Source organism: Motacilla alba, chromosome Z, assembly GCF_015832195.1.
Source record: "Motacilla alba alba isolate MOTALB_02 chromosome Z, Motacilla_alba_V1.0_pri, whole genome shotgun sequence".
NCBI lineage: Eukaryota > Metazoa > Chordata > Aves > Passeriformes > Motacillidae > Motacilla > Motacilla alba.
Window position 1 is genome coordinate 43,297,749 of NC_052046.1, and position 118,775 is coordinate 43,416,523.

Sequence of the window (118,775 nt, forward strand, 5' to 3'; positions counted from 1 at the left end):
CAAATTTAGCCACAGTATATAAAAATATCTCAGTGTGAAATGAGATAGAATATACGCTGGGTTCAACAGCCTTAATTCAATCTATTGAAAAAACATGTAGGAGTCCAGTTCTTGTGGTTCATACATCCCTAGAACAGAACGTGGCACCTTATTTGCCTCTACAGTGAGGCCCTCCTAGGATGTGGACGGAGCAGTTGTGCAGCATGAAAGGAAGAGCTAAGAGCCATCACAGTAGCTAACTACTGTAGATCTGGTTTCTAGTTCTGGAACAGTTTCTGGCTCTGCTTTGCTGGCGGTCAGTTTCCACATGAAGTCTAGTGAATCCTTTGCTTTAGAAACTCCAGAAGACCAAAGAAAGATGAAATCTTGGAGCTGTTGACAAGAGGGAAGACTTCTTTCTCTAACAGCTTCTAGGAATGCTGTCAGCAGCATTTTTGAACTTCATAATGAGACTGACAGTACTAGGCTAGCAGGGATCAGGAGAGAGGCAGACTCAGCAGGACCACCAAACTCAACCATTATGGAATACTCAGTGCTTCACAGCACACACAGCAACATCCCTGCAATGCCAAACCAAGGCTTTTACTTTAAATCAGCTTTCTGAGCAAGCTGGATGAGCTTTCTTCACGTTCCTTCTGGCTCATTAGAAGCATGCTGGACACATTGCCTGTGGTCAGGGCTGCAGCACACTGACGATCCCATCTCCTGCAGAGTAGTTGTGCTGTCCTGATGCGGTGGTTTTCAGGGCAGTTAGGACTTGGTGAAGGAGAGATCTTAACTCCATTTCAGAAGGCTGGTTTATTATATTATGATATATATTACATTAAAAAAGACCACACTATAACTATACTACAAAGAACATAGAGAAAGATTCATCAGAAGGGGAGACAGGAATAGAAAGGAATGAATAACAAAGTTCTGTGACTCCTAGAGAGTCCGAGAGCTGCTGCCTCCTCGATTGGCCACCAAGTAGAAACATCCCACATCGACCAATCGAGAAAGCACCAGCTGCATTCCACAGCAGCAGATAACAAATTGTTTAAACTTGAAGCTGAGGCCCTTCAGCTTCTCAGGAGAAGAAAATCCTAACAAAGGGATTTTCATAAAATATCATAACTACACTGTCCTGCTCCTCACCAGAGCCATGCACAAAGAAACAAGCATTGGAGTTCACCAAATGGCTGGGTCTGACAGCACCATTATACACCAGAAAACTTCCCAGCCATTATTTTGTGTGTGTCCACAGCTTTGACTAGGAGCTCAAGCCACTTCAGGTGAACAGCCAGCAGCTTTACATATTAAAGGAGATGAGGAGTTCTTTGTCAGTTTGTACTAGATGGGATCCTTCTAGATCAAGTCTTCACCTATCTATGTGCTTAATTTTCCCTTTTTCAGTGTTTTTTGCCCAAAAATCTACCAGAAGTCCTTCTCTTACCTCATAAGACAGGCAGTGCTGAGGCAGAGCAAATCATATCCTCTGCAACATTACAGTAACCAGGTCAGGTGTCTACAATCGCAGACTTGGAAGGCTTTGATTGCTACAGGCTGCTCTGTACACTACAGTACACAGAGTGTTTCTGCGCCTTCTTTCAATCACCATTCACTCTGTTTTGTGTGCTTGGCTTGACATTGAATTTATGGCCATGCTATCTCTTTGCAATGCATTCTGCTTACCTGGTGTAATTACTGATGCTTGGTAGGTTGACTCTGTGGGTTTTTTTTTCTGTGTTCTCCCAGCTCAAGTCTTTCTAAACTCACATGAGAGTAGCCAGAAGCCTTGCATATGGCAAAGAAAGATGCACTTGACTAACATTATCCTCTTTTGCTGCAGAGATGAAGGACCAGAACTGATCAGCAGCAAAAGTGGTAGCATGTTTTGTACGTGATACAAAGAGAAAGGTCTTTTAGAATCCTGGTATTGAGTAATCTATCTATGTAAACCCATAGATTATTCAAAGTAGTAAGCAGAATATGAAAAACATTATCCAATAGCAATGGCTTCTGCCTAAGAGGCTATTGCTACTGGATAATTTGGTCATGCCTCTCCATTCTCTTATTTCCTCCCAGTTTTTACCCTTCTCCTTTGGGAGCCCCAATGGTAATCCTATACTTTTGTGCTTTTAACTTTTAAAGAAACTTTCTCAATGTCATGGAGTGACTTGTTCCCACCTATGAAAGATCCTGCTTGCCCATTCTTTTTGCAGAATATGGAGTTAAGACACTTCTGGGCACCTCAGTACACTCCCAGCAGAAGCTCACCCTTTGCCAGGGCACATTCCCTCAGATTCTTGCCATCTGCCGTTCTTCATTGCTAGATGTGTCCCCTCGCCAACCATACAGGCTGCTCATATTCCTCTCTCCTGCCTCAGTCATCTCCATGTGCTCCTTCCTTTTGATCACTGCCACAGACTTAAGCCAGAGCTTCCCTTGGGCAATGGAAAGGCACTGCAGCAGATCCTGTGCAAGAATTCCCTCAAAGAACCCCCTCAACCCAACAGGGGCACTTAGAAAATGCAGCTGCCAAACCCCAGGACACAATGCAGTGACCCTCTGTAAGACTCTGCCCAAGATTGCTTTCTCATCTGCCTCACGATTGTCGTGAAAAAAGACTGAGACCACCAAAAGAAAAAGGATCCTACATCCTGGTTTGGTGGGGGTTCGCCAAGTTCCCGGGACTGGAACTTGAGTTATTGTACCTCACGCTACACTGCTCCCAGTGAAAAGGATGAGGAGCATCTTGACCTTCCTTCACCTGCCTTGCTCTGTAACAATGGCCTGGAGTTTTCCACCCCCAAGCCTGGCTGGACTCTCTTCTGGAATTACCCTTTGGTGGTCTTCACAGAAGACAACCACCGTGGCAGATGGACTGAGATGGGAGAAACCACTCCCTCTAAGACTGAGACATGAAATCCCTATGTGGACAAGACTCTTTTTCTCCTCAAGGACTGAAACCTGTAATCTGGGGGGAGGAGGGCAGTGTGTGTGGGGAGAACAGCTAACTGAACTGATCATGGTTGCCTGCAGGCAGTGAACCAGGAAAATAATAGCTCTCCCCACTGTTGAGATCACAAGACTATTGTATTCTTTCCCCCCTCCTTCCCAACTTTCAATATAAAAGGCCCCTCAAGTCAGCTAGCCTTTTGAAGATCTTCCCCAACGTAAAGGCGACTCCTCGACTGGACATCGACTGGACCTCGAAGAATTGCATCGCCTCTATGTTGGTAGATATACCTACTCTGTCTTTCCTTCCTTTCCTATAGGGTTCTTCTTTCTCTCTCTCTCTCTCTCTCTCTATCTCTCCCCAATTCCCTCCAATGCATTTTGCTGTGATTGTTCAATAAAGTACATTGATTTTGTTGCTGCAAACCCCCTTGCCGTGTTGGTGTTTTGTACCCTGAGATCAGATAACGAACCATCACAATCTCGTCCGTGAGGGCGGATCGTGACACCCTCTCTAACAGAAGAGACACTTCTCAAGAGCCACTTAGCTCCTAACAGGTTCAGTCAACATGAAGATGATGAGAACCACTTCTCTAACACTTGCAGACTGTTCTAGAAGACACAGTGGAAATGCTTCAGGTGATCAGGCCATTTGTCTCTTGGTAAAGAAGGAAACAGACAAAGTTATTTTGTTTGTTTTAATTGATCACTGGTTAAATTGTAATACATTTCAAAGCAAAATATTCTGTTCAAGGACATTGTACCAAACATTAAATCTACTTTTAAACAAGGCTTAATTTGACTATTTTACCTTATATACATATAGGTATAAGTTTCATTTCACTAGTAGCAAAATTACACAGTACATTGCATTTCCTGAAAGATGGCAAAACCAGGAATTGGGTGTCTGTTCTATCCTTCCACACACTCCAAATCAGAAAAAAACACAGGTATTGAAAGTACAATCACAACTACAGGTAAATACAATAAGGACCTCAGAGCAAGCCAAGACCTTATGAGAGATGACAATCACTTCTAGAAATCTACATTGCAAATATACAGTACATTCGACTAGAGTTTTGGGACTTCCCACAATGCCTCTTAATCCCCTTTTGGTAATAAAAGCTTCTATGACAACACGTATCCTTCATAAAAAGTACTGAATTTGTATTTTTGGAGCATATGTTGGAAGCTTAATGCAGTCTAAGCTGCAGTCCACAACAAGCTTACCCAAAAAGACAGTAAGCAAGCATTGCAAGATTCATCAGGTTCAGAACCAGAGCTCAGCTCCTCGTCATTGAGCGCGAGAGCTGCTCTGCACCAGGGACAGGCTCAAAGGTTGGGAAATGATACATTCCTTTTACAGCTTTCGCAGGTCAATCACCTGCAAGTTCTTGACACAAAATGTCAACTGAGTCACACAATTTTAATTTGAATTTATTTACAAAGCAGCTGTTACATTGCAATTGTTCGACAATTATGGACACAGCTAAGGAGCAACAAGCTTTCCACATTTATGCTACTCCTGAAAACACTTCTGTGAGCAGCAGTGAATGCAGTGGCCAGCAAGTATGCAAACACACTGCCACTGCTGGGAAAACTGCAGTCTGGCCTCGGGAAGTGGAATGGTGCACAGAACCCAGCAGCCCCAAAGGCCTGATGAGATTTCTGTTATGCTCAAACTCCGCTTTGGTTTGTGCAAAAAATTGACCTTGTGCATGTGCTGCTTTCACAAACTAACTGTTGCTCTGTGCTTGGCAAGACAAAATGGGAGGAACTGTCCAGAATTACCAAGAACATGGAGGTAAACAAGGCATTTTTCATGAGCACTAGTTGCCCTCACAAGTACAACACCACTGGAGGACTCCACCACTGTTCCAAGGAAATATACTTCATCAGCACTTTTGGACATTTTCTGTTCTGTACTTGCTGAAGAAGCTACTACTGATTAGCAAAATAGCTGAACTTGACCCAACTAACAATGCTGAGGACCTTTTCTTTCCAGGCTTTATGTCTAACTAACCACAAACACACTTTGCTGCTCCTAAGGAACTCTGACAGCACTAAGAAACCCCAAAAAGGCATGCCTGAGGTTGAAGACACCAACTGATTTCCTCTGGTTAAAATACATCACTTGTTTCTATTACGCAGACTCTAGCCACACACACTCTTTAACACCAATTCTTCTTCACAGATCTCTGCTTTAAAAGTTATTTTGCTGGACTCTCCAGATCTAACAGCAATGTAATACAAGTAATTTGTAATTAAAAAACAACTACTGGAAACCTGCTCAAATATTTTTTAAACCTGCTTTATATAAACTTTGGGGGGGGGGGGGGGGGGGGGGGAAAGCTAAGGACTTGGTACTCCAGCTTGTTACAGTCAGTCAGCAGTGTTCTAAAAGGGATGGAAAGCAGGCTGCAAACCAGGTTCTCTCTATCAGTCTACACCTGTTTTTAGCAGAGGTAGATAGCAATAGGTCAGTGGAGAGAGAATTAGAAAACAGTATTTCAGGTGTCTTTTAGAGCCCTTTTGTTTTTCTCTACTCTTCCTTTAATCTATCTTGTGCTGTTTTCCTTTTTTCTTGCACTAACCATCTCAGCCTACTTACTTTTGTAAAGTGAGCCCTTTGTAGGCTGCAAACAATATATGACATTAGTCAGGTGTTGTTACCAGACAGAGGAACAACCAACACGGGCAGCAGGCATCATGACTTGCTGCAAGAGTCAAGGAGGTGCTTCATAAGAGAACCTCAAGTGCCTCATGCAAATCCTTGGAGCGCATACATGCATGCAGAATATCAACCTGCAGGCAACACTGGGTGACCTCACCTTCAAGCAGCCATACTTCACAGCCAGCAGAAGCAGATATAAAGTTCAGCTTTCACACTGTGGCTTCAACACTTCAAAACTTAACTGTGTAATGAACAACTAATATGAATGGAAAATAAATATTTTAAAGAGAGAATCCAGCCAAGTCTCTGATTAATATTTTTTTTCTGAAGCCTGCTCTAAAAGCTTTTCAGTTTGTGGACACTAAGAGTACAACTACAGTGAAATATACATGTCATCATCTGAGTCCACTCCTAGTTCATACAGCCGACAATTAACGACCAAGTACCAATCAAAAGGTTGAAAAGCCCTCATTCCCAGATTGTCTACCATTTTTTATTACTGTTTTAAGATGAATTCATAAAACTGCTCGCTTTTTTTTCTTCCAAATTACCATCTCCTATAAACGCAACATTAAGACTCAATACACATTTAAATGAAATATACTTTAACTTCCCTCCTCCCAGGTTCTTGTACTCTATATATAAGCCTTAAACTAAGAAACACCTTTAGTGGTCCCTGCTGCTTTGTGTTGCACAGGAAACAAAACTTCCATTTATTATGTTCATATTCACCACTTGAACTTCTTTTAATTTCCAAATTACAGTTTGCTTACAGAATCTTAATGAAATCCCCATTGTTTGCCCATTCTTGTATGTAACAGAGAAATGGCACAATTACCAAAAATAAAACCAAAATCGAAACACCCTACCCAAAACAGTTTCATTGTCAAGATCTATCAGTTTACCAAACCAAGCTTCTCCCAGATTCTTAGCAGCAAAATTCAATTATGTAGAAAGGAGAAGGACAGAGAAATCAGCCAGTTCCCCCACAGAACTAGAGCTCACCAAGCCATAAAATAAGCTGAGTGGCTCTGTCAACCCGACTGAAGTTTCAGTAATTATGTAATGGCTCTTGGAAGAATTCATGGCCAAACTTCATGAATTTCCATAATTTTTAAAAGAGAGTGCTAATTTCAAGAGATCTTCAGTTCCAGGTAAAATACTTGCACTTATATTTTCCCTGCTAACTTAAAATCACATCTAAGGTTCTTCTCTGCTGTTCCAAGAAAATTTTGCAAGCAAGAGTAGAGAAATTTAAAAAAGCTTAATATAGACATCATCCAGAAAACGCTACCAAATATACAAAGCAGAGGAAGATATGTTCCTCCTAACTTTCATGTTTTAATTTTTTAAACACATATTTCAACAAAAGAGCAATTAAAATTTTATGCCTTAAAATTAATTGCCTATACGTGCTGAATGAACATGGGTTTTTAAAGCAGTCCCCTTAGAAAAGCTTTCTCTCTCAATTGTATATAGTACTACAGTCAAAGTCATTATATATCTGTGTTTGTCTATTCCTAGATAGCATTTGCCCTAGAACTGTAAAAAGGTCTCCCACAAACCTATCCTACCAGCACAAGCCTTTAATTTCCATGGTTGCAGAACAGATACACAAAGAACTAATGAAATATCCAAAGGAAAAAAGATTAATTCTTACTTTCAATCAGACAGCAAGTTATATACATTTATAAAGAAATCTACTGAGATTTAAGACTGCTTCAAAGCAGTAACTGAAATACAACAGCAGCTATGAATAATATATAACCTTCCTGATTCATCACTGATCCTAGCTTCACCTTAAAAAAAAATAAAATCACAGCAGCTAAATATATATGCAAATATACAAAAATGAAACCTTTGATAAGAGGTTAATAAGTAATTGTGTTATATCAGAGCTAGAGACTAGACATTGTAAGTGTTCAGCAGTCTCTAACCCACCAGCTCTCAGGCTGGTGCAGCAGTGGAAAATCTCATCCAACGCACCTTTCAGGTGGCATTAGAATCTCATGTTTCCTGTTCAGATGTTGCTCAGCTGAACAGTTACCTCTGCTAATAATACAGCTTCCCTCTCAGTTAAGCATGCAAAATGTATAAAAAGGCAAGTGATCAAAATATCCCCTTGAATGCCCAACTGTCCGGTTTCAGGAGACTGCTGCTGAAGATTTAATAGCTCAGCACTAATTTTCAACATTTTCAAACTTGATATGAAAATTGCATTTTGTTATTACACAGAGTATAACAGTCATTGGTTGTTTGCATCATCCACCCTAGCACTAGTGAAAAAGTGCCTTCTGAACAGGGATGAGAAAACATGGCAAGTTTTGTTACCAAACTGTGTCTCTACTCATCTTGCACTAAGCAGTGCATGGAAATAGGTGAGCAGAAATGCAACAGTACACCAAGACACACCATGTTTTCACATGCACTGATGCTATGCATATCTCAAAAATACACAAGTTCAAACATGCAGCAAAATGTTTGTTAAAGCACTTTCAATGCTCACCAGATGATAATGAGTGATTTAATACTCAGATAAATCAAAGCACAGTAAATGGTTTGTGCTTACACTTCAAGTTTCAGAGTAAAATTGTTTCTATCAGAGTATTTGAAGTGCAATGAAAGGAACGTTTCACTGAATTCAGAAGCAAAAGACACCATGTAAAGAACTAGGAAAATAAGCACAGATCAGATTACTGCAATAAATAAACAAAACAGCAGGAACGTGCAGACCTCAGAGTCAAAATTTCTTTTTAGATTCATGATATGTAAAAAAAAAAAAAAAAAAAAAAAAAATCAAGAACAACCCTGTCTGGCTTTCCCACATGTGCTGTCTTTTTGGCTAAACAACTGTTACTCTATTGTAAGCAACACAGATATTACCAGAAAACATTATTTACAGAATGATTATCTGATTGATTATATAAAATACAGATGAAAATATACACCCTTAGGTTTGAGATAAGCCAAGCAAATTCACTGCTGCCAACTAAAGCACTTTGAAGAAGGCGACAGGCACCAAATATCAAAATTGAATCACAAAACTACTCAAAGTAACAGACAAATTTGGGACGGTAGAGGTACAGCAAAGATCAATTAAATTGGAATGATTTTAACTAATACTAGCCTATCACTTATTACTTAGCTTCATTCAAATTCTATTTTTCTTATACAAAACTGAAGAGAAACCTTTACTTCCAGACTGTGATTTCTTCAGCAGCTTTTTTCTTAATACACCTATGTAATGCTTTTTACTCTACATCTTACAAAATACATCCCCACATTTAAGTGCATAACTAGAAACTGTGCTGAAATCGTGGAAAAGCGCTTCAGACATCTCAGGCGCAATAAAGTCATAACAATGATCAGCTCCAGTTTCTGGAAGCAGTTCTGTGAAAGGTGAAGCTTCAGAAAAGGGACTTTGATCCCTGGTTTTCAAACTCTGACCAGGCATCATTCAATTCCATGAAGATCATTTTGGCATATTGCTCGTAGGGTTGTCCTGTGGCCTGGAAACAAAGAGAATGCACCATAAGCATAAAAACATTAGAGATTAGGTCTTTAGAAAAGATCCCATCCCTTTTACATTTGCTGTCTTATTCAACAGCTATAGACTGATCTGTGAATATAATTTTACAGACAGAGAACTCTCTCCAACCTTATCCAAAGCTTGCCATGAGTATTTTTTAAACAAATCTAAATCCTTGGTTTCCTTATGATACTTTCAGTACAATTCATAAGTAATTGAAATTTAGCTAAAAAATTTTTTTCAAAGCTGATCTTTTCATAAATAGTTTCAGTTACTATTACTTACTAGTCAAATTAAGTCATTTTTGGAACTGCTTCCTGAAAGACCTTGCAGTGGTCTACAAGGATTAAATCTGAATCCTCTTTAAGACAACTTGTTTTGAATGAAATTCCCTAAAGAAAAATATGTTGCTGGTTATGAATGACGCTAAGACTCAACATGACTGGCATAGCACTTCCTGTGTGTTTGCTTCCATACTCAAAGATAGTACTCCTGATTCCCTGCTTGTTTCACAGCTGCCCTGACTCTGGGCCAACACAATCCAACCCTTGTGGGTTAATAAACATCCAGTCCCAAAAGCCAGTTCTCTCCAATAAAAAAGGGAAGCCCCAGAGCCCCCCCAGCATCCTTCCCCTTCTCCTGCTGCTTAGCTTTTGCCACCTGCAGTACTTTATTGACGCGTAACAGGTAAGTGGCAGAATACAAGAACAAATAGACAAATATGCCTTAAACAGAGCTGTGCTCTGACATTAATGCATTAAGGGCCTTACAGAAAACACCTGAAAACCACCACAAAGGTGGAAGAAGTCACATACCCAAGAACTCTGAAGGAGAGGGGAAACTAAAAAACCAAAAAATGTCATGTTTGTTATGGACAGAAGACAACACAGTATTTAGACTACTGCTCATTAAACCACCAGTGAATGCAAACCTGAAAATTCAAACCAGATATATCCAATGCTTCTCTTTCTATCTAATGCAAGAGCTCAGAACAAGAAGCTATCTTAATACATTGTGATGCATTAAGTATTTTTTAAAAGACAGCTGCAATGTAACATTCATTATGTATTTTTCATCTGATAACTTGTTTATTCTAGTAAGTTTACATTTTTTAGTAAAAATGGTTTAGTAAATGAGGTTGAGCAGGTTTTACCTACCAGTTTTGCTGCAGTGTCCTCTGAGTTGCCATACTAGTTTTAAAATACTTTAAGTACCAGCTCACAGAAATGAAACACATTCCACCAATCAGCACTAATTCTGACATCTGACATCTGTCAGTCAGAACCCAGCATGACTGACTTTGGTGCTCAGTACAGACTGACTTTGGTGCTCAGTACAACCTTCATGTTGTAGATCTTTCATTTGTTAACCTTTCTCTGTTGAATTCTGTGCTGTGTCAGGACAACAAGAATAATCCTGTACTACCTGAATGCAGTAGGACACCACATTCAGAAGACAATGGAAGCACAGTGAAGAACATCTAGGGTGCTGACTGAGCAGCAAGGCATTTTACCATTTTACCATACCAGTGTGGTATGGTAAAAGCAGTTTGTATTCCTCCCATAATAAAGAAGACCAGAGGAAAACACTCACCTTATCAGGATGAACCACAAGCACTGCTTTCCTGTAGTACTTCTTTACTTGTTCAGGAGTTACTAAATCTGCCATGCTGACTGGTTTCCATTTATTCTCCCCTTCCCAAAGCACTGTATGTAGAGTGGATATTAATGCTCTGATATTTCTCTCCTTTCCTTCAATCCATTCAAGAATCTGGGGAAATCAGAATATAGAACTGAATGCAGCACTGTAAGCATTCTCAGGCTCTAGAGACATAATCTTCACTCTCTGCAAGACTATATGATGACGACTCAAGTGCAGTTGTCCTACTGCACTCATTCCCAAATGCAATTGCCTTAGCCACTCAAAAGTGATACTTTGCATCTACTACTACAGAACAGCTCATTGTTACTAGTTTATTGCAGAAATTCAGTCATTGCAAGAGAAATTACTGGAGTAATTAAAAACTTCTGTTACAATTAGATATTACCTTAATCTTGTCTCTGTCAGGGCACACATAAAAATTATTACTTGATTTGTACAAAAGTGTAAATATATTTCAAAACTTCTATTGTACAAGCTTTGTACAAAAGATAATGTCTAGTAATAATTCATGTTTACTTAAGCAATCTGCAGAGGTGCACAGACTAAAGTGCTCCTTGAGATATCCCCAAAGTCAATTAGAGTAACATTGCTCAGACTTCAAGAGCAATATTCAAGCCATAACATAGGGATACAGTGTTTTCATTACTATCACCAGTGAGGATGGTAACTAAATATCTGTACTTATTTCCATATGTGGTGATTTCTGTTAAAAGGTACCCATGCACTCTCTCTTTAGGAAGGACACTTTGTGAAAACAAATTTCAGCACTCCTTTAAAGTTCATTTACAAATTTTTCTGAAGCACCATAAAGACAAAAAACTGGAAGTGTATTAATACGTGAAGTTATCAGTGACTAACTGGTCAAAAAAATCTGAACAACAAGGAACAAACACATCCCAAACTAGTTATACATCCTGTCTCCAAAATTACACCCTCTCAGTGCAATTAGTAACTTCTTAGGACAGCAGCAGCACTTGTTAAGCAGAAAATGAAAGTATATGATCACCCTGAAGACAGCTATTCATTTCTAAAGAGCATTTTTGTATTATCAGCTAAATCCATCTTTTCTAAACCATGAGCCTTTATTTCTCTGTTGGTCATTGTATCCTTCTGCTCTGTTATCAGCAGTTCTAAACATAAGATCAGATTTTCACTTGAATCAAAATCACTGTTAAACAAACCTTGAGTTTCAAGGGGTCCATATCTTTGGACATCTCTTGTTTTCTCATCTCAGCAATTGTCTTTGGTCCCTTTTTATCAGATTTCGCTGAAAATCCTTGATTAGATAAGAGATCCTCAAAGTCATTTTCTGAAACTTTTGGCTTTTGACCTATGAAAAGAGAAAAAACATTAAATGGAAAGTTTCACTGGAGAATACATTAACAGGGGAAATACACTGCCCTTAAATACACCTGGATGGCATTCATCACTGCTATGACAAAAATCCTTCAGTAACGCCAAAAGCCACAAAACTAAGAAGGACAAAAATAAAAGGGATCTTTAACAAACTTTCAGTCTAGCAGAGCAGACAACGTAACATGCTAACCTCTGACTCAATACTTGCATGTCCTCCTTTTTTAAAAAATGGAGTAGATTTGAGGGAGCACGCATCCATCCACAACTTTGGAAATGGCTCCATTTTTCCACTGTAAGTTAGTTTCAAATACTATGCAGCAGTTTTTCAAGTAATCATATACTCAACAGTATCATTGAAAGCATGTAGTCAACACCTAAGTATATTGAAACTATCCAGAATAATGACCAGATAAAATACCAACATGAATATTCATTACATAACGAACAAATTTCAGAGTACTGTAGAATAACTGAACTCTGAAGAGGCCTCTGGATGTTGTCTAGTCCAATCCCCACCTAAAGCAGGGACAACCAGGTACATTTGTTAGGCCCTTGTCCAGCTGAGGTCCATCTGTTTTTAAGGGAGAGGAATTACAACAACCTGTTTCAGCATTTCATCATGCCAATTGATTTTTTTGTTCTACAGACTTTCCTGTGCTGCAACCTATACTCCCTGCTTCTGCATCATGACAGCTTTTTCCAGATATGGACCAACAGAATAATTCCAACTTAAAGAAGCACCTGCTGTTCACTTATATGTCAGCTTAAGGCAAGCATAATCCTAATACCAACACACCAGAAAATAAAATTTTCCAAGAAAGTTCATACAGAAGAGGCCAAGCCTAACCCAGGTTTGCCTACTCAGTTGGAACATGTTAAAGGACTGTATGATTCCACCTGGTCCTGTCCTCATGTCTCTTTCAAACCCAAGAATTTTCAGTAATTTTAACCTCAGTTTTTCTCAAGACAAGCTACTCTTCTTCAGCTAGGAAAAACAGTATATCCCTTTATATTTGTATCACAAACAGACTAACATGAAGCAACATTACCAGCCATCTCTCCCCAGATGGATCAAATTTACCTTTCTAAACTCACTGATACAAAACCAGTTCCAATGTGGGTGAGTAATTATAGCCTTGAGACTTTGTGTCCAAACTTGCATATACCTGTGCTATCATAAGCTTGTCTGTTAAGTACTGGGATAGCTTTGGAAAGGCAGGATACCAAGTGTTTTTCTGTTTTCTGCTGGACACAGCTTAAATCTAAATAAAAATATGAAGGTAGAAGAGCTTCAGGAGGCAACAGCACATCCAACTAACTTCACATGGGACATTGTAAGTAATACACATTCAAAAAACTTACCGAAGCTTGGGGCTCTGACTCCTCTTTCTTCTCGTCCCCCAATAACACTGAAGTTTACTGTGTAGTTTGGCTTAGCTGCTGTGCTGGACTTAGTCTGGGACTGCCATGAAGTACTTTGTGGTTTGGAGGATTTCTGCCACTGATTTCCTAGCTTCTGAGATGGAGCAGTCTTCTGACTAAATCCACTACCCAAGAGTCCACCAGTGGATGAACCTAACAAAAAAATACTAACTTAGTTGTTCAGTTCAGTGCCTGTCACCATTTAATACAAGTAAGACAGTTTCGTCTTGACATTTAACCACATAGCTCACAGTGTAAAAGGAAAGCATGGGTAAAATGAAGTTAAGAGTCTCATTAAGAAGTAACTTGGATAGCAGGAGCTGGAGGCTTTACTGAAGTCTTCTCTTACAACTCAAGGTTTCAAATGTCAGTTTTAGCAAAAACATGCACCCTTATCTGAAGGGTCAGGCATACGTCAGGCTGGGAGATAATATGGCTGTGACAGTAGTTCTGCCTCCCAATTCTGCTAATATGCAGTGCATAATAAATAACTAATTACAAAAAATGGTAACAGACTGAGAAGATTTTCAAATGAATGCTTTCAAAGTCTCTTGTGGTTCCTTGCACTACTGTTTAAGGAAGATAAGAACATTATTCCACAGCAGCATTCACAGGGAATATACTGCACATAAGTAAGAAAAGCACTGCAGCCTGCAGGAGATACTGTAATCACCCTCCTGTGGCATAGGCCAAGCCTCTCTGGGTATACACAGCAATGCAAATTTTATTCGCTCTTTCAAAAATGGCTCCTCACACCAGCTCTCCTGATGCCTCTCTTTTGAATTGGCAGCTCATACCTCTAACTTGCCCAAGAGGATGTCTCTCCAGGGCCATGTACAAGATACCATACTGTATCTTGAAATATCACAGCTGATAAAACCCAGTAATGCAATACAATGCCCAGTAAAATCTAGCAATGGACGGCTTTTTCATGAAATCACTAAACTGCAGTCAACTCAGTTTTCAGTCATTGATAACTTGTGAAATTTACCAAAAAAAAAATGTTACTAGTCAGAGCAAATAACCCTGCATATTGAAAAATTATCTCTTTCACCTATTCTTTCAAAGCATTCTACGTTCATTATTGCAGTTTTCAAGGCCAACAAATTCTTCCTGTAGGACAAGTTAATGCCTCACTGTTCAGAAAAACTTTTCAACATCACACTCCTACTTTCTGATAGACCATTCCTAAAGAAGAGTGTGATAACACCTACCAGCACAGAACACTATTGGTATCCTACCAGTAGGCTAATACACCAGTATTCACTACTTTTAGCTGCTATTTCTTTTGGGTTTATATAGCATTCATATTTAAGCAGCTTGCTCTCTCAATTTTTTTTCCAGACCAGCATCTTGTACGTGGAAGCCAAAAAACTCCTATGAAAAATACAACAGAGTGTGATATTCCAGCTGTATTCCAAAACTGAATTCCAGAGCTCTTGTGATGCTTTGCAAATTCATTTCAGGCCTGGGAACGTTAACTAGGACAGTGAGATCTGGCTACTTCTTAATGCAGTCATTTTTCCTATTGAAAGCTAAATGAAAGAGTAATGAATTGACCCAAGTCCTGCTAAAATTAGTTTGATTTCTTTCATCTGATTCAGTGTGGGCTATACCTACATCTTCAAGTCAAGAATAACCTGACTTTTTTTACTGTCACACTATCTGTGCATTTAACAACCTGTGTTAACCTGAATTATTAAACTAGAAAATTTTTCACATTTTTTACTACAAAGCAGCCTCATTGGTACTGCTTCAACACCAGAATTTTGTAGTGCTTATGCCCAAGCAACATCAAGAAGTCAAACACTGCATGCTACCTAGTGTTTCTACAAGAATTCCACTCAATTCAGTACACAGTGCTAACTGCCAAGGCAACAGGGTAAAACCTCCATCAGCTCCAAGCTAAGGGAAAAGCAGTTTTGCTCAATTCAGTGACATTATGCTGTTCTGAATCGTTCCGTATACTCTGGGCAGCTGGTCACATTTATTATGGCAGTGTGAGTTCTGAAATGTGAGGACTTCAGCTCTTTTGTGAGTGCTACAGGACTAACTAAATTCCTGAGTTTCAGGCCAATAAAACACCTGGGAACAACAGTTACTCTGCAATGCGACTTATCTTCCAGAACTCCTTGTGCCCTTCACTGCAAACTGACAGATATTCATAATGCTTTTGGCACGGGTGTGCAATGTATGGCCCTCGATTTTTGCTTATCTTACAAACATGGTAGATATGAGTAGCAGAGCTATGAAAGTCTACTGAATTCAAAGGAAAGTACTGAAATAACTGTTACTTTGGAACTTAAAAAAATTAACTAATTCAATCCTGCTTTCATTTTAAATCCTTCAAGAACAGTATTAATCAATGCTAGGCAAGAAACCTCATGCTCAGTTACTGAATCAGCGACTCCAGGTTTCTCTTACCATCTCAACTCAATTCTCAAGCATTAATTATTTTTACTGTTCTTATATCACAACTGTAGTTATCTTTTGAAATATTATTCTGGACGTTTAAAAAATATCTAGAAGATTCAATCTTTTCTTGTTACTCACCAGCTCTCAGCAAATACCTCAAGCTAGATGTTGACAATTAAAAGGAAACACTTACCTTTATAGGCTGTCAGTAACATTTATTGGTACAAGAAGCAAATCAAACAGTAGAGGCACTAAATACAGTCTATCAAAAATTAAGATCTTACCCGGAAGACCAGATCCCAGATTGGCAAGATCAGCAAAAGGATCAAAGTTCTGAGCTTTCTGGCTAAAAGACAAACCTGAAGACACACTGGACTGGCTTCCAGTGGTAAAAGCTTGGCCTGTATAATAAGAAGACACATCACTTACCTAGTCTGTTTGGAAACTGAGAGAATGAATAAAAGTAGTATCTACAGAACACCTCATGCAAACCTCCCCAACATTCTACTTCACAACATCTTTTCCCAATACAAGAATCACCATTACTATAGAGAATTGAAACAATTTAATTCCTGTGTCTTGAACTTTAATCTGAAAAACTACTCAAGTGCCTTACTAAAGGAGCATTTAAGCAGCAAAAATGCATGAAGACATGTTTAGCAGTTTCAGGTGATTAAACTGACCCAGTCTGGAGTATTCCTCTAATGGAAAAATTTAATTTCATAATACCTTCACAAACAGGCTTCAGCTGTGGTGATGCTACATTGCTGGTTGTTGAGGAATCTGCCCAAGAATCCCACCCACTTAAGAGATCTGGGTGGCTTGTAGATGATGATATTTTAGGTGGCTCTGGTGTCAAATTGCCTACAGGAGAAAAAAAGAAATGTTTTCATGTTTAAGAAAACCATAATAATAGTATATATATTTGCCAATACCAACAGAACGTGTATCACATTGTCAGCTATACAGCTTGGTTAAATCTCTTGGTAACAGTCTTAAACAGGACTCAGAAGGGTTGTACCATTGGAATTCCTCCATTTCTATTTTAAAACATCCCACGCACTTCACAGATAAGGTATTTTCATGCACAGGCAATGCTACAAATTTAACAGCTTAGGTCTCCTGACCAAAAGGACTAGCTCAGGTACAGATCTAGGGCATGCTGCTGTTCCTGACAACACAGCTGGTAAGTGGAAAGCAGCAGTGCTCCATGAATGGTGCTCTTTATCACTCAGCAGTCTGGGTGTTACACAGGTGAAGCCAGGTCACTTCAAAATGCAGGTTTGCCTAACGCAGACTGCTTGTGACAAAGGGGCCTCTTGGCCAACTAATACACTCTTTGAGGTGTAACACACAAATGAATGCATACAATTGAAGAGCAGGATACAGGAAGAGTGATATTTTCTGGGAAAAAGTTAAGAATGTCTAGCTGCATGGATAAAAACTACTTTTCTACACACCATGACATCTAAATGAAATTGTCATATTTAAATGCATGCAAGGGTGCTGCCACTAACTCCCAGAAAATGTCATATACCATCTAAAGGTATTGTAACTCCCTTACACTTCCAAATGATTCCCCACTTACGCACTCACTATGAGGTGAGCCTCCCTCAGAATGAGATATGCTATGTACGGAACAGTCAAAACTGCATGCCAGCTTGAAGCATTCTCGTTGAGCAGAGCTTGTGGAGACTCACAGTGAAGCAGGACAGCTTTTGAATGTAACCCCTGCTTTAATGCTATAACTACTGTCAGTGCTACAGGGAGAGGGGATATTTCAGTAAAGCACATTTAGTGGTGGTCTAAGACATTTCATAGACATGGAGTTAACCCAGCCATCCTTAAAAAAAGCAGTAACATTCTGAGGCTTTGAAAGTCTCAACTACTACATCACAGCCTTTCACTTGTCTCAGCATCTCAGCTTTACATTCTAAATATTAATATCAAATCCTCTTAATTAAGGAAATAATTAGAAGCAAATTAAATACCCCTATAGTACCTCAATCTACTAATACCATTTATAATTAGATCTTATAGCTGCAAAGTTAGCACATCAAATACTGTGCAACAAATATCTGCCAAAAGCCTGTATTTCAGCAGTATTCTCTGCTGCATATGAGGGAAAACATTAGAATAAAATGCAAGAAGTACCCACCATTTCCAGCCCTTTCTCCAGACCCAAGCTTCATCTCCCTGCCTCTGAAACCACGGGAGAAACAATACATATTGGTCTCAATACTCAGGACCCCAGCTTCCTGCTAAACCGCAGTGTCGCTGGCTATGAATCAGCACCTATTCATCAGCTTAGAACTTTGTTGTATCATATTCCACTCCCAAAAGTTAAGCGGGCCTTGAATTACTACTAATATTGATTTTTAGGGTAGAAATTATTTTGTTCTACAATCTCTGTTTTTAAAGGTCTTTTTACAGGAGCATAAGAAAATTAACACCATCATATGAAATTGACTACTATGAAAACAAATTGAGAGAAACAAGAACAAATTAAATTACAGATGAATGCATTTGAAGGATTGAGAACATACTATGGGAATGAGCTTTTTACAACAGTTGACTTAAGAGAAGTCAAGTTCATTGCCTCCTCCACCCAGAACTAAGCAGGAAGTAGCCTATTGCTACTTACAACAGTAAATTCACTACTAATAGTAAAAAGCTCATATACAACCACTACACTTATAAAAAAATCTGAAACAACGCAAGGTACAATATACTGAACAGATAACCCATTCCTCCTGAAACTGTTTGTTTTTATGCTATCTTCTTTTTAATTCTACAATGTGGGAATGATGTCAGATTTTAACATCAAGAAAAAGTGTTATCAACTTTTTGACTTTGATACTTTGACTTGTACATATTCTGAAGCGGTATGAGGAGACCATACTGAATCCCTGTTTTTGTAGCTGACACACTGCAGTTCATACAGACACATTAAGATAAAGGAGCAGAATTCCTAAAGAAATGGTAAAACATGAACTATAGCTCAACATTCTAAAAATGGAAGCAGTTAAGATCATGAACATGCAGATCCAAACCTGGTTGTCTCAAGTTTTTTAAATTGCACATTGATAATCCTGAGCCATACAGCAATGAACCATTGGAGGTCACAGCAAAGAACACTGTTCTTTACCAGAACTGCTCAAACCAAGCTAAGATGCAAGAATAAGTTGGTGGTAATCAGATCACACTTTCCAGCTTCCCAAAATAAGAGACCTGCATTTTACTACACACAACTTCACATAAGGTTTTCTTTATTTAACTTGTCATGTCTACAGGAAATCCTTTAATCACAGACAACAGGATTTTCTGTGAACCAAGAGGCTGGTTTAGTATGATGCAAGGCTTTTTTAACCTTATCTAAAGCCAGTCTGAGAACTCAAGTTCACAGAAACTAACTTCTCCCCAGGAGAAAACTACACTGATCACTCAGGTTTCTTCTGATCACCTTCCAAATCTCTTGCTGTCTTTGAGGGAAGTATATCTTGACTCAACCTACATTAAAGATTATCTGCTTCTTAAAAAATACAGAAGAAAATTATGTTACCTTGTTAATACACAGCTGTTTAGCAGCAAAGCACAACATTTTCCTATTACTGGACAGAATGCCTTAAAAGACCAGATATTGTGTAAGAACTATCTTTCATTCTAAAATTCCTATGATTTTAAATTTTAAGCCAACATCTGAGAAGCTTTAACAAGGTTAAAGCTCTATGTCTTGAAGTTGCGTCCACTGAAATATCTTTTCTCCTGGTATCTACAGCAGTTTATTTTTTTTAATTTACTGACAAAGCTTATCCATCACTAAAATTTGATTCTAGACACTTAAAACTGCTCCAACAGTAGAGTCATCAAATCTCATTACTGCAGCTTATTTTGAATGGTCACTGCCATTACTACTAATTTATTTTTAGTTTAAAATTTTTTCTCCCTTTAATGATCTTATGTTTGCACTGTCTTCTGCTCACTTAACACAGTTCTTCTAAATACATCATTTGAGAACATGTTCTTATTTTTCCTATCTTCTCCAGTTACTAGCAATCCTGTTAAATAATCATTAATATGCCTTACTTACTTGATAAAATTGATACCTGTAACTGGATAGAATGATAAAGGCTCAAATACATACATCATTTCAGCTAAACACACATATGAGCTCTCATTTGAAAGATAAATGTAAAGGAGTACAAAATGTTACCCCAGTTCCTCCACTTCCATACAGTTTTTAAAGATTGCATTGCAATAGAGGAATACAGGGAAATGTAAAACAGTAAATGTAAAACCATAGGCTGAAGAGAAAATGGGTACATTTTAAGTATCTTTTCCTATGTTGACAGAAAGCTCCAGAAGTTACATTAAAATAGCAGGTATCCTAATAAACTTACCAGGGTCCAAGCTATCAAATAAAATCAGAAGTAAGCACAAAACAATAAGCATTGAAGTTAGGTGTAAAAATATTCCTTTTTTTTCCTCTACTTGCTCAAATGTTATTAACAGCTGACTATTGATGGTGATCTCCTTAAGGCTGCAAATAAAAATTTGGTGAACAGAAATCCAAATTTTATTTTTCCCCACTTTAATTTATTTAATACATTAAAGGTTTTTCTGTGTCCTCTCTGATAATAGAGTTCTGGTACTATTAAACTTGGAAAAAAGAACTGGGAACAATTTTATAAATGTGTAAAAATATTTAATGTGAAGAAACAAAAAAAGACTGAGACAGACTCTTCGTGTTGCCCGCTGGAAGGACAAGAGGCAATAGGGCACAAACTTAAACACAGGGAACTCCATTAAAAACCACTTTCTTTCCTCTAAATTCACCCCAAACCCAGCATAGATTGCCCAGCTGTAGAGTCTATAACACTGGAAATGCAAAAAACCAGAAAGGACATGACACGGTCCTGAACAGCCCATGCTACATGACCCTGCTTTGAGCACATCAGCTAGATCATCTCCTCTTGAGAGGTCCTGTCTCTCCAGTAAGTTAGATTTTGGCTGAGATCATAAAATATGCTGAGCTACAAGGGAACCACAAGAATCACAAAGTCTAGCTTTTGGCTTTGCACAGGACAGCCCTAAGAATCACATCATGTGCCTGAGAGTGTTTTCCAAACACTTTTGGAACTCTTGTCAGGCTGGTCTGTGAACACTTCCCACTGTTCCAGTGCTCAACCAGTCTCTGGAAGAAAAACCTTTTCCTGATATCCAACCTAAACGTCCCCTAACACAACTACAGGCCATTCCTTTGGGCCCTGTCACTGGTCACCACAGAGATCAGATCAATGCAGACCCCTCCTCTTCCCCTCAGAAGGAAGCTGATGACTGCAATGAGGTCTCCCCTCAGTTTCCTCTTCTCCAGGAGGAATAGAACAAGTGACCTCAGCTGCTCCTCATATGGCTTCCCCTTAAGGCTCTTCACCATACTCATGGCCCTTCTTTGGACAGTCTCTAATGGCTTAATGTCTACTTTTATATTGTGGCACCCAAAACCGCCCCCAGCACTCGAAGTGAGGCAGCCCCAGCACAGAGAAGAGTGAGACAATCCCCTCTCTAGTCTGGCTGGTGATCCTGTGCCTGATGCACTTAAGGACATGCTCAGCCCTCCTGGCTGCCAGAGCTCTGCTGACTCATTCAGGCTGCCATCAACCAGAACCCCCAAGTCCCTTTCCATGGTGCTCCTCCCCAGCATCTCATTCCCCAGTCTGTCTGCATCCAGCTTTCCCCATCACAGGTGCAGAACCTGGTGGAAATAACGTTCCACAGATCAGTATTGATCAAATCTTCTATTGAGCAAAATATTTATGTTTGGTAACCTCACACAGGGACAGCAATAGTGGCATAAAGCTGGCAACTACACAAGTACACAACTGAAACATATGGCTCTTACTATCTACAGGAAAGAACAAAAACATTGCAAAGGAGGCAGCAAATAGAATCTTCTCAGCAGAATCAAACACAGCTGGAATATAATGATTAATAACATGATAGAGAGGGCAATCAGCTGAGTAGCCTTTTATTTCAAAGAGGAAGCCCTTCTCTCAGTCAGACAAATAATGCCTTTTTTTTCTGTCCAGCTAATCTGTACCTAACACTCAGACTGCATCACTCAGATGCAGGGTCAACTAGAGCAACAGCCAAACAAAGAGGGGCAAGTCAAAGCTGCATGTAATAAGCCCTGGGAAGAAATCACTGGATTGAGGAAAAGGTGTGTGATACCACCATTCCTAGCTACCTGCACATTTTAAGTAGGTGTCTGCCTGAGAAGAGACCTGGGCTTCTCTGCTGGACACAGCCAGCTCCAATAGACTCACCACAAGCCACAGTTGAGCTTCCCAAACTAGATGTCTTTGGGAAAACATGTTTTCCCAAAAAATACTGCACAGCAGCTATAAGAGAAGGGACAGATATGACAGAAACAGCTCTGCAGACATTAGGATTGGTGGAGAAGGAAGTGGAGGAGGTGATCCAGATGCCAGAGCAGAGATTGTCCCGCAACACATGTGAAAAACCACAGTGGAACAAATATCCACACTGCAGCCTGTGGAGGACGCTACACAGGTGGCTATGTCCTCAATGAAGCCACAGCCCAGGGAGAGCAGCCCACCCCTGGCAGGACCTGCAGTGCCTGGGAGAACCACCTCCCTATAGCAATCGCCTCCTAAAGGACTGCACCCAACACAGACCTGTGTTCTGAGAAGATTGTATCCTGTGGGAAGCACCTATAGAGAACGAGGGGACTGAGAGAGCGGCACAGAAGAGCCCTCACAGACTGATCACAACCCATATCTCTATGGAGAGAACTCACACTTTTCTTTGAAAGTCCAATTTTAAAAAGCTTAAACGCTAGTAGCTCTACTACTCCACCATTTTTGCAAATATCTGTTTCCCCTTAAAGAATGATGGGAAGACCAAATATATCACAAAGATTTTTGTTTAAAGATCACCAGATTTTAAAATAAATGCAAGAGGAAAAGGCTTCGCCAAGAATATATCAGAGAAATGAAACAAATAAGATTAGAGTATTACATAATGTACTTTGTAAGTATATTAGCAGAATACATTCAGGTCAGGAAGGTGCAAGCTAGCCTCAGCCTGCACTTTAAGAACTGGCTATGTTATAACTTGACTTGCTCATCTGTCTTCCAAGGTTTCCAGAAAATCTTTAAAACCTGAATACAGTCAACATAGCATACTATTATCTATAAAATAAGTTTCCAGATGTTTGGGTACCCTCAGTTATTAGACCATTGAGAGGAAACTGCAACTCCTAACATAGAGTTAGCAAAACTAGAAAACCTGTCACATCATAAATAATAGCATGACATTATACAGGAAACACTTGCTTCTTGGTGCATTTGCATCTGTACTTCCAGAGTACAAAGCTAATTAAAACAGCAACCACAACAAGTGGATCTATAAAGACACTAATCCACTAAGCTGAAAGACAAATGTACAGAAGAGAAGAAACTGTTGAAAAACAGAACACCAGAAGCACACTTACCTAAATTCAAGAAATCTGAGCTGGAAGAAGGTGGAAGTGAACTTTGTGTGGAAGGAACTGTATTAGCTGTAGATGTTGAGGTTGGATTAAGGAAGTCCCCAAAGAGGTCTGGACCAGACAGAGCTTGATTCTCTGAGCTTGATGACATTGTGAATGGGTCAAATGGATCGGCTAAACAAGAAGCAGAAAGCAGAATTATCACATGACAAATTGTAGAATAAATGAAGTTGAAAAAGCCTTACTCCTCTGAGAGCACAGACAAGAAGCAAAGCTCATGCTAGTAACTGCAGCAGCCTTCTCTGAATTTTGTGAGGCAAAGAGTAACCACCTATTCCTTCCTCTACACAAATGAACTTTCACATGGTACAAAAAGGGTCTCACCCATACATCCTATGAACAGCTATGTCTTCTAACAAAAGCAGCAAGACTGCATACAATTCAACAACATTGTAATTTCACCCATTTAAGACACATCTTAAGTTTGTGTGACCATCTGGCAAACAGAAGAATTACATTTGTTAAATACTCTATAATGCCAAATCTACAAAAGATTTGAAGAAAATGGACTATTACACTATTAAAAAGAATATGAAGTAAAAGATTCATACTACCATTCAGGCTTGAAGGCATTGGCGATTCTGGGGCAGAAAACACGTCAACCCAAGAACGAAAACCAATAGAAGTAAGACTTCAGCAGGTCTCTAGTGATCCCAGTGAAGAAAAAACTAACTGGAGGAGTATTTATAGTCAGCATGGAGTAACATGTGACAGTCAGCTGGAATCAGGGCTTTAGATATTCCTGTTTCTGCTGCCCTCTAGGGTCAAAACCCCTGAAGAGCCCAGGGAGTCCTGCCAGATTCACTCAGAAGCTGAAGAGAAGGAATAATCCTGCTGTAATACCCCAGCACATCCTCAGGTAATGACCACACTGTACAGGACTCAACAACATTTCAAGCAAATTTACTATAGCATTACACATACAAAATCTCAAGTTTGATGTGCAAGTCAAAATACAACAGTGGCCAAATATTCTCACTTCTGGCAAGTATCTTTCTTAATATAATTCAATGAAATACACTGAATGAGAATGACACTACAAGAATATACGAAATATATACATGACTACTGATCAGATGTTTCATGCAACAGACATGGCTAAAGAAAGATAATGTAATGAAGGTTTCCTTTTATAAAATTCTATCTCTGTAAAAATGGTAAATTACAATTATTCTTCCCTGACCACAGTAACAAAGTTCAATAGTGAATTGCCTCAAAATAAGAAAACATCTTAAACTGTTTAAATGCTCTGTAAAAAATACTTCTAGTTGTCTATAGATGAAAGCTTTTAGTACCTATGAATTATCTTTGTGCAAACAAACAAAACCTTCTGATGGTTTCCCAGCTTATGTGAGCAGTATTCCCAGAAATCTTACCATTAACTTAAGGCAGGGAATTGTTATTCCCAAAATGTGACAAAGAGATGAGTATCCACTGGTAAGAGGAACAGAATCTCTGAACTACAACACCTTGCTTAAATACCAAATAGACAGCACTACGTAGAATTCTCTTAAAGGATACTGACTTGCCAACAACATCAGTAAAACCAGCAAGAAAACATCTTTTAGCAGTATAATTATCCTACTAGTTTGAACAATGATCTACAGGATTTCCAGTTGCTCAGCAGTCTTATGTGATTAACACTTAAAAATCCCACGCAGACATTTGACCTAAGCAGCACAGCTCTGTACATCTAATGCCATTGCTTTACGTAAAGTTCAAGTTATGACAAGTCTATGCGTTAACAAGGAAAGTTATGGATTTAGAAAAGGATCTAGCATGCAACATTCATATGTCTTTCATGGGAAAGCTAAGAATTCCTTAAGATACTGAGTTCCCTTGAAATGCAAAATTTGATACTTTTCTATTTACAAGGCTTTAAAGATAACAGGATACTGGCAACATAACAGAATACCTGGGTAATGTACAGGAAATTCTCTCCTTCATGCACAAGTAACACCTGTTCTATTCATAGTCTTGCTACAAACTGGCATGTCTTCACCATTCACCATCTTGAAACACAGTACTTATTTTCTACACACAATGCAAGCAGCAGTTTTCATGTGTTGCCCAGGTGTACTGATATTAAACTCACGTACCTGAAGACACAGCTGCTGCTGAAGATGAACCCTGAGTAGCAGCTGGATGTTGACTGCTGAAAAAGAAATCTGTTCCTTGTCCAAGAAGATCTCCAGTGGGCTCATTTGAAACCTGTGACACACTGCTCACAAACAGATTGTTCAACAAGTCAGCATTACTTGATGAAGAGTTTATTTCTGAGATAGGTTGTTTCTGTTCTGCTGAAATATCGGCATCTAGTCCCAGCAAGTCTACATTCTCTTCATGGAGAGATTTTTGTAACGATGCAGATGGAGCTTCAAAACTGGCTTCAAAAAGCAACTCTCCTTCTGGAGTAGAGTCTTTGTCATCAACAATTACTGCACTTCCTTCATCTGGAAATGTTGAGAACTCCTCATCTGAAGGATCACTCTCTTCTCTGTCATCAGACAGCTGAACACAATCATTTTTAGATGAACTGTCTTCTATTCCACTTTCTGGAGTTTTTCCTTCTTGAATAGAAAAAAAAAAAAAGAATAACATCTTTAAATAACCAGTATTATTCTTCTGACTAGGGTAAGAGAAACTTTCATGGTGACATCATAAAAACTTAATTCCTAACTAACCAAAACTCATATAAGAATTGATGAAAAAGAAACTACATGCTGCCTGCCACCTCTTTGTAGAGGGCAGAAAAAGCAGGAGCTGACTACCATATTTGCCACTCCAAAAAGGTAGGCATTATGAATTTCTTCAAAATGAGACTGACTTGGACGTTCACCTCAGTACACTATGTCTCTTAGAGCTTACAAGATTTCTCAGTAACTGCTGCACTCAATAAAAGCATAAGCAGCTGCTGACATTTTTAACAACAAAGCAGCAACCAGAAAAGGGAGTTACACATGTGCTATAAAATTACACTTTCTTAGTCCTACTTACTGATCTGGACCCCACTGGCTAGTCTACTTTGTTTCCTCTGTTCCTCAGCCAAAGTGGGGCTATGAGAGTGAAAAGCTTCCTTGCAGACCTTTAAGGTTAAGATTTTTACAGAAAAAGAAAAATTTAGCTCAGCATTTAAGTTATACTCAACACCAAACCCCCTTACTTGGTGTTTATCCAAATGAAGTAGAATAACTGCTTGTTATTCTGCAGAGCTCACTCTTTAAATAGCTTTTCCTCATGGTTAGTGAATTAGAGACTTTTGCTGCCTAAGAAGGCTTAAGCATTCACTGGAAGGCATACAAGACAAACATAAACCACACAGTACTTCAGAGGAAAATCTGTACCTTTCCAGTCCAGAGAGTGAAAGAAGTTGTTTGCATCAGTACTACCGCTGTGTGGGGATTCTGTATCAGTAGGTGCACTTTCTGAAGACTGCTCCAACTGGGATACCTCTGCTTCATATTGTGCAGTTGAACCTGGCTGTCTAGGCAACTCTGGTTTCCCTATAAAACAGAATTTAGGCAGAGTCCTTAGAGAGAAACTTCTCAATCCTCCACATGGCAGCTGATATTGTCTTTCAAGCTGACTGCTGTAGGAAGACAATTATCTCCAATCTATTGCTCTGCAAATGCAAATTCCTGCCCCTACCATCTTTGAAATTAGCATTTTCTTTTCAACTACAAAAACTGGTAAAATCCAGTTTTGAACTAGGACATTAAATCAGAATCATAGCGTAAAACTCAAGCATTCTATTTACATTTGTAGGAAAATGTAATTAACACCTCACTTGTATCAATCATCCCCTAAAACACACAAGAGCTCTGAACAGTATCTGCAATAAGAGACAGAAAAATGCAAATGAAGCTGTAAAAAAACCCAGAATATGCAAAACCAGTGAACAACATGGAGTGGTTAAAAAAGGGGTGGTACACTGTATGATGCTATTAATTGCTTCTTGTATTTCTTATTTTACTGAAATCAGGTATTAAGTGATTCTTGTGTAAGATTCAGTTGCGCTGTTACCTAATGCTGTATCACCTCTCAAAACCCAAGTTTCCTCAAAACAAATGAAGAAGACTTCCTAAATTAGTAAGTATTTATCTACTGTTTGAAAATAATGGATGGATGGCTGGGAGAAACCTATTTATTTAAATCTAAATTTAAATACACAACTGGTAAACACTTTTTCACTCTCCTTCCACATTCTTAGTTGCTGCTTAGAGATGCTGAAAACATAGTCCATCTCAGAAAACACACATGAAAGATCATAACTAATGAAAGAGTAAATTCAATGTTAATGGCAAGCGGTTTTGTTAAATCAGTTCACAGCACTTACTTTTGTCTATTCCCTTCCCACCAATCTTAAGAAATACTTTCAGTGTAATTTGAAATCCTTACATTTCCTGTATCAATCAGAAAATGGAAGCAACTTAAGAAAGTAAGAGTAACTCTTACAGAGCCCCATCATCAATGATGATGTAAAGCTAAACACCTTAGCTTTAGAGAGCTGATATGTTCACAGAAGGATTAAGATAAGTTAAATAGAAAATGGCCTAAATCATAATACAAACAACACAAATCCTGCTTAAAAGAAAAAAAGGCCAGCAGCAACTATCTTGTATGTAAAGAAATGTACTTGAGATGTACCGTAATAACAGCACAGGCTAAGATCTCATGTATCACTAAAATCACCATAGTAATCCTTGTCATGCTTCTTTATCCTCGAAACAAAGAGAAGGCTTAAGAGCCTAAATGAAAATGTCAAAGCTAATCACAGATACCAGGAGAAGAAGAAAGATACTGAACATCATTGACTGCAACTAATGCAGGCATCTACAGATAAAGATAAATACAATAAAATAAAATAGTGTCTGCTGGAACATATTAGGAAAAGTGCAGAAAATTAATTACAACATTACACGGCTATGCATAAGAATGTTGATAAAAACATTCTTACCTAAAACAATTTGTGAGGAATGCTCACATAATTTTAAGTGAAATGATACTGGTGCCAGTTTAGCCAAATAAATTACATTCAAGACATTGTGCCTACAAATACTGACAGTTACTATTCCATTTGCAAAAAGTCCCTCCATTTGCAAAAAGTCCCTCCTTGCAAATTCATAGCTTTGTAAGCTACAAACCAAACACATGTAAGCACAGTAGAAGTAAGACAGGTATAATTATAACCCTCATTACTGAGGATAACTTAATCTCCTCCATACAATGCATATTTTTAACTGATATTTAAAAAAAAAAAAATCTTTCCAATTTCTTTCAATTAATGGAACATCAAAAATTAAACAAAAGCCTCAAACACTAAGTACATTGAAAACCTCACACACTCTAGTTTTTCAATGGATTCATTACCAAATTTTGATAAAATCTCTTGCTGTTCCTCTCGGGTAGAGAAGAGGATCTTGGGATTCAGTCCCTTTATATTCATGTTATCCCAAGGTGGCTGTTCACAGCTGGGCCTGTCTCTGGGCTCCACCTCTACTTCCAGATTGACTTGAAATAAATCAGGGTATTTCTCTTGTATGTCACAGGCATCCAGATCGTATCTGTAAAGACGCAGACAATAAGTTTTTTGACACTGATGGCTAACTGGATTAGATCTATTGCAGTCCGAAACAAAACTCCAAAGCAATTAGTATAAGGCATTAAAAATGATGTATTTATTCACTTTTGCAATTTTAAACAGGTGGTATTTTTGTACATTGTTTGTATCATGAACAAAAAATTTAGTTTCCTTAAGGTGAGTAAACAAAAGACTCTTATTGCAATCAAAGTCATCTACTTCCTGCACTGACTACATTTTCTCTCCCTGGTATATATTGATGTTTGGCAGGTTAAGCAGTTTCAAAGACAACTTCTTCCAGTCTCCTACAAAAAGGTGTCAACATACTTGGCAAATTTCACTGTAGTGGCATTTCGGGGCACAAAGCCTGTATGGAACTGAATCTGAAACATCTTCATTGAAGCCATCTGTTGAAAACAAGAAACTGTATAAATACACATGAATAGTATGTACAGTGTTCTGTCTTTAACATAATGCAAAGTATTATCAGTATTAAAATATTTTGAAGTATTTGCTTTATTACAAAAATTTCTATTTAATTACAAGCATATTTTATCTTAAAAGACTTAAATGCAGTTGAGACAGAACATAAATAGATCTATTACTAGCCCTAACAAACCAAAAGACCTTTAGTCAGGTATGTCTCAACACTAACCTCAAAACAGACTATCAAAGTTTAAAGTATTTCCAGATCCTGTTCTGGAGGCTAAAACTGTATGACCCTTGTTCCTTTTCTGAACAGCATATGCTCAGAAAAATACATTGTGCAATACACCAACCAAGAAATATATGTACGTCACATACAAAGGAATAGATTTAAAACAGTTTTGACACAGTACCACATTTAAAAGGACACTTCAGAAGGCATGCAAGGAGGGTTTTTTTTGTGCAACTTCAAGTCAGCCATTCATTCTAGACAGAATTGTAGGGCTTTCGTGAACTGACTCATTTTAATCACTCGACTGTTCACAGAAAAACTACTTTCCCATGCCTGATGGGAATATGAGTGTCCAGAAAATGCTACTATAGAATATTCAGGTAGCTCCTGATCTTGTACAAATCCAAATTACAGCTCACTGATCAATGTAGCCTCTATTTCTTTCCTAGCACTAGTCACAACACCTGTGATATAGCCTTGCCAGTCCTTACAAAGAAGTCATGCAGTAGTAGTCCAAAAAATATGGTATAATGAAACTGAATTATGAAAGCTTTCCTTGTAAATGAGTATGTACCAAACATCATAGCCAGAAACCAAATAATACAAAAAGCACTGGCACAGATTAAAGGGGGAAGGGGGGGGTTGATCCTTCCCCTCTATTCTGCATCAGTGAAGCCTCATCTGTAATTGCAATGCCCAGTGCTGGGCTCCTTAGTACAAGACAGACACGGACATACTGGAGGGAGCTCCTCTGATTCTTCCATCCCTACCATCACTTTCCTAGAAGATAGACTGAACTCTCTCTCTAATTAGCTGTGAGAAAGTAGAAGACATTCATAATGCCCAGCTCTAAACACAGTTGAAATCTTAAAATGTGGTGGTAATCTCTGTAAAAGATCTGCAGAGAACTTTAGGGGCAATTTACAACACATGAAACTAAGGACACGTTGAATATTGTTCCATCAAACCTCCAAACCCAGATCATCACACACACTGTTGATGCATCATATGTTTTAGCTGACAGCTGAGAAAATGCTAGTCTTTTCTATAGTGAATAAATGCCAGAGAAACCACATCAAAGAAACTCTATCATGAATAAAAGTGAGGTGGTACAAGGAGTATAACCTAATCTTGGCTAAATTTTGTCAGTTTTATGCCTTTCTTCTGATGATCTTGAACCATACAGAAGTTATTTTTGCGCATTAAGGAATCATTTCACTGAGTTTTTAGTTTTAAGGTATTCTGGAAGGTCTTGTTGAACATGACAAGATTTGATACCTTTCTACTCACAAAGCACAAAAAAAGGTGGAAAACAATTTCAGTAAACACCAACTATATATGAATACACATGTATGTCCCAGAGGTACCAAAACCAGCTGAAAAACTTCCTTATAAATTTCCACAAACCTCCAACCTCTAAACTTTGCATTATCTGTCCTTATCTTTTACATGGATTTCCAAGTTTAATTGGGTTACTTATCTGGAGAAAAAAGAACACGCCTCTCTTTAAAAAAATTTGAAAACAGGCTTCATTAACAAGTTTTTTTGTGATCTTGCAATACATTTGTATCCATAGTTGAATTAAGAAAGGAAATATGCATTCTCCCTAGTAGACAAAAACCAGTAAGAAAATTAGCTACAAAAACTGAACCTGATTTTAGAAATAGGCTTTAAAATCACATGGATTTTTCTAGCCTGTTTTGTACAGGCAACCTCTGGAATCCCACTTTTCTGCTGAGTGGTATGTTTCCTTTGTTTGCAGTTTGTGTGAACAGAATTAAAAAGTTCTGGCTTGTTGTGCAACTTAATAGATAATAATTGCTGTCTCAAAAAAAGAACAACTGGCTGGGGACTTTCCTTACAAATATAACAATTATCAGTACTGAAGTACTTTCCAGAAATGCTTACTAAAGCATCTACACTTGAGATATGTCCACTCTTAATGCTTTCAGGTACAGCATTAAGAGTGGACATACTGAGAAGGCTTGAAAAGGTTGAATTCACAAGTGAATGAACCTCAAACATTTCTCTGAACAAAGAATAGTAAATAAAGCAAAGTACTCAGCAGAAAACTAGTAGGTTACAAAACTGCAACCAAAAAAAAAAAAAGCAAATCTTCCATTCAGGCTCTTAAATTTATCATTACCTTGGCTTGCAGTCGTCCTCCTAGAGTTGACCTGGCATGATAAATCACAATGAGAACATCTCCTTGGACTGTTATACCCAGTGGGATTACTGCTTTCCCATCTTCAATTTTAAACTCCCTAAAGGGAAAAAAAAAAGAAAACCAACACAACCATAGTCAATTTAGTTTAAAAAGAGATTAAATAGTGTATTACTTTAGATTTAGCCTGCTTTCTCCAAGGCCTTCAGTAGCTGAAAAGTTACAAGGACTTCAGTACTCTCTCATTTTCCTTGTCTATGATTACCCACATCATCCAGCAGTGTTAGTACCATTTGCAATTGTGCAGACACCAGAGCTGTACAGGGGCTAAAAAGCAGTCACCTTGCAGCTGCCATGCCTGGGGGATCCTTACGGTTTCCATGACTGAGACACAATGTTATTCTCAGCACAAGTACATCAGAGATCAATGTTCCCAGTCGTACATCACATGGAGTGAGAAATGGGTCTTGCTCACTGCCTCGCAGGGGCCAGTGTGACACCTCATCATCACCCGCACTGTTCTGCAAGACCAGCTGCTGTAGCAATTACATTCACAACTCACCTTTTGAGACCAGCTAAAAGGGGACAGAGCAATCTAGAAACATGTAAATGCTGGAATCTAGAAAAACGTAACTTGCCGTTTCAGAGCAAGTCATAATCTGTACTTACTTCATTTTGTCATATTCCTGGGAGGTAGTGGTTACTCTCTCATCTCCCACATAAACCTCACAAAAAGGCCTGCAGCCATTACGCTGCTTACTGAAAAGCGGAACAGGAGTCATGACAATTGATCTGACCAGGATGGGCTTGCTGTGAGGAATAATGGGTTCTTCAGCCATCATGTCACACATGTACTCAATGTATCTGCCAAAACCAGACGGTATTCGTTTAGTCAGAGCACAAAATTCTAAGAAATGGGTGAACACATAAGCAAGTTACATCTTACCCAGTCACTAAGGATTGTTAAAAGTGAAACAGTGGGAACATTTACCACCACCTCCAGCAAACAGATTTTCAAATCTGAAAATGGGTCTGTAGCTTTAATAGATGCTCACATATAATGACTTGTAAAATAAACTAGTCACTATTTCAAAAGGTCTTAAAATGCTAATCTAGGAGAACTATTTATTTTGTACCTTATACATAATGGATCTTATACATAATGGATCACTCAAATCTTCCTAAAGGTTTTAAATTTGTCCTGATTATTATATATTATTTTGTGGAGAACCCCTTAAGTATACATGAAATAAATGTGTACAAAAACATAATCTGTAATTTATACTGAATTAATATTTTATTTCCCATCCCTCAAAATCTAATCCTTTTTTTTTAGGAAACACCCTTACTACCAGTGTCACTTGTTATTCATACTTTACAGTTATAAGATCTAGCAAATTGAGTCAAATAAACAGTTTAAAACATTTGTCAAAGTATATGCAAGTCACCTCTGCATGCACTCCAAAAAAAAAAAAAGCACACCAAGTGCTTTTACCCAATTGACAAAAATAATTTCTGGTATTCCCTCAGAGCTTGCAGTGCTCTGACATAATAAAACCTGATGTAATAAACCAGGGAACATGAAGTAAGTCCTACACATGTGGAAGAGGATTTTATAATTAAGAAAGCATTCAAAAGCTCTGCATACCCTTGTTTTCACTCCTAACACTTCTTCACCACAGGGTACACTTGACCCATTTCTGGTGGGTACTTCAGGCTCAGAAAATTCAGAACTACCTTTAATACATGATACAGGAAAGTACTTGGAAAAACAGATGTTTGAACACAGACATTATTGAAATAATTTATCTTTCTAAAGACATTCTATACCATGTTCAGAATTGAATAACTACTTGCTTCAAGAGTACCTTACAGTACCTTTTATGAGAAGGCCAAATGCCAGGCGGACAGCGTTTCATACTGAACATATAAACAGCAGCTTCAGCAGTAGTGAAGAGACGACAAAAACATAGAAAAGAACAGACTACAACAGCAGATGCTGCTCTTCCATCCTAGTAAAATAAAAAAAAAGTAGCTTTGTTAGTAAATCTAGTGGAAAAAGCATTATCCAAGTTGCTGAAGAACATCCCATTATGTATCCTATATCCTATCATTATTTAATGTCATGATGTCCAAAGTCTAGTGCCATTGATTTGAAGTTGTAGCTGAGTGTGAAAGGTTTTCATTTAACTTCCACAGCATAGAAAAGTTACTACATAATACTTTCTTGTTCAAATGTGAATAACTACTTTAGCTTAACACTATTTGAAATTTTCACTTCATATTCTTTACCTTACTGTCACTAATATCCATTTTTTAGGTTTGTTTCCTGGCTGCTGTCTGAAATCCCAGAACACTGCTATTTTTGACTGACAGCCATGGACTTATGATGTAAGAAAAGTACAAAGGCTCAGAACTAAATCCCACTGAACTCTATAGACTTCTATAGACTCTATAAAACTGTTAAGAGCTTGCCAAGAAACAAAGAGAAAGAGATTAAAACTGAGTGTCTTTCTGCAGGAATCCCCGCTACACACATATCCCAGATACATCCCTATATTCTAAAAGGCAGAAGATCTGAAAGAGATAATGGTTGACAGAACAGGCCTTCCTCAGGTTTGTTAGCTAGCATCATAGAACAGAATTTTGATCATTCATTTCTTAAAGTTCTGGCGTACATTTTACATTACATCTGGCACAAAGCCATGTATATACAAAAGTTTGCCTCACATGTGAGGAAAAGAAATGAGTTAAGTACCTTGAACAAAACACTTCAAGAGAAAGATGTTACAAAAACTGGTGCTAACTCATCACATCTGCTTCTTACCTACTTGACCAGCAATCATGTGACACCAAGGTAGTAGAAGTATTCCATTAATATAGAATTAGATGCCTCACCTCACAGCAGCACTGCAAATGATACTGGCTTTCAGGAACTGACATCAACTGGCTTTATACTTTCAAAACACTACATAACTCACAAATATGGTTTGTCAGATTAACAAATCCTAGTTTTGACTCTGATAGTGATTTTCCCTACTGATGGCTATACCGTATCACCAGACAGGTTTTGAATACTTTCCAGCAGCATTGCAAGTATTGTCACATAGCCACATTTTGTTTTTCACTCTGCAGCAAAATAAGAATGTCAAAATTTCACATGCAATTTTCTTAAACAAATGCAAGAGTGACTAAATTCTGAGCAAAGTACTCTTTAAATTCATTCCTCCCTCTACTATGTTTAACATGAGGTGGCTCTATAGACAGTTTTATTCCTTTTTTGGTTATATCAAAATCAATAATACTTTGGAGAACAGTGAAAGCTACAGAGCAATCTGCTGCCAGTAAAAGCATGTAAACCAGAAGTTTTACAGTCAGTTTCTGAAATTCTGTGGCTACAGATTACATTCTAAATGGACAGTAATGGGATATGCAGTGTAAACCCATCTACCACACAGAAAAGAAAAAATGGAGCAAATACTGAAAGAGTAGAGCAGATTTTTTTTTCTTCCAAAGGATACTTTCCCTTAATACTGCCTGTATACTCCCTTCCACTCTAAATGCAAGTAAGCAATGGCTACATTACCATACCAATTTCCCTAAGGAGAAAATTGAAGCAAGTAACTTCCCTACAAATACAGCAGGAAGGAGTTGACCCTGGGGCATCCAGTAACAGAAAGCCAGTAACAATCACAAACTGAATGGATACCAGCGCCTTTCTTCACAATTTAAAGCTCTATTGAATAAAGCACTTCAGACTTAAACCAATTTCTTACAAGGCAATGCACAATGCAAACATTTTTCTGGTCTTGTTTCAGCCATAAATGCATGTTCTTGCATATGCTATAGAGATTCTGAAGATTTGGTGCTCGTCTTGCTGGCCAGCCACATTCAGAAACCTGCAATGAGAGAGACAAGAGACGTGAGAAACAGTATAATATTGACACATATACACAACTTAGGTTATGCAAATGTCTACAAGGCAATTTTATACTTGAATGCCACCTTCATGTTGAAATTAAGAAAGACATTCAAGAAAAGCAGTGTTACACAGTGTAAACACCACTTTTTAGGATGAAGTGCAATAAAACTTCAGTTCTGTCTACTAATCTGCTGCACAAGAAGTACCAAGGACTCAGATTACTACCTGAAATATTCTTAGAGCAAGGAGTAAAATAAAACAGCTTTCAACTTAATTTGTGCACATATACTTAAGCAAAAAACCCCAAAACCAAAACAAACAAACAAAAAAAAATTAAAAAACCCACCACCAAAAAACCAAAAAAAACCCCCAACAACAGAAAGATTAGGCTTCTTTTAATATTTGTCCTTTGTTCAAAGAGCTTGAATGGTTCAGTAATATTCCATTTACAATTACTGCTTCAAAACACTAACAAAAAATCAGCTTCACTGCTAAGAATCTATATTCTTAAAATCAATTGCCCAGTAGGATATAAATCTTGATTCTTGGGGCACTTGAAACACCTAAAGAATAGATATATTAAGGATCAAGAAGCAAGCTACAAATGAAGCTTTTTGAATTTATTTTTAGTCTCAACTGCAATTGCCAGATATTGAAGACCAAGTTTTCCTATCAGCAACATGTCTTCCTATGTAGATAAAGAGTTCAAGGGTTACTCTGAGATAAATTACCAAAAACCTGTGTTTGTGCCAAGCACAGGAAAAAAGGCTGAAATAAACAGTCTAAGTCTCCTACAACTTTTCATTGTACTCAAAAAAAAAAGTACTGACTTTTTTCCTTTAATTTACCATTTACCATCCTTTAATTTACCATTCCACTCAAACACTAGGTTTCCTACAAGCAGTAATAAAAACAACATTACCTTCTGTTTCTCTAGCTGTGTTTTCAGCTCTAAGTGTCCTGACAATTAGCAGAATTATGGATAGTGCCCAAACTCTCAGAGCAACCTATTCCGAAAACGACTCAAAACTAGCAGAGAAGCTGGTTTCAAAACTACCATTAATTTTAACAAAGATTAAAGAAATTTGCAGAAGACCCATACAGAAAAAAAAACAGCAAGAAACCAATCATATGCAATACCTTCTAAGCAAAATGTCATAATTTAGAATTTTAGAAGCTGTTCTCCTCTAATCATGTTTAAAGGCTTGCCATAATCACCTTTTGCCAGCATTAAAGTAAACCTAAGCTTCTTCAGATTCCTACATGGCTGCTCTCATCCAGCACTGAACAATGAAATTGGTCACTATTGCTAAACATCTCAATTGCAATAGGCAGGTAAGAGTTCCAAATACAATTAGTTTGTTTCCAAGTAAAATAACTGCCTTCCTAAATACTCCTAGACAATTAAGTGGTCATGTACCTGTATATTTCAACTAATTATGACCTACTATGACTTCTGAACAAAACCAAGATCATATTACCATTCTTAGTACCAACACACCAGAAATACCAGGTGTATAGACACCTCAGACTTGCATAACTAAAAAAATCCATTGGTAAGCAAATTCCAGTCACAGACTTTATCATTCCATAAACAGAGACTGATCACTTCGCAGGATGTGGAATAAATCAGTTCACCACATCAGTCTCAGACTTTCCAGCAATCTAGTGCTAAAAAGAATTGCTGAACATTTTGCTGTGAGGTACCGGCTGCAAATAATCATGCAGTAGATTTCCTGTGTAATCAAGCTTTTTTGCCTTCCATCTTGAATAGCCTCTGCCTGAACTTCATCTTGAACCAGATACACATAAAGAAGCTGATTGCATTCATCCAAAGAGGCAGTAATGGTTTCTTTCAGGTGTGACAATACTTTATCTTGTTTACAAGGAAACAAAAGGAAGTAATAGCACTAGTAGAAAGAATACCTTAAATGTACCTCACCCCAACATTTTAAGTCAAATCTGGTAACTGAAATAATGCTAAGAATGGCTCTGTATAATAAGGTCCAAAAGGCTTTATTATTCTGTAACAAATAATGGTTTAGACTCTCTTCTTGGCAGACAGTATTGTGTGGAAGGGGCATGATCACTATAGATTGTTAAGGTGCTGGACAACTCACAACACAGTAACAGTCCCAACTCTTGAGCCAGGACAGTTGAGTTTTACTTAGGAGCAAACACTGAAGTCCAGTATCTTGCCACCTAACAAGATGTTCTCAATACCTTGTTGCTGAATTATGCAAATGCCTTCATATTAGTATCAGAGAAATTGCCAGGAAGGATAATAGAGGCTCAGGTAAGCTACAACAATACTGAAGATGGTGGGAGCAATCAGTTAGCTATGGCTGCGTCATATGGGAGTCAAATGGTATGTAGTGGGACAAGGAGAAACTCCAGTGAACAGGTAATGCAAATCAGTCACCATATCCCTGATACAGGAAAATGGTAGAATATAGGAGAGATTGACATTTTAGCACGACTTTCATTACTTTAAGTATCCTCCACTTAAATTTGAAACACAAAATGTCCATGAGCATGTTTTCAAAGATATTACTATCCTAGAAAAAACAAATTTTAGTCTGTTTAAGATTAGTAAGATTTTTTAAGATTAAAGATTAGTCTGCTACCAGTAAAGTTTGGTTTTAAAGCAAGGACAAGGAAAGTGTAAGTAAGTCTTTGACCTTGTGTTTATACTTACTCTTTTGTCATCTTTTTGATTAACCTACTTTAACCTATTTTACAATAAAAAGCTGAAGGTATAATGAAAACATTATCTTTTAAGGCCTTTTAGAGAAATACACAAAAAATATACAAACCCTGTTATGGAATCTTGAAGGCCTGTATGTTCTTGGAGAGAGATTGTACACAGCATAATGGCCAGGATGTTTAGAGTCCAGACACAACCGCACATCTTCTATGTTATTTTTGATGGCAGATTCTACACCTTCAGCTGGAAAGGACATCACTGAAGACAGAACAATCAGCAAGTGAATTTTTTCATGTATTAAGAGCAAGGAGAAATTATGTTTAACAAAGATATAGATACCATACCAGCAATTCTGGAAGTGATGTATGATATATCCAAGTCTCCTTTTGCATAACTGAAAGAGAACACATTGGTTTTAACACTGGGACGTAAAACCATTCAAGCCATAACTCTAAAAGTCAGATCTCTCAGGTGGCACCCACCACAAGGAATAAAGTTTCATTTCTTCCATCTGAGGCTTGTTACATTGACATTTCTAGAGTTTCAGAACAGAGCTTTCAGAACAGACACTGTGTTTATGCAGTTACTCATTTAAATTAGTTGCACCAAAACCATCTGTGGGATTTTGTACAGATACCTTTAATCTTTAACTCACTCCTCTAGCCCCTGCTCTTACTGATAAAAATGCACTGAAGGGTATCAGTTTGAAAGCCTAATGATGATACATTAATATCTTTAATGAAGAATATCTCAATGCTTAAAAGAAAGGCTACTAGTTGAACATCAAAGTTTACATAACTCTGGCATGTTACTATCTATCACAGATGGCCATGCTGCCCAATATCCAAATTCCATATGGATGTCTTAAGAACACTTCCCTGTCTAGCCATTCAGGAAGGACTCTGGCAGGCACAGTTGAACCACCACCAGACCTGTCACTGCCAGGACTGAAACCCCTTTGGAGCTGGAGAGCCAATGGGTGTGTCCCGCTTCACTCCCTACACACCCTGCACTCACACAGGCAGACCACGTTTCCTTACCAGTCGGACCCCAGGCTTCCCATATCAGAATCACAGATCTGTGGTTGCTTAAAGTAATTTAATCCTCCTGCAACAACAGAGTAACAGCTGGAGCTGCTGCCTCACAGGAGGGACTCCCAAGAAAGGAAACAGTGAGCTTTTATATGGTCATAGTTTATGGATGCCAAAGGCTGGGGTCTTCCTACTGAGTCCTCAGTTCCTGCAGTGCCTCGGTGTCCGGTCACCTGGCTGGGTCACAGGCCCCTGTGTCCTTTGCTGTGCCAGATGTTGGCAATTCCTGACCTCTTGCCTCAGGCTCCCAGCCAGAGCTCAACCTGCAGCTCCCACTGCAGCTGCACCCTGAGCTACCTGCACTCAACACAGAGAGTACCAGAATATCTTTCCTCGCTTAAATAATTCTTACAAAAAATCACTTCCAGAACTCCCATAAGTGAGCAATACATTAGTCATTACTCATCTCTCTCTCATACAACTGTGCACAGTTTAAAAGTGCAGCCTTTTCAAAAAATGTCCCAGTGATACTTAGGCCAATTCCCTGCACCTTTACCTAATCATCCACACCATGTCAACAATTAACTAATTTAAGACCACTATTACTTTTTTGTTTCTATGGTATCTGCTATGTAGGAGAATGAAAAAGCAAGAGAAAAAAACTGAAGAAAGCCAGTGCAGGCCAACAACCCCGAGTGTAATTACACAGGTCTGCACTGCTGGATTGGCAAAATAAGAACAAAACTCACCAACAGAATTTGATTTAGACTAATGAATGAATTTAATTTACACTACCTTAAATATCTCAGTAGCCTATTAACTCAAGAATATCAAAATGTCATTAAAACACTATGATGCCTATTCAATTAATTCAGAGGCACTAACAAAACTTCTGTGTCACAACAAAATTTCAAGACACTGCTTAGAAGAGCAGACCTAGGATACTACACTCAAATTTTTAAAGACCAAGAAAGAACACTAAGCTTTGATTCTTTACTGCTTCCTAGTAATGATGGAGGTTAGAGGGACTGATTAAAAATATACACTGTATATATAAATGTATATTTAATATTCAAGGATAGTGAGGAGGATTTTAGATTAAGGAAGAAAAATCTTTTGAATGCAATGCCATTTAACAGTATTTATGCAGAATGGCATAATCAGTGTTCTAGCAATGATAATGACTCATTGTCTCAAACAAAAACCACAAGGGAGTTTGAATCTCGCTAGACATAGCAATAAAAAAAAAAACAAAAAAACACCCAAAACACTCAGCCTTGAGAAACCTTGCATAAGGAGGTGGACAAACGGGCACAATTCCAAAATTTTTTTGTACCTTCGGAAGGACATACTTCATCATGTAAGCTCAGGTGGTAATCCTGCTGCAGCCAAACTAATTAAGGCAGAAATTTACATTCAGAGCTAATAACAATTGCTCACAAAAATTTGTGGTGGCTGTAGTCCTTTACAGTGATGAGAAGTGCCAAATGCTATTTGTTGATTACATCCAGCAGTTTCAAGCAAGAAAACATGTAATCATTCTAATATAAATTTTTTTGTGGTATCAAGGTAAAGGACCAACTAATACAACAGCTGTAGAAAACAGAACCATTACCCCTTCAACACTGTAACACCAAAATTAAGCAGCAACTTACAACATTGGCACAAAACTATTAAGAACAAAAAAACCCAACAGTACTCACACCCATTCCTTTGGGAAGACTTTCAGATACTGACTTCTTACTACCAACACCTCACAACTGAGCTTTGGTTTTTACATTTGTCTAAATTAAAAAGCAACATTAGGAGCATGGATCTCACCATAGACAGATGTAAGAGTGCAGTTTCATATGTCAACAACAGAGTACAGCATAACCAACTTAAGCTTTGTATTTAGCAGAACATTCCTAGTATGTGACTACTACACTGAAAAAGCTTCAGAATTTTTGCATAGTTTTAATAAAAATTAAGCTTCTTAACTGTAAAATCAACACAAGTCTCCAGAAAATCACCATATCCTTGAATTCATTGAACTTTATCCTGAAGATTTCACAGCTATTTCAGTAGTAAGACCTGAACACAAGGTATTCTGCTTTCAGTGGAGTGTTGTATGTCAGAATGGTAACTGAGATTTCTTTAAATGGCAAGAAGGTGAAAAAAACACGTATTCTTCACATTGTTTAAACATTCCTATGCATTTCAAGATAAAATCCTCTAACTAAAAATAACAAATAAGGTTTTTCCTTTCATATCCTTAACAGCAGAAATTTCATTTAGATAGCAGTTTTGCTGGCAGGTTATAACAGAAGAAAAGCATGCAAACACAGATATACATAGAGTGTTTTCAGCCTGTGGTCCAACATGGGAACCTCTGTGTGTTTTTAAGGGTCTGATTAAGCTCCAAAAAAAAAAGTATGATACAACACCAACATTTAGTCACTTATCTCATGATACAGACTTCTTCAAAACTGGGACTACTTCACTGTGGGACTGGACTACACTAGTCTAGTCTCTGTATGGAGGCAGGCAGTTATTTCCTTACAATATCTAATGGGTGTCTACAAGAAAGATGGAGAGGGACTTTTTGCAAGGGCATGTAATAACAGGATATGAAGGAATGGCATTAAACTGAAAGAGGATATTAGTCTAATGGATATTAGATTGGTCTAGTTGAAGGTGTGCCTGCCCATTGCTCAGGTGTTAGAATCAGATACTGCTTCTAATTAAAACTACTGTTTGATTCTATGAAATGAAGCAAGTAAGACATGAATTCTGATTTTGTGGAATAAATATCAAAGCAAAAATAACAAGTTCTAACCACATGTTAAAAACTTCTCACTGTGTAAATGGCTGGCATTATCATTCTTGCCAGAGACTAGATGCACCTTAAGACCGTAAGTAATATTAAACAAAAGACCATTCCAACAAATTAAAAACAATGGAACTAAAATTAGCAACTAAATTCACAAAATAAACTAGATAACATACAGAACAAAATTCTACAATAGTACCATGTTTACTAACAACTGAAGATGATAAAGAGCCAAGAATGAGAGACTAACCAGCACAGCTACAATGTGAGCATATAAACTACTAAATTAAATACTGCCCTAACACTAAGCAAATTTCCTCCAGACATCTCTACATTTACAGGATTAGAAAAAAATACCTATCCATCTTTTTTTTTCAGTTTCTTTTTTAAAATCCAGGAAGAAAACCAGCACTAAAATTCACATCAAACTATTCCCACTTGGTTTTGCTTCATGAAACTGAATTAATCATGCAACTACCTAGTGCAATGCAAAGATCGTGAAATAATATATTAAACAAGAACCAAAATTACCTTAAAAGCCAAGAAGGCAAGCATAAAAGGCAGCTAATTGTTTCTAGATTACTACATTATAATCTTTTCAGCAAGAGATTGTTCTGACAAAGCAAATGAAGACTGATCACAAGTTTTGCCTGCTGCTTTCAATACCAGTGAATATTTGATCCTTAAAACATTGAGCTATGTTTTTTGTAATCTGTATGGATGCAGGCCTCAATAAGCATAAAAACTGGTGCCCACAAATAGAGCACAGAAGCTCCACAAGCGAGAAAATAAAAAGTTCTCTGAGCTTAACAGAGAAATGCTGTGGCTGCACAGATGCAGGCTGAGCTTTCAGGCACATATGGGCACATCTGCTGGATTGAGACTCTTGTCTGCGCAGATGGTGCCACTTCACAAAGCAATGCATATCTTCTCCGTCTCCACCCTGGTACTTGCTTTTAAGGTGGTTTGTAACAAGAGGGCTGGACCTCTGCTGCTCTTTGTCCTCTCACACTATAAGCTGCTGCATCTGCCTGACCTGAACCTGCAACAGAGGTTATGACACTTGCAACTGAAGTGGTCTGGGGGACAATGAAGATAGTCCTCATTTACTCTCCTGTTCCGAGCAGCCTGTAATGTGTGTTACAGTTTTCAGATTTTATTATTTATTAGGACTAACAAGAGACCAAAATCAGAATCAAGCTAAAGACACCTACAGAAAATAAAAAATATAAGTTTTTTTATCATAACAACAAAATACTTAAATCTTACACTGTAGTTGGGATTCAGCAAGATAGAAGTCTACCTGCAGACAAAGGAAATAACCCTGTAATTCAAAAAAGCAATGATAAGTAGGAAGGAGAGAGCCTACCTAATTAAATTATAGAATGCAAAAGTGCTTAAGTGGGGCGAGGAAAATGCATGACAGAGAAGAGACATTTTAATTTTTCCAGAATGTCTGCTTCTTATATTGGTTGAAGAGTTTTGGAAAGGCAGTCAAAGATGCAACAGCAGAAGAGGTATTCTTACATCGTTGATTGTATCAGTTATATCAGCAACACAAGTTTGTGAAGGCAGAGAATGAATATGACAGAAACAGACATGCCCTATGCAAAGAAAGAATTAATGATTCAGCTTGATTAAAACACAGTTTAAAAATGCACAAGCCCAGTGGTGAAACTCTGAGCAGAACAGTGAATGTTAAATGCTAGCAATGTTAAAATACTAAAAGACCTAAGCCTATCTTAGGCCCTACAGAACAGTAAGTACTGGTCATGTTAATTCATGTTTTGCCATTTCACTGTTAAATATAGTAAGGATTCAAAATATAAGGCAATAAAAAGAAGGAAAACTACACAACTCAGAGCTGCAAAATAATATTGGTAAATTTGAAGTGGAGAGAGTTTGTCTTTCAGTCACTGGAAAAATAAGTATTAAAGTAACTGATTCTCACAAACAGAATCATATGCTTGAAGCATTTCCTCTTTTTTTCCCACTCCTCAGCCCAATGACTAAATCCACTCAGATAACACAAGAAAAGAAAAACTCAGAGAGACAGAGGGTGTTCCAGAAAACCCAGATTTGCTTATGATAGTGCAGAACTTTAAAAAATTTTGACAGTTTCACATATTGTGTCAAAGGTGATGGTCAAGAGTCACCTAAACAAAACCCTTATTCAACCAACTGAATCCAAAACATCTGAGAGGGACTGATCTCCTCATGATAAATCTTGGGACATAGCATACACTGTCTGACAGCCCTCTGTCAATCCATCATAGTCCATGCAAATGTGTATTCCTCAGTAGCTTGAAAAGGTCTCTGGCTAATTGATCTTATTTGGATATGACAACATACCCTCCCATTAAAAGCTACAAACTAGTATGAGGTCAAACAATTACAGTTTCAAGATACTCAGTTCTAGTAAACGTCCATATGTGACTTACTGTAATTCAAACAAATGAGGTCAAAGTAGTGAGTTTTCCTTTGACTAATATTTAGTAAGTTCCACAAGCCATGCACTAAGCTGTTGTGTTCAGCCACAGAACACTAACTAGAGCCTGAGAAGAGGCATACTAAGTCTCAACAATACAATAAATGCAAGACTTATTTTGGGCAGTCACCATAATCTAAACAACAGCTGTAGAGAAGAGCATGAGAACTGAACAGAACCTTTTCAGACAGCAAGTACTCACTGTCCAGTACTTCAGAAGTTGCTAGATGAGCTCTGCAGAAGTGGTTGGATGTACAGTTACTGTTTTATTCCTTGCCCACTACAATTACTATGGAAGCAAAGGAAATCACACAAAGCAAAAAGCTACATACATCTGTAAGGTAAGAGAAATAAAAATAAGGTGTAGACACAGCACAAGCCATTCCATATTAAAAAGACTATTTTAAACAGTCTTAACCTATTGCTAGAAAATGGAAAAACAGCACAAGATGAAATTGAAAAAAGTGATTAAACTTCCAATAGCCTTTAAGGAAGAAACCACTTGCAAGAGCAGGAAGAGAAAACTGCTTCAAACATAACTAAGTGATGAAGGTGCACCCAGAAAGTCATGTGGAGTCTAGAGAATAAGAAAGTGAAGTGTAGGAGTACTTCAGACGCATATAGTGTACAATAAAAACATAGTAAGATCTAACAGACAGCCACGGGAAAGTAGGGCTTGTAACTTTGTCAAAACTGCTTTTCATCATGCAATAGTTTGTTCCCCTTGTACACCTCCCTGCCCTGTGTCCATGTGGTTTTCCCAGGGAGAAAAGTTTAATGCCATTGTCCCAGTTACTTCTGTAGAATGCTTAAGGACAAACCAAAACAGTGCAGCTTTTGCAACTTGGCCTTTCTAAGCCATATTTAGAAGTCTTAACAGACAGTGTAAGAGCCAACAGCTAAAAACACACTTGAAGTGGATACAGAGGTGCAGTATCTACAAATCTAACTTACCTGATCATTATAAATACTTTAGAGCAGTACTATGCACAAGTTACACCCGAATTATGAAAAAACCTACATATGAAGAAATATGTTTCACAAGCTGTAACACAATATCCCAACTAAAGGAACACAAAGCCTTCACTGAGAAATAGAGTTCAGTATTCTTTTGGAGGCTCTATTTCAAAGTATTCAGTAGTGACTTACCTGCTCTTATTAGAACTAAGAAAACCCTTTAACACTGCATAGAATTTTATTATGTGCTAAAAATGTATAAATTGTACAGACTGATTAATATTCATCATAAGGAAGTATTAGAAATATTTGAAATGAGACTGACAACCTGATTAGAAAAAAAATAATCACACAATATGAATCTGAAAACATACACCTCTAAACATGAGAGTATTCATACATGCAATACAGGGCACAGGAGACAAGGAGTGCCTTTCACACTGTCTTGAAGGCACAGGATTCTATGCACCTGGCATATAGGCACCTGGACACTACACTGAAGAGCTTATTTCCCTGCAGGTATTTTCCCCTCCTGACATCTATATTCCTGATTTGTACATTTCACCACTCCACCTTTTTAATTCCTCTTTTATTCATTAAGGCCCTATCTAATAATTCAATTCTCCATGCTGCTTCAGCCCCCACCTGTTCATGTCTCAAAATTGTTCAGTATTTAAAGTACAGTAGGGCAAGTAGTACTTACAGACAGACTCTTACTGCAACATTCTCAATTCTAGTACATGACTGTTGAAGTTACTTTTGTATTAATATCATACATAAAATCTCAGGCGGTAGCTATCAGCTACTACAGCTCAAACTCAGACAAATATGCTGAATTTACCATTTCTGGAGTCAACTCCTGTGCCTTCATTTAGAACTCTTATCAGCACAATTTTTTATTTTTTGTTGTTTTTTTTTTTACTCACTTGGCCACAGACTGGATAACTTTAGAAGATGTATCCTTAATATTAGTGAAAAATCGCTCTGTTCCACCCCTCAGAATATCAAAGAACCCTCCATAAGTCTGGTCACATTCCGCAACGGTCAGGCCTAGAGCAGTTGAATAAAAATAATTGTACTTTATTATGGAGCCCATTCCAGGATATGACTTAAAGTATGTTGCTTATAACGCTGGAAGGAAGTGAATGCACATACAGGCTACACCTTGCTGTAAGGCTCACAGTTCCAAAGTTCTCCTTAACTATGACCTATGCAAAAAAATAGTTACTTCCGGCAGTCAGGAAGTACCAGTGATATACCTAACACATTGTTTAATTTGCTGTCTGTGTTTATGAGAAAACAAGGTAGAAGATTCTGGAAGTAAGGCATAAGTTTCATAGTGTCAATGCCTTCCTTTAGTACCAGTTTCTAAAGTGCAGCTTATCATAAGCAGATCTACTTAATCATCTCCAGTAGACACATTTTACTGCAGGCCTTCAGAAGCAGCTGGCATAGTTAATCTTATGTTTTAAGCACAACATCCCAGATAGCACAATATCACACCCCAATATTAATTCATATTAATGAATTGTGTACAACAAACAGTAGGCATTCTTGCACAAAACAGATGACCAGACAAACTTTTGATTATAATTGCATTAGGATGCTGGATTCTTCCACAGAAATTGATATACACATGTTATTAGTGCAATAAATGTTACCCAATTTTAACATTTCCCCTGGAAAATTAATATCCCTTGTCTCATTGACAGTTCATCGTAACTAATGTCAAGCAAGAAATATCAAGCTGCAAGGAAAACTGAATACAATATGAAATAGTCCCTTGATATCTTCTACACTAATTGAAGCACTCAATATTCAGATATAATAGTTAATATGGGTACAGAAAGAATATTAAAAATAGTAAAAAATAAAGCCTATTAAAAAACATCAAATAAGCCTATCAAGCTTATTTTCTTTACTACATTAAGCATTTTCAACTGAATGTACTCTGGATTATCTATTTCTACAGACTAAGTATGTCAGCTTTGAATTGTGTTATTTTGGAGACATGTTTTGGTTGATTCCATTTAGTTCTTCTAATCCAACAACTGTTTTTCTTAGATGGAACCCCAACTATTCCTCCTCACCACTGACGTCCTAAAGTGCAACTCTCTCCTGAAGTCCAGCCTGGACAATGCTCCCATAAGTAGCTGGATTCAAGGCAGTACCAGCTACAGCTGTTCCTGAAAGTGCTGACTAGACCGAATGCTGCATTTTCCCTTTGAGGCTGCCATACATGGATGTTTTGGAAGTGAAAAACTAAATTGCTTTAGACTACTATCACTGCCAGATGCACTTCAAAATATCATGGAGTGGTCCAAAGTCTTTTTGGGCAGGAGAGAAAACGAGAGAGAGGTGGACCCAGGTGCTTATGGAAGTATTTCTTCCTCATACAGGCTTTTTGCAGTCTGAAATAAACACATATGAGGTCAGCAACTTCCAAGTATTTCTGAACTACCATGGTCCATAGCCAGAATTCCTACAATTCCTTCTTCATTTCTTTATTAAGTTCTTTGTATTTAGCCAGACATGAAGTCAGTTTCAACACAAAGTGATAACAACACCCACAAATAGCTGCTATCTTTTTAGGTTGTAACACATCTGGTGTTAAATAGTTCCTCTTGAAAAGCAAAGGCAACTGTCACTTTTTTCACCTCAGAAATTCAGTGTAGAACACAAACTCAGGCTATGTCCTGATTCCAGCACCTTCTGCACAAGGTAACAATGTTTCAATTAAAATACAGAACCCGAGGATTTTTAACAGTTTCAATTCAAACTCCTATTAAATGCTGCTCTTCAGACAATGCACTTTCAAATATCATTGCCTCATTGAATCAAAAAATTTCAAGGCTTAAAATAAGCTATTTTCACCTGTTAGTCATAACCTGAAGACTCTTCCTCTACAGCTCTCATTCACTCGATTATTATTGCTTCTCATAACCATACTTTCATCAAGTTTTAGTTACTTATGTCAACACTCCTGCCTCTACTGGTCAATACTGCACTTTAAATTATTTTCCACAGGAAACTAATTTTTATCTTGCACACCAATGAACTTGAGAAATTCATACTTGCATATCAACATAAAATCAAACCTTGAAAAAAAAAATACAAGGCTGGAAGCAATGATATAAATACCAAATATCTAGTACTAGTGCAAAATATCTAAAATTCCCAAATGACTTTTTTTCCCCCATGGAAGATATGCAATTTTCTTTATACTAAAATGACATCTCTTTTTGAACATACCTGCATTGTACAAATTGTTGAGCTGCCCTGCAGGCTTGGAGCTCTGTGAAACAGACGTCACAGATGTCCGAGGCTGAGCATTGTTTCCATAGCCTCCATTTTGCTCCAGGAGCTGCGGAGAATAATACTCTAGATGAGAATTTTCTTGCTAATTTAGCCATCATGTTATGCTTGGCAAACTACAGCTCCTTGGTGAGAACAAGCAAACTAAACCTCAGGACAAAGCCAGAAAGTTAAGATACACTAATTGACTCACCTGCAGTATAGTGCAAATTAAGCACTGAACAGGAGATCCCTAAGTGGGTTTCAAGTTAGTGTAAGCAGAGCCTTCATATACAAAACTTTTCTGTGCAAGTTAATTATGATAGAACACAGCATGTCAAACAGAGTGCTAGCATACTAAAGAACAAACCAAGAGGATGAAAAGATTTTCAAAAAGCAGTAAGAAATACTGTATTTCTTTTAAGGTCTCTGTGCTTCAAAGGGCATATTTTCAAAGATCCTACAAGTGATACTGATCAATTCAACTGAACTTCAAAATAAATCAGTGCAAAATTTTCAAACTACAGGAACAGGGGACCTGCTCTGAAATCTTTTACTAAATGCACATACACTGCAGAGGACAGAAAGGAAGCGTAATCAATAATATTCCTTATGAGACATTTTTACCTCCGTGATAGGGGATTTAGGATTGACATTCCTAGCTGCTGCAATCTCCTGCAGTTGGTTCACAAGTTCAGTGATTGACAATCTCTCCTCTGGGTTCACTTTCAAAGTGGAGCCTAAAAAAGGAGATCCAGAAAATGTAAGAAACCCTTCAAAGCTTTTCTCCCAGCTGACAATAATTTCTTCAATACATTCCAGAGCAATAAGCAAACACCTGAACAGAGTGGAAAAACTACTAAATCAATATCCAAATATAATTCTCATAATAGTATCCATGAGAAAAAAAGCAATGCTACATAGAACCAGTAACATTTCAAAGAATACACCTTGGAATCAGTTAATAAAAAACATCAGAGGTAACTTTGTGTCTAATACTACTGCAGTCAGATACATTTCTGGAACAGTAATTAACATTTCCAGTAACCTATCTGAAACCTAAAGCAAACAATTTTTTAAGCAAGTTCAAAGAAACCAAATCAAAACACCAGTTGTTCCAATGAACTAATTCAGATATCACTTAAAAGAAACTAAAAAAACAACTTTCACATAAAGTTTCATCATTTTTCTATAGTGGATTAAGATTATTAATAAAATAAGAAGTTGCTGCAGTTTACCTCTTTTGCCTTCAAATGTCAATAACATTTAACTATCAGTAAAACAACTGTTAATAACAACATGTATCCACAAAGACACTGAATAAAATAACGCTGTAAACTTACGAATGAGATTGTGAAACACAGAGTAGCGTGTGTCATTTTGTGGGATGACATATTTCCCATTGACTATGCGAAGCTTAGCTCCATCTTCAAATGGGTGTTGCCTAAAGCACAGCAAGTACAGGATACAGCCCAGAGCCTACAGAGGTAAAGAGAAATACTGCATAGGATCATGGGGACCTTTAGGCTGGAGAAGACCTTTGTGATCCTCAAGTTCAAATGTTAACTCGACACTGCCAAATCCACCGCTAAACCATTTCCCTCAGTACTAAATCTACACATCTTTTAAATGCCTCCATGGATGGTAGCTCAACCACTGCCCTGTGCAGTCTCTTCAAGTGCCCAATAACCCTTACAGTGAAGAAATCTTTTCTAACATCCAACCTAAACATCCCCTTGTACAGCTTGAGGCAATTTCCTCTTGTGGTATCACTTGTCATTTGGGAAAACTATTCCTGTCTATTTTTAAAAAATCATTTAGAAGTCATTACAAGAAATCCATTTTATGAATAAGTAGTCTTGCCATACTGAGCATGTTCAAGAGCCGGATTATTCTTTCAAAAAATGTTCAGAAGTTTTATTACATACCTCCATCCTGTGCTGCAAAGAGATAAATTTTATTTGTCAAGACAGAATTTGGTCTAACTTAGATACATTGTTATGCAATACAAAAGATGCTGGATGATCATTTAAGTGTTAAGTAAATTGCTTAAATAACTCTAGGGAGAACACACAACACTCTTTGAAATGCATCTTCTGATTAATCTTCTGATAAAGGTTTGAGGAAAATAAGCCCAAAATGACGGTCCCTTTATTCCCTGCAGTCAGATGGCTATTCAACTCTTGGAACAAATAAAATTTAAGACCATTTCCAGACAAGTTCATTCAAGTCACAAAAAATCAGAAAACCCAGACTACTACATCCTGGGAACTTCCAATCTGAGATTTTTGTAACCCGAGAAAACAACAATTAATAAAGACAGAAGTCAGTTCTGAATTCTAATCTCTGAAAAATCCAGGTGTTAACGATTAGCTAGGATAACTGAATCTGTTACTGAAGTAAATGTAAATTGATACATATGTTTTCAAATAAATTAAGATATTAAATATCTTGGCAGAGTTATAATATCATAACAGAAACATGCTCCATTTCACCTATAAAAGTTTAATAATAAAGTACCCAATGCCTCCACATAACTGTTGGCACAATGAGTTAGAAAATTCCTCCTCTAAGTTTCTTCTGAGCCCCAGTATGTATAGTTACTTAAGCATTTGGGCTTTTATAGCCCTCACAAATGCAGCAATCCATTGAAGACTTTACCTAAGAAAACTGCCCACTACCTCCAGCCCTCTGTGTGCACCATCTCCAACTGCCCTTGACTGCCAACTTATCCCAAAAACCACTTCTGAGGTCTGAAAGTTATTGAAGTCTCTGAGGTATAGGGATTTAGTTACTCCAAAATACTTTGAGAGTCTCTCAGTCCAGGATCAGAAATAAAGTACATATGTTAATTCTGTATATTCTTGCACATTTTTGTCAGGCTGTGGAAAGACTCTTTGTAATGTGTACATGGAAGCATCATACAGTCCACACTTACTAATCCAGCAGGGCAGTACAGAAAATACCACCTACTCTTCCACGAAATGCCTGCTCACAAAGCCAATAATCATTTAGTTAGAGGAATGAAACTACTCCCAGTGCAGTCCAACACATTCTGCACATCAGGAGAGAGCACCCACAGCCACACAGCAAAGTAAAGTACCAAGGCAACCAGTTGAACACACAGAAAACAGAGAGGCCACTCAGATTTGTTTTTTGCTTCAATTGCTGGAGAATGTTTTTAATTTCCTCTGTTTTACCTGTAACTTAGGATAGTAACTGTGATAAATTTTGGCTATTTTAAACACCAACTGCCATTCAATTTGGCTAGAAGGCAATTTCAGTTGCAGCAAGGCAAGTCCTCAAAGCCAACACCATCCACACAGCCTCAGCACCATTACACTTGATAGAAGAGTCCATTCCCAAGATGTTGTCCCAAAGCTGCACAGTCCTTCTACAGAAGTTACCCAGATCCATCTGAGCACTCACATTCCAGAAGATAAAAAAGCAGAACCACAAAGCAATCAAAAATAGCTAGGAGTAACTTTTTGACCTGCTACTGGGCCTTTACCAGCAACTCATTTAAATCTTCCTTAAGGTGACAGTGGGGTTTTTAAAAGGTCTAGTGTTTGGGGATTGAGGGGATAAGGAAGGGGTGGGATTGTTTGGAACAAATAAAAATATTGTTGTTTTTCCCCTGACTAGCTTCAGGCAACAAGTAGCACACTAAAGTTCTACAGTACAGCTGCAAGATGACACAGATATTAGACCGAAGTAAAATTAAGTCAAATTAAACTAAATAAAACCTGAAGAGATTGTTCAGCTCACACTGAATTAAAAGCTGCTGAATGTCTTGCAAGAACCATCAAATTTTTTTAATTAGATATTGGTTAGGAGAACCCAGCTTTGAAATTTTGCTCCTCAACAAACATTTCCCAAGTCAACTCCTTTCCTCAAAGAAATCTTTGAGAGTGAGAGGGTATGAAGGGCCTTTCAAGCATGGAGAAAAATCACCTGACAAGGAATAGCCTGTCACTTAGTTGAATTTGAGTTATTAATTAATAATGTTAATTCCCATTAATTTTGACAATAAGTAACTAAAACATTTGGATTTAGTGTTTAGACTTAGGTAGGAAATGTACAAAAAGCAGTCAGCCTAGTCTAAGAAACTCTGGACTTAGAAGGACACCTAATCACATTCCTATTGTGGAGTCAACATGGTTGATAACTAACGTTTCATCTGTGTTGCTGTTCCAAGACAGACATTACTTCCTTTGTTTTTAAGCTCACACAGTGACAAACACACAGACTCAAGAGTGTTAATCACTCTACCTGCTTTCTTTTGTTTGAAAACAATTGTTTTCTTCATCCTAAGCACAAACTACAAATCATTTATGCTTTCAGAGACAGGGCCATATTCTACTGCCAAATAGCTTTGTATTTTTATTGAAAGCAAAGCATAAAGCAAAAAATACAGAACAGTATGTTCCAACTCAGGTATGGTAAAAGAAACAGATCTTCCCAAAATACAGGAGACCACCACATTAACACTAACATATACAGAGTTATTTTAAACAAAAAATAAACTGCAATTGCCCTTCTGAGTGACGCTTTTATTAAACACATGTCTAGTTTTGTTTTTGACTGGACATTAACAAGGCAAATCTGGATGGGTAATGAGGTTTCAAAGGAACTTAGGAATAAAAAGAGTATGTATCATCTTTGGAAGGAGGGTCAGGTAGCTCAGGAAGTATTTTAGGGGGTTGTTAGAGCATGTAGGAAAAGTTAGGGAGGCCAAAGTTCAGTTGGAACTTAATTTAGCTAATTTTGTAAAGGATAATAAAAAATGTTTTTACAAATATATTAATGGCAAAAGGAAGGATAAGACCAACCTTTGTTCTCTGGTGGATGTGGGAGGGAACTTAGTAACTGCAGATGAGGAAAAGGCAGAAGGGCTTAATGCCTTCTTTGTCTCCGTCTTTAGTGGGAAGACGGCTTGTCCCCAGGACAACTGTCCTCTTGGGTTGGTTGATGGTGCCAGGGCACAGAACAGTCCCTTTGTTATCCAGGAGGAGACCATCAGAGAACTCCTGAGCCACTGATGTTCATAAATCTATGGGCGCAGATGAGATCCATCCCAAGGTGAGGAGGGAGCTGGCAGATGAGCTTGCAAAGCCACTCTCCATCATTTACCAGAAGTCCTGGCTCACTGGGGAGGTTCCAGATGGCTGGAAGCCGGCCAATGTGACACCCATCCACAAAAATAAGTGGGAAGGAAGATCCTGGTAATTATAGGCCAGTTAGCCTGACCTCAGTACCCAGTAAGGTAATGGAACAGTTTACAGCACTTACAGGATGGCCAGGGTATCAGACCCAGCCAGCATGGGTTTAGGAGGGACAGGTCCCACCTGATCCCCTTTTATAAGCAGGTGACTTGCCTGGTGGATGCAGGAAAGGCCATGGATGTTGTCTGTTTGGACTTCAGCAAGGCCTTTGACACTGTCTCCCACGGAACTCTCCTGGAAAAGCTGGCAGCCCGTGGCTTGGACAGGAGCACTCTGTGCTGGGCTAGGAAATGGCTGGATGGCAGGGCCCAGAGAGTGATGGTGAATGGTGCTGCATCCAGCTGGCAGCCAGTGAGCAGTGGTGTCCCTCAGGGGCCTGTGCTGGGGCCAGTTCTGTTCAATAATTCCATTGATGACATGGATGAGGGTGTTGAGTCTTTCATTAGTAAATTTGCAGATGACTATCTGCTGGAAGGTAGGAGGGCTCTGCAGAGAGACCTTGAACGGCTGGATGGATGGGCAGAGTCCAGTAAGATGCAGTTTAATAAGTCCAAGTGCCGAGTCCTGCATTTTGGCCACAATAACCCCCTGCAGCGTTACAGGCTGGGGACGGTGTGGCTGGACAGTGCCCAGGCAGAAAGGGACCTGGGGGTGCTGGTTGACAGCTGAACATGAGCCAGCAGTGTGCCCAGGTGGCCAAGAAGGCCAATGGTATCCTGGCCTGTATCAGGAACAGTGTGGCCAGCAGGCCCAGGGAGGTCATTCTTCCCCTGTACTCGGCACTGGTGAGGCCACACCTTGAGTGCTGTGTCCAGTTCTGGGCCCCTCAGTTTAGGAGGGACGTTGAGATGCTTGAGCACGTCCAGAGGAGAGCAACGAGGCTGGTGAGGGGCTTGGAACACAAGCCCCATGAGGAATGACTGAGGGAGCTGGGTTTGTTTAGCCTGGAGAAAAGGAGACTCAGAGGTGACCTTATCACTCTCTACAACTTCCTGAAAGGTGGTTGTAGTCAGGTGGGGGTCGGTCTCTTTCTCCAGGCAGCAACTGACAGAACCAAAAGACACAGTCTCAAGCTGTGCCAAGGGAAATATACGTTGCATATCAGGAAAGTTTTTTAGGGAAAGAATGATAAAGTGCTGCAATTGTCTGCACAGAGAGGTGGTGGAGTCACTATCCCTGGATGTGTTTAAAAAAAGACTGGATGTGGCACTCAGTGATAGGGTTTAGTTGAGTTGTTAGGGCATGGGTTGGTCTCAATGATCTTGAAGGTCTCTTCCAACCTAATGATTCTGTAATCCTGGCTCAGGCTGACAGTATTTAATGCACATGAAGAGACCAAACAGTCAGAAAAACGTGTTTTATTTGGCATTTCTTCACATGCCACAAGGACATCACCAGTGGCTGTAGAAACTGAACAAGAGCTTCCACAACATCTTGCAACTAATTTAATAAACTGAATGAAGTTCCAAGATTCCATAAAAAATCTTTTCAAGCACCAGCATTACATTTTCTCAATTTGTCATTTGATACACTGCTGATACAGGTAACAACTGAACAGCTTGACACCTGTCTTTGTGAAAAACATCCCATAAACTAAGATGTTAAGTGCTACACAACTGGGGAGTACCTCAGTGCTGCAACATTATGCAGCTGGAAAAGGTACAGCTGAGGAGTTAATATTTAATTCTTGCTACAGATTTTTTAGTGAATGTGAACAGCTTAACATCCTTTCTGCAATAAGCATGAATGATCTCTGCATTGTTCTCATTCCTGATATCTGTCAGTATTTTAGCTACATTCCATACCTGGACATAACCATTTTGAGCTCAGCAATAGGCTGTCCCAGGATTATATGCATGGCAGAGCATGAAAGGCAAGAATTTGAATCTAAGGACTCTAAGTATTCTGGATTTATGGTGGCAAGCTCCAACTAGGCAACAGTTCTACTGAATGTTAGAGAGTTCAGCATTGCCTCTCAAATAGAAGTCAAATTTGATCCAGGAAAAAATCTTGCACAGTACATCTCACTCTTTTAACATTTAGATACAGAATCCATACTACTTAAGTTTATTTTGATCTAAGAGAACATCTTACATTTATTTTGGTGCTTTAGTTATTTAATCAACAAACTAACACAAAGCCTGCAAAATCAGTTTCACTATGACATGAGCAACTATGATGCAGCAAGAAAAAAAGACTTCTTACCCAAATGTCCTGCTTTTCACCAATTGGGAAATTTGAATACAAGTCTATCATTTCTGGTGTCCTGTACATTGGTGTTGTATTCCTTGTGATCTGGAGAAGACAGAATTTATTGAAACAATATTGAACAATGAGCTTTAACAGCATTCAAGCAAGGAAACAGCTCTCCATGTAGAATGGATAATAGACTCATTTAAACTTAATTTCAGAAACACTTGTCAATGAAAAAGCCATCAATTGAATCCTGCAATAATCACAACAGCTTTGACTTAAGGTCACATGAAGACAATAGGAGTCAAATAACATTGTGATCACCAAGAATCCTTCCAAACAGCAAAGCACATGAAGTGACTGTTCTACATGAGGCAAAAATGGACAGGAACACTAATAACAAAAATCAACAATAAGCCAATAAGTGAATTCACACTCCAGGGCATCTCTTCTCACTTTCTCAGCACACTTAATGACAGGGCAGACACATCCAAAGAGACACTTTGGTCATAGGAACACCTGGAAAGACCTTTTCTACCATCTTTTTGCACAGACTATACAGGACAGTGGTACGACATCATTTCACCAGTGCAATGCTTTCCAAGAACACCAGATTGCAAAACAGGGGCTTGTGATTTCAGAAGTTATACACATGAACTTAAGTGTATTTCTCCCACTGATGTACCAATCTCCCCAGATTTCCTAGCATTACTCTCAACTCTAAACTACAAACAAATGCACTTCGCAAAAGTACACTGCATGCTAGATTTGGCTACTGTAGTCCAAGGCACTGCAATACTGCCCATTCCTATTCTGCTGAGCAGACTTGCGTCTCAATTACAGATCATTCAACTGAGGAAAAACAGATTGGAAGATGGACATCAGTGTGGCACAACCCAATTTCTTGTCCAGTGCAATTAGAAGAAGCCCTAGCAACCACTTTTGTTTTCACAGCAGACTGAAGAATGGACACTGACCATGCTGAAACAGTGTTTCTACATGTAACTACAGAACACAAGCTATGATTGTAATTGCAGACAGCTTTTGAACTGTAGCAAAACAAGTACAAAACCAAAACTTTATTTATAACACTCTAACTGAAAAAATCTTCAGTTGTCTTAGATGTCTCATGAATTAGTACCAAATTAATAGTAACAGTTAAATTAATCCACTCTTGATATTAGAATTAAATCCCATAAAAATAGTCTCACCTCTTCTTCAACCACTGCTCTCTTCTGTGCAGACCAGTTGTAGTCAGGATAGTAGGCTATAGTTGTAGCACTACCGAAGTCACAAAGTTTAATTGTCCCCTGATTACTAATGAGCAAATTTTCCACCTTCAAAAAGATGTAGAATAACAGATTAAAAAAACATGTCTTTTTTGCCCTAACACACATGATTTTATATATATATATATATATATATATATATATATATATATATATATATAATCTTACTGGTGCATACATATAAAAATTAATCACTTAAGCCAAAAATAATGTTTGCAGGAAAACAAAAATTTCAGACATTACTGTATATGGCAGCAACATAGCCAAGTTTTGAAAGGAAGCACCAAGCACACCGTGAATAGGAAACATTCCAGAGATCAAGAAATAAACCCCAGGGAAAAAAAAACAAGTAATTGCAGAGCCTAAGAAAAGGCTAGTTTTTCAGATGAGAACCTGTAGAAGCAGTGTCTTAGAATCCAAATGTTTTCAGGCATAAAACTGAACACTGTTAGATCAACTGCAGTGGGATGAAGGTTAGGACTGCTGTAGCCAGAAAACAAGGAGGTACTAGTAGAGAAGCAGGCTGCTAGGAGACACCCATAAAGAAGCAGCTGTGATCCTGTGCAGAGACAGAAAACAGCTATTTGAGAACCATGTACTGAGTGGATAGTTCATCATCCACTATCCCTGCCTTTTTCTTCTTCATAAATTCCAACCGCCTTGTATTGTTAATTGAAATGTGGAAGAAACTTGAGGAAAAACTAGAAGTATTGGGCAGATGTACTTGGAGTCATAATCACAAAAGGACTGAAAAAAAAAAAAAGTACCTCCGTATAAAGTTAGGAAAAGGTGTCAAAGTTAATTGGCTCAAAACCCTGACTTACAGTTTTCTATGCTGCTGACCTTAGCTCAGACTGCTAAACAGGGTAGCACAGTTAAGTGATCCCTATTTGGCTCCTGGCTGTAGTAAGGCCTCTGCCTCTTGCAGCACAACAATCATTTAAGCTTGTTTTGCAGCCTCTGCAACATGAGACCAGCACAAAACCAAATTCCTATCTTTTCCCATGTTTTAGCTCTGTCAGGAAGATACATTCCTTCAGAACAAAAAAACGGTTCTGAATTACAGCATTAGCTCAATGTCTATGCAGCTGGCTATGAAAGAAATTGTGTACTTATTTGTAAATAGGTTTTTTTACTTTTTCTTTTTTTCAGAAGAGAGATGCACCTTTTCTACAAAGCTAGGGGCTGGCATATAGAAATTTCAGTGAAGAATGGTTACCACGTCTTTGACACAACGTAAAAGCCTGCTCAAAGCCTGCTCAATGGTACCAAGTGAAAAAAAAAACAAAACAGAAAAGGAGTGCTCTGTCACCAAAGCTAGGTTTATATTTATGGGCTATACTAATAGCTAACATCAAAGCTTTCATCAAGAGTGTTGAAAATAATTAACACACTTATTTCTGGAAGTGGTCTTTTTTTCCTTTCCCCAAAGTAATTGAGTACAGGCTTACTTAAGGAGGAACAAATTTTCCTATTTTTATATTAAATGAAATCACATCAGGCTGGATAGATATGTGTGAAATTTAGACACTATTCCAAGAATAAGAATCTCCTCTGTCTTATTTTTTTATGCTAAGGAAAATTCATATATATTCATAGCACAGCAGAAGCTCACTGATGATGAAGGCTTCTTCATCTAAGGCATACTGGACAGGTAAAGGTGAACCCCTGCCTTCAAAATACCAACTTCAAACCCAGGTAAGCCCTTTCAAATCTCCAAAGCTCCTAAAAGTAGAACACTTTCTACAGCATATGCCTATAGATTCCAGGTAAAGGCTAATTAATTAAAAAAAAAAACAAACAAAAAAAACCAACAAAAAACCCAACCAAACAAAAAACAACCAAAAAAACCTAAGAAACAAAATCTAACCTGAATTATGCCTACCAAATTTTACAATTCAAATTAAAAACAAGCACTGAAGTGCAATGCAAGTTACCAGTTCTAAAACTAACAGGTTACTACATTCTCAATGGCAATGTAATCCTTCACAGATAATTCAATAGTCTTCTCCTTCAAAGCTTTACCTCTTCTAGTAAGAGACCTACCTAACCTAGAACTGCACTTCACTAGTTGTAACTGAATATTTTGTTTTTTCAAATATTTGTTTTATCAAAAACAAAATACTCAGGCTAACTCAATCACCAAAACCTGATACACTACTTTTCTGCCAGCTTATTCCAGATAAACTACAAGCAGTTTCTAAACAGCAAGCACAAGGAGAAGAAGTTGTTTGAAGAGATGCAAGTATTTCAGTGATGACCTTCACACTCAACAGTTATGGTAAGGCAACAGATCTAAGCACTATGCTCAAGAATCATTTTTAACACTGATCCAGCCCAACAGGCTCTTCTGCTGTTTGAAAGTTTAGCCTTTATTTAAATATTGTAACATACCTTTAAGTCTCTATGAATAATAGGAGGCTTCTGCTTATGCATATGCTGCACTGCTCTGCAGGTCTGATAAAAGATCTTCAAAACTGTGTCACAAGAGAGAGGCCCTTTGGATTCTACTTTCTTTAAGAATTCCACCAGCTGTCCTGCAGGAAGTGAGAGAAATTCGCATAAGCACACAGAGAACACTGCAAATTCTGAAAGCTTGACACAAATAGACCCTTCTCAAAAAAAAACCTACAATCCTGAGTTGTATTAAATAGATTTTCTGAAAATGGCAAGTCCACACTGACTACAATGACAAAATAAAGAGTGCTCTAAGGAACTACTCCTACTCTTCCCTTCTCTGACTAGTTGAAAACACAACAAAACTTAATTATTACCTCATATTTAAGAGAAGGTTAAACTGTAGTCTAAAAAACCCATGATCTTTATCCTATAAAAGATTAGGTTTGAACTCTAGCTCCACTGAACCACGCTATCTTCTACAGTCAATTCCAAGCTTTTAAGTTAACAAGCAACCTGAGCAAAACAGCTGCCAGAAGAAGTGTGCATTGCTGGGAAAAGAAATAAAGTTTACCTTTACACAGCTCTGTAAGCAGAAGAAACTCTCCCTGCCCCGTGTCTGATTCTTCTTTTCCTATAGATGCTGCAGAGCAAAACTGAACAATGTTGGGATGACCTGAAAGTTTTTTCTGGAGATAACACATTCAAGGAAGATAACTCCCAAGTTCATTGATACTATTGCATCCAGTAGTTCATTTGAAATGTTAGCTTAAAACCATAGAAAGCATAGTAGCTGCAATCAATACCCTATGCAAAACAGGGTAAATACATGCCTCAGCTGTAAGAAATCCGAGAAAGGAATTTAAGGTAATGTAATAAAAAGTAAAAAAAAAAAGAAAAAAAATTAAAATCCATATGATTATGGCTCAGAAAAAAGCGGACTCAGTAACAGAGCCAGTTCTTTTTGTCTTTTGATAATGACTGCCTAGCAGGAGTAGCAGGTACATCTTCTAATTATCAGCTGTTTCTCTAGATGGCTGATCAAGAAAGGGCTATTGTATCTTCATCTATCTTTCCCAAAGAAGTATTAAGTATGCCATGCTTCAATTTTAAGTAATTAAAATAGAGTTCAAAACAATTAGAGGTCTAAAAGGGCAAGGAACTTACCCTCCCATCATTAGTAATAATTTTTCATTCTAAAACCTCTATCATGTTTCACTTTCAGTTCAAAAACTTGAGGTATCATTTTTGAGCTATGTAAAGGGGATTACAGTGTGAGTGATCTCAGCTCCTGCCAGTGGAAATGATGCTGCATTATGCCCGTCTGTGCATACACTGACACTCATGCCTGTGAGACAAACACAATCTACTTACAGGATGCATTCACCAAGTCTGAAGAGATAAAAGCAAAGACTTTGTAAGTAGAACAAAGTTATTAAAAAGGGCAAGTTGGATCCACACAATTCACATTAATTGGATCTTATGCATCTTTCCACAACCCTCTATTCAGAGTTGCAGGAATTAATTGCATCTCACAGTCTTATCTCAGAAAGTTAGCAACAAGTAACCCTTCATCATGTTGTACACCTGCTTTAGTGACTCTGAGTTATGAAAAACATCCAAAGAACATTGAGGTCTTTACTCTTGGCACGATAATGCCAGAGTAGATAGAAAATGTATAGTGCTATGGTACTCTGTCTTGGAAGTGTACTTCTCATAAGCGGTGTTTAGGCTAAGATTTTGCCAAACATATCAGCAGTCATAAAAAGAAATGTTTGAGTAGCTTAAATTAGGATCAGTGGGTTTTCCTGCTAATTCAAAATAAAGCTGAACACTCAGAAGGGAACACATCAGCATAGCACAGCTGACTCTTGAAACAAACTGAGGGTCCGAGAGGAGCCAGGCCAGGGAGAAAATATTGAATTTACTAAAATCAAGGGTTTAAAACACACTGAGATTACATTATATCCTACTAACTGACATCACTGAAAATAAGGAGGACAGGAAAGACACTGAGAAACGTCTGCTTGTTTCCGATGCATGTAGTCTACTGAAATTTCTTCCTTAATGGCTAGCACTACTTCTTAAAGCCAGATGTATCCAAAACAGATATTAATAAACATTGAGAGTAAAAGCAAAGAGCAATAAATCCAGTGCACGTGAGGGAATTCTATTTAAGATCTAAGTATCATGTGAAATGAAAAGGTCTCTTGACATTCACAGGGCTGCAAGAAAGCTGAAGTAACAATTTCACTTCTTGCTAGAAGTACATGGCAAATTCTACGCTAGCTACAAGAATTATTTGCACACACTGTATTACCGCAATTTTTGAAGGACTGAACTTTTTCCATGTTGATTCATGACACCAGATTCATGGCAAACCATGAACCCAGACCTGGAGAATAGAATGTCAGTCCTCTTAGGCAGTGTATAACATGAAGAAAAACAGAGTCTGCTATACAGCAATCTTTTTTTACCCAGAAATCTCAGGCAGTTAAATATGTTACAGAAAAGGATACCATAAAACAAACTTCCTGAATGATGGCTTTGTTCTTTTCCTCTTCATTAGACAACAGTCGCTGTCAAAAAAACCAAAATAATTGAGAAGATATAGTTACTGAAACTTACAGAACAATAATGCATAGATTTTTTTTCCCCACAGAATATGAAGGATAAACTATAGACAAAAACCTAAGGAACTGTAATGGGGCAGTAAACAAAACTGGCTTATTGTACATTTTGACATTCTGTCATAAATAATACCCAGTTTTCCAGTTACCTGAACTATTCAGGTTTAGTGACAGAGCACTGTAGCTTTTGACACTCTTTAAAGTAACCTTTCTGATAGTTCTGATTTATAAAGCACTAAAGTCTCCTGGCTGCAGCATTGTGGCCTAACAAGGAAAGATTCACCTTCTGTCTGAAATATTCAGCAACAACCTTCAACTCATTCTAGATTAACTCCTCCAGATTATATAGCCAGGCTTTTTCAATGGTACTTGTGTAATCAGTAGCAAAATTAAGCATTACTGTTTCTATTATTACCTGGATTTGCTGTCAACATTTGACTACAAGCAGCCTGAGCATTCTCTACAAAAGTACTGGCTTTACAGAACAGAGGAAGTACAGTAATGGTTCACCTTTTACCTGTTATTTTTAATGGGGCCACTTTAGAGGACCTTTTGAACACATATAATATATGGCTTTGATCACATATTTTGTGACTGTAGGATGTGGAATGAGATGGAAAAAGCCAAAGTTATTACTGGTGGAAAAATGCCAACTTACCTCTCCTACCCCTCACACAAATACCCTGTTTACAGCTGATTACCAGAAGCCTCTAGAAACCAAAAGAATGAAGAATCCAGAGAAGTGTCTCTAAAAAGTACCAGGCCAAATGTTTAAACAATGAGTCAAAGTGTGGAGCATTATTTTTAATACTAAGGAAATTTACTCTGAAAGTAAGAAGGTAGGGTAAATCTGCTTCTGCTGAGTGAAAAAGATTCCTGTACTCCCCTTCAGGTAACTATGAAATATTCTTTTTACCCATGCATCAAAATGTTTTGGACTGGATCATGACTTTCTACACCAAATAAAAAAATAAAGACCAGCAGCACCTAAAAGACCAATTTCCATGTTTGTCACTTAAGTATGAAGTGTAGGGTTCTAACTGGAATAACCATTCTAAACAGTGAGCTACAAACACCACTAATACACTACATTTTTCCAAGTCGCTCAGTGGCATACATCAAGGACTAACTGTCACGCTAAAATATCAAGCTGAAAGACAGACCTTACAAACCTATAGTGAAGTAAATTAATATTACCTTCAAAGCATAATCTTTGCCACTTCCAAGATCTTGAGCTTCATAGACAAAAGCAAAACCCCCTACAAGAAGAAGGCACATTAAGTAACTTTTAATTTCAATATTCAGGTACATCGTTCTTTATAGTCTAAGAGAATCAATACATGAATTTAGATACACTTCTAAATGAACCAAGCACACATTTTTCAGCATCTGGTCAAGACTGCTGATATTCAGCAAGAGTTCAGATATTCTATTCCTTTCCCGTACATAAGCAAAGAGCACACAGACTTTGTTACTTTCCTGCATTTTGTTAAGTCTGCCTATGCAGATTTCTCATGAAGCCATTTTTTAAAACGTCCTTATAAAACCAAAATGCAGTACAGCAAATATCACCTGATAAATTCAATTACATTTTTTGGTATTACACTGCTAATGCTTCGTATAAAAAACAGCAATAACTAAGGAAGACAACTGCTAGACACACAACTCCTGCTTTTTCGATAACTGTCATGTCAGAAAGCATTTTCAAGCACTGAAGCACACATTACAACAATGGTAATATTGTTACCACATATCAACGTGTTATTTCATAAAATATTTCCCTTCCAACTCCTTTTGTCAAACTATCTAATTTTCTCAAACTCTTCCCTTTGCTCAAGAGCATTGTGAAAACCTCATTGAGATAGCAGAAGTTTGAGAGTATATAATTAGCTAAAAATATGCACTTTTACTTCAGTGACTGCACCTTATTATCAAGTACTGAAATGCTAAACAGAATGGAGTTCACTAAACTTCGCAGATCTTCAGAGAAAAGCCAATGGTATCATGCCTGGTTAATTCCTACTTCATTGCACCTGCCATATAGAGAATCCAACTGCTGTGTCCTACAAGCTCACCTTTAACAACTATGCCCCTCTCAGAACAGCACCTTCAAGTAAGTTTCCCATTCTGTCATTTTCACCCTTTCACCTGAACACAATTCAGCTCCATACAATTCGGATCGTTACATGTAACGTTTGGTTTATTACTACTGCAGCACTACAGTAGAAACCATGTTTAATTCCATGGATTTTCTGGGATATCAAAGGAGTTAGAGCATGTTGTAAACGTACTTCTAACTTTTTTTTAAGCCATCTGTTATTAGTGAAAACAATTCTTAAACAAAAAGTAAAACTAGTCCTACTGCGTCATTCTTAAAAGCAGTTTCATTTACAGTTTAATGCTGGCTCCCTTAAAAAAGTAGTCTATTAAAGCAGTCTTAATATACCCTCAGTATGGACAAGTTTACTGGCAAAACTTATCCTCTGCCATAACAGTTTACTCCAAGCCCCCCGAACAATATTTTCTGCAAACATTCAGAAAAAATAATTTTAAAAGCACTTTCAACAAACACCCGTACAGCAGATATAACTGAGGCAAATGGTAAAATGGAAGTTAAATGAAAAGCAACTTCCAAGGGTGTCTAAAGAATGTATTTACATTGTGGAGTTTTCACTCCTTTTTTTAAACTCATGTGAATGTTTGTAGATGGTTTTAAGACAGTTTTCTGAGGATTTCTGTATCATCAAAATCATCTTAGTATTCCCCCATACAGATCACCAGTGTAGAGATACGTACACACCCATCCCAGCTACTGCCCAGTGAGACAGGTTTTGCATTGCTGAGGCATTCCAGAGCCCCATTCTCAGAAGACAGCCCAAGCCCTCCAAGGTCACCTCAGGCAGTATTTTCAAGATCAGAAATTACAGCAGAACAAAATTGGGTTTATTTCTTTTCTGTAGACATAAGCTCTCACACATCAAGGCTCACTACAGAGCACCACACCATCTCATGAAAATCAGGAACTAACTCTACCTCATTTGCTTTATTTATTAGCAAGCTCTCTAAACTTATCCTTGCACCACCACAGGCCTCAGGCAGTGCTCCTGTCAGTACTTCATCAATCTTCTTACAGAGATTTGAAGACCCTTGCTTTTCCAACCAAGAGATTTGGATTCTTCCCCAAATCAAACCGGGCATCACATCATACTGACTAACTTCACTGTATTTACACATCAGGTTGGATTTTAAACTGCTCTTTTTTATCATGTCCCTGTTTTACACATCTTCACAAATTATTTTTTCAGATAAGCAGCTTCAGTAAAATGACAGCTAGAGAAGCATCAAAATAGGGACATCAAGCACATCATAACAGTGCTTTGCTACTGTAATTCACTCACTGTTTTATTACACACTTAACTACTCATGAGAAAGTGAGGGTGTGAGTAGCTTCCTGTTTGTAACTATTTGATATGACTTGTCTACTCCCCTCCCAAATACTGACCAAATTTGTTTCCATACCAACTTTCAGTGGTTTATGTTTCAGCCATAGCTTGATTAAAACACTATAATTCTAGCCTAGAATTTAAATTATAGTGCATTTTAGCTGAAAGCTTTTCTATCAGAGTATCAAAACAGAAAAGATGCTCTGTTATTGTTGCCAAGCAATGATTCACAAGCTTTTTTTTGAAGTCCAGTCATGTATTTGTGTCCACTGCAAGTCCTAGTAACATGATGAAATGGCCTCAAGAATGAAGGATGGCCCAAACTTAAAGATCTGTATACATTTTCCCACATCCTTGAGAAGCAGAGAGGTAGAACATCTTCAAACTTTGAGAGCTCCCCTGCAAGCAGAAATTGCTATAGCCAAAAAACAACAGTGCTACGTAGAACACATTGTCTACGTTTACAGTAAAGAGAATGGAAGCTGGACAGCTGCAAGGTCAGGTGCTTTAGCTGTTCTTTAGGAATCATCTTTTTTCTCCTATCTGTCAGCAAATAAAACTAACAATGTTCACAGAAACTTGGCATTAAGCACTCAGTGTGCCTCTGCTGCTAAAGGTTTACAAAATAAATCCACCCAAAAACCTGGACTTAATTAGGTTATCATTATCCTATGAATCCACTAGTTGCAGAGACCATAGAATTGTTCCTATAAGCTTGGCAAATTGCAATACTGCCTGTTCACATTCAAAATACTGAGGAAGCCCCAAAGTAAAGAAAAAAAAAGACGCTTTAATTGCAGAAGTTTCACCTTGACAGAAAACAGCTTGTAACTAGTCACCTACCTATGCAGCTTCAAGTTACGACATCTATTTTTAAACTCAAAAGAAACAAATTAAAGTCTGAACCCATTTAAGTCTGTAGCCTATTGCTATCTTTCTGACTAAGGAATGATTTTTTCATTATTGTAAAAGCTTTAGACCCAGATCAAACAGATTGAATAATGCATTCTTTTTCTCATCATGTTTCTCTTCTTGTCTGCTTTTTTGTAAATGTTTGTTACTCAAAGGAAGCATAAGATTTCATTACATGTGAAGAATGGTTGTTAAACATGTGCTACAGAACTTGCTTGCTCCCTGTTGTTCAAACAATCTGGTTTATTCTGAATTGTTCAGTCTCATATACAAAAGAAGCAGCAATATTCACTAAATTAGGCAGGAAATCTGTGACTATTTTACTGAAGTAAAATTGTGTGGGGGTCTGCGCACTTAAGAGAAGGATCCAAGAGAGCCATGACACCTGAAGCCACCATCATAACAAAAGCAAGTAGGGATTATATGTAAAGGCCCCCACCAAAGTCCTCTAAAATCTTTGTGCAGTGAGCTACTGAAATGTCCAAGCAGGAATAAAAACAGGATACCATATTCTAGAAGTGTTCAGTCCAGTCTGTGACACGCATGGTCTGTTTTTGCATTTAGAGGTAGTATCAGCAAAAGAGATCATCACTAGCTCATCCCCCACAGGTTGCTGCCAGCCTCCTGCAGCAGCACACCGTATTTTCAATCAGCCGAGTCCTACCCCAGCACACCTCTGTGAAACAACCAGGAAAATGCATCCAAGCAACCTGTGCAACAAGTCTCAGCCTAGAGCACAGCCAAACATGGATTTACACCAGCACTGGTGCACACTACAGAGCTGGAAGGAGTTGTGGGCTAGAGGAACAACTGAACCTGTGCTGCCACATGATACCGTGCAATGCTAAACCACAGGCACCACAAAGCCGAGCGTACGAGCCTACAGAAAAGTCTGCATTGGCAGATGATACGCAGCTCACCATGGATTTGAAATCCAGATTCAGAAAGCAGCACTTGACTTTCCAGAAGGGAATGTGGCATGAAAGAACTAGAAGAAAAGACTGGCATGAAAGATCTAGAAGAAAATCAGATCCCATATTTGTAACCATGGAAGGGAATACACGGATGCCACAGTTGTGGATCCATGTATCAGAAGGTATCACAACATGTCCAGAGTTGAAAGATAAATGCAATTTGAACAACAAAATAAACTATACGTTACAGAAAACTTCAGGTCTGACAATTACAGGAGAGGCTGGGATTTCTGTATTTTACATCTATTTTACCTTTATACTCAACATACGGCAAGGGCTCTTAGACCAGCTACATTGGCTAGAAAATTATATTTTCCAGAAAAAGCAAGCAGCTAGTCCAACTTCAGTTAGCAAAATAAGGAAAGTAAACAACATAAAATAAAACTGTAACACTGAGACAAACATGGAGCACAAAGCAGTGGTTACAGAGAAATTGTAAAGAACTGTAGAGTTAAAGTATGTCTCCATTTGCTTTAAGTCATCTAATATGGCACCTTTCCCCTGACATCTTACAATGCCTGTCATATTCTGGAAAACAGTAGGCTGCTGTCAAAGTAAAGTATTAAAATACCTGCTCCAGAACCAAGAACCAAATAGTATGTTTGTCTCAAAAAAAGCTTCCTGCCCTAACTTTCCTTTGTCCTTCAGTAACTGCTGTGGTCACTGCCAGCAAGAATTTTACAGTATCAGCAGCACAGAAAGTTCTTTTAGCATTCACATCCTACTCAGTGCTTACATTTCAGTCACAACTCTGACCGTAAAGAAGCTGTAAGTAAAGGTTGAAGGCAGAACAGGAGGACATGACATCTAGTACTGTTTAAAATGCAACTTACTACATAAGAAACTGCCAGGTTTTCTGTAAGATCATATGCCTAAAGTGCTTGAGCAGTCAAGTGACAAACTATTGCCTTTAAGAAGATAAAGCAGTGAAGACCTAGTTGTTGTTCTACAGCTCAAAAATTTTATAAGTAGCTTGCAAGTGGTTTGAAGTAGCTAATTTTAATAAAATTTTTCTTCTATGCTGATCCCAAAGATTTGAACAGAAAACTACTTAGTATCAGATAATTATAAGAAGAAACTACAGAAAGAAACTCCAACCAAAAGGAGGTCTATTTAGAGTTTTGACGTATTTAACCTAAATAACATCAACCATCTCTACAAAGTTAATGGAATATTTAACTGCAGTAGTATAGAAAAGTCCACATTTTAGTCTTCTGAGAGTAGTCTTCAATGGTTCTTCTACTGGAGGAAATATCTTCTCTGATCACAAGCATTAAGATAATCCAAATTTCTTCTAATATCTAAAAAATTTGCATCTATCAAACATATCATCTTTTCTAAAACAGATTAACAAGCCGTGTGCCAGGCTACCTACCCAATCCCTCACTGAAACTGGAAATCGCCCGGATATTTAACTCCCTGTACTCTAGCAAAGTCTATGTGCAGAGTCAGACCAGCCTCCTGACACACGTGTTTAAAGCAAACATATTTCCTACATTCCACAGTCTTCCAATCAACCCCAAACAACAGAAGCAACCTTGCATGTTTGGCACAATATTATATATTGTCATTTAAAGAAAAATTAAAAAAAAAAATCACAACAAACAAAAAACCCGCACGCAATCCAGAATTTTCATGAGATCCTTGGTAGGTTATAAAGACCGTGACAGACTACAAAGTCCTCTGAGTTCTACTATGTGGTGAAGCCATCTGAAAACCATGAAGCAAGCGAAGAAATGGCCACACAACACAGCGGCTCTCGGTGGCTATTCCTGAGGCGGGACAGTAACACCAAGCACTGCCGCGATCCCCCGGGCCTGGGGACACCATCCCCCCGTGCCTGGGGACACCGGCGCGGCGCGGACGGCACGGACACCGCCAGCCCTTTCCGAGAGGCCGGAACCGCCGCCACGGCCGCCGCCCGCCCGCCCCCACCCGGGCGCGGCCTGCCAAGAAGGAAACCCTCCCGGTCTAGGAATAGGAGACGGGGAAAACGGGAGCGGGAGGCCCGCGGGGAAGCCCATCCCAGCCCCGCAGCGCCGGGGTCCGCCCCCCACGGCCCGGCCGTGCCGCCCGCTCTTACCCTCGGCGATGACCCGCTTGATGCGCAGCTTCATGTCGCCCATCTCCACCGTCTGCCCCACGAAATCGTTCTGGTCACGGCTGGCGGCTCCCAGGGAGCCGGGGCCCGCCAGGAAGTCCAGGGCGGACTGGAAGAGCGACATGGCCCCCGGCAGGCAATGGAACTTAATGGGACGGAAAGGGATGGAAGCAGAGCGGGATGGAGTTGGAGGGCTTCGCCGAGCCACCGATAGCCGCGGCGAGAGCCCGCCTGCTTCCCCTACCGTACGCTTAGCCGCTCTTCTCTCAGCTCCGGGCTTCCGGGAACGCTGCGTCACTTACGCGCTCCCGGCGCGGCCCGCCCGCCGCAGCCCGGTCAGCCGCGGCCCCGCCCCGCGGGAGGAGCTCCGGCTCCCGCCCGGCTCCGCTCCTGCAGCGTCCCCTCACGACTCCTGCTCCCGGCTCCCGCCCGGCTCCGCTCCTGCAGCGTCCCTTCACCGACTCTCGCTCTCGTCTGGGCTCCCGCTCCCGCTGGCCGCGGGGGATGCGCGAAGCTTGCCTTCCCGCCCTCCCCGCGGCGCTTTCCCCCTGGAAGGGTCGCCATTCCCCAGGCTGCGGTGTGTTTCCGCGGTTTAACACTTTGGTTGGCACCCGGCGAGAGATAAATATTCTCCTGTCCGCCGGCACCACTGGCGCTTGGGCAGCACCTGCGCTTTTCCCACTAAGCATTGCTGCCGTCTTTTCCCTGTTCGTCTGCCCTCGAGATCTTCCCACGCCTGTCGTTTTCCCCGTAACCTTGACGGGCCAGCCTCTGCCCTCCCTGCACCCCCACTGCCCCACCGGGACGCACGGGCGGGCGTGGTGGGGGAGCGCTCTCCGTGTGTCGCGCTGTCGTGGTTTGACACTGTGGGTGCCAAGCGCCAGGCACACACGAGAGTCGCTCACTCACCCTCCTCTGCTACGGCTGGGCAGAGGACAGAAAAATTTAACGTAGGGTTCGTGAGTTGATGTAAGCACCGGGAGAAAATACTCCAATGGCAAAACACGCTCAACTTAGAGATACAAAGTGAGTTTATTACGAACAAAACCAGAGGAGGACAATGAGAAGTAATATAAGCCCTTAAAAATAAGCCCTTTCTTCCCCCAACCACTCCCTCCTTCCCACAGAGAGCACAGGGAGACAGGGCACAGGGGTTTTGGTCAGTTAATCACCTGAGGTTTTCTTCTGCTGCACAGGGAGTGGAGTCCTTCCCCTGTGAGACTGTGGGGTCCCTTCCCACAGGAGACAGGTCTCCGTGAACTTTTCCAGCGTGGCTCCAAATCTCAGGAGCAGCAGTCCTCAAAACTGCTGCAACCTGAGTCCCTCCCACGGGCAAAAAGTCCTCCCCAAACGACTGCGGTGTGGGTCACTCTTCCACGGGGTGCTCCAAGGACAGGCTGCTCCACCCTGGTATCAGGGCCTCCTCTCTCCACTGGGTCTCCCTCAGCCTCCTCCAGGGATCCAGCTGCTCTGGCATCGGCGTCTCCCCCATGGGCTGTGGGTGGATCTCTGCATCCCCTGTGGATCCCAATGGGCTGCAGGGACACAGCTGCTTGACCATGGTTTCACCACGGTCTGCGGGGCAGTCTCAGCTCCGGAGCCTGGAGCAGCTCCTCCCCCTTCTTCTTCACTGACCTTGGTGCCTCACATGTTCTCACTTTCTCTTCTTCTCTGGCTGGAATTAAAACTGCACCCCTACTTTTGTTTTAATGTCTTCTTAAATATGTTATCACAGAGGCATTACTATCATCTCTAGTTGGCTCAGCCTTGGCCAGCAGCATGTTCATCTTCAGAGAGCCATCAGGGACTGGCTTAGCCAGACATAGTGGAAGGTTCTAGAAGCTTCTCACAGAAGCCATCTCCATGCCCCCTGCTGCTACCAAAGACCAAGCCATGCAAAACCAACACACACATGAATGTTGGGAATAGCCATATCCACAGTGTCAGCCTGTCAACCAGTGTTTTTACGGACAAGGGTGATTCCTCTTTGTGCGTTTGGCAGATCCCGAGGTGGTCACTCCATTTCCAGAGTATTGCTGTATGACCTGAGATGGCAGATCACTAGAAGAAAGACTTACCTCCAAACCTTTTGTTTCAGAGATAACACCAATAGTCAAGATTCTCTTTCAGAAGTTTAGTCCATACTGTCTCCACCTTGCCAGCAGCCATCCCTTTGAGCCAATCCCAGACATCCCCAAATTCTGTAAGATTTCAGGTGGCCATGGCTACTTTCTCCTGCACAGATGACTGGTTCAATTTTTTCAAGTTATGTTTCTCAATCAACTTCCATAGACTAAGAACTTGCTCTTCTTCATGCACTGTGTAAATGACAGGTGCATTGCCTCTTGTGATCCCCACACTGTTCTGTAATGCTTTATCAGTCAAGAAGTGTGATCTTAAAGGCAAGTAGATTTATATGAAGATCCCACGTTTTCATACCTTTAATTAAAAAAAATTATCAAAGATTATAATAGAGAACTTCCTTCTATCTGCAGCAGAGGTCAGCTATAATTTTTCTCTTTCAATTCTCCCTACAAGAAAACTTCTTTTGTAACTCAGTAACAGTAACTCAGGCCAGCATTACTTCTTTGCAGGACATCCTACCTGCAGGAGCAGCTTACCTTCAGTGCTGTTTTGGTTTCTGACTTTCCTGATTATTTTTGTTCAGGCAAATGCTGTAATTATTTTTTTACAAACAAACACTGCTAGTTAGGCTTGCTACACCATATTGTTCCACTCACTATCCCTTGTATCATTCACCTGCACCTTCCCCTTCAAAGACTCATTAATAAAAGGCCACTTGAAAAAGGACAGGGTTTTCTATAAGGAGCCAAAAAAGCAATCTTTCTGGTTTTGAAGATCTAGGTTTTATTTTAGTAGCTGTCTTGTTCCCAAATGGAAGACCCTGTCATAGATGAAATATGAGGCAACTACTTCATATTTGTTCAGTTTAAATGAAGACTGAGGTTTCTGATGTAACTTTAGTAACAGACTGAGTGACCTGGGCTAAAATAGCCTCTTTGGGATGTTTGGGGTTTTGTGGCTTTTTTGCTAACCAGCTTTAATGCCGTGCTAAAGTTCTCTGACTATTTCACTGCTAAGCCTCTCACATTTATCTCAGCTCAGAAGAGATGTCCCAAAGTCAGAAGAAACAGCTAAGGACTCATGGCAGCAGGACTTTGTTTCAGCAGCAGCATTCCTGATTGAAATGCCATTAAATGTGTTGTCTGAGAGCTTTGTTTCTCTATCAATATGTACCTTTTTAATGTATAAAAATTAGTAAATAAAACTCCACCCATGAAAACTGATTATATTTAGAACTTTATGGTTTTACTGCTTATGCAAGAGATTTTGACTGTTGAGAAAGCCTCTTGACACAAATAATCAAAATTCCAGTCCAAAAATTATTTGCAGATAGGCACCAAGTGTGAGGTAATAAAAGTGAGTGTGATAATAAAAGCTCAACCAATTCTTGCTTGAAATTGCTCAGATACGTCAGTCATAGCTTACAGTGGGAGCTTGTTCTCAAAACGATTGTGTGAGGAGTAACTATGTTACACATGAAGGAGGTATAAGAAAAAATGTAGGATAAGCAGCAGGAATGTTACACTTGAAAAAAATCAGGATGGATTTGGCACTGCAGCTACTGCAGGTAAGATAGGAAAACCTTGATATGATTGCAGTTTTTCTGGATTTAAAAAGTTTAAAAGAATACTTGGTTAATATTTTACTGACCTGTGGTTTTAACTATCCAGGATAATACTGGAGACGTCAAGCAGGTTGTTCAGTGAGTCCAGAAGGCTCTGCTGTGGTGGGGGCTGACCCCATTTTCATTTATTGCTGAGGAAAAAGTGTGATAAAATGCTACGGTTTTTAAGAATACTTAGTCAGAAAAAAGTATTCTTTTTATTTATGCAGCTTAAGAGGCCTATGGGGTTTTTTTAATTGCTAAAGGTGGTAAGGCCTATCTATTTATATGCTGGCACAGTTCCTGTTGAAAAGCAGAGGTAAACAAGGTTGTGCCAACTGTTACTAGTTTGCGTCTCAGTTCTGACAACCACACTATACTCCAGTGGGATGCTTAAGCTCCTGATTCAAATGCTCTGCTCCAGCCTTCCCCTTGTAACTCTCACATAGTCCTCTTTCTTCTACAGTATCACCCAGAATGTACCACAAATCATTCTGGCCAAAAACTTTGGGTGGGGAAGGTGGTAAAAAAGGATTTCCTCTTGTGTCATAAGGTCAAGGCAGGGCAGAACCATAAACTCAGGAATTATTAAATGAAAAGTTCCTTTTTTCTATTAGCATGTAGTAAAGATAGCACTTCAATTTTTGTTCCAGTAATTGCTTTCCTCTTCTAAGGGATCGAATTAATTAAACAGCGATGAATTAGCATTCTACTTTGCATTTCTCTATATAACTTTTAATCAAAATACAACTAGAAAATGGCACACATAATAATGTCTCTGTAGATCTAGATAGGGTTCATTAGGTTCAGCACAGCTGAAAACCTATTTTAGAAGTACATGTCATAAGAAAGATTAAATACTTCTCAATGTTCATACTTTTTATTGCAATTGCTCTTGTGATGTAGTCCTAAAGAATGAGTCATAAAGCTAATCCTCACATGAAGCAAACACAAGAGGTTTGACCATTTTTAATTTCATATCGTTGATTTGCATGCAGAGGCCTTCCATTTCTTCTCAGATCACAAACATAACAAAGGCACACTTAGAGCCAAGCTGGCACTTCTGTCCAGTCTTTTCTTTCCTAACTGACTAGTCTGGGTTTGAGTGAAACTGCACCCTTTTGAAAGATTCAGCTTAGTTCTGCCTCACACAATCCAGCAAGAATCAGCATATTTGCAAAGTGAACAGCCAGTAGTACCTCTGTAATTACACCCAGGTAATTTTGTGCAGCACACATTTTTTTGTTCATGTTATTTTTTATATTTGTTGCAATACAAATGAGCTGTTGTGTTCTTCTGATGCACTTTTTTTTCTTATGCACATTACCACCTGCTGTATGTTGGGAGATTTTTATAATGTACTCTAGCTGCATATTTCAAATAAGAGCCTGTTCATTTGATACTGAAATAATGAGGTTAATAAAGCAGTATTTGAAGCATTCAGAGATAAAGATATTTCCATTTATCTCTATGTATGAATGCTACATTCTAATTTCACTAAATAACTACTGTTATTGATTTGGGAACCCTTTCTTTATTGCTGAGTTTCCAGTTTAAGTTATTCTTCTCTGATAATAGGAAAATATGCCAATGATTTGAAAAAAATTGCTTCACTGGTTTTGCGGAGTAATAGTTTTGTCTCTAGCTTTGGATTAGACAAATGAAGCAGATGTATCTTTTTTCTGCTGGCTTCAAACAAGGCATCTTCTTTATCTTTTTGATCTTCTTTAGGAAAACTTTATATATGGCAAATTATCTACCTTATAAATAAACTGAAATTTGTGGATAGGGTCTCTGGAGATTGAATGTACTTTGTACCTGTTCCAGTCTGTAGTTAGAGATTTCTTCTGCATTTGGTGCTCCTGACTTCCTTGAAACACCAAATAATGACAAGGGAAAGAAAGATTAGGAGTCTATCCAATTCCTTGAAGAAAAGGTCTTTAACTTTGAAGGCAGAAAGGAAAGTGAAAGAAGTGTTTCAGGTACGTGTTCTTACTGTCTGAAATACACTGTGGGGTTTTTGGGTGGTGTGGCTTTACTTGTTAGTTTGTTGTTTGTCTGAAGATAAGCCATGATTATCAGACACCTCAATTGAACAAATAATTTATTTATTAAATTTAACATAAGATTTTTCATCAAAATGGTCTTCCATGAGAACTAAAACATCACTGTTTCACTTTGGAAGGGTGAAGTATTATGACAGTAAAATTGATACTATCTGTAATTGAGACAGCTGTAAAATTGAAGCTATATGCCCATTCACCTGAACTCTCTTTCAAAAGGTCATTATAGTAATTTTACTGTGTGGTCATCTCTGCCGTCCTGTTGCCTGAACAGAGACACAAAACCCGTAAGTTTTGCACGGTGCTTTATTGAGGGCCCGGGAGTCCGGGGACTCCAGTCCCAAATCAGAGCTCCAACGCTACTGATACATCGATCTCCTTATATACTACAGTTTGTTACAAATTTCTCCAAGTAACAGACCCCCCTCCCCAACAATTCCCTTTCTTAGCAACTGGCTTCTTGTGAAACTCACGATATACTCCTTAAGCTACAAACAAGACTATAAATCAAGTACCTATCATGATTTCCAGTACATTGTATACAGATCAACATTCTTGCTTCCCTCCCTGATTAAACATTCGTTACGGTTGCTTGAATACTATGGTTACACACTCCAAAGGTTACACCACACTTCAAACGGCTACTAATTCCTACATACTATACTTTACAAAATTTCTACATTTAAATAATTTCCAACAGTCCCTTGCCATTTAAAAACTGTACCCCTACATTGCTAAAAGTAGAAGTTACTCTGACATTTCACAATAAGCAAGCTACATTACCATTTCTTAGGCAATACAAATTTGAAAAAATTTTAATAAAGGGTAATTTTAGATTTTATGCCAATATGGCCATATGCAAAATAAACAAGATTATTTTCAGGCAATGATAGGGTCCAGGGTCCTGTGATAAAAAGCAAAACTTGTCATTAAATTTTTAAAAATGCAAAATTGCCCACAAAAGAATTGCAGAAATTAGTTTTGTGAAACTAAAATAAAAATGTGCCTCATGTATAGGTCACTGCAGCAGGACTGTGCTAGATCAAGTTAAGTGTACCAGGACAGGTAAGGTGCAGGTACAGACGTACAGTGACCTCACTTCAGCTCTGGTCTAGAGCAGTGGAGCAGTGGCTTGATCAGTTTTTGCAAAGGAAGAAGCTTTTAAAAACTTGCTTGAGACTAAGCATATAATCAGCTACTTGCATTTGGTTAGTCTTACCACTGGAACCTTTATCTTTCTGTTAACAGGGGCGAGGTACCCGTACTGCGTAGTTGTTTGTTAAAATTTCCTGGTATTACAGCCGTCATAGCATTTCAACATTGTGCCTTAGTTATCAATTAAATGATAAATTTTCTTGCCAGAATTGCTATTTTTGATATTCAAGCATTTTCCTCCTGTCTAGTCCTTAAAGAGAAGCTAAATGATTTTGTATGCCCTCTCTGCATTTTAAGCATTCAGCCAGAAAAATAAAACGAAAATCTTGTCTTCCAAGTGTTTTTTTAGATTTTATTACATTTCAAAAGTGGCCAAAATAAACTTAATTGAAAATTTATACAACCAATTCCAATTCATGGAAAGTTCAAGTTTGAGAGAATGACTATAAATTAATAAAAGAATCACAACATAGGAGTTCATCAATTTTCATGGATACAACTACAAAATCATAATGTTCCAAGCAAATAAACAACACTACATAAGAGCTAGGTATATGTAGGGTTACAATGACCAAGGGTTACAATGTTCAGAAATGGGTATTTCTACTTATTTGTTTAAACATAACTGAAACACCTTAACTAAAGCTGTAGTCATGGAAGTTCTGGCTGAAATAATTACAGCAAGTTCTACTATTTCTGCTCTCCTCTCCCAGGGAGCTCCTAAAGCTACCTCACCCACTTCATCTACTTCAGCACAAAGTTAATTGAGTAAGCAATAATGGTCTTCCCTGGCAGAATAGAAATGGCATCAATATCCACAACAATTTTAACGTCTGATCACGTCAAAGGCCTAAATTATTCACATTACCCAATCAAAGATGATTTAATTGTGAATATCTCCTAGATAGAGCTGCGTGCATTAAAACTGTAAGGAGACTGTGAAAGTTAGAAATCAAATACAAGTGATTTCCACAATGTGGTTGCTCCCTTAAAACTGGAGATAGTGTTTCTCTCCCTTACTTGAGTATTTCAAAAAATGTCTAAGAGGTCAAGGTCTATCAGGTTTGGTGAAAATCAGCGAAGAGATTAGGAAGCTACTCAGGATTGAGAAGATGAACCTGTACCCTTAGGTGTCAGGAAGCCATACTACAAAAAGGCAAGAAGTTCTGTTACCTTGAAGCTTACATAAAAAATCATATGAGTTAGTCACAAATGGGAGAAAAATAGTGAAAAATGATAGAGTCAAATTACAGCTCACTGGATTGTAGGTTGGTAGCTGCTGTTAAGGACAGGTGCTGATCACTCATCTCCTCCAGTCCTTTATTCTCTCAAAGAAAAGAGTAATTCCCATGCTACTTTAAATGTAAGGACTGTTTTTGTCTAAAAGACCTGCTATTTCAGGCCCAGAAATATTCCAGAAATGGTGGGCTGCAAAAGGCAGTTTTAATAGGTTTGGGGGGCATGTCCTGTCTGGTTGCATGGTAGCCTCAGTGACACTTCTGATCACAAGTGAATTTTGACTTCAAGAACACTCACTTCTTGGCTGTCCTTGTTCTGTTTTTTAAATGTATACAGTAGTTCAGTTACAATAGTTTCATTACAGTGGTTCAGATCTTAAGAGAGCATTTAAGAAACATGGATTCCTTTTTAGTTAAGTTTTGTTGACTCCAAACTGTGACATGAAGCACCAAAGCCTTTCAGCTATCTCACAAGTTGTTTCTGCCTGAATATGAAAGGCACAGAGCCTAACATTTCTTTCAGAAAGAGCCAATTATTGCACTTCACATAAGGCAGAGATTTGGAGACTTATGCACCCTGTAAACCGACTGGAAAGCCTAACTATGTCTAATGTTAAACTTTAATTCTGCTTCACCAGGCACACTACCACCTGGCTAATGAATTGCAACACAGCTCACTACTAGAGTTACTGGAAGATATACATGGTGTAATTTAGGCTGGTCTTAACTTACTTTGTTGCACTTTGGGACCCAATTTATCAATTGGTTCTTGTATGTTGTACTGGGTGCATGGATGAGGGAAGAGTAGAAATTATATCAATCAGAGATTTATGATGAAGGTGACTTTTTTGAGGTTATAAGCCAGATAATTAAACTGTTACAGAGAGCATTAAAAATTATTCCATACAGTAAATACTAACATTACACAAACCTTATAATAGCTCCAAGGTATAGATCAAAGTTTTTATGGACAATTTCAAGTAGTTCTTCTCCAGATCTATCTGATGCTTCATAATGGAACAAGGAGATGGCAAGACGGTGTGAGACAGAAAGCATATGATAGCTGTAGAAAACAAGCATACAACCCAAATACAATTAATACAGTCCTTCCTGCTTTTTGCTTAAGAGAAAGGAAAGGGTTATTGTATGTATCAGGGTGGAGTTTACTAACATCCTATTGCCATAAGGAAAGTTAGGAGATACCTTTTTTGCCATTTGTCTTTTATGTTAGAAAATTATGTTTTCCTCAGAGCCTCGTCAAATATCAGACATAGGTGATACTCCTTTAAAACAAAAGAGGTACTTTCTGTCATCCCCAGCTACTGCCACTCTTCATCCTTCAGTTTCAGCTAGACACAAGAATTTAATGCCTTAAAGATTGGAGACTCTGAATTCTACAAATGTTTATGGCTTGGTTTTGTTTTTTTCCTTTTGTTTTGGTTTTACAGAAACTGTTCTAATCGTGACTACCTTCCCCTTAGCTAACTATGAGATCACAACATCCATTTGCCATCAACCAATAAGCTGACAATTCTTTGTAACACTAAATAATGTTGTGTTAATATACATATAATTAGACTGCAGTTACTTCTATTATCCATTTTTTCCTTTTGTTGTGAGAGATGCTTGGCATGAAAATAACATCCATAGGACAGCCAGCTTAGTTATCAGCCTCCCTGAAGGCTGGCAAGGTTTCTGTAGCACACAGATAGTAATGAGCTGAAATCAATTTTACATTGCAATTTCACACATTGTTCCTTTTGTTAATCTTTAATCCAACCTTTGAATATTTCAAAGGACATTGGCTTTTTTGGTCTTCTGTCTTCCCATTTTATCTTCATTGCTAGTATCTGAGATCTCCATAATTTGCTGTTAAAAAGATCACTCTCTTATTGTCTAGAGACAGGTTCAGGTATTTAAAGAAGGACTTTGAGAATTACTGGAATAACAACATTCCCACCTAACTCAAAAATAAGTGATGTAGATGTTTTAAAATTACTCTTAAAATGTGTATACAAAGAGATGAGAAGTTTATATTCTTTCCCCCGGGGAAAAAAAAACAAAACCAAAACTGTCAACAATTTGATAATCAAAACTCATTTGTGCTTGGTTTATTCCCAATCTTCCCCTTTACTGACTAACTGCAAACTATCAGGTGTCAAACACATGCACAACAACTGAAGCACAAAGCCTTGTTGCTAAATGGCTTGTCTGGATACTACATTGTGTATCACAATCACATGCAGTGGGCTTCTCCTCTGCTCCATAGATAAAAGCAAAAAGATTTAAACACACCACTGCAGCAAAACATTGGCTAGATTGCTGCTACATTTTACTTACTTAGGACACAGCAGCTACTCAGAACAACTATTTATAGAAACTAGTATTGTAAATGGCCTAGGCAAATGTCACTTTAATAGTCACATTCTGTTCATGTGAAAGTGTCAAGGTGTCAGTAAAATATCTCTTTCTACTTCTTTGACTTAGTTATCAAAAAAATTAACGCACAAGGAAGTATATTGTTTTTTGTCTGAGCATATAAGACTAATGGAAGTTGGTTTTGTCTTAAACTCTAAAACAGTTGAATTTTGCTTTTAGTCACACCCTGTACCAGAGGAGAATACTAGGAACAAATTAAGGTAATTTCAAGTGCAGCTTAAAACGGATTAGTTACATCCAATATGACCATACTGCAAGTTGCAAGTTGAACAGCTACATCTAGGAAGTGCTCCCACGACTGTAATGTGCTGTGCAGCCCAGGCTGGGGTGCTGGGCATGCAAGTGTGTGCAGAACAGCTAAAATGCAAGGATAATGCAAAGAAGTACCTAGACCTGGGATGACAAAGGAGATGGAGAAAGAACATTACTGAGAACACAGTTTTTGTTTCAGGACCATCCTGACCCATGTCTTGGCTTCCCTCTTAAGATTCCTAAAAATTCCAGGAGCCCCATTCTACTATGAGAAAAAGGTTTTCTGAAAGTGGAGAGAGGCTGTGATGGTGGTATGTACTCTGAGACAGAATTTGTGCTTCAGAATTTGAATTGCTTTTACAGTTGCTCTTATCTGGGTTAATACTTCTCTACAGAGAACACCTTTCTCCAGAGATTTTACAATCCAGTGGACTACATATGCTGCAGAACTATCAACTTGGGAGGGATCTTTTCCAGAGTGCACCTCCACCATGGACTCCCCAACCTCTGTACCTATCAAGAATCATCTTCTGGCCAGTCAGTCCAGCATCAGCCTGAAGGAGAAACAACTAAATTTACCCACAAGACACAATAGCTCATCCAATACCATTTTAGGTTATTGAGCACAGCTTTTCTATTTGTCATGCATATGACTCTGTTCACAAAGTTCAAATTCCCATGCAACTGCTTAATGAAAGAGTTCACTAGGTGGCTGGAGTACTCTTCAGAAATGTACTAAGCCATCTGTGCTGCAGTCACTTTTGAAAACCTTTAATAATGCAGCACAACTGTAAAAATGACAAAAAAGAATGAATGCTCCCTTCAAATCAGCAATGATGAAATGCTCTCTCTGGGTTACTGGTCAAAGTCTTCGCTCAGCAACACTTTAAGCCAAGGACTTAGAGAGACAAAAACAGATACAATCTAAAAGGTTAACAAGCTTCACCTAGATACACATACTAAATGGGAAGCAGGGGCTTAATGAAACTGCAGTTCAATGTTTTCAGCACAAGACTACTGAGAAATTCTAGCTCGGTTCACATTAATTGTTCAGTGGTGACACAAGTGATACTACACTTATTTCTTCCTTCCTGTTTCCCTGATAATGGTCAAATTCTTGCATAGATTTTGTCTGCCTCCTACAGCTTTATGAGTTGATTTAACTTACTCAACCAAGAGAGATATACTGCCTCTCTGTTAGATTACTTAAAGTTGGCAACTACATGCTGATAAATGAACTCCAGAGTGCTGAGAAATTCCATCCTGAAAGAGGATAAATGGCATTAATCCACTATTTTTAAATCTCCAAATAAGCAACATGGGAGCAAAGCCAACATTTATTTTTCAATTAAAGTGGTATCCCTTCATTGTTTCAGTGTGATTAAAAGCACACCTCATAGTTTTAACCCTTTTGAATTCTTTACACAGACAGTTTTGTGTAATGTAACTTTTTACAATTCCATAGCAGTGGCTTTCTTATCTAGTGCCAACACCTGGAAAGCAGAACATATGTTAAATTCTAATGACTATTGATAAATTTTAAGTATCCCTTGAAATTTATTCAACTTTGCAAGTAATTTCAGTGTAGATATCAAATTTATTTTTATTTCTGGTTTTGATTTTTATTGTGGAAGTGAAGAGATACTGCCAGCCAGCCATTTTAGCACATATCTTAAGAATTGGGTTTTCCTTATCTAAAATACCTTCTGGAAGCAAGATAAAGATCCAGGAATGTGTACATGTGGCTCTCCAAGCAGGTATAGCTTTAGTTTAGGTGACAACTGTCCAGTAGGAAAGCTCCAGTAGAAATAACTAAAGCTTCCTTAAAAATGCAAAGACTTTTTGGTTAAAGGTATGCCATACAGTTCAAGAGAACATTTACAAGCATGTGGTGGAGTCCAAGTCTGCATAGGCTGTTATTTATCAAAGTACCATGCCTTAGGATCACCTTCTACAAACTTTTCACTTGGAAGGAGATGATAAATGGTGGTCTTATCAAGATACTTCTCTGGAATGACTTTTTAACAACTTTCACCATCAGCTCATTCTGTATTTGCTATAGCAGTGTCCAGTGCATGATTTATTGAAATCACAAGTGCGTGCACTCGGATGGGCTCCAGAGAACCATTACATTCCTTTTCTTCCATCAGGACCTAGTGAGGAAAAAAAAATATGGACGATGAACACTCAGGGCCAAAATGAACACTCAGGGCCACAGGGCCAAAAGCACCTGTCTGAAAGCTGGAAATGAACCTCACCATTGTTTTCTGCAGCTGAAGATAAACAGACGAAAGGAAATGGGATGAAAAATGATGGATTGTTGTCAATGCTTAAACTCACTGAGGGAAAGTAAAAATGCTACTGAAAGGGTTAACTACAGGATACTGCATGCATTGCCACAGAGAAGTAAAATAACAACAAAAAAGCTACAAAATCCCATTACTTTTGCAGATGATGCTAATCAATCTGGTTTGCTATGTTAATATAACTTCAAACTGTGGATTAATAATAAATTTTGGAGAGCCCTGCTAAAATGAACAACTGCAGATCATATGATAGGCTGTATCCTTTGCTCTCTTCTACATAGTTTTCATGCACGTGCAAGTATAAACTGGCATTGCTCCATCCTTAGTACCTGTTTTCTTACAGACTAAAGTTGTCTCTCTATTTTCCTACTCTTCAAACATCCTTGAATAGATACATCATATATCAGCCTGTTGACATGTACATTCCTAACAAGAGGCAGGGTCACAATCCATGTTGTATCGTGACAACAGCAGCCAGACATTAAGTGCAGTCGGTGAACTTAATCCACACTAAATTACAGAAATTAAGAGTAGAACACTTTGCTGTACTGGAAACACCACATGTATGCTTTGCCTTTCCAGTCCTGCAGGTTTCGCAGCCCAGAAAACAGAACTTACTGTCTTTGAAACAGCCAAAGTGCATCACTCTTACAGTGGGCTCAGTGACTAATCCACTGCGTGCAGCAACACAGCTGTCAGCAGCTGGTAATTATTCAGAAAAAAAACCCAAACCTGATTGTTGGTAATTTTTTAATGTTCCTTATCTCCAGGGCAAAACAAGGAAAATAGAAATATTATTTCCAAGAGACCCGCTCAGACAGTGATGGAGTAAACAAACATATGTGCTATATGCAAACATACCTTATGAAACCCACATCAGCTTCGAACACAAGGATGACAGCACCATTTTTGACAAACATAAATTCTAATATAGGAGCAGACAGGGTAAATTATTTCCGTTGTTTCTCACCCTTACAACATGAGTGGTAATATGCATCTGTTACAAACCTGTGTTCTCCCATCTGGTCTGACCCAGGGCCATGTTCCTTTCCATTCCAGAGCCCTTATGCTTGCAATCAGTTTGAGTGCCAAGAGGACTGCTAAGGACGTACATTCCTCAGTTTCATTAGTGGCATAGCCTAACATCAAACCCTGCATTAAAAATTGGGAAACTGCATGGAAAAATGGGGAAATAAACCATCCACTTCCATGTTTTCTTTCCATTCTGCACCTGTCTTTGTCTCATAGTACTTCAGAATCACCCAAGCTTAGCAAGAGGCAGCAGTAATATGCAGAGTTAATACCCTTCACATACAACCAGCCCGAAATTACATTTATGCGCAAAAACTACAGCTACAACAGGGGCTGGTTCCCCAGAATGGCTCTGCCTTACACATCTGTAAGAACCCACTGCAAAGGCTTCATCAACATAAAGCTCATCAAGACTTCTCAGTCCTCTACCCACAAACGCCACAGAAATTTAGAAATTTTTGCAGGCTAAAGGACTTGAAAGATCAGAAACTTACTGACTGACAAAAACCTTAATTGTAGCTTTGTCCTGTTAAGGCCACTCAATATGGGGAAAGCCACTTGCCTTGAAACTGATGAAGGCTGTGTTCACACTTCTGGTGATTAAGAGAGTGCACAGTGCTCAACTGCTGATTCTTGTAATTTGCACAATAGTTTTTAAGGAATGGATCCAGTCCATTGTAATTGGAACTGCTTGTGCTTAAACTAGATGTGAGCAAGTGCCTGGAATTACCTGATCCCCTGCTCCTGTGTCATCGTCAGTCTTGCCATGGGACACAGCTTGCTTGATTTCTTTACATTGTTGTTCTAGGGCCACTAAAACTGTGCAAGTCTTATAGTCCAGTCTTATTGTAAAGTTAGCTCATACATTCCTGAGGGTTCACCAATTACTAGAGAAGTTTTCAAGGATTATCTAGTTATGTTGGCTAAAACTTCTAAAATTCTATGCATGTAAGCCTCCTATATTACATTTTTTTATTGCTAACAGAAGCAGACAATCAGCACATTTATTTAACAGTTTCAGGGTGTGGGTATTTTAGGGCTATTAAGCCAAACTTGAATTTTTGAAAGTGATAGGATACATGTAATCCTACAAGCTACCCTGCCAAAGCTTGTTATGCTTATTATGATATTTTTTGCTATGACATTGCTTATTTTGACTTGGGCTCAAACCATTTGGGTATTAAACCTGGGAGAGGAGTTTGGAAAATGTTACCAGAAACTGGTATTCAATTTTTCTTGTAGTATGTTCTTGGATTCAATTGAATTAGAGGAAAAAGTACACACCATACATGAAAAGGGAAGACTGAAAGGGACTAGTGATGTAAGTAGTTCAGCTGCTGAAAGGAAACTCCTTGAAGATGCATATAAAGCATACATGAAGAATTCCTTTGGTGTGAACTTCCAATGTCACAGGCTTGTGCACCCCAAGGACAAGGAACATCACTGTTAAAGCTTTCATTGTACCAAGCTATTGATGTAACCACTTTCTGACATTTGTCCAAATACTGGCTCTTCTGCATCAGAAAAGCAAGAGATACCTGACACTTTCAAGAATAAGTCTTCTACAAATATGCCACCTTAAAATACTTTCTTCAATATTGCCAGTGAGTTGTGAGTCTTCTCCCAGGCCTAGATGCACGCTTCATTTTATTCTTCAGAAGACCAAAAAACCATTACTTTGGCCACATACAGAACAGACCCATGACTGAACACATGTAGGATCTCATTGGGAAATCATAGAGAATCACAGTATATTCTGAGTTGGAAGTAACCCACAAGGATCATTAAGTCCAATTCTTAAGTGAATGGTCCATATTTCATTTGAATCCACAATTAGTATTACCAGCACCATGAATCCCACTCACCTTTGGAAAAGTCATCATAAGCTATCCTCTTAAGGGTCTTCTTACAATTTGTTGATAATCTACTATAGCCTGTGATGTGATCCCTCCACGGAGCAAAACCATTCCAGCTTTTGCCACACACTCTGGAGAAAATATGATGTCAGTAAAATATCAGAAATTTATGCATGCTATTTTACAGAGAGATCCTGAAGATTATTCTGTGAACAAAGGATTAATCACAGGGAAAAATCAGAGTAAAGCGTTAGCACACTTATGGGTCTTTGTGCAACCACTCCTGTTTTCGGCTGATACAAACATTTAAAAGCCTGCATGCATTTGGGGCCCATCCTAGCCAATTATCCTATCTTCACACTGGCAGAAGCAGATGACTGTAAGAGCAGATCAAGTATGTAGGGCTGTTTCTCCAAATACAAGAATTTCAGCTCAGTGTTTTCCTGAAGCCAAAGGAACATAATTTATTAACAGATGGTGTTACCAGTCTTTGATACATTTTTATTACAGTAATTCACCCAGTTGTCCTTGGCAACCACAAAAACTTTTAGCTTCAACAAGATCCTGGAGCAAGAAGCTATGCAACTTCACTAGAGATTTTGTGCAGAATAATTTAATATTTTCTTTTGTTGTTTGTTTCAGGAGTCCATCTGGTCTGCAAACCTTTCTGTTTTATGTAAATCATACAGCAGACAATAACAAAAAAGTTGGTATAACAATATGATCTACTAGGTCTATGTAATCATGTCACACCTGTTTCTCACATCTCTTACATATTTTTCCTTGACATTTTTGCAGCATTCCTCTGTTACCATCTTCAACTTTTCAGCAGCTTTAGAAGTGTAACTGCCTGAAGTATTGAAATACAAACTTCATCAAGTCCAATACATATGATAAACCCTCTCCTCACACCTCACTGCTCACGTCTGTGCACCAAGGATCACATGAGATGTTTCAGATGAAAAATATTAGATCATTGTGTTCATGAAATGCAGCTAGTCCTCTGTGCTGTAACTATGGCCTTGGTGCCTTGTTCTAGAAATAAAATCACTGCATTTGGAAAGCTCTTTAGGTACATTCCCTTTCTATGTCCATTTTCTCTGGCTATCCAGCTCATTCCAATTTGGTAACATGTTCATAGCGTCTATTGCAAGTGAGAACATCCACGCATAGTCCTAATGGAAAGTCACACAAAATAGCAAGCCACCTTGATCAGAATCACATTCAAATGATCTTATCCTTCTGTGAACAAAGAGTATTGCCCTAATTACTCTGTGAAGACGTGCTTTGATATATATCTTTCCAAACTTCACTTATTCCCTGATTTTCTTAGATTCCTCAGTAACATCCACCCTGACAAACCTACTTTTCCATGATACCACCTAGTGTACTTCTTACATTTCATCATTTTTAATTTGCACTAGAGTACTATGTCTTTCCTTTATTCTGTTCATTTTTTGCAGCTTTTTTCCTCCTTTTCCTTCACTTCTGAATCAGAGTGCCACAGCTGAGCTCTTTACTGGATGTGAAAGTCTTGAGTGGCAGCCAGCTATTGGAGGAATTCTGGAAAAAAAGACATTAATCAACATTGATTACATGTTGTACTTCATTAATCTGTTTTTCTTTCTATATTGTATTTACCACAGGCAACCTTGGCATCTGGATAAATTCTGAGATGAGCATCTAGAACAGCATCACTTATCTGATCACATTGCTCATCTAGAAGACAAAAATAAGACAGATACCACATTTCTTTCGTGTGATTAAAAAAAAATATTTCTTAATAAAATGTAATTTCCAGTGGTTTAGAGACTTCTGGTTTTTGGGCATCTGCCAAGGAGCAATTTTATCAATTTACATCTTGAAAGGTACATCTTACCCTGTTGTCATTTCTCACATCAAGTCAGTTCTGATATTTTACTATCATCTGCACAGGCCAGCAGCCTCCTTGGTGAGGGGACAATGAAAAATACCTGCAAAGGCATCTGAAATAATCAGGATAATTTCAAGAGAATAAAATACTCTTGAAGTAATTTTGGAAGAAGTATTTAAGCTAAGACCTTTCTTTTGCCGTTTTGCATCCTTCTCCTCCTTTTATTTTAAACTTTGTGTTGCATTTTCTGTGCTCATTACCCATTTTGATCTGCATCCTATAACGGTCAGAGGTCTGCACTTCTGCAAGTGTTTATCCCTTCTGTACCTGCAGTGTGGACCTCTGAAATACCATGTGTCAATTTTTGTGGATGACAAGAGGAATTGCTATCCCTACAAAAGGGTACATTATATTGAAGTCTGCTCCTGCAATTATGCACTGCTATCCAGCTCATTCAGCTTCAGAAAAGTTTCTGCAAACATTTTCTCAGGGTCAAGTATTGGCCCCTCACCATTTTTTAATTACATATCCGAAGTGCTGGTCTTTCTGTTTTGAGGAAAAAACACTGGAGAAAAAAGGCTTTACCCATACCGTCTTTAGCACCTATGACTTATTTTCCACATGAGAACTGAGTGTATTAAATGCATTTGGTTTGCTAAAAGTTAATGAACAATTTAGGAGACAAATCGGGATTGTCACATCAGGACAACAGAACCAGTGCAAGCAATTCATGTTATTACTCCAAAACTACAAGTTGAGAGAGGTAGCATATCTGCAATACCAACATGAGGTATATGAATTAATTTTCACCCACCATCATTACAAAAAAAAGCCATCCAAACTATGTTCAGCCACACAGGTACACAGCTGGATCTACAAGACCATCTGTATTAGTGAGCCAGATACCACATAGTTTGTAACAGTCTATATAATTATACATGTAATTGCCAATTGCAAATAGCATCTCTTGAGGACCCACAGAAAATTAATGAAGAGGTATAACTGAATGTCCACCTTAAACTACTTATTTACTTTTACATATAATCTGGCTGGGAAGCACATCAGGATGAAATTATAAGTCAAGAGTAGAGTTATTCTGTATTCTGAAAGATCTGTAATTCAATGCAGGGTTTAAGTATAAATAGAAGATTAGTATGAGAATTGTAATTATCTTTCATCACAATCTAAAAGCAAGGAAAAGGCAGAAATGCTAGCAGGTAGTTTTGATGAACCATTATGCCATCCATACCACCACACTCAAATACAAATTATAACCAGAAGCAAAGCATGAATGCTAAAAATAAATGAGGCCCTTTTATTCACATAGGCTACAGTGGCCTCAATGTCTTCATGAGATTTCCTTATAGAAGTGCACAGGTTGCTTCCTCACTGACATAATTTTCACAACATTAATCAGCAATTTCTGTACTTTTTACATTTTATTTCTAGCATTTCCCCAAGCAAGTTAAAGGTAAGCATCTATCTGCATTTCTTAATAATTTGCCAAGTCCAACAATTTAGACGCTTGGAAAAAAGCAATACAAAAACCCCACCATCTTGACAGCTGTAAATCCTGTCTTCAGCTCTTTGTGCTGCATTATTTCCCACCTCAAGCATTATCGTCCTGGAATTTATTGCTACTCAAAGGTTAAGAATTCTGATCGGTTCCATAAGTTATATTTCACCTTCGCTGATAAAAATGCTTCACTGCTTTAAGACACAAGGACATAAGATGAAAGGCAGAAACAACATGTAGTCATAATTTCAGACCCAGAAGTCATTTGAGCAGGCAAGCATAAATCAGGAATACCACGTCACCTGGCCAGTTTGATACCATGAGGTAAACTGAATTCTGAAGACTGAGAAACTCATTCCCACCAAAGGGTGCAAGGCTCAAGCAGGAATGGCATAACCTTTAACCACTGGTAAGTTTTATTGCCTATGTGCACCATTACAACATGCAGTGCACTGTTTTACAGCAAACGAGTGGTCGAGTGGTAGCTCAAGATATGGTGTCATATGCTGCAGAGGTCTCAGAGCTGGTAGGCTGTTCATTAGGGGCAGGGCAGACCAGCTAGTATAGGGGGTCTCACATTGTACCATTCCCCTCTAATGAGTAAGAATATGGATACGCAAGAAGAAGTTACCACAAACCTTTAGTGTTTGATACCTGATACCACTCTACCACTCTCTCTCTCTTTTTTTTTTTTCCTTTTTTTTTTCATTTCTTCTACTATGGAAAAAGTAAGACATTATGTTAGTTTTACTCTTAACTTTAAAATGCTCCATTTGAAAGCACTACCTTTACTGTAAATTTGAGTCATTACCATGTGTCTTGGAGGCCCAATCTTCCTCTAGTGACTCAGATACCACAGCTTCTAGATTAATATTATTGCTAACAAAGCTGTATGACAGATAGCTGAATTTAGTGAGCAATTAGAGCTGAAGCATTGTCTTGCAGTTCAAGACCTGGAAAATACAATGAATGGTTTTATACATCCTAAACTTGTTGCAAACTTGTGTTACCAAAAATGTGACAAATAGACATATGCAGTATTATAGCAATATCTGGAAAGCAGCTCTGATGTAAATTAATGCTTAATATTCCAAACATTCCAGAGAATCAAAGTTCAAAGATCACCTATAATATACATGTGCATAAAGTGCTAGTTTTTTTTTCATTACAGAATAAAAAAATGAAATTGCAACACTAGTACACATGGCAGCTCCTCTTCTACCTGTAGACTGATCCATGGCTTTCTTAAGCAAAAGTTTGAAGCTACCTATGTCAGATTACATTGCATGCTAAACAAATAAGACCAATTCTAGTCAAGAAAAAACAAAGACACTAATCCAAAGTCTATTCAAAATAATTAATTTTTTTTTCTTTTCTCCATTTGGGGAGACATCACTGAAGTTTCATCAGATAGCATTCTTCTCTGTGAGCATCAATAAAAGCAAAGATACAATCAGCATTTTCACTTAACCAGAATGTCTTTCAGCAACAGATTCTTAGGTAAAAATAAATATTTTTTTCTTTTTTTTGATATGTTTTGATATCTTTAGCAGGCCTGCAAGTGAGAAAGAACCAAAGCAACTGGATACAGAAGAAACACAGGCAGAAGGTGAAGTGGAAAGATAATGTCTTAATGCAAACAGCTGATGTCATTGCTCCTCCTGTTTGTTCCCCAAAGGTTCAATAGGTAAGACTGATCTTAACCTATTGTAAGGTGGCTTTTACAATGCACTGCTACAGAGACTTCTTTCCTAAGACTTCAGTGTGGGTAACCTCCTAAACTGTGCATAAGTATATCATTATGAAAGAAATGTGAACATAGGTAATCCAAAGTTCAGTGCTCTTGCAGACTTCCCTGAGCCTCTTCTTACTCTTTATTCTAAGTGCTAACTAAAGAGCATTTTAAGATATTAACACAGAACACAGGTTTTATTTGAATTCATAGGGATAAATGATGTTTTTAAGTAGGCATAATATCCATACTTTTTACTCAGCTGCTATGGGGGGATAGAATATAAGAAAATAAAGATAGTGTAGAAAGTAATTTTACCCCTAAGGAGTTGCAGCTGGGCCAATTAGTAAAGATTAGGAACAGGCCTGACTTTAACAGGCCACAGCTGTGACCAATGAGAAGAAGAGCATTATAAAAGAGTGGGTTGGCTGGTTGAGAAGGTAACTGGAGTCAGTTTGCTACTTTGTGAAGAAGAAAGAGTCAGTGCTCTGAGGAGCTGCCCACGAACACTGAGAAGGTATGAAACCTTTGTGATAAGGAGACAACAGTATGGAACATTTACAATAAGAGGACAAGTTGCAATTGTGAACTGTGCAGCAAATGTATCTCTCTTTATGTGAGAACAAATATTCAATACAGCTCCAGGTGGAAGAACTGCCCTCTCCTTCCACAATACTGTGGCTAAGTCAGGAGCTGTAGAACAACAAAATAGCACTCTCTGGAGAAATAGGGATGAAGTCGGTGGGTTCATTACAAGTTCCTTACCTTGAGTTCTGAAATGGAAAGCTATACCCTAGCTCAATAAATTTTTGATTTGTTAATGGTCAAGCTCTCACAATTTATTTTAAAAACTCATAATTTTTGTCTCGATGGACAAACACTAGTAGGAAGCAGACTCAAGTATCCAAACTAAGCAAAGAAGTGCTGCCTATTTGGAAGCACTTTTTCCCTTTGGCTTGTTTCAGAACACAAGGCAACAACACACTGGAGCACCTGAATACAGCAGTGTCAAAAAGCTGCCTAGGAATAACAACAGTTGTGTCTGGTCTTAAAAAACCTTGTCCCTCTGAACAGCTCTACACTGCTGCTATGCAGCATGGTGAGCTCAGCTTCTCTAAATCATTCGTCACTTCTGAAAATGATGCTCCAAAACCTAAGCATGTTAAACAGCAGCAAGAGTAGTACTGAAATGCAGGTACAACTTTGTTGATAACAGAAGGATTTACAACTGTCCATCATGAGTAAACTACATTCCTTACCAGGCCACCAGCAAACATCTCACGAGAGATGTGTATTCATTCTGAAGTCTTCAATCCTCGGAAGAGGCATGACTTCACTTCAGGAGACTTCCCAGTAGTGAGGTACATGAGGTAATAAAATCAGTAATGAAGACCGAGCACTTAAACAAATGAGACAAAGCCAACCCTCAAAAAAATAAAGCAAAATGGTATCTCAGCTGCAATGATTGGAGAAGGTACAGCTGATGGCAACACAAGTAATAGCTAGTGTGCTGCAACAGGCCAGTCACTAACAGGGAAAACCTCCCCTCTGGAAAGTGATATGTGAAGAGGACTTAGTTGAAGGAAAAAGACCATCTTCACCTTTTCTGGTTTTGCCTTGCCTTTTTTTTCTTTAAATCCTAGAAACAAAAGTTTTCAGCACATAACACCAAGAAACACCAGTTTTCCAGAGAACAATGATTGCTTAAGTGTTTATGGAGAAGTGCAATAAAGAGGAAGACTTTAAACCATGTTAATAATTATCACAAATGCCCTGTGAAATCAACTAGCTATTTCATCACCTTTCTTTAGTTTCAGAATTTGTTATGATACAGTAGAAAATTATACTAGCTATACAGGGATTTGTGTGCCTGGAAATATTTCAATTCTGTGTAATAAATATACGGTGAGCTCAAGTTACATCTTGACATAAAATACTTCATACAAAACACGCAAAATCATTTGAATGAATACTTTCAGTCTCCTCCATCAGGAATTCATGTTATGCTAGATTCTAAAAGACTTGTGCTTTACGTTGTTCCATGTGAAAAGGTGATGGAATGGCTCATCCTGAAGGATACCTCTCCAAGTGGATGACAAGAAGATGATCAGGAGTATTTAGCATGGATTCACTAAAGGAAAATCATGCTTGACCAAGCTGATTGCCTCCTACAATCGGACAACTACCTGGACGGATGAGAGCAGTGGATATTTTCTACTGTGCCTTTAGCAAGGATTTCAACACTTTCTTTTTGATGTGCTCATAAGTAAGCTCAGGAGATGGAAATCGGATGAATGGATGGTGATGTGGTTGGAGATCTGGCTGAATGGCAGATCCCAGCGGGTTTTTAATTGGAGGCACAGGGTCTGGTTGGAAGCCTGTCACTGGTGGCATCCCCCAAGGTTCTAAGCTGGGCCCAGTGCTTCTTAGCCTGTTCACTCGGATGAAAAGGCAGATACTTCCTCAGCAAGTTCACTGATGACACAAAGTTCAGAGGAGTGGAGTGGCCAATACCCTAGAGGGCCCTGCAGACCTTCAGAAGGACCTCAGCAAGCTGGGGAAATCAGAAGAGAGAGACAGTCTGAAGTTCAACAAAAGCAGATGCAGGGTCCTGCATCTGCAGAGAAACAACTCCAGGCACCAGCAGAGGCTCCGGCTGATCTGCTGGAGAGCAGGTGTGGAGAAGGACCTGGGGATCCTGGTGGACAACAAGCCATCCATGAACCATCAGTGCATCCTGGGGGCCAAGAAGGCCAATGTGATTCTGGGGTGCATTAGAAAGAGCATTGCCAGCAGGTTGAAGGAGGTGATCTTGTCCCTCTGCTCAGCCCTGGTGAGGCACATTTGGAGTGCTGTGTCCAGTTCTGGGCTCCTCAGGACAAGAGACATGGAGCTGGTGGAGCAGGTTGTGTGGAGGGTAATAGAGATGATGAGAGGACAGAAGCATCTCTCTTAAAAGGAAAGGTTGAGCCTGTTCAGCCTGGAGAAGTAAAGACTGAGATGCCACCTTACGATTGCATAGAAATACCTGAGGAGGGGTTGTCAGAGGATGGATCCAGGCTCTTCTTGGTGTTGACCAATAGGACAAGATGCAATGGGCAGAAACTGATGCACAAGAAGTTCCACTTGAACATGAGCAAGAACTTTTTTACTGTGCAAGTAACTGTGCACTGGAACAGGTTGTCCAGAGAGGTTGTGGAGTCTCCTTCTCTGGAGATATTCAAAAGCCATATGGACACAATGCTGAGTAAGGTACTCTAGGGGACCCTGCTGGAGCAGAGAGGTTGGACTAGGTATCTTCCAGTGATCCCTTCCAACCTTACCTATTCTGTGATTGTATCTTACAAAATATTCTCATTCAAAAAAATACTCCTTAGTAGGGTATACTGCAATTTCAACCTTGAATGTAAAAGGAAAAAAAAATACATACAAAGAAAAGTTAATTTTTCTGAGTGCTGCATCAAGACTATAGAAATGTGGCAGAACATAAACCTCTGGCATTCCAGCTGGTCCTGGGAGATCAGAGGGGCTGGGTGCATCTGGGCTTAATTTCTGATTGTAAACAATGCGGCACTGTAAGTCTGGTCATGTTCAGTGAGATCCCAGGTGCAGAGATAGTGTGGGTTACACCAGAAATCCAGCCACATTAGTGATGCCAGATTCACGAATACTGTGATTCATGAATTCAGTGCTGGAAGTTTGGTCGAGCTCAAAAAGAACTTTCACAAACACTGATGAACCAATAGTGTGGTTTATAGAAAAAATGGTGTCCTGGTTCCAGCCCAGATCAGCAGGAGGGGGCATGGCGAAGAATCGTGTTATTTGCTACCGCCTTACATCACTGCTTGCGGTGGGGAAAAGGGACTTTCTCACATCCAGGAGGAAGGGCATCTGTTTTTGGAGGAACAAAAACCATGGTGATGTGGGGAACCTGTCACACATTGGTCATTCTCCCAGTCCACAGTGAGCATTTTTGCATGCAAATTTCCCTCTTTTCTTTACACTTTTGTTTTTACGATTGTTGCTGTGTGTTCATTATCATGCCTTATCTCATTACCGTTTCCAGCAAATTAGTCTTGTCTCAACCCAATTGTCATTTTTTGTGCCTTCAATTCTCAACTCCATTCCCAGAGGAGGAAAAGGGAGGGGAAGCCAAGCCAACTGCATGTGGTTTGGAAGAGTCTGGGTGGAGGAAGTGAATTGGGGAGTACCATTTCTATACCACAACAAACAAGTTGTAGATTCCTGTTAGATTGCTGGTGATAAAGTCAGTAGACCTAGAAAATATAAGTGTATAGGGTATGTACAAGTGTTCCAGGTGCTCCTGGATGCAGCTCTGATGCAGCTGGAGGCAGATATCTTACTAGAGATGTTCTTCGTGGGAAGAAGAGCCAGTCCATAGACTTCTCTGCATAGTAGGGGATTTCAAATGCCCATTTCCCCTTTTGGGATAACTGGGGGTGAGAATAGTCAAGTATCCTGTTGCTTTTGTCTACACAGTGGGGGAAGGCAGACGCTTAATATATAAATGAAAGACATTAAGAACTATAAAGAGAAAAACTCTGGGGTTTAAGGAAAATGGAACAGAACTGGTAGTGTCACTCCTTCTTCCACTGCTTCTGGCAGTGATAATGGTCATCCAGCAATAAAAGTCATCCAGTCTCTGTGTGGTGACCCTCACTCCCATCAGGTGGCTATCATGCCCACATAATCCCTTCACTGAATATCTCCCAGCATATCTCATGGTTTTAGGTCTCATTCCTACATTATTTGTACCATGGCTGCAGTCACACCTTCAACTCAGTGCCTCCATCACACCTGCCCATAATCAGTTTTTTGGGGTATCCCTATAGGGCAATCCTTATCCCTCTCCTGAACACCTTCCATTTTCATCCATCCAGACATTATGTGCAGCTAATGGATCATTACATATACTTTTACATACCTGGTTATTAAAATAAAACAGTCACTATTAAAAGAACCACAGGGTGAAACAGTCTACTAAAAATTTCCACAGCAGTGAGTGACCATCTGGAAAGGGTGTCCCATCACTGATGCTATCCATCCTTCTTCACCTGTTCCAAGACACCATGTATTTCATCTGTATTATGATGGACAGTGGTTAGAGCCTTTTATCCATTTTCATGGGTCTGTTTTAACAGTTGATATAAATCATCATGTCATAACAACTGTAACATGTGACAGGATCTGAATAATTAAGGACAAAATTCTAACAAAAATACAAGCATGAATATTCAAGTGATTACTTTTATCTCTGGCAACATTATCTAGAAATACATGATCACAAAGGGTTCACACAGAAATACATCCTTTTCCAATATGTCCTAACATAGTATCAGAAGTTGTCATGGATGTCCATCAGGACTTTGAGCCATTGACCATCCAGAAGGTAGTGGTCAATGGCTCAATCAGTAACATGTGGTGCCCCTCAGGGGTCCATACTGGGACCAATGTTATCCAATATCTTCATTAGTGATACAGATGAAAGGATTGTGTGCACTCTCACCAAATTTGCAAATCATACCCAGCTGAGTGATGTCATTGACACACCTGAAAGTCTTCCAGAGGGACCTAGACAGGCTGGAGAAGTGGGCCCATGGGAATCTCGTGAGGTTTAACAATACCACGTGCGAGGTGCTCCACCTGGATCAGGACAATTGCGGCAGGTGAGAAGCTTGCCATGACCCAGCCATGAGCACTCCCAGCCCAGAAAGCCAAATGTGCCCTGGACTGCATCCAAAGCAGCGTGGGCAGTAGGGGAGGGAGGGGATTCTGCCCCTCTGCTCGCTCTGGTGAGACCTCCTGAGAACCCTGAATCCAGCTCTGGGGTCCCAGCAGAGGAAGGACATGGACCTGCTGGAGTGAGTCCAGAAGATGATTAGAGAGATGGAGCACCTCTCCTATGGGGAAAATTGGGATGATTCAGCCTGGAAAAGAGAGCAGCATCTGAAGAGAGACTACAAGAATGATGGAGACTTTGGGCAAGACCATGTAGTGACAGGTCAAGAGCAAATGGTTCTAAGCCGAAGGAGGGGTAGGTTCAGGTTAGGTGTTAGGAAGTTCTTTACTGTAAAGGTGCTAAGGCACTGGAACACGTTGCCCAGAGAAGCTGCGGGTGCCCCCATCCCTGAAGTGTTCAAGGCCAGGCTGGATGGGGCTTTGAGCAATTGGTCTAGTGAAAGGTGTCCCTGCCCACTGCAGGGGGGTTGGAACAGTCAGTCTTTAATGTCCCTTCCAACTCAAGCCATTGGGTGCAAATGCTTTGCACAAGACCATGTAGATGATGTCAGCTATCCCCTCCATGATCTCCTCTATAACCTCACTGCAGAAGGCCACCACACTCGGCAGGTAGGTGTGACAGGCTGTGTGTAGGCTGTTGCTAACCACCTCCATATTTTCCATATGCCTTACTATAGTTTCCATGGGGATTTCACCAGGCACAGAGGTGAGATTGACTGGCCTATAGTTCCACAGGTCTTTATTTCACAAGATCACAGAATCACAAAATGGCTAAGGTTGGAAGGAATCTCAGCAGGTCATTTGGTCCAACCTCCAGCTCAAGCAGGGTTATTCTAGACCCCATGGCACAAGATTGCATCTAGATGGTTCTTGAGTATCTTCACTGAGGGAGACCCAACAATCTCTCTGGGCACACTGTTGCTGTTTGTGATCACACACAGTAAAGAAGTTCTTCCTCATACTCAGGTGCAGTTTTTCTGCTTGCTGTCTCTCATCTTATTGCTTGGCACCACGGAGAAAAACCTATGTCCATCATCTTGGCACCAACCCATTAGATATTTATAGACATTCCTGAGGTTCCCCTCTCAGTTGCCTCTTCTCAAGGCTGAACAGGTCCACCTCCTTCAGATCTTCCTGGTGAGAGAGATGCTCCAGTCCCCTCATCATCTTTGTTGCCCTCCACTGGACCTGCTCCAGGAGCTCCATGTCTCTCTTGTACTGAGAAGCTCAGATTTGAACACAGCACACGAGATGTGCCTTACAAGGGCTGAGCAGAGGGACAGGATCACCTCCCTCAACTGCTGACAGGCTGTTCCCGTTTTAAAAAGGGAATTTGTTTGAGGAATATCAATTGTTTTCCTTTGCCTCTTCTGTTGATGTTTCCTGACCTGTCCTGTGTAGAACACACCGTCAGTGTCACTGGATTCAGGATGTTCTTATGGTGAACTGGAAGGCCTTTTAAAGGCGGGATTGCTCCTTCAGCGCCCAGCGGCACGACCACCCACGGACATCTACCGCATTGTTTCCGAAGGCAGCCTTCCTCCGCCCCACAGGGGCAGCGGGCGGCTCCCTCGCCTCTGAGGGCGCGGGGAAGCGCCGCCCCCGCCGCCGCCGAGCGCAGCGGGGCCATGTCGGCTCCGCGGGCTGCGGCGCGGGAGCGCGGCCCGGGGCTGGGGCCGGAGCCGGGCAGCAGCACGCAGACATCGCACCGGCTGCTGGCCTACAGCGACGCGCTGCTGTCCATCATCGCCACCGTGATGGTGAGCGCCCGGCGGCGGGAGGCAGGGAGGGAGGGAGAAGCCTGGGGCAGCCGCGGCTGGTCCCGGCTTTCCGGGTCGCGCCCGTGCCTCTCCGCCCGCCCGGCGCCCCGGGCCGCGGCCGCCGGTGCCGCCCGGCTCCGCGCCCGCCCCGTGTCGCGCCGTGTCGGCGGCCGTCCCGGAGCGGTGTCGGCAGTGCCGGCCGTGGAGGGCCGGGCCACGGCCCGGGAGCAGCTGTGACTTCCAGGGCTGCTCCTGGCTACGCGATCCGCTGGCACCTGAAGGTTGTGTGGTTTCAGGGAAGAGCTCAACAAGAAAAGAACGTCATGGGCTAATAAACATTTTGTTATTTCAGATTTTGCCGGTGGCTCACACAAAAATACATCCTGACCAGGTATCACGTGCCGTTTGTTGTGTCTCGTGTCCTCCCAAGTACATAGATGTAACATCCTCGTTTAGCACGCCCGCTAAATTTCGAGTTACAGGCTTTCAAAAGCAGAAGCCATTAAGCAACATAAAACCTAACATAAATTTCATATAGGGTGAGGAGCTGGTGAACTTCGGGTGTAAAACTTTTAGATTAGGGTTTGTGTTATATGCAGATGTTGTGACCTGAATGAGCTGTATGTTGTAGGCCATAGATTATAACTAGTTACTTTTCTATGGGAGGTTAGTTGCCCATCTGACCAAAACATCTTTCAGAAAGGATCTGGTCTTCTTGGTAATAAACCATCACTGAGAGAAGCTACTTATATAGCACAATCTGAATTCTAGTTTTAAAGTCAGGTTCATAATAAATGTAGTTTGAATAAACAAAGGTGGAAAAAGAAGACTACAGAAAATAAATTAATTCTGAGAGTATGCAGGAATTTTAGGAAACATTATTCATTTGAGAAAGTTTACAGGTTTTTTTCTTCTATCATTATTTATTTTTCTACTCTTAAATATACCTAAATCTTAATTTAAGAAGCTCAGATGAGATCTGTAATGCAGCAAATATACTATATGAGTCTGTTTAAGCCATTGTAGTGGTATTTGCAAAATTTGCTGAGGTTAAACCCTCTCCTTTCTCATTTTTAACAATTGTCACATGAAACCTCTGCGACGCTTCTACTATGGAAGTCAGTGCTGGGAAAGTAAAAGAGGCATATTGTGCCCAGTCCTCTGAAATGCATTATTATAGTAACAGTGATGAGAGAATGCATAAATGAGTAACAAGGTGAATAGAGCATTGGGAAGCCCATTTACAAATTGATGTGTTGATACATCAAATGCCATATTTCAGCCTACTTAACAAGTTCCTAATGAACTGTTTTCTCTGCACTGTACTAAAGGGACCGTTGAATGGGCACTGCATTCCTGGGAGACGTTTTCAAAAAATACATTACATTACTGTATATCTCTTTTTCAGATGTTGGTAATAATTTTGTAACATAACATTTATATTTTGTTTCCTTGGGTGTCACTTGATGTTTCAGAAATTAGGTGAAAGTGTTCAGCAACTTCTTCTAGCAAAAATTGCAGTCTACTTGATGACCTTTTTAATAGTCACAGTGGCATGGGCAGCTCATGTAAGGTAGGAACATGGTGTTTAAATTTAAAGTCAAAAGCTAGAAAGTGCAGGAGATAACCATGTCTCTGATGTATTTCTGTCTTGCTGCCAGACTTCTGAATTGTCTTTTGTTGAATACTATTAGAAAATCATTGTAAAGAAATGCTACCCTTAGCAGTGAAAAGCTACTCTTACACTACTGCCATAGTCATACAGAGAAAAACAGGCATTATATATCTTTTAGAGTTACTTTTCATCTTACCTTCAAGGTTAGATGGAATTAGACTTCTAATTCTGCTGAAAAAACATGAATTTGTAACTTGCATGCTCCACAACAAAGGAACTCATAAAGTACAGCTGGCCTAAAACTCATCTTTCTGTCCTCAGCAATAGTTGTCACAATGTCAATTGCAATGTTGCAGATTCTGTACTTCACAGAGATGTGGACACTCCCACCTGCCATGTCTTGGTGGTTAAAAAGAAATTGGCACGCAGGTGTCATACTGGAACCAGGGCAGTTTTTGTTTGAATTTTGAAATTTACAAATGTCACTATGCAAGTGGATTGGCTGCATTCCAATAAAGGTGTGCAACCTGTAATTCAGTATTTGAAGCTGATACCTCACATCCATTCCTTTACCACAGTGCTTTGCTTTGCTTGTACAAGTAAATGCTGAGGTACAGTCTCAGGGTTTTGTGGAGGGTGATGGGTCCTCTTCATTCTAAGTGACAGTTTTGTGAATGAGGAGTTTCATTAACAAAATCTGGGGACACTTGCAAGGAAAGCTTTTTTTTGAGTGCTGTGTCTTCAGGAGAAATTATTCTAAGCTTTAAAATTTTGAAAATGCTCTGCTATTCAAATAGAAACCAGATTCTTAATAACTGCTCCATGATTGAACTTCATTGTATCTCGCTTTTAAGATTTTTCGAACAAATTACTTCCATATTTGAGCTACAGCAGTTTTGGCACCTGGAATACTAGGATTAATTCTGAGGCAGTGGAAATTGGGTTCCCCCATACTATCATAAATGTACAATTTATATGTAGTGTTGTAAAATATATTTTGTGAGTTGGCTTGTTCATGATAACCTTACTTTGCCTTGCCTTCACAGGTTGTTTCAGGTGATAGAACATATAGATGATGTCCTGGCTCTTCTAAATCTGGTGAGTCTTGTCAGACAAGCTGGATGGTTAACAAGCAGATACAGGTCGCTTAAGTGTGTCTGTGAATATCCAAAAGTTTCAACATTAAAGATCATAACTCTGACATATTTCCAAGTCAGGAAAATAGAAAGATCTTTCGTTTCACTGTGACTGATTGATAAATAACTTACTTTTAACTTGCAAATATTTTACTGTAAACCAAAAGAAGCTCCGCAGCAGGTTAGTCTGAAGTTCATCTGGCGGAACTGAGTATTTTGCAATGTTGTTTTAAACTCTGTTCTCTGAAAGTGTGCAACCAGACAGTTATTCTGATTTTGATAATAAAAGCATTGTTGGAGCTCCATGAGATAAAACTAGGGGAAATTATTTTAGAAGAATAGCCTAAGGCATCTAATTCCTACCTAATGTAGCTTTCAGAGCAATGCATTTCTTTATGCTTTTTGTTTGTTGGGTTGGGTTTTTTACTTTTGCTTTTTTGGATGCAAAATATTTGCGATCAGCTATTAACATTCTTGACAAATCAGAAACAACTGTTTAGAAGGTGTGGTATATTTAGCATTGCTATTTTAGAAAGAAGTCTCTTAAAAACCATAGCAAAACTTTTACCTGGGATATTGGTAGACACAGAAAACGGTAGTGTTTTCTACAATAAGCTTGTACAATTTGCATAGAGAACATGGAAGATGTGTACAAAAGCAGCCATTTGTTGTCAAAACTCAGCAACTTCAGAAATGTGGGTTCAGAAATTTTTCAGTATGCAGCACTAGCATTTGATCTCCTTGTAAAGCAAGGAGATATACAATGCAAGCAATGCCCTTATTGAAGATGTGTCCAGAAAATACACAGTGTTTCAAAATGCTTTTTTCTGTTTTAGGCTTGTATGATGATCATAACCTTCTTGCCATATACAGTAAGTAATTTTCTAAAATCTGACATTTGTTTAAATTACACTGTTTGTTTCTTCATTTATTTAGAAAGGATTTCCCAAAGTATTCAGAAACCCAGGAAAGTGTTGTTATACTATAAATCCTGAATCCATTATCGTAGTTAAGTGTTGATTCTTTAAAATTCATGAAGCTATTTTATAATCTTCAAATACTTCATGTTCTTGACCTGGCAGAAAATGGGTATTCTAGAAACAAAAATTACAATTATGGAAAGTATAGTATCATAGAATAGTTTGGGTTGGAAGGGGCCATTAAAGGTCCTATATATATATAGTCAAACCCCTGCAAAGATCAGGAACATCTTCAACTAGAGGAAATTTCTCAAAGCCCCATCCAACTTCACCTTGTGTGTCTCCAGGGACCAGGCAACTGTGCCAATGTTTCAGCACCCTCATGGTAAAAAATTACCCATGATTTCTTTTAAAAAAGCAACTGTATTGAAGAAGGTCCAGATTATCTGATAAGAATTTTGGAAAGATAAATAAAACTGCGTTTCAAACTCCTCCTTAGATGGCAGGACATTTTCATTTTGTAATTTAGAACAAGTTTGTGGTAGCACTTCTGATTGGCTCTGCAAGGTTGATTCTGGCAGCTGAGGGTTTATGTTTAAAATCTGCATAATTTTTGGTCATATGACCTCAAAAGAATATTTGCAAATGAATACTATATTAACAGAACAAAACAGTTGCTTAAGATGCATCTTGACTGCTGTATGTGCAAGACAGGCACCTGTTTCTCTGTGGATATATATGCCTTACATTTGGTCTGCAAAAAATAAGGCTGTGGTCAGTAAGATGATCTTTATCAGCAAGAGAGCATACTTTTCATTTTGCCTTAAAGCTGAAATTATTTTTGGGAAACTATCCATGTTACCTTAACACTACACCCTGCTTTTCTTTTTTCTTTTTTTTTTTTCCTTTTTTGTCCTCACCTAAAGAATTTGCAAAAAATTAATACAACAGGGAGCCACAGAGGTAGACAAAACAAAAGATTCAAAAAGGTATCCTAATATCAAGAATTTTCACTGCTATGATATCATGTCAGCCAAAACCAGTTAAGCTTTATGCTCAGGTATAAGCCACTCTGTAATTATTATGGAGGCATAGTGCCAGAGTGGCTATTTAGCATTGTCAATGTCAGAGCAAAATCATCTCTCCAGATGCCTTTGGTTGGGTTGCCTGCATGTATTTGTGGCTAGAAATAGCATTTAATGGAATTATGATGAAATGCAAATTATTATGTAGATTTATTAATATTTTCAATATTGAATGAAGAGTGCTTCTATTTCTCTACTGTTATTCCTGCATTGCCTCTTAATTAAATATATGATCTTGTTCATTCTTTTCCAGTTTTCCTTAATGGCCTCCTTTCCAGGAGTACCTTTTGGGATCTTCCTATTCAGTGTCTGTGCTGTTGTCATTGGCCTTATACAGGTATTAGATATATATACCTATATACATACATATATATATATATATATATATATATATATATATATATATATATATATATATGTGTGTGTGTGTGTGTGTGTGTGTATATATATATGTGTGTGTATATATATATACACACACACAGAGGTATATAGGTATTATTATAGGTATTATGTATTTACATTTTCACTTTTACATAGACTTTCTTGTGTAGAACTGAAATTAATCTTCTTAGCGAGTGGCATAAATTGCTAAATATGTTATCTGTATAGCATTCTTTTTCAAAGTTATGCCCACTATGATAATACAGTCCCGTGAAGCTGTTTTATGCAACTAAATCAGCTGATCTCAATGTTCACAGAATTCCTTTCCCACTCTTTATAAAAATGCCTTGGGGAAAGAACAGTTGAGTTTTCCTGCTGATGTCTTTCTGAGACATGCAGCAGTGGGTGAGGGAACACAGACCTTCAGTCCGAAGTCAGGAGCATTTTTTCTCCTGGTGCAGTGCTTTGTTGCTTTCAGTTCCACTTTACAGAGGTCTTCATTCCTCTTCATCAAGGATCAAAGGTCATGACACACTCTGCAGAGGAGACTAAAATCTTCACATGCAGTGTGTTGCCAAATCTCAGAGTTTCTAGGGCCAGCTTTCCTTATGGGAGTGAAGAATAAGCTTGAAAGTATTTCGGAATGTGTTGATTTATAGTTCTATGTCTTATGTTTGAAATCCTTCATATATTTATATGTAATAAGTTCAGTAATGCTCTTTTCCTTGCAGGCTGTGATAGTAGCATATGGATTCTATCACCCACACTTACTGAATCAACAGATACAGGAGTCTGAAAATCAGAATTTCTATAAGCGTCATATCTTAAAGATTATCCTAAGAGGACCAATTTTATGCTTTTTAGCAGCCATCTTTTCTTTTTTCTTTATTCCTTTGGTAAGTTCTCTTGGTTAACAGAAAACTTTGATGCACCACTTTGTATTAGCTGTCTTTAAGACTGTATATGAAAATAATGTATATGATGTCTGTGTTAATTATGCTCACCTTCTCAATTGCTAGTTCTAAGGTGTTGTTTTTTGCATTGAACGTATTTAGTCACACGTATCAACCTGTAACTTGATCCATGAGTTTGTATAGCGTAAAAAGAATATTCTGCTAAAATATTACTTGCTGTGCCTGCTTTTTTATTTGTTTTAAGCAGGTCTTCTAAACTCTACATTAGTATCTTGTGCATCAGAAGTAGTTGAGGTCATATGCAAGCTTATGTGAAATGAGCACCACATTGCACAAACTGAAGAAAAGTTAATGCAATTGCTGCACTAACTTAGGGTGTAAAAGCAAACAAAGAAGGGAGACCAGTTAGCCCACCTGCATCTCACAAATAGTTTTGGCTAAGGACTGCTTTTACATAGCCTTTTACTCTTCTGTCTTTATTTGATGTCACTGAGTTGCTCCTACTTATTAATAGCTTTAAATCTTTTCTGGAACCCCTACTCAGAACTGAAATCTAGTTTTTTAATGTATGCTGAGCTTCCATTCCTTTTGTTCTTTAGGAAAAGATGGCTTTTGAGGAGGATTCCATGGGAATTGGCAGTATTTAAATAATCCCTAAGTTTGTGAGAAATCCGGTTGCTCTTGATGAAAGGAGCAGTTATGAGTCCAAGCATGAAAAGGCCTAGTTTTATCTGAAAATATGTTTTCCTCTTCTTCCTCACTCCATTCATTGTAGTTAGGTTGTTTGTTTTTAATACTAACAATGGTGAAATTACTCTTCAAGTTGCTCCTCTGCTTAGACCTGTGCAAAGCCTGAGAACCACTTAGGACGCACCAATGTGTTTTTCTGACAAAAATAGTAGAATCTTAGAGTATCATGAATTGGAAGAACTCATAAGGATTATGTGTGACAATTCTTCAACTTCTAAAGTAGTCATTCCTGCACTTTTTGTCAGCAGAATTATTTCCCTACTTGTTTTAGTTTGCTTCATTACTGGTACTAAATTAGCCAGGAAAAAGCAGTGTTTGGTTCCTCATGCATTATCGAGGAAGTGAATGAGCATTTTAACTGAGCCTTTTTCTTTCTGAAAGTCAAGATTTCTTTTTCTCAATGTTATTAGTTAAAGGATTGAGAGTTATAGTTTCATATTAAATCTGGAAGGTAATTTATATTTTGATAACTATGTTTAAACTGTTTATTTTCTTCTCCAACAGTCTTACGTACTTCTTGGACTTGTAATTGTTTTTCCACATCTCACTCGATTAATTACATGGTGTAAAAACAAAATTCTTGGTAAGTTTGCAAAATTCCTAGGCATATGTTCAGATTAGATTGTCAACATGTTATGTAGACAGCCCAGAACGAAGTAATTTCAGTTCTGCTTTCATTTTTGGTCTCAGGACATAGTGATTTTAGGGTTTATTTATGTGCTTCCAAACAGTGTCTCCCTTGCTCCTTAGTTTCCCATAATTGTGATGAGATTTGTGTAAGGCACAACACATTCAAAGGTCATTTCCCAATGCAAAACCTTTCTGGTTTGTCCTGATAATGCGAGTGCATGCAGACACATGTAGGTATATGAATGACGGCTGCAGGCCATCCATCCCTTTCCCTCCTCAAGAGGGAGCATGGAGATGGAAGAACATAAGGAAGCAAGCTCTATGCCTTTGTCACTTTGTTCCCCGCAATGCTGAATAGTCACACATTTTCAAACAGGCAAGCACTGCACCTGTAAATCAAACTTTCTCACAATAGTTAACTGTTCAGGGTATTCTCATTAATCTAACTGCTGTCATCTAAAGAGGTGTCTTCATACATCTCTTAAGTTAGCCTAAACCCATGCTTCCTTCCCTCATGTGCTTTGTGCCCTCCTTGTATCAGGAGTAACAATTGCACAACCATAGCAACCTGAGCTGCTCTTAAATCCTGCTGAGAAAGAGGTTGGCATTGCTAAAATAAAAGGAGCAGGGGATATCAAGCAACCTACTTGGCTGAAAGGTACAGTGTCCCTCTGACAGGGACCACAAAACCACTGAACAGATAATGTCTTTGGAACTGACACTCCCAAGCTGGGTCAGAAGAGTAACACCTTTGTACATCTGCTGCTGTTCAGACTAGTACAGTCTGTCTGTTTCCAGTGCATATGTGAGCATACTCTTCACTCCCCCATTTGGCAGCAATAACAGGGAGGCAGAAATGCTCTGAAAGGATGAAGCCAGACTCTCAGAGCCTGAGAATAAACATACAAATATTGTCCATGCTTACTGTGATTGGGCCACTGTGGTTTGCAGTCAGGTCACATCTCTACCTCTCACCCTCTCAAATGGCTGAAATACTGCTTTATTGAATTTCTTGTGATTACACCTGCTTTGCATTCCTGGGGAATTTTAACCTTATATATATATACCTGAAGCAGTGTATTTTGGCTAGCTAGGCACTTCTGAGTTCACTCTTAAGAGGTGTGTTTGACATTTCCTATAAAAGCTACATCTTTTGACAAAAGGCTTGAATTATTTTAAGTGAGGTCATTCAATATCCTTATTCAGCCCACCTGGTTTTTTCAAGACAGGTTTTTACTGCCATGTAGTCTAAGTTCTCCAAGCTGTCATAGAGGCCCTACAGCTATTAGGGCTTCCTGAAGCACAGCATCTGATTTGTTCTGTTCAATTACAGCTTTGAGTCATTATTCACGTGGTGGAAATGGTTTGCCATGCAGTTTAAAGGAAAGAACTTTTTTGTTGTTGTTGTTGTTCCTGAAGCACTTGTCTTGAAAGAAACATAAATTTCAGAGAGAGGCACATATGCTAAAAGAAGTGGAGGGACTGACATGTGTGAATGACTGGCATCCTTTTGTCTAAAGAAAAGTTTAGGCAGAAAGGCAAAAAAGGAGGTCACAGTAGGTTGTTGAACTACCTTATTTTATGCTTCTTTTCATGATTAAGCCTCTGGATTTGTTTCCAGGTCAGAGAGGTGAAGAGGAGGAACCTCATAGCTTAGAAACCTTCACTTTTTACCTCAGTGAGCCTCTGAGTAAGGAACGAGTAGAAGCATTCAGTGATGGAGTCTATGCCATTGTAGCAACCCTGCTCATTTTGGATATATGGTAAGGCTTTGTGCTGGTTCTTAAACTTCATCTTGTTAAATATATAAACTTTTGTCTGTATGAAACATTTGAGGAAATAAAATTAATCAGACATTGTGCTAGACTTCCAAAATCTGCAGTGGTTACTTTAAAGTATGATTTTCTGGAAGGACACAGAGCACAAGCCAAAGATACTTCTAACACCCACATTCCAGCAGTAATGATCATCAGTGTGCATAATACATGTTGGGATGTAGAGTCTTGAGGAACAAAGCTTTCTTTTTTTGCTTGTTACGTTTTCAGATGAAACCTTTTTGTCAAGAAAGCTGTTTAGTCACTATATAAACTTCATTAACCCAAAGGAATGCCAACCTGCGTTCAGATTTCCTTTTAAATATATAATTTGTTTGCAGAGCTGTTATTTGAAACACTGTTTCTAAATTATAAATTAGAGAAGTAGAGGATGGATTCCTGTTGGTCACTACTTTCTCAAAGTAAAGCAGCATAGTTCAGTCTTTCTCCAGATGTGTTTTTATAACAGTAATATGCAAAGTAAAGTAATTTTTCTCTCCACAGTGAAGACAATGTTCCTGATCCCAGAGAAGTTGAGGAGAAGTTCCGTGGCAGTCTTCTTGAAGCTTTAAGTGAATATGGGCCAAACTACCTTGCTTACTTTGGCTCATTTGTTACGATTGGTCTCCTGTGGTTTGTCCATCACTCTCTTTTTCTTTATGTAACAAAAGCTACCCGGTTGATGGGACTGCTCAACATACTTTCATTGGCTTTCATTGGTGGGCTTCCACTAGCTTACCAGCTGACCAGTGAATTTGCAGAAAAGTCTCATAATGAAATTGAAGCCATTCAGGTCAGCTGCGTTATCACTTTCTTTGCCAGCATATTTCAGTTTGCAATATGGACTACGGCCCTTCTCAATGAAGAGGAAACTTTGCATGCCTTTGCTAGATATGGTGGCAAGGAGCATGCCTTCATGTTTGCCAAGCTGGCTCTTTACCCTTGTGTAAGCCTGGGGGCCTTCTTTCTAACTTGCTTATTAAGTGAATTTAGCACAGCAATTTTCCATCTTATGCAGATTGTAATCCCGTTTGCTTTTCTTGCATTGCGCATTTTTGTTAGGATTTCTTTAACTGCCATAAAGTCTGTGATGTCTCTCTCCAGACGGAAGGTTGTATTGTTAGAAGAAGAGGAGGCATGTTTGTCTCCAAATGAAACACTGTCCTAAATTTCCACACAGTGCATGTCAAGTTGCGAGATCAACTTCAGCTCCTCTGACTCGTATTATATTTGTGTGTGGATTAATTATATTGATGTAAACCAAAGCCTGTATTGACCATAACTGGGGCATATTTATGTTTAAGCTGGCCATGCTCGAGACCCTTTCTCCAAAATCTGCTATTGAAAATACTGGATAAAGAGGGGATGCAAAGAAAAGCATGTTCCCCTTCCTTTAGGATTGCCTTATAGAAAAAAATGCTGCTTGACATGTAACTGCAGCAATGATCGCTTAAGAAGTGCACAGATACCCAGGAAAATGGCAGCAAACACAGAAGTTGGTTGAGCTTCTATGTAAGAGAATGTGAGGCACGGAAAACATGGAGACATCTGAATTCTGGATGGTACATCATAGTAGAACATGTGTTGCAATTGTGATAGCAGTCTTCCAAGCCATCTGAACACAAGTTCTTTGGCCATATCTATTTTTTTTAAAAAAGGGTGTAACAAATGAGGATTCATGTGGCTTTACATCCAAGTTTCAACTAGCTTTGATATTTTCTGAGGGAAAAGAGCTCTGTGATTAGATGTAAGGTTTTTTCTGTTCTGCAGAAGCTGCTCGTCTGAAGTGTTTTAATTTCTCAGGCTTTTTATGTCTGTTTTTTGTCTGGCAATGGAACATCCTTCTGTTATTCAGAAAGCATGGTGTCATATTCATGGAGAGTATGAGACTGTAATGTGTGAGAGTTCCACATCAGGTAAGGGAGTTTTCTTCTGAGTTGTGGACAACAGAGATTTCTGAGTCTCAGGAAGACAGCAGAAGAAACTAACCCCTAAAAATTCCTGTCCATGATAATGTTGAATTTTTAATTTTTTTTTTTGCACTTACATGCAGCTGGGTAAGTATTGTGCTTTTCAAATCATCTAAACTGTGGCTGCCCTAGAAACCGTTACATTTCCTTTTGGCAGAGCAATTAATTTGTATCTTCAATTATCTTAGTGCCTGACAACTTTAGTGCCATAATTAAAGGCATTTGGGGAATTTTGTTGTTCATCATTAAAAAAACAAATGTGGCAAAATATGCCTGAAGAAATTATAGGTGAAAAACAAATCTCTTGTTTCAGTTGAGATCAGTCGTGAAAGCCCTTGTGCTTTTGTTTTGAAGCACCTTGATACCGAATATGTCATTGTGAATATTACATACTTCTCGTGAAGAGTATGTCCAGCTATTCAAGGGGATTTAAACCTAGTTGTGGTTAAATGAGTTCCATTGTGTTGTGTATAGCAGTTTTTCTGATACTTAATAAAAGCACTTTTGGTTCTGTATGGTTTTGTTTCTAGTGTGCAGCAGACACATAGTAAGTAGTGAATATGTGTATTTGTAATAAATTGCAATCAGTAAAAAAACAAAACTTCAAACCAGTTATTTCTTCTCTGTGGGTGATTTTTAAGGCCAATGTCTGTAATTAAAATTATGTTAGATGGGTTTTTCCTGCAAAGTCACCAAAGTCCCTTCCAACCTCAGCAGTTTTGTGATTTTTTTACAAAATACCAAAAACTTAATCTAGCCAAGGAGTTTCATTTCAGTGTTTATAAGGATACCTTGTATAAGGCAATGTATAAATATTACAAGGCACTGTATTGGCTCAATAATTCCCCTTTTGTGTGTGTGTGTGTGTGTGTGTGTGTATGTTTTTAGTTGGTTGGTTTGGTTTTTTGTTTGGTTTTTTTTTGGTGGGTTTTGTGTGTGTGTGTGTGCAGTGGTGGTGGTGGTGTTGGGGTTTTGTGGGGGTTTTTGTGTTTGTTTTTTTTTCTTTAGCCCACTTACAAATAAGTAATTTGTTCTGCAGAACAAACCATTTTATTTTTGGTCAAGATAGCATTATTCAGCCCAAATTTGGTAATATCTCAGAACCTAAACCTAAGGACAAACATGATCTGAGATTTTGTATAAAGAGAGCTCATTTAGCTTCATTTTAAGTTCTTGAGAAACAAACGTCATTAATTTGATGATTTGTGTCATTCTCAAGTAGGAAGATCATTGCCAAATATAACTGTAACTAGTTGTTCCTGATGAAATTGCTAATGACCACAGGGTTTTGGATCTATGAAAATTAAACTGAAATACAATAATAAATATAAATTGAAATTATATATATATATAAATAAATATAAATTGAAATTAAGTTACAATTCCAGAATGGGTGTCATTGGAAGGGGGCTCTGAAGACCATCTAGTCCACCCCTCCAGTTTAAAGCAGGGTTGGTTGGATGGATTGGTTGCAGAGGTCTGTGTCCAGTCAGACTGAGCATCTGCACAGATGCACCATAACCACTTAATGACAGAATCATTAAGGTTGTAAGAGAGCTTTAAGATCATCCCGTCCAGCTGTTCACCCAGCAGTGCCACTGTAACCCCTAGACCACTAAACCACATCACCTGCACCAGATCCTCATGCCTCTTGAACACCTCCAGGGATGGTGACTCCATCACCTCCCTGGCCAACCGCTGCCAATACCTGACCACCCTGACAGTGAAAAAATATTTCCAGTATCTGTTTATCTGTTTTTAAAGGGCTCAACAGGTTCTAATGTCCAATTACCCTTATGAGTTAAAAAAAAAAAAAAAAAATAAAAGAAAGGGTGGCTATCTTTTGTTCGATTTAAAAGGAATTTCCTGCCGTTCAGTCTGTGTGCATTCATCATTGAAAAAAAATCGATGAGATCCCTTCGATCCTTCTCACAGGCTGCAAAGCCATAGCTCCCTCAGCCTCTCCTTGTGGCGGAGACGCTGCGGCCCCTGCGCCGCCGGAGCTCTTTGAGTGACGGACTCGCCGACAGTCGGGAAGCAGAGGACAGCACAGGATTTAGCTTCCCGGTCACGGCTGCTCCCCGCCCCTTCCTGCCGCCGCCCTCAGTTCCGCGCCCCGCCGCCGCCGCTGCCGCCAGGATGATCCCGCCGGTGCAGGTCTCCCCGCTCATCAAGGTGAGGGCGCTGGGGGGATTGCCCGGGCTGTCCCGGGGGCGCGGGGAGGGCCGCCCGGGCCGGCGGGCCGGGGCGGGGGGCGGCGGGGTCCGGCCGTGCCTGTGGGCTGAGCGAAGGGCGCGTCCTTGTCTCTGCCTCCCGCAGTTCACCCGGTACTCGGCGCTACTCGTGGGGATGATCTACGGCAAGAAGCGATACGGTGAGTGCGGCGTCCCGGGCGGCCGCTCCCCCGCGCCCGCCCCGCAAGGGCACCTTGAAATGTCCCGGCCGCCATTTCCCTCCCGCGGCCCTGCCGGCACGGCCCTGCTGGTGTGAAGACACAGATCCCTATGAAATGTGCCTTTCTGCCAGCAGAAATGGCTTTTCCTCCTTTTTGACCGAGCCCGCAGGAGCGGAGCTTTCCGCCGGAGGTTCGGAAAGTTGTATTTTAAAGGTATTATGTTGATGGCAGACTACCTGAAGCCGATTGCTGAAGAAGAGAGAAGAATAGAGGCGGAGGAGAAAAAGAAACGTGAAGAACTGGAGCGAATTGCAAAAGAGCTTGCAGAAGGTAGTTGCTCAGTTTAGTGTATTCATCCCACACTGTGTTGCAGGCGCTAGGCTGCAGGACTGGTGTTCCACCGCAGTGCTCTTAAGAGAAACTGGTGCCTGCAGCTAATCCCTGGAGGCGGGGGTTCGGGCCGTGTGAGGAGTAAATAATAGTGCTGTTTTATTATGCCTGTATTTTGAAAAGCCTGTCAGAGCAAGACTTAACAATTCTGCGACAGTCAGACCTTGTTAAATGGCTGAATTTCCGCCGAGGGAACAAACTGCTAAAAGATGCTGGTTATTCTGTGAGGAATAAGTGAATTTGTATGTCAGCTGTGGTGTCATGTTCCTTCATGTGCAAGCCCTTTGCTCCATGCAGTGTAGAAACCTCACAAATATGACTGAATAGCAGGTATAGTTAATGGTGCATAATTGGAACTTGAGACTTTACGGGGCATCACACGTGTGTTGTTACAGGTCCTCTTGGTCTTTTCATATTTTGCAGTGTTAGAGCTGCATTTGTTGTATTTCTCTCATGAAAAGGGTGTGCTGGAGGGCATCACTTGCAGCTAATATGCCGCTTTTGTTCTCATTCCCTTCCACCTACAGTATTCCTGCTGTAATATTCCTGCTGCAGCATTGTTTCCCTTGTCCTTGGGATTATTTCTTGTGTTCCCTGTAGGGGTCTAACAGAGGATTCCTTCCCTGCTGCCATACAGAGGAATGTACTCTCTAGCTTTGTTTCACCTAGGGTTTTTAGGTAGACTTAAAACTAAGAAGGATTTTTTAAAAATTGATTAACAGCTCAAGCTGTTCTTGGTGCAGATACATGCTCTGTAACTCTTTCCATGCAAAAGGGTGACATGTGCATTGTTCTAAACAAAACTAGTGTTGAACAAAACACTATCATTAACTACACATACAGAAATTAAAATGTGTTTTGTCTATGACTTACTAGAGATAGAGCTTTTTGCCTTCTTAAATACATCATCGCTGTTGGTCATGGACTAAATAAATGAGTCTTTTAGATGTTCTCTATATAGATGAAACTTTCTGTATTTTGGAGGTAGAGGCTGTGCTGTAATGTTGCTAAGCCACCTAGTAAGGAAATTTTCTTGATTATTGCTTTAGAATATTTAATCTGTTTAAAAGTGGCACATAGGTGACAGGTCTGTTGTTCCCAACAATGGGTTTGGTCTGTTTTTTTTCAGAAAAGCAATAGTTAAGCTATCATTTTGTGCAGGGCAATTGCTGACGATTTTTCCTTAAAGATGGACATACCTGTAGTGGTAGATTTTTCTGAGCTCATTTGACTTGTCAGTTCAGAAAACTGTCTTTTACTGCTGAGTAAACTTTAAAGTTTGCCATCATCCCGGAGCTGTGAATTACAATTCTGTTGAATAAACAGAAGTAGGAATCATAAATACTGGCCAGAAGGAAATTACATAAAGATGGGCTTTGATTCCACTATGCTTTGCACGTTTTTGTTCTGCATGGGAGTGGCTAATAGTTCTAACCATATTTGTGTTTTCTTCCCTTTTAGCAAGTGAAGATTCCATACTGAAATAAGCAACAGATTTCATCTGAGTTTCGCACATGGAAATACATGGCTAGATTCTGAGCTGTCCAGTGGTTTTTGAACTCTGTGTGATACTCTATCAATAAAGTACTTACTACGTTCAATTGGTATTTTTTGAGTGAATTGCACAGAACAGCAGCAAAAATAGGGACAGAATGTGACAGGAAGCGACTGTCACAATCTAGCTATTGTTGCAACTTAAATACTCCATTCCCCCAACAACAGCCAGTTGCTACCCCCATTATCCACAGGGAATGACTGTGATCAGAAAATACATAAAATTTTATATATATGGGCAGGTGGGGGAGACTGGCAAGGCACTGACTGCCTGAATATGTTACTTAAAAGGCTTGACTGGGGAGTTTCATAGAGTCATAGAATGTCAAGGGTTGGAAGGGACCTTCAGGATCATCATCCCAACCTCATTGCCATGGGCAGAGACACCTCTCACTACATCAGGTTGCTCAAGGGCACCCACAGCTCTCTGGGCAACCTGTTCCAGTGTCTCACCACCCTCCCAGGAAAGAATTTCTTCCCAATATTTGATGTAAATTTCCCTTCTTTCAGTTTGTATGCGTTAACACCTTGTCCTTTCACTGCAGTTGCTGATGCAGAGTCCCTCTCCAGCTTCCCTGTAGGACCCTTCAGATACTGCAGGGTTGCTAGGAGGTCTCCACACAGCCTTCTCTTCTCCAGACTGAACCGTTCCAGCTCTCAGCCTGTCTGGGGAAGGTGCTCCAGCCCCCTTATCAGTATGTCATGGTCTCCTCTGCACTTGCTCCAACAGTTCCATGTTCTTTATTGCTGGAGGCACCAGAGCTGTTCTCAGTACTCCAGATGGTCTCACAAGAGCAGAGGGGCAGAGTCCCCTCCCTCGCCCTGCTGCCCACGCTGCTCTGGATTCAGCCCAGGATCCCATTGGCTTTCTGGGGTGTGGGTGCTCATGGCTGGGTCATGTTAAGGTTTTCATCAACCATCACCCCCAAGTTCTCCTCAGGGCTGCTGTCAATCACTTCTCCACTCAACCTGTAGCTGTGTCTGGGATTGCCACAACCCAGATACAGGACCCTGCACCGTCCCTTGTTGAACTCCATGGAGTTTGCATAGCTCCACTGAAGCATGGACAGACGACTCTTCAACTAACTGAAGTTGAGAAGAGGGAGCATTTATTACAGTGCTGGATACATGCGGAATCACTTCCAAATGCATGTGTAAAAAGGTCGCAAACTCCTGCTCTCTATCAAAAAAGTTTTTACATGTTTAAATGGCTTCCAGGATGGTTTCTATCTTGCTTATTACATAAACATTAGCTCTCGCCTAATATCATCATTAGCTGAATATCCATTATGGCTGCTAATTGTCCTCTTTAATTGGGTTGGAGGGCTTCTGGGGAGGAAGTAAGATGTCTTCCTCATGGTAAACTCTTCACCTGTGTAGCTTGGCAGGATTCCTTGGCCTGCTGGTCACAGTCCAAACCTCCTCTCATTCTTAAAAGCCAGTGCTATTTATGGCTCCTGCACTCTTACAATACTTCATGTATCACCTGTCATTCCCAACCTTGTTTCAGTTATCCTCACCACCTGGTATTGATTAATTTCCTTGTTCTTTGCTAACTGCATTTCTAACTTAACCCCTTGACTCACCACCCCTCCAGCCTTTCCAGGCCCCTCTGGATGGCATTGCTGCCTGCCAGCAGTGCTCCAACACCACTTGGTGTTGGTGTCAAACTTGCAGAAGGTGCCCTTGATCCCATTGTACGTGCTGCTGACAAAAGTGTTGAAGAGTATTGGACCCAGTAGTGACCCCAGAGAGACGCCATCTGTCACTGGTCTGCATGTAATACATCTTGGACTGGGAAGAATTCCAAAAGAGGTGGGAAAGGTACCACGTATCTCTTTACAGCCATCCCGCAGGGACTAAATTAGTTCTCTGCCACCCTATTCTGGCCAGACAATAGATAATATCTGTCTAGCTTCAAGCAACAAAAAAGGCCAAGAAAAGAAAAGAAGCAATGAAATTAGGTCTTTCCTCTCAAAGGGTTTGAGAGGGAAGACCCCTCATGTTTGTTCTGGATTCGGAAAACACTACATCCACCTGTTCTTCTGCTGGAACTACATTTGTGTGACTCGTAAGTACTCTGCTGCTTCGTGAAAGGGAGTTGAATGGTTTTCTACTGAATCTAGTGAATGTTTTTTCTAATCCTATAGTTTTATGGAAGGACTAGAGGAAGAGGTACAGACAAAAAAGATCTTCCTCTTGCAAGTTTTATGATAGATGATGGAAACAACACTCAGCCTAGACTGAGTGGATCTAAAATCTTGGCTCTAGTACTCTCTGAGCTTTCATGGAGGTTTCCTTGTACAGGATCTGGATATGCTGGTGGGACAAAGCCCCTTTACCAAGCACCATGACATGCAATCCATCTGCCTGAAACGTGGAGCTGGGATGCATACCCTCCCTGTGGTGTTCAATACCACCTCTTTGTTTGAAGAACTGATTGAAGGTTGAATTGTTCCTGTTCCTCCTGCTTGGGAGGGGAGCAGCACTTCCCAGGCTTAGTTCAAGTTAGGCTGTGGCCAGCTCAGGAGAAACGACAGTAAGCATTTTTCTCAGATATGCAAGAGGTGACTGAAAACATTATCCAATCTCCCCATTAGTTTTTCCCTCCCTTTCTGCCAGAACTGCCGCCCTCACAGCTCTTCCAGCAGCAGAGGCCTTGTACGTGCTCCCAGTACATCTCTGACTGTTCCAGGTCAGGCATCTCCCCTCACAACCCAGCAGCAGCCAAGGCTCCAGCAGAACAAATGGCTGAAGGGCATACACATGCTCTTTTTCAGTAGCAAAGAGGTCCTGTCTTGTGTCACCTTGTCCTACCGCTTCCATCAGGAACAGGATGAAAAATCACTTAACAGTTTCTCAGGCAAGCCTCTTCTCTTGCATGGATGGAAGATTTACATTCCAGCACGGAGCATCTCTCTCAGAAACCTCACCTGAGAGTCTCACAGGGATATTCATTTTCCTACCCACTCAACCATCACCTTCTTAACCAAGAATGGAGGTCTATATGCATTACCTGCTCCAGTAAGGCACTGACAAAACAGGTCCCCTCTGGTCCCCCACTGGATTTGAGAGCTGCACCAAGCCAAAGGTGAAAACACTGAACTGGATGGTAGGCAAATATGCCGTAAGCAGATTTGAGTTCTCTACAGCCCTCAAGGGACCTTTCCTGAAACTGCGTTGCAATTATATACATCTTTTTTTAGGCCTGGTGTTCTGACCTGCCTTTGAAGCAGGGTAACTGAGTTCTTGGTAATAGATCCCTTGGGCGGATTAGAGTGAAAAAACATTGAATGACTAGTATGCATACTTGAGGCAGGTTTATTTTTAAACTATTTGGTTGCAGTGGAAAGTAGTTATGTAGCTGTTTGGGTTCTTTCCCATTAAAAAAAAAAAGAAAAAGTGAAAAAATCACAAGGAAAATGCATAAGGAAAAGAAAGAAGCAGAAGGGCAAGAGTGGATAGTGGACAGGAAAGATCCAGCGACAAGACTTGATTGTTTCAATTTTGATTCCATGGTCATCACTCTGATGGTCACAGTCTTGATCTGTTGGGGGTGAAGGCCCATGCAACAAAGAGTTCGATGGGTTATTGCATGTTCAAGCCGACATGGGAACACCCCAACAGCTCTCCCAGAGAAGGGTTTTACATTGTTTGATGCAACACTGTGGAAATGAGTCAGGATGGTTCTTCAGGGATCTTTGATGGCTTATGTTGCCTTCTAATGGAACAACTGCTGTTTGGCCCTCCTTCTGGCAGCTGCATGGTTTTGCCAGTTGTGCCTTATCATAAATAAGGAATATCCTCAGGCCTACGTGTGAACACCCCCATGCCTCCTGTCCTGGGGTGACTATAATGCTTGTATCCCCATTCGTCTGTTTAGCCAAGAAATAATTTTTGCACCTTTAAGACTGGTTCTGAGAGTGAAGAGCGGGAGAGAAGAAGCGTGCAGTTTGTTGTCAGAAACTGCACTTGGTCCCCCGCATTCTTCCCCTAGACTGTGTTATCAGCAGCAGAGACAAGCAAGAGAGAGGTCTCCTTCGCTTTTTAGTTATTTTTTAGCTAGCTGAGGCAGAGAAGTTCCCTGGACTGTGGTTATTCTTTTTCTTGGAACTGTTTGAACCTACTCTGGACTGAAAACCCAGAAAAGCACCATCAGTTTGCACCTGTGGCCCACCCAGCCAGGCCAGGTCTGCAGCATT

The 118,775-nt window shown here is 39.3% G+C and overlaps 3 protein-coding genes across 8 annotated transcripts; 2 read left to right on the top strand and 1 right to left on the bottom strand.

The window, feature by feature from the left end:
• Positions 1-3,624: 3,624 nt before the first annotated feature.
• Positions 3,625-70,579, bottom strand: GAK (cyclin G associated kinase). 3 transcript variants are annotated; one of them, XM_038123687.1, is made up of 28 exons: positions 70,332-70,579; positions 64,117-64,178; positions 62,809-62,868; positions 60,864-60,978; positions 60,287-60,429; positions 57,815-57,940; positions 56,616-56,705; positions 50,529-50,664; positions 49,813-49,925; positions 49,144-49,255; positions 46,818-46,941; positions 38,948-38,997; positions 38,713-38,861; positions 35,751-35,873; positions 33,853-33,986; positions 32,644-32,838; positions 31,957-32,074; positions 29,480-29,559; positions 28,942-29,135; positions 26,916-27,074; positions 25,671-26,138; positions 23,515-23,685; positions 16,728-16,862; positions 16,283-16,399; positions 13,524-13,736; positions 11,987-12,135; positions 10,737-10,913; positions 3,625-9,123 (listed from the first exon to the last, which is right to left on the bottom strand). In XM_038123687.1, exons 1-28 carry the CDS (start codon positions 70,471-70,473, stop codon positions 9,022-9,024), a joined length of 3,957 nt encoding a protein of 1,318 aa, XP_037979615.1. In that variant the 5' UTR covers positions 70,474-70,579; the 3' UTR covers positions 3,625-9,021. The 3 variants fall into 3 exon arrangements, with proteins under 3 accessions (XP_037979615.1, XP_037979614.1, XP_037979616.1); XM_038123686.1 differs by having other exon boundaries at positions 25,671-26,141; XM_038123688.1 differs by lacking the exon at positions 23,515-23,685 and having other exon boundaries at positions 25,671-26,141.
• Positions 70,580-98,691: 28,112 nt separating this feature from the next.
• On the top strand, positions 98,692-110,841 carry TMEM175 (transmembrane protein 175). Of its 4 annotated transcripts, XM_038125237.1 has the most exons (10): positions 98,773-99,019; positions 99,372-99,410; positions 100,495-100,592; positions 101,681-101,732; positions 102,607-102,642; positions 104,029-104,112; positions 104,888-105,052; positions 106,325-106,403; positions 108,072-108,213; positions 108,769-110,841. In XM_038125237.1, the coding sequence occupies exons 1-10, from the start codon at positions 98,888-98,890 to the stop codon at positions 109,430-109,432; spliced, it is 1,491 nt and encodes a 496-aa protein (XP_037981165.1). In that variant the 5' UTR covers positions 98,773-98,887; the 3' UTR covers positions 109,433-110,841. The 4 variants fall into 4 exon arrangements, with proteins under 4 accessions (XP_037981166.1, XP_037981165.1, XP_037981169.1 ...); XM_038125238.1 differs by lacking the exon at positions 99,372-99,410 and having other exon boundaries at positions 98,692-99,019; XM_038125239.1 differs by lacking the exon at positions 100,495-100,592 and having other exon boundaries at positions 98,946-99,019.
• A 1,423-nt stretch (positions 110,842-112,264) lies between these two features.
• Positions 112,265-114,620, top strand: ATP5ME (ATP synthase membrane subunit e). The gene is made up of 4 exons (XM_038125755.1): positions 112,265-112,409; positions 112,554-112,608; positions 112,861-112,959; positions 114,481-114,620. Exons 1-4 carry the CDS (start codon positions 112,374-112,376, stop codon positions 114,504-114,506), a joined length of 216 nt encoding a protein of 71 aa, XP_037981683.1. The 5' UTR covers positions 112,265-112,373; the 3' UTR covers positions 114,507-114,620.
• The last annotated feature ends 4,155 nt before the right edge of the window (positions 114,621-118,775 follow it).

Bases quoted from the DNA above. Each gene is read 5' to 3' on its own strand.
- GAK (XM_038123686.1), bottom strand. From the start codon at position 70,473: ATGTCGCTCTTCCAGTCCGCCCTGGACTTCCTGGCGGGCCCCGGCTCC. The intron at 62,869-64,116 runs GTAATATTAATT...TTTTTTTGACAG, and splicing joins GCAAAGATTATGCTTTGAAG to CGACTGTTGTCTAATGAAGA. The intron at 13,737-16,282 runs GTAAGATCTTAA...TTTTTTTGTTAG, and splicing joins TCTGGGATCTGGTCTTCCGG to GTTCATCCACTGGTGGACTC.
- TMEM175 (XM_038125237.1), top strand. From the start codon at position 98,888: ATGTCGGCTCCGCGGGCTGCGGCGCGGGAGCGCGGCCCGGGGCTGGGG. The intron at 102,643-104,028 runs GTAAGTAATTTT...ATTCTTTTCCAG, and splicing joins TAACCTTCTTGCCATATACA to TTTTCCTTAATGGCCTCCTT. The intron at 106,404-108,071 runs GTAAGTTTGCAA...ATTTGTTTCCAG, and splicing joins GTGTAAAAACAAAATTCTTG to GTCAGAGAGGTGAAGAGGAG.
- ATP5ME (XM_038125755.1), top strand. From the start codon at position 112,374: ATGATCCCGCCGGTGCAGGTCTCCCCGCTCATCAAG. The intron at 112,410-112,553 runs GTGAGGGCGCTG...TGCCTCCCGCAG, and splicing joins AGGTCTCCCCGCTCATCAAG to TTCACCCGGTACTCGGCGCT. The intron at 112,609-112,860 runs GTGAGTGCGGCG...TGTTGATGGCAG, and splicing joins CTACGGCAAGAAGCGATACG to ACTACCTGAAGCCGATTGCT.